At 41.5% G+C, this 128,548-nt stretch overlaps 5 protein-coding genes across 8 annotated transcripts in view; 4 read left to right on the plus strand and 1 right to left on the minus strand.

Moving 5' to 3' along the window:
• pxdn (peroxidasin) overlaps positions 1-15,921 on the plus strand; it is a 93,282-nt gene extending 77,361 nt beyond the window's left edge. The window contains exons 20-24 of one of the 2 annotated variants that reach the window (XR_013932060.1): positions 5,187-5,298; positions 7,497-7,632; positions 10,066-10,179; positions 11,401-14,313; positions 14,349-15,921. Coding sequence is in view for 1 of the 2 variants with exons in the window: in XM_080413235.1 (XP_080269361.1) it covers positions 5,187-5,298; positions 7,497-7,632; positions 10,066-10,179; positions 11,401-11,547 (509 nt within the window). In the remaining variant the exon portion in view is untranslated. Of the gene's footprint in view, positions 1-5,186; positions 5,299-7,496; positions 7,633-10,065; positions 10,180-11,400 lie in introns of both variants that reach the window. The other variant, XM_080413235.1, reaches the window with a different exon arrangement.
• A 20,251-nt stretch (positions 15,922-36,172) lies between these two features.
• ccr6b (chemokine (C-C motif) receptor 6b) lies at positions 36,173-40,700 on the minus strand. Its single transcript, XM_080413534.1, has 2 exons — positions 40,464-40,700; positions 36,173-37,877 (listed from the first exon to the last, which is right to left on the minus strand). Exon 2 carries the CDS (start codon positions 37,866-37,868, stop codon positions 36,723-36,725), a length of 1,146 nt encoding a protein of 381 aa, XP_080269660.1. The 5' UTR covers positions 37,869-37,877; positions 40,464-40,700; the 3' UTR covers positions 36,173-36,722.
• A 7,808-nt stretch (positions 40,701-48,508) lies between these two features.
• On the plus strand, positions 48,509-112,423 carry crybg1a (crystallin beta-gamma domain containing 1a). 3 transcript variants are annotated; one of them, XM_080414474.1, is made up of 24 exons: positions 48,509-49,227; positions 75,970-76,069; positions 81,177-82,609; positions 83,783-84,930; positions 86,485-88,098; positions 88,264-91,646; positions 93,013-93,051; positions 93,405-93,523; positions 93,860-94,037; positions 94,557-94,696; positions 95,506-95,632; positions 96,732-96,767; positions 98,957-99,117; positions 100,538-100,664; positions 102,529-102,674; positions 104,678-104,804; positions 105,102-105,131; positions 105,479-105,591; positions 106,286-106,418; positions 107,130-107,269; positions 107,616-107,739; positions 108,060-108,218; positions 109,536-109,698; positions 111,566-112,423. In XM_080414474.1, the coding sequence occupies exons 1-24, from the start codon at positions 48,620-48,622 to the stop codon at positions 111,652-111,654; spliced, it is 10,437 nt and encodes a 3,478-aa protein (XP_080270600.1). In that variant the 5' UTR covers positions 48,509-48,619; the 3' UTR covers positions 111,655-112,423. The 3 variants fall into 3 exon arrangements, with proteins under 3 accessions (XP_080270600.1, XP_080270599.1, XP_080270601.1); XM_080414473.1 differs by having other exon boundaries at positions 86,485-91,646; XM_080414475.1 differs by lacking the exons at positions 48,509-49,227; positions 75,970-76,069 and adding an exon at positions 79,968-80,203 and having other exon boundaries at positions 86,485-91,646.
• On the plus strand, positions 66,702-68,460 carry LOC308074393 (geranylgeranyl transferase type-2 subunit alpha-like; the record flags this gene model as incomplete). The annotated part of the gene is made up of 1 exon (XM_080413833.1): positions 66,702-68,460. The coding sequence occupies one exon, from the start codon at positions 66,702-66,704 to the stop codon at positions 68,445-68,447; it is 1,746 nt and encodes a 581-aa protein (XP_080269959.1). The 3' UTR covers positions 68,448-68,460.
• Positions 112,424-120,007: 7,584 nt separating the features above from the next.
• Positions 120,008-120,514, plus strand: LOC308074797 (cofilin-2-like; the record flags this gene model as incomplete). The annotated part of the gene is made up of 1 exon (XM_080414297.1): positions 120,008-120,514. One exon carries the CDS (start codon positions 120,008-120,010, stop codon positions 120,512-120,514), a length of 507 nt encoding a protein of 168 aa, XP_080270423.1.
• Positions 120,515-128,548: the final 8,034 nt, after the last annotated feature.

The following is a 128,548-nucleotide window of genomic DNA, read 5'->3' on the forward strand; positions in this document are numbered from 1 at the left end:
AAAAGAAGCTAGAATAGCCGATCTACAAGGTCACAATGCGTCGCGATGTTGCGCTGTGAGCTTGTAAATCTGCTATATTTGCTACTTTTGAGGGAAAAAAAGTAACAAAATATGGAGTAGGGACACCAGGTTGAATGTGGTTAACCCATTAAAACCGGGAAAGCATTTGTGTCATTTTAGCGTTGGCTATTCAAAATATAGCAGATGTACAAGCTCACAGCGCGAAACTTAGTGCCGCGCTGCGAGCTTGTACATCTGCTATTTTTTAACATGTTTGAAAAATATTGAAAGAACTTCTGCTTTAGAAGGCATTTGTATTGAATCTGCCTCAGGTCTTAAGAAGTGAATGAGTGATATTGGAGTGATCCGCGTATACTGTACATCTGGAGGCAGTTTAGGATGCGTGTTCAATCAACAGGGTTCCAAGCATGAAATGTAACTAAATTGTGAGAGGGATTATTTCCCTGATTGAGGGAGAGGGGTGAAATGTGCATGTTGTGATGTGTTCGGTCGTGAAGTGAACACAACAAAATGTGTCCAGCAATGAAAGCTGTGCTGAGAGTGTCATGGCCTAATGTAGTTTTATAAAACGTAAACGTAAAATGAAATGATGAACTGTGAAATGAACGATGCCACGTCATTTGTTACGGTGTTGTCAAGCTCCAGAGCAGTAGAATAAACCTTCTTGATTCTTAAGATTGTATTAAAAAGGAGTAAAACTCCCACTTGTTGATCGTCTGAGAGCTATGGTGACAGTATGTTGGGACACAGCAAACAGGGGGTGTATTATCTCTTAATTGTTCTCGTTTCATCCGTCACACTGACCCCAGTGTTCGTACTTTACAAAGTGAATGAGGGGAGAGCTAAACTAATAAACAGAGAATATCCTGCCAGATGGGGGGGGGGGGGGGGGGGGTTGTTTGTCTGTCAGGCAAGCTAGACTGTAGACAGATTCACAGTTTTATTTAGCTCAATAAGAAACAAAAAGATTCAGGATATCGCTTAGCCACAATATCCCTTGGCGTCCCTAATTTGGGGGAATTTGCAAAGATTTTCAAAGAAATCTAAAAGAAATGGCAAAAATAGCAGATCTACAAGCATATAACACGTTTCGAGCTTTTAGACTTTAGCTATTTGTCATATATGATGAATTAAAATGGACTGTAGAACTTGTGGGTGTGCGTGCATGCGTGTGTGAGCGCGTAAACCTTTGTGCAGCGGTTTATGCTAGCTCACATCCGCGCACCCATGCATGTCTGTCAGCGTGAGGTAAGGATGTCTTGTTGTCTTTAGATATGCTGTGTGTGTGTTTTATGGCCCATTGCCTGGCAAATCAAAGACATTCTGAGGAAAAGCAGCAGCAGGATTTAAGCATTCTACATTTTGCAGCCCACCTAATTACGGGCCCCACCTCCCAGCCACTGTCCTGTATCAGGGGGGGTTTGTTGATCTAATGTAAGGCTTTTTGATGCTCGTCACTACCGCTCACCATGACCCAGATGTGTGGGGGGTAGTGCGTGTGTATGTGTGTGTGTGTGTGTGTGTACTTGTACTACCATACATGTGAAGGCCAAATGTCACCACAACTTTAGTAGAGTTTGAGAAATAGATATTGTGTGAGAAAAATGTTCTTGAGAAATGGTTGTTTTATGGTTAATAAATACTTTTAGATTTAAGGCTTAATTAGGAAAAGGTTCAGGTTGGGGTTATAATTAGGATTATAGACTATCTACAAGAGCGTGTGTGTGTGTGTGTGTGTGTGTGTGTGTGTGTGTGTGTGTGTGTGTGTGTGTGTGTGTGTGTGTGTGTGTGTGTGTGTGTGTGTGTGTGTGTGTGTGTGTGTGTGTGTGTGTGTGTGTGTGTGTGTGTGTGTGTGTGTGTGTGTGTGTGTGTGTGTGTGTGTGTGTGTGTGTGTGTGTGCGCGAGGACCAAATGTCCCCACAAGTATAGTAGAGCTCACACGTTGTGAGCTTGTAGATCTGCTATTTATCAGCTGTAGGCTTACAGTTAAAAATGGCCAAAACTTTTAAGAATATGAAATTCATAAAATCGTCCTCCTAAAATGTTAATGTCCCCGCAAGTACAGCAATACAAACGTGTGTGTCTTTTGTGGCACATTGGCCCATCCAGGCCCGGTGATTGTGTGATGAGCGCGGTGTATAGGAATGAAGCCTCGCGGTAGCGCCGCCAGCCTCCTCCGCTCACAGCGCTTTGAAGTGTGATGAAAGCGAGGGCTGCGGAGATAGCAGGCAGCGCTGGCACCGCTCTGCTCATTATACCCCGCTCATCTGAATCACAATGTCACCAAGCCGCTCTCTGACACGCTCTGCTTCTTCCTCTGTCCTGGGCTCTGTGGGCTTTTAATCTCGGATGATCAGCGCTGCTCTTCAGACGAAAAACAAATCGCTGTGGCCTGGATCGGCGGTTCTCAAACTTTTTCATGTCAAGGACCCCCAAATTGACCCCCATCTGAAAAATGTTTTGTGCTAGGGAGAAGATGTGTAAAAAAAAAAAGGGAAAAAAAGCTTGAGCTTGTAGATCTGCTATTTTTGAATAGCCAACGTATGCACGAGTAAAGTGGTTACAATGATTTCGATGCTGTATTAACAAATTTAGCTGGGGACCCCCTGGAACCCTCCAAGGACCCCTGGGGGTCCCCGGACCCCACTTTGAGAACCTTTGAGACTTAGATTGTGCTATTATGGAGTTCTTATGTTGTTTACATTGTATCTCCATATTTCAACGCGATGCGTTGTGAGCTTGTAGATCTGCAATTTGAGCAATTGTTGGTGTGAAAGTGAAAGTGGTTAAGTGTGTCTTTGAGTTTTAGTATTAACAAGAGCTTGTAACTGAATAATAACTACATAGAATCCATTGGAACACAGGTTTTTTTCCATTTCCTGAAATGGAACGGTTTTGGACCTACAAAGTTCTCTTCCCACCCAACAACAATGATATATGACCGTAGTACAGCTTTGGATATAGAATTATACCAGACTCGACAGTTTTTGGAACTTCTCTCCTCTTCATGCACACTCCTTATTGCTGCTAAAGATATTATCATACCTAAGAGGTTTACCATACCTGCCGTTCTACCTGTATGTTTTACTTTATTTCTATCTCATCTGTGTTTTTCTTGCTTTAATGTCTTTAACCACTTGAGCCCTATATACTTCTTGTATGACATATAGCGACAATAGCCGTTCTACAAGCTCAGAGCGTGCCGCGATGCTTTCTGAGCAGGCGGCAAGGAAGCTCCGCTGGATATGAAGCCAATAAGGAAGGGCTTTTCAGCACTGCCGTTCTCATTAATGGCCTAGAAATAGGGCTGTTGGGAAAAATTGATTCATGTAAGAATCGCGATTATCAACGATACAAAATCGATTCACAATTATATATTTGTTGACATATTTTTTTTGCTGGTTAAAGTTACAGGAGTTTTTACTCTATGGTGATGATGAAATGTAAGCATCATATTCAAGTTTTTTTTTTAAACTAACTGCAGTCACTTTCAGTTCAGCACAGCTGAGATGTGTGTGTCACTGTCCAGCTGACATTCGTTGACACTCGTTAATGTTACTTGCATCGGAGCAATTATGTTGTGTTTCTGCATCAAATAGAACTACACCTAATCTAAGATTCCATCAAAGCCAAGAATTTTTACATGACCCTCTCTGGTATTATATCTTTTTTTGTTTAAGCTGTCGGAAATAACTGGTTGTTAAAGTCAAGATGAAAACAATGTAATAATTTGGATTAATTCATTATTATTCATTTTTTTAAATCGTTTTGAATCAAATTGTGACCCCAAGAATCTGAGTCGAGAAGAATCGTTTTGATTTGAAAATGTAGATTTTTCATAGAATCGTGCCCCCAAAAATCTGAATCAAATCGTGAGATAGCAGACCTACCACAGCCCTACCTAGAAGGTGTCGCTATTTTCCCCCTTGCTGGCTACAGAACAATAACCACGCCATCTATCTATACAATTGGGAAACTGGCTGAAAGGTAGGGAGGTAGGGAGGTAGGGAGGTAGGGAAAACTGGCTGAAAGGGAGGGAAACTGGCTGAAAGGGAAAAAAAACTGCGCACTGCGCATGCCTATGTGTGGAGTGAAACCCAACACCACGCAGCTGCTTTTGTAATGTCCCCACACAACACCGTTGGCATCTGGGTTGCCACGTTTGGGGTGACAAGCACACAGGTCAGTGTTGCCAGATGTGCGCCAGAAACAAGCAACCACCTTCATGAAAAAAAAATAACAGCCGATGGGGTCCGCGATGTTTCACGGGGGTCCGCGATGTTTCGCGGGGGTCCCAAGACTCCCAGGGGGTCCGCGGACCCCCTAGAAGTAAAATTATTTAAAAAAGAATAAAAACTTTTTTGGGGGAAATATCTTCATGAAAAAAAAAAACAGCCGATGGGGTCCGCGATGTCTCGCGGGGGTCCCAAGACTCCCAGGGGGTCCACGAAATTTTTATCCCACGATTTTTGAACCCCAAAATAAGCGAGCCCTCGCTTATTTTTGCGCGGACGTAATTTGTTTGGCATTGTGGTGCATGTTGTGTGTGCTGCTGATGTTTGTTGTGTGCAGCTTAATGTCAGAGTGTTTGTGTTGGAGCGCCTCAGTGCGGCTGCAGAGTTCATGTGCAACATCTTGCATGTGTGGCTGTGGCTTTACAGTTTTCCTTCGCCGTGTCTGTAGGTCACGGCCTGGAGACCCCAGGGTCTCCAGGGACCCCTAAGGGGGGGGGGGCCCGAACCCTCTGGGTATTTTTTATTTTTTTTTAATCCCATGATTTTGTACCCCCAAACGAAATTTTCTTTGGGGGGGTTAGGGGGGGGGGTACTAGAATTCTGCCCGCGTAGCGGGCAGAACTTCTAGTTGATTACAATGGGGATTTGACCAGACTTTACGCTCGATTTTTATTACCTTTAGTAAACATTGTCATAAATACTTTATGCTTTCAGTCGCTAGTTTAGAGTCTTCTTTCAATTATCATGTTTTTTTTTTAACATTCTATGATTCTGAGCTGAGTCATATCACATTGACTACACACAGGCAGACAGAGGATTATAAGCACGTTATGATTTGGGGACCACAGATTGGGAACCACTGGTTTACATCCATTTTCTGTGTCAGCTAACCGCGGTGTGTCGTGTTTGTCATTGTGCTCGATCTCCTAGACTGCCGAACTAAAGGCCAGTTCAACGCTCTATCCTATCACTTCAGAGGACGCAGGTCAGCTGACCAGAGCTACACGGAGGACAAACCCGACGCCAGCGTGCAGGAGACCAGGTAACATTTTGGCGTTCTTGGCATGTGCATCAGCCATGTGATTTTTGGCTTAACCACCACGGGGTCAAAATGTTTCATAAATAGATCTACAAGCTCACGATGCGTTTGTTTGTAGATCTGCTATTTTTGCTATTCTTTGTGCGACAAAGTATGTAGAGCTTAATCCATTCAATCCGGGGACGCATCTCTGTCATTTTAGATGTCTTTGGCTGTTTCAAAATATAGCAGATCTACAAGCTCATGGCGCGGCACCGAGTGCCACGCCATGAGCTTGTAGATCTGCTATTTGTTTAAAAAAGCGTGAAAATGTGTGCAAATCTTTGAATATATATATATATATATATTCTTTAAGCGAACATTCGTAAAATACTTTGTTCCAGGGACCCCCAGAAGCAAAGATTTGAGTTACAAATAGATTTTCACACATTTTCACGATTTTTCAAAAATAGCAGATCTACAAGCTCATAGTGCGGCACTCTGTTCCGCACTATGAGCTTGTATATCAAGCTATGAGCTTGTATATCTGCTATTTTTTAATAGCCAAAGAAATCTAAAATGACAGAGATGCGTCCCCGGGATGCGTCCCCGGATTCAAAGGGTTAAGGGTTATAATTGGTCCTCACTAATGCTCATTATAATATTTTACCATTATTGTTCTACTCACTGTGTCTCAGAGGAGGGCTGTGGCATCATCGATGGGGAATCCAAGCTAATAGAAACTCCAGGCTTTCTATTCCTGGAAAGTTGGCACGCTATAATAGAAGCCATTGTTCTCGCCAGAAGAAAAAGAAAAAGAAATAACTTGAAATCTTGTTTGAAATGACCAAACCTGCCCCCTGATGATGTCACTGGTAGGGTTTCCTGACCTGTCCACAGCCCTCCTCTGAGACACAGTGTGAATAGACAACAATAGTGGCATGTTATAATGAGCATTAGTGAGGACCAATTCATATGACGATAGGTTGAAAATGGCTGAAGTGGTCCTTTAAAGGAGTAGTTCACCCAAAACATGACTTATTTTCTATCAATTACACACCCCATGAAGCCTTGAATTCATGGAGATTTTTTTTTGTCACATTCCTTAGCCAGTAATTTGATGACAGACGGAGTCTGCTTTTTAAGGCTTCATGGGGTGTGTAATTAATAGAAAATAAGTCATTTTGTGGGTGCACTACTCCTTTAAGTGGTTAATGAGACTGAATGGTGGCAACTTCGCATCAGCGAGGACGGGGCGGGCAAAGTTACGGAGGAAGAGGAAGACGGAGAAGAAGAGTGGAAGAAGAAGTTTTCATGAAATATTTGCATCACACTGGGTTTGAACTCGACCTTGGATGCCACAGGCAGATGGCGAAGAGGTTGCGCCAACAGAGCCGTGTTGACGTCACGGCTGGTTTACAGAGTGGAGGAGAACGCATGAAGAACATGCATTCGATAGCGGCAGAAACAACATCTGAGACGGAGAAATTCAGAACTTTGGCAGACATCTAGACAGTGGAAATGTTTTGTGTGTGTGTTATGAAGATTGATCACTCGGTATGCAAGAAACAGATGTCTAAAGATGCCATTTTTTTTACATTGCGCACATGAGGGCAGAACCCAAAGTGATGTCAACAAATCAGCCTTTGAGATGAATTCATTCAATTTGGCACACTAAGAAGACGTAACCCTTATATCGTCTCTGTCGGGTGGAAACCTCCAAAAATGTCCAAAACTGTTACTTTTCAGGATTCAAATTGTAAAATAGCAATAGCATTTCAAGCTTGTGGATCTGCTACTTTTGCTACTTTTGTGTGACGCTGTAGTAAGAGAAGGGCGTTAATTTACGAAAAGAAAAAAAAAGTAAATATATGGAAATAAGAGGTTTCTGCCCGACAGCGACGATATACTTTGTGCACTGGGGTCCTCCAGGGCTCTATACTTGGGGGCCTTAGTTGAGTGGGTAGAGAGGCCTTCTGGCAATCAGAAGGTCACCGGTTGACCTCCCTGCCTGCCCATGTCGAAGTGTCCTTGAGCAAGCAAGACACTTAAGCCATCAGCTAGGTGAAGCTGAAACTGATTCCCCCCCACAGTATTAACATTTTTTTCCCCCTATACACCCACATCTCTTAGCTGATCTACAAGCTGTGAGCTTGTAGATCTGCACTTTTCTCCAAAGGTTCACTCATGTGGTTGATCTTGCTTTTGTTTTTGTTTTGCAGGCCAGTGGAGGAAGAGGGCAAAGGAAGCCATGTGAATGTCTCTGTGGCCTCCAAGCCAAGCACTGAACCATCAGCCAGCGACTTCCAGGACTTTGTCTCCGACATGCAGAAAACTATCACAAGTTTACGAAAGCAGGTGTGTGTGCCCTTTACACATGATGACACATATAACCGGCATATTGTTGCGGAAACCTCTTATTTCCATATTTTTGGGTAAATTAACGCCCTACTTGATCATACTACTAAAGTAGCAGATTCACAAGCTCGGAGCGCAAAGGGACACGTTTTGAGCTTGTACTACTTTTGGTGCTTTTGAATTTGAATCCTGAAAAGTAACCGTTTTGGACATTTACGCGTGTGGAACACCGTGTGGATAAAACACACACACATCGGTAATCGTGGTTTGTGTACTTTTGTGAAAAGAAGTCCAAAGGTGTTCCTGAGTCTTTATCACGTGTCCTGTCATGCACAGGAACCCTCCCCAACCCAAAATGTTTACCACCTGCTAGCACTGGTATAAAATGTCAACATTTAATGTCACTTATCTTGCCGGTACCAGTGTTCTTCACTTCTGCAATTGTTTAAAATGCATGTGCCTAGATCGGTAATTGTCAACTTTTTTTTATTTCAAAGACCCTCAATTTCGTTTGCATCAGGCCACGTACCCCCTTTTGATATGGTTGTCATCTCTGCGACCCCAGTCTTCATTGCATTTTTATTCTTAGACATGATTCGATCCCACGTGGTCTATAAGTTTTCCATAATTCCTTTGATGTCTGTAATGTTTCGTAGGTACTGTATGGAGATGGCAGTGCGATGACAGCTCTGACCAAAAAAAACATTCTGTATGTTCTGTAGTTGTATTTACTTTTACATATAATAATGACGATTAACTATCAGTCATTTAGCTGGGGACCCCCTGGAAGCCTCTCAAGGACCCCTGGGGGACCCAGGACTCCCCATGGCCTAGACCAAGACAAAAAAACTGAAAGAAAAACATGCCATCTCCGGTTTACTTCCCGTATCTGTGTGACGTACAGTAGGTGGCCGGCCTTTTTATGAGACCGGAAGCAGGTTGGAGTCTATTCATTCCAATGGAAGAGTGAACATGAACACAGCTTCTGAACATGGTTACTGAACTAAATATTGGACCCGATCGTCACAAGCCACACAATCTTCCCAAGACTTTCACACTAAAATAGCTTTTTTTCAGAAATCAACAACTTTATTATCGACCTTTCTCTGTCCCAGCAACACTCTCGCAGGAGACCATTTGTAGGATTTGTGTACCATTTCGCCTCTACTGGCTCCAATTGGGATGGCGTATCTTCCTAAATTAACCATCTTTGGCCTAGATAATACCACACACAGACATGCACTCTCTGTATATACATCTGTTGCATGCATGCATGGATGCAAAAGACAAGTCTGTGCAGAGTAACCCAGCTGCGGGCTAATGCTCTGACATGGTCTAACCCCTATACACACATGCGTGTTTTTCATTAAGTCGGCAGCGGCACAGTTCATTCCCGTGGATGGGGCCCCTGCAATGCATCCTGGGCTTGTTCTCTTGGGCACTCCATGCATTTATAGGCGTTAGATAGATCAATAGATCAGTGCTTCTCAAAACGATTTAGTTTCAAGGACCCCAATAACTCTTGAGAGTGTACAAACAGAACTGAATGGACTCTACGTTTGGAATCCCCTCAAAGGAACCCTGAGGGTCCTTGCACCCCACTTTGAGAACCACTGTTTTAGATTATTGGTATCATTGGTTAAGGCAGTGGTTGCGGTTCTCAAACTTTTTTATGTCATGGACGCATGTATTTGGCCGCGGACCCCCATTTGAAAAGAATTTATACCAGGGACCCCCATAAGAGAAGATTTGTCAAGATCTTTCATGATTAAATCATGAAGGATCTTGATCTAGGACAATTTTTCCTAACTTTCTCGACAATTCTCGAATAACCGAAAACTTAAACGGGGCTTAAGTGTTTTATCTGTCCTTCATTTTGCTGGGGACCCCCTGGAAACCCCCTCAAGGACCGGACCCCAATGTTGGAAGCAGTGAGTTAGGGGTTTGGGGGAGGTTGACGTGTGTGTGAGAGCGAGGGGGTGTACAACTGTGTATAGTCTGTATACCGTAGTAGTAGTATTTGACATTGAGTATGGGGGAGAGTGTGAGAGTTCAACGATCCGTAAAGAACTGTGATTGGTTAGTGATGTCATCTTTGAATGAGCAACCCAAAGATAACACCTCCGTGTTTAACATGTGTCTTTTAGTCCTCTGTTTTTTTGCTGTTTCTGGGATTATACTAACACGCACAGCCTGCTTGTGCCAAGTTTTGTAGGAAGCAAATCGCAGTCATAGAAAAAGAGAGTATATTGTAGTGGATGTAGACTTCGTTGAATAATTGTTTCCAGGCATCTGGGTGATCTGTCCTTGTCTCTCTCGCTCTCGCTCTCTCTCTCTCTCTCACTCTCTCACTCTCACTCTCACTCTCTCACACTCTCTCTCTCTCTCTCTCTCTCTCTCTCTCTCTCTCTCTCTCTCTCTCTCTCTCTGCAGATTAAAAGACTTGAAGCCCATATGAGCAAAACGGACTGCACTGATTCTGAGGGCCGCGAGCGATCGAACAACGAGAGGTGGAAGAAAGACCCCTGCACCACATGCGAATGCAAGGTATGTTACATGAGGTTTCCATCCAACAGAGACGATATGTCTTTAACTCTTAATAGTCTACGGGTCCATTTGGTTACAATTTGTAGACAAATGGATAAATTAACGGTGGGGATTCTTTCTTTTTTTCGTGAACGTTTAAGTCATTGCGCAAACACGGCACATTTGCTTCATTGATGTTCTCCACCTAGTCACTAAATGCACACACATTTGGTGGTACACACTCCATTCTTACCTCACAGAGTGCAGTTCTCACACTTTTCTGCCCTCTAATAAACCTGAGGCATTATTTAAATTGTTCCTTGCACACCTTGTTTATTATTTCTTATTAATGATTATTATTAGAGTTATTTCTGTGCCAGCGGTTTAGCCACTTCAAATGCCCCGTTCTGTCTTTTGCTTGGCACAACTGCCAGTGTTTTCACTTCCTTTGCTAACTTGTTTTACACTGCCCGTCTCCTGGGGCGTGTGGGTGCGTGCGTGCGTGCGTGCGTGTGTAGAGTACATGTATTACTGTACATTAAAGTGTTCCCATAAGTGTAGTAGAATTTGAGAAATAGACAAGACAAAGACAATTTCCTGGTCCCTCACAAGAGTTTTATGTCAACAAAAAAAAAGGGTTACAAAGATTCAGTTTGGGATACTTGCGTGCGGTGTCACGCACTGAAAATATGATATCCTCACAAGTATAGCACATAGTGTGTGTGTGTGCGTGCGTGCGTGCACGTGCGTCTGTCTGTCTATCTGTGTGTGTGTGTGTGTGTGTGTGTGTGTGTGTGTGTCCGTCCTCTGGGCCTCACCCCTTTATCTCTCTGCCACCGGTTCCAGCAGAGGTAAAAGTGCCCACACACCAAACCTGGAGTCCTTTTGAAGTGTCAATCTCCGCCTCTTTCTGCCTTGAGCTCCATTTCCTTCCACTTTCACTCCGCAGCAAGGACTTGGCACCTGAATTGGCTGCTGTACCAAGCACAGTGGCAAAGAAAAAAAGGAAATATCGTCGCTGTCGGGCAGAAACCTCTTATCTCCATATTCTAACATGTTGTGTTTTTTCTTAATTTAACGACGTACTTGATCATACTACAGCGTCACACAAAAGTAGTTTTGAATTTGAATCCTGAAAAGTAACAGTTTTGGACAGGATGAGGTTTCCACCCGACAGAGACGATATGCTAGCTGACTTATGCTAATTCCCCCCCCTCCCCCTCCCTCCTCTGTGCCCTTCAGGATGCTCAAGTGACATGCTTTGTGGAGTCATGTCCGCCGGTCGAGTGCCAGAAGCCCACCAAGCTAAAAGGCACCTGCTGCCCGGTGTGCCTCGACCACGTGGGCACCACAGACAGCAGGCATCAAGCGGACAATCGCCACGCGTGAAAAAACCCTCAGGACCCCCTCCCACTGCCAACATGCCCAACGTGTCTGAAACACACTCAACTCAAAAGCAGAGATCCCATCATTATAAGAGGATAAGACTCTTCAAGGTGTGCTCCTATGCCCACAGCAAGCGGCACCCAATTGCCTCATTTTTGTATTTTTTTTTTTATGTTACCTTGCTTTTTGGGTGGGGTGGGGGGAGGGGTGGCTCGGGAGGGGGTTGTTTTTATTTTTACACGTTGAGCCCCCTCCCTTCCTCCTCCTCCCCCTCCCCCCATCCCAAAGGCCCACAGCCGGAGGTCCTGGCTTGAAACCGATTTTGGCAAAGGAGCCAAGCAATTACTACACGGATTAATTTCTGGACGGACGGACGGACGGATGGGTGGATGAACTGATGGACTGTCAAACCTAAGGTGGATAGCGCCCTTTTCCCCTGCTTGCACAATCCCGAGCAGGAATGTGTCGTGGCCTCCTACAAGCGCGACCAAGCGCCTACGCCCCCTGTGATCACACGTAGTGACAGAATGCAGGACCAGTCGCCGCCCCCCGCCCCCCACCACGCAGGAAAGGGAAGAAAATTGAAAGGCTGCAGCCATTTTTATTGTCTCACAAAACTTTCTCAGGTTCGAGATACCGGAAAAAAAAAACAAGAAAAAAAAAAACTGGTGCTATTTCTTCTCACCCCCTTTTAATGATTTAGTCACTAAATACAAGCCTTCAAAGTATTTTTTGTTTGTTTAACAATACGCAAAGCATCCTATATACACTCTTCATTCATCTTCTTATACGGCGTTTCATGTTAAACCGCAATTGAGAGAATCTTTTTTTATTCATTCTAAAAGACATTTTATAAATAGTTACTTCGGCTTTTAATCTAAGGTGCTCTATATCATATTATAAATACGTTATTTCTTTTCTCCCTCATTTTTGTATTGACTGCTTACATATGAAGATAATGTGAAGCCCTATGAAAACTTTTGTAATGCAAAAAAAGAAAAAGAAAAAACTATGTCTACTGAATATCACCTCTATCTCGATGGACGACTTGTTTGTTAACTTGCATCTGGGATTAATGTATGTATGTACTGGCCTGTCCCTGAATTTGTGTAAGCAAACGGAGTCGTGGACATCCAGGCCGGCGCTCACAGTGTTGTGCTCTTCTCATCCTCATTTCGCTTTCAAAAAGCATTGTCAACCCTCTTTGTTTTTTACCACTGTATCGAATTCCTCTCTGTGTTTTGTCAGACTCGTCTAAAGCCAAATGTATAACTTGATAACTTCAAACAAATTGCATAATAGCGCATGTTTATCCATGGAAATATGCATGAGTGTTGAAGTGACATCAGAGTTTAGCCTTGGATACTGCTACGCAGTGGTGGAAGAACTCAAATGTTTTACTTAAGTGAAAGTAGCAACACTACGATATAAAAATAATACTTTGTTACAAGTAAAAGGCCTGTATTCCAAGAGTAAAAGTGCAAAAGTATTGGCATCAACATAATACAGTACTTAAAGTATAAAAAGTTACTCAAATTGTTCAAAATGTTTCAAAACCTTTTCGAACATAGTCTATCTACAAACTCATTACGCTGTGTCATGTGCGCTTGTAGATCGGATTTTTTTTTATAGACAAACTATAAAATAGGGCTTGATTGGTTGATGTATGTTTTTTGTAATAGTGATTCTAAATTATCTATAAAGTAACTTGTAACTAAAGTTTTCAAATAATTGTCACAGAGTAAAAAAGTACAATTTTACCTCTTGAGATGTAGCAGAGAAGTATAAAGTATTGAAAAATGTAAATACTCAAGTAAAGTGAAAGTGCCTCAAAATTGTACTTATGTACAGCAGTGGTTCTCAAAGTGGGGTCCGGGGACCCCCAGGGATCCTTGAGGAGGTTCCAGGGGGTCCCCAGCTAAATTAGGTAATATAGCGACACAATCATTTTAACCCCTTTATCCATATATGATATGTTGGCTATTCAAAAATAACAGATATGTACTTCTGCTATTTTTGAAAAATCTTGAAATGTTGAAACATTTTGCTTTTTTTTTTACACAAATCTTCTCTTTTGGGGGTCCCTGGAACAACAAAATTCAGATGGGACGGGGGGTGGGGTCCGTGGCCAAATATATATAAATGTGGGGGTCCTTGGCACGAAAAAGTTTGAGAACTACTGATGCACAGTACTTGAGTAAATCCACTTAGTTACTTTCCACCACTGCTGCTACGTCTACCACAGCAGTATTTCCCCGCCTGGCCCGGAGTGAACGCTCGCAGCCTTTTCTTGTACAGCGTCGCTGTCGGGCAGAAGCTTCATATCTCCATATTTAAACGTTTTGTGTTCTTCCATGAATTAACGGCCTACTTCATCACACCACAGCGTCACACAAAAGCATCAAAAGTAGCAGATCTGCAAGCTCGAAACGCGGCGTGAATGTAGAGCTGCTACTTTTGCTATTTTTGAAATTGAAAGTAACAGTTTTGGACATAAAAGGTTTCCACCCGACAGAGACGAAAGCTTTTAGTCCGTAGACAACACATATTTGAAGGACTGCTGCCTTATCCATTGACTGTTTTTTTTTTGTCTATGCTGCTCTCATGAACGAACCCACAGCCCTCCGACTCCAGTTTACACAAGGACACACTGGCATGCATTCCTTTGCCAAGCATTCTCTACAATCCATATTTGTTTTGTTTTGCATTGTGTGTGTGTGTGTGTGTGTGTGTGTGTGTGTGTGTGTGTGTGTGTGTGTGTGTGTGTGTGTGTGTGTGTGTGTGTGTGTGTGTGTGTGTGTAAGAATCTCTGTTTTTTTTTGTGACGTTCCCTCTGCGATGGCTGTCCTCTTCAGTGTTGGCTTCGGGGTAAGAAAGATCACCTGGCTCTGGTTTCGTTGTCCTCGTGGGAAACTGCGTGGCCCGGGTGACGTCATTTGGCAGAGTGTGTGTGTGTGTGTGTGTGTGTGTGAAGCACAGGCTTTTCTAGACCACTGACCCCTAATTCCACTATAATGGAAGCCATATGACTGGGGAGGTGGCATATACACTGTCCATCAAAACAAAACCAGTCTCTGCTGGCTCGCCAATGTTACTGACCAATGAGATTTCATTGAACGGCGCTACGCATATCTTGCACATACTGTAGACGGTACCACTCATTCAAGCCTGCGCACTGGCCCGCTTAACCACTTTCAACCTGTCCATATCTTTATCGCCACTGTCGGGCAGAAACCTCTTATCTCCGTATTTTAACTTTTTGTTTTTTTCCTTAAATTAGTTCCCTACTTGATCACACTACAATGTAATGTACAATGCAAGCTCAAGCTTGTAGATGTGCTACTTTTGCTATTTTTGAATTTGAATGCTGAAAAGTAACAGTTTTGGATATGAGGTTTCCACCTGACCTACGATATGCAAAATATTTCAAAAATCTTCCAAATGTTTAACAATTTTACTTGTTTTTTAACTACTTATAATTTGAAAAAAAAATAGCATTTTTGAACATTTTTGAAAAGTAGAGCGGTTAATGCATTGCAACTCATATCGTTGTTTTTGCCTCCCACTGTTCCTGTCTTCCCCACATGGTCACGTAGCGCGGCTGCAGTGGTCACATCCCCGAGAACACGTCTGTCGCAAGGCCCCGAATAGTACACTCCGGAATGTTCCATGTAGGGCTTTCAGTGAGGGGGGGGAGTGCTGTGTTTTAAGGCCCAGCCATGTTGGCACAAAGGTATTATGCAGATAAATGAACTGGACACGTATGTATCTGACACGTATGTATGTCCGCCATGCTGTGTGGACTTTCCGCCTGCCGAGCCTTATAGCTCTTGTCAGTCGTCGGAGGCCCTTCCCTACGTTAACGTTTTTGTTTTAATTCTCCTTCATGAGTGTACAAATGTGTGTGGTTTTGCTGAGTGCATATTATGCACGTGCTTGCATAAATACCTGTGCGTGCGTGCGTGCGTGCGTGCGTGCATGTGGGTGTGTGTGTGTGTGTGTGTGTGTCGTCCTGGTGTATACTGTATGTGTAAATGTTTTCCCAAGGTTTGGCTTTCAAAGCACTGTGACCTCTATTCCCCTTTACTTTCTATCGCAGTTATACATTTTTATTTTATTTTGTTGTTTTAATTTCATGTTAATGCCCCCCCCCCCCTCCTCCTCCCCCAACCCCAAAACAAATCCCAACTGTCAATGGAATGCACTGCTCTGCAAGACTGAACATGCTTTACCTACACTGTCCCCTTAACGAGCGGTCAATGTGGATATAAGTATCTTATCTGACATTTGTATTGTATGTTTGCCAAAGAATTGTTTGCACTGTAATGTATGCCTCTTGACAATAATAATAATGATAATAATAATAAAAAAAACAATTTATAAACGGGCCACGTTATGAATTGCAGCCCCCCTCGTTGATGCCCGTGTCCTCTCTCTGGAGATACAGTACACGGTGTGTTTGGACGAGTGTTAATGATGAAAGAATCAAACGATGTGACCTCAAGTCAGTCAGTGCTACTAGTCTCGTGTAGCCAGACAACTATTCCACAATCTCCGTATGCAACATAGTCTGGAACTACACCTCCCGAAATCCGAGGCAGAAAGCTGTCATCGGTTTGTATTTCCGTTCACGAAAATATATTTAAAATATCTTTAGATTTTATTTTTTTACTTCCATTTCTGACAATCATTTATATTAGGATACATTTGCGCGACTCTAAAGACGAAACGGAAGTGGGGAGGAGGCTTCACGCCCGCTTAATCGCTTGATCATCAACAGAGCTTCTGTGCTCTAGACTGGATGACCGGAAGCATTTGAAAATTGTGGGAGGCAAGTCTGACCATGCGAGACTAGTGCTATACTAACATGTACAGTATACAGCATGTGTCACTGTCTTGTGTTTAACCCCTGAGTTTGTCCTCTCTAGCAAACAACAAAATGGAGGCAATTTTAATGAGTATCTTCAGCCCTGGAAATCTAATCTGCAGTTAGTTTGCTCCATGCAGACATCTAGAAGTATCTCATTCGGATTTAATCTTAATCTAGCAGTTGATTCAAAATTGCTTCTAAATTAAGTTTAGTCACATAGGACATTAACCTCAGTCAATGAATAATTTTACTGCTTTGGAAGCATTTGTTGCCTTTTGAACCTCTGTGTTCGCCTCTCATCTGTTAGGATGTTGACGCTAACGAGGGACAACTTCAAACTTGATGCAAATATAGACAAACAGGAAGCAGCTGTGTACCGTTTGAGTAACGTTGCTTTGTTGATCAAAGATGTGTAATCTTAGCCGCAGGTCATTGTTGTATAGCTGCTTTTGAATGTGTACAATTAGTCATGTCTGCCGTCGAATGTTTGTGTTGGTGTGATCTCAAGAGAACTGCTCTGGTGTTCCGGCCTCCCATTTTCATCAGCGTTTCTGTTGCTGTGAGGTTTGTGGCGAATTAGCGCTGCACTGGAATTTGTGTCTTTCAAGATTCCTAAGGCGTGAGCGAATGGAGCGTGCCTAATGAAGCCGTTAGCCTCCCCTGAGGATTGATCAGTTCATGTCCCGACATTGAAACTCATGACATAGAGCAGTGGAACTTATGGTGTCCATTACTGGCTTTACTCTTTGGAATGAAACGGTATGTACACACACTCTATCTCTACCTCTATCTCTCTTTCTTTCTCTCTCCCTCATCATTCCCATGTCCCCTCTTTTACTCCAGTGGTTCTCAACCTTTTCAGGCCGTGACCCCCCAAAATAATCATATTTGAACTGGTGACCCCCCACCCTGACAAGCACTTGGAATTGTAGGAGTTGAGACATTACATTGTGTTTGACTCGGTTCCACAGATACATATTGTGAAAATAGCCGATCTACAAGCTCACAACGCCTCGCAACGCGAGGCGTTGTGAGCTTGTAGATTGTAGATCGGCTATTTTCATAATGTTTGCCTTTCTTCTATTATTTGACAATTTGGCCAATGTGTCACCAGTTTTTATAGTATAGTTTGTTAATTACTTGGTTTTTGTTTAGGTTTAAAAAGATCTTAAAAGTCCTTAAATTGTCACTTCACTGTCATCTGGAGGACCCCCCCCCAAAAAAAATCTTGTGGGGACCCCCCTGGGGGTCCCGACCCACAGGTTTGAGAACCACTGCTTTCCTCTCTCTTCCTCCTTCCATCCGCGTCCCCTCCTTTTCCGTCTCGTCTCCTCCTCCGTTGAAGGGTCTCTTAACCGTCGTGCTCCCAGCTGAGCGTTACCTGGCAGCTTGAGGCGGTGCGTGGAGGACGGAGGCTGTGGATGGAAAGTGGACCAGGAAATGAGCTTTCCAGTGGCTGACCAGATAAAAGCGCTCCTCGCCCTCCGCCGCGGCAGGGAAAGCCATTATCACCCCGACGACAAGGGACCTGCCTTACTTGGAGCAGTGTGTGTATTCCCGGCATATCCCAGACATTGGAGAGGAAGGCCATAGGGGCACATGCTCGTACATGCACGCACGCATACATGCGCACACATGCACGCACACTTACTAGTATGTGTTGTGTGTGTGTGTGTTGTCTGTCATAATTAAAAACGAATAACACACACAACACACTTACTAGTATGTGTTGTGTGTGTGTGTAGTCTGTCATAATTAAAAACTAATAACACACACACTGTATATTTTCCCATAGAGATATAAAAATATCTATTTTCATTATTTTAGGCCTGGAACCAAGCCATCCAGGCTCCTAGTGAGTCATGACCATAAAACATTTGATTCTGTGTCAAAATATATTTGAATATTTAATTATATTATACTATATTTAATAAATACCCTTTTCTTTGTGGTTTTCAAATATTTGTCAAAAGGGCAAACAATTTTTCACATACTGTATATTGTAATACATTTTTATTGGCTGGAACTCTGTCCAAATATGGAGATGACTGACTGTGATAGTACTGATGTCATAAATGACTGATGTCATAGATGGCTGATGTCATAGATGGCTGATGTCATAGATGGCTGATGTCATAGATGACTTAATTCTGCCTCAAATGTTCTAGAACAGGTGGTGTAATCTGGGGCATACTGTATTTGTATTGGTCTCTAGAACTCAACTTTCAGCCCCCTCGATGTGATGCATGTGAGACTTGACCACATGAACCTTATATCGTCCGTATTCTGGGCATAATCTAATTAGGTGAAAAAAGCCGATCTACAAGCTCATAACGCGTTACAAAACTGATCAGTAGTCTCCTTATGTTCTTCAGGAACATTATTTTAAATCAAACACCAGATTATTTTTGCAAACAGTCATTAAAATCAAACACACACAATTATTTCACCAGGAATGCCAGCCGTGGCCTTTTAACACTTCCTGCCCCAAGAACTAATCTCCTCAAACATAGTTATATATAGAGCTATATCCTTCTGGAATTTGTTACCATCTCACATTCATCTTATGCAAAATAAATTATCCTTCAAAATATCGTTATATATATATATGTATATGTATATATAAGACACACTTGTTGCAGCAGACCACATGACCGGAATCTTAATCTTGTGTTGTATTTAATTGTTGTATAATATAATTATGTATTTTCCATGTTTTATTTTTGTATGCATCTTATATGGACCCCAGGAAGACTAGCTGTCACTTTGGCGTCATCTAATGGGGATCCATTCAATAAACAATAAACAACAATGCGATGTGTTGCGAGCTTTTATAGATCGGCTATTTTCGGCGAAGAGATTTGGTGCAGATGGGACGGGGGGGGGGAGAAGGGCGCCAAGTATAGACCCCTGGGGGACACCGGTCAACAAAGTATATAGGGTTTAAGAGGTTAAGTACTACTTTCTAGCCTCACTTACACCCTTCTAACACATTTCATATCTTGAACTGTCTACGGAATAGGGAGGGATAGGGCTGTGGGGTTTGTTTTTGTTTTTTCAGGGGTTGGACAGCGTGCAAGCCTGCAGCTGCATAAAGCCTGGCTCCTCTGCACGCCGCTCTCTCTTCCCAGTTCCCACTCATCACATGCTGGAATTTCATTTAGGCAATTTGGCTCTCGGCGTTGCACCTCTCACAAGCCAAGGTGGAGAATTCTTTCCCCTCGCTAATGGAATGTCATTCTCATTTCCAGAGCGAGGCGGATGAAAGGGAAGAGAAGTGCTGTCCCGCTGGGGAAAAATAGGCTACGCGTCGCGGGACTCAAAGGAATGGAGGGGGGGGGATGCCTTGTCATCCTCAGTGGGAGGGAAATGTCAGGAGATGGCCTCCCACTAGCATCGTTGGCTCTCACACATGGAGCCCGCAGAGTTTATAATGCAGGTGCACACGCTTTTACTATGTGTAAACCAGGACGGCGTTTGCTGCTGTCAAGGGATAGACCGCTCGTTCAAGAAAGCTTTGCTCGAAAATACTTGCTCTTTCACAAGCCGTGTAGATTCCGAAAGCACAGCTTTGACAGAATGAAGTGATCCCAAACTCCGGATCTGGTTTCCCAACTGCAGAATCTCCAGATTCTGTCTGGCCTTGCTCTGCCTGATGTGCTGAAAACCCCCTGCAGTGTGAGGATATCGTTGAAGATTTATGTACACTTAGCGTTTGGATTCGTGTCCAAGTGTCAGATGGGACATGGTGTGTGAGGGGTGTGTTGTTGCTGCATACACACTGCTCATGGTGCTCAGTCTAATGGGAGGCTGTCGCTGGTCGCCGCAGTGAGACAACACAGAAGATGCTCATCACTGTCTCAAAATACCTCCATCAGTCCTCCTGAAGATGTACAACACCCATGAGGTCTCTGGCATAATCCTGCGTTACTGTGGCCAGAGGAAGCTCCAGCGGACACAGACAAACGCGTTGCCACCGAAGGGACGGAACATAATTTAATTTAATAGCATTGGTAGCAGTGATATTTTTAATACTAAAATATAATAGCTGTATCTAGATATTATCATAGAACCGTGAAGGTATTTATTTACCCACTTTATAAATAATATTTCCCAAATAAGTCCATGGGCCCAGGCCAGAAATTTCACGAATCGGTATCACTCAAGGTTGGTATTTTGAGGTCTATCTATATCCATAAACAATATTTCACACGATAGCCCTTCCCAAATGGTAGCTTAGTCACAGTTTATCAGCCTTCAATGACACCAATCATTCTCTTATTTAACCACATGAACCCTAGCATCCCTATTCTGGGGCAAATATTCGGCAAATAGCTAATTTACAAGCTCACAACACCTTGCGTTGTGACGATGTGATCGTTTTGTTTCAGCAAAGAGTTTGGTATAGAGTGAAAAAAGCAGCGGACCATGTATAGAGCCCTGGGGACCCCGGTCAGCAAAGGATTAAGTGGTTAATCAATTAACATCTTCATAAACTCCATATTATATACTGTCATACCAACATCCATTCTTGGGTATTCATATTCTTTATTCGCCATCATTGTCATCATTATTATCATCATAATCTGTTTCAACTCAACTTCTACATCCTGCTCCTCCCCTGCAGGTTTCCCCTTACCAAGTGCAGGCACTACTGTTTCCAGTGGGATTATGCATTTCTTGTTCCCCGAACTAGATTGCATAGCTGATGTTTCTGTCGAATTGCAAGAATAAACACATCGGTGTCAGGGGACTTGATCTAGAGTTCTGCCCCTCTTCAGACAGCGTCCAGGCTACCATGAAAACATGGGGTTTCCCCTGAAAATGCCTGAAAAAGGGCTTTCCTGGCAAGAGAGACATTCAGCTCATCTTTGGTGCTGGTACTTGACAGGAACATTTTTTTCCGGACACTTCCCCACATGATAAGTATGTGTAGTTGGCTAGTTGCCATCCTGGCGTCCCTTCCGTGTGGCCTCCTTCAAGAAAGATCTTTGGTCTTTGTTGGCAGGGGAAATCCTTGAGTGGTAGCATTCTGTGGTTGCTGATCAACATCATCAAAGTCCTCACCAGTCCTCTTCTGGTTAGGCAGCTTTTTGAGTGTGGTAATGAGCTTACTCTCTCTCTTCTGAGTAATAGAAGAGAGGCTTCCAGTGCCCTTCATGATGTGATTGATGTGTTCAAGTGCATTATCCACCACAATGGCACAGAACGGTATCTGGTTCTTAATGACAGTGAAATTACCATCCATACATTCTTGGTATATATCTCTGGATCTGCGGTCTGCAGGGCCTTCATTTCTGCAATTTAAAGGGGGATCAGCCTGGCATACTTCTGCTTGTCATGAGCGAAGAAGTATTTGCAAAGCACATCGAGACGAGAAATGTGAACTTCCCAAAGGCTTGTAGAGGGAACTTGGGATATTGGCCTCTTTTCTTGTTCAACTCTGACACGGCTGCCGTGTTAAGTGGTCAGATGGGTGGGCCATGATGAACCCTTTTGAGATTTTCAAGTGGGCCCTTATCCAGAAAATGTTGAGAACCACTGGTGTACACCATAATTGTTCAGTGATACTGTTCAGTGTGGAGCACATAAACATGTGCACAGACAAAGTAGATTTAATGGACCATGCCAGCGGTCCAGCATGTCTAGCCAAATGACTGCCAAGTCACGGTAGTTCCAAAACATACCAGAGGGTTTTTAATTATATTTTAGGAAGCTATTGGATTCCAGTCATTTAGTTTCTCACTTGAAACATACATGGAGACAGGTTATCAGTTTTTTTTATAGTAACGTCATTGCTGCGTTTTAATGCGTTTTACAGCGATTTGGGAAGATTGATTTAGGAATGAAATCAAACATCCATGACTTCTTACCGGCTCAGTGAGGTTTGACGCAGTTACTCAGGTAGTATCGTGTAGCCACTCGCCAGATGATCAGAGATCTCCGCCAACTAGGCGGATATCTCTGATCATTTGGCTACGTGAGACTATTGGGTAACTTCAGTAACGGTTTAATAATGGCTATGGAGAAAATTATAATATAATATGAAATCTATGACATACTGTATCGTCAAAACTATGAATATATTAACCACATTAACCCTGAGATACCTAGTTGAAATAAATAAATCAAATCCTCCAAATGTCCAAATATTCAAAAGTTTTTCCAACTTGTTAAAAAAAAAAAAAATAGCATAAATAGCTGATCTACAAGCTGTTTCTGTGTTCCTAGGGAAACGGCACTTCCACAGCAGAGGTCCTTAGTCCACTTCAGTCCCTCATTTGAGTCCCGGCTTTATTGTCACTCCAAATGTTTAAGTTACTTCTAATTAGCTTTATGGCTGTAACTCAATGCCAAATGGAATGCCACATTTGACCCGCTTTCCCCTTCTGGGGAGAAGAGAGAGGGGGGGGGAGCAAAATGCCAAGTTTCTTTCCTGGGTCTATTAACAAGCTAAACGGCATATCCTTTCACTGCAATAAAGAGAAAAAAGCAGGTCTGTAGTCTAGAGGAGGGAAGGTTTCTTCCAAATGGCCTGACATAGATATGGTTTGGCAAACCAATGCGCGAGCGTGTGTGTGTATGTGTGTGTTTGTGTGTGTGTGTAAGGAATAGTCGGATAGCTGGAGGAAGCGAGCACACAAATCTTATGAAGTAATTGTTACTGCTACAAAAGCCAAACTAATCTCTTCTGCGGCTTGACTGACTACCCAGAACACCATGGTTCACTGTGAGTGTAAGAATGGACCCTTACTGTGTGGGTGACGGCAAAAGTTCCTCTGTGTTCATTTACCTCTGAGAGTATACAAATGTAACCAAATGGACCGTCACGGGTCCATTTGGTTACGGTTGTACACTCTCAGAGGTAAATGAACACTCAGGAGTTTTATTCAGTGTGGCAGACTGATCATCGCTGCCTGGCTGATTCACTGGGATGGCTGAGTGACTCCTTACTGGCTGACTTGACTACAGTGCATTCCTCAGTGGAGTCCAGCAGGGCCCAGTGTCAGGCCCACTACTAATCCTCTCAGATTCGGATGGAGCCCTAATCAGCTCTCTTCTAGACTTAAAATGCACTAGAGCAGTGGTTTTCATTGTGGGGGGCCGCCAGAGAGAGCCGGAGGGGGGGCAATAGGAACAGAGAGGAAAATGAAAAATAAAAAAGGTGTGTGTGTGTGTGTGTGTGTGTGTGTGTGTGTGTGTGTGTGTGTGTGTGTTTATATTTTTCTAAAATATCAGACCTGCAAGCTCACAGCACGTTGTGCGAGACATTGTGAGCTTGTAGATTTGTTTAAAAAAAAAAAATTAAGCCATTTAGCATTGGGGGCCCGTAGCCAAGTCTATTTGTCTTAAGGGGATGCAAGGGGAATCGGAACCTGTGATACACCGCACAAGCATGCACACACAAGCATGTCTGATTCTGAATAAATCGGATTCTGAGCATGCATATTGTTGCTGTCTGGCAGAAACCTCTTATCTCCATATTCTAACTTATTGTGTTTACTTTTTTTGTAAATTAACGCCCTGCTTGGATCATGCTACAGCGTCGCATCAAAAGTAGCAGATCTACAAGCTCGAAACGAGTCGCTTTGCGCCACGTTTTGAGCTTGTAGATCTGCTACTTTTGCTGTTTTTGAATTCGAATCCTGAAAAGTAACAGTTTTGGACATATGAGGTTTCCACCCGACAGAGACAATATACACACACACTCGTACCACACACCAACTTCCAACGCCCGAAGCGACAGACATACCTGTCTGCAGTCCTATTCATCTGCTATAGCGTTGGAAATTAGAGACGTATTGTGGACTGAGGAAAACACTACTTGGCTACCATTGTCCTGTTTGAGGTGTGAGAGAAAAGTGCCTCACACAGTCACCGCCAAGACTTGGATTCTTCGCACAAGTCAGCAAAAATGTGGACGTGAAGATTTTTTTATGAGGGGAATTCTTCTAATATGTAAACACATATCTCTGCACAAGCCAAAGCCCCTGCTGTGAGCCAAATATTGTCAGAATGTGAGATTTACAGGCGCTACACACTGGAGCGGTACAATGGAATCCATCAGCGTGTGGGTGTGTGTGAGCGTGCGTGTGTGAGCGCTCTAAAGACACTATGAGATAATAGAATCTCACCCCTTGTAGTTGTTTACTAAACATCTAGGACCCTGTCGCAGATGTTTTTCCGTTTATTAACTTAAGTTTGACACAGCGGGTTTTCTCTGATGCAATATCACTTGAATGTTGACATGTTCCTCTGTTCCTAAAACAAAAAACAACTAACCCTAACCCTTTGGCCTGTGCTTGTTTTCCCTTCAAAAACAAAGAAAATATCAAGTTACAACGTGAATTGTGATTAAGGCATAAGTCTGGTTATGTGTGCATCTAATATGTGAGAAAGAAAATCCATTTCCTTGATTTTTTTCCATGACTGTGGTTGAACTTCCTTCACAGGGCTGTTAAGATGGTGTGGTGGTTTGGTTCAAACTGATCTTCAGGATGTGAAATCCCACATAAACACACACACACGCGCACACACACACACACACACACACACACACACACACACACACACACACACACACACACACACACACACACACACACACACACACACACACACACACACACACACACACACACACACACACACACACACACACATCCTCTGCTCCAGGTTTCACAGGTCATTGCTCTTTGGGTTCGAGTTCAACTTTGTAATATTCTTTTCTTTTTTGAACAGGAAACAACAGCAGGAAACCATAGGAAACAATTCAATCTTTTGAATAATTCATGGCTCCACTCATCCCAACAACAATAAGACGCCGACACAGTAACGGTCACGCAGCCCCACACGTCAGTGAGTCACATCACACAAGTCACGCCAATAATAGAACAGGAACAAAACAACACCTCTCTGTTAAAGTGCAACAATACAAATGCAGCAGTGTGAGTGCATTAGTCTAATTACTTGTTGTTGAGCTTACGAATGGCCTGCGGTCAGAAGCTGTCCTTAAATCATGGGGTCGCTGTCTGTAATGCTGCGGTAAGGCTGGCCTGCGGGACCACAGTGAGAACGGCGTCCTCAGTGACGAGGGTGTTGCCAAGGCAACGCCTGCGATAAACATCCTCACCAGGGTGGGAGATCAGAGGCTGAACGCTTTGGAGCAGCTGTACGATAGCTCTAGACCGGTGGTTCTAAAACGTTTTCATTTCAAGGACCCCCCCCCAAGTTTGGTATGCATTAGGCCCATGGACCCCCATAACTAAGAGTGTACAAATTCGTACACTCTCTGAGTTTCAGACCTTTTAAGGGTAGATTAACTATCAATCATTTAGCTGAGGACCCCGTGGAACCCACAGGACCCCACTTTGAGAACCACTGCTTTAGACCAGTGGTTCTCAACCAGTGGTCCGGGGACCACCAGTGGTCCTTGAGGGGGTTCCAGGGGGTCCCTAGCCAAATTAATAGTTAGAAACCAAATTGACCCTTATGTGTCTGTAACTCTGAGAGTGTATAAATGGAACCAAATGGACCCTAACGGGTCCATTTAGTTTCATTTGTACACTCTTGAAATCCTAAGAAATTAAAATGGTTGAGTCCCTGGCATATATTTTCAAATGGGGGTCCGTGGGCTAATATGTGTCAATTTGGGGGTCCTTGATGCGAAAAAGGTTGAAAACCACTGCTTTAGAGTTAGACTACCTGCCCATTCCAAACTGTAACACAACCTCTTTTTCAACAGTGCACCGGTAAAATGAACAAGAATGGTTTTGTGATGTGTCCTCGACCTTCTGAGAGAGTAGAGGCGTTGTTGTGCTTTGTGTGACGCCTGGATTGGTGTGACGGTCAGTCCATTATGATCTGGAGCTCCTCAACTCCGTTGACTCTGATGGGAGTGAGGTCTTTGCTGATTTCCCTAAAGGCAAAGGCCACACTCCCACTCTCCATTGTCCGTTTAAGTGGTTGACCTCCTCTAATTGAGGACAATGTAGCCCAACAGCTTAGTCTGCCTTGAGCTCAACAGTCTTCTCATTGGCTAAGCCACTGGACAATCTAACCACACACCCACACATGCACACATCCTCTCTGAGAATGTTTTTTTTTCCCCCAGCCCTTCGTATGTAGACATTTCCACCCACATACAAACATACTATATCCAAACATACAGTATCTGTGCACACTTATCCAACAGTACCAAACAAAGAGCTTCTATAGCAGGAAGCAGTAGGAGTTTGCACTGACCCAGTAAGTGAAGTTGCAAAAACAAGCAGGCGGTGGACTTGCATAAATGTCACGCTGACTTGGAAAGCATTCTTCTGCACCAGTTTCTGAGATGTTTTCTTCTTCAAGATGGAGTCTGGGCCTTGTGCCAAGTCGGACAATTAGTCTGTGCAGTTCCTCCCAGCCATCTGGCAGGGACCCGGCTTTTTCAGGCTACATGCATGTCTGTTTCATGTACACTATTACAAACAAACAGGCATGCTAGCCTACGCTTGCCACAAACAATTCCAGATAAACATGAAGGGGTGCTAGTGACTCAGGAGGTAGAGTGGCCATTTTGGAACCGGAAGGTTCCCGGTTTGATGCCAGGCTCTGCCTCCAGTGTTAGTGGGTGAATGTAACATGCTTCGGATGAAAGTGTGGTAGAAATACAGACCATTTATTTATTTATATATATATATATATATATATATATATATATATATATATATATATAGATAGAGAGAGAGAGAGAGAGAGAGAGAGAGAGAGAGAGAGAGAGAGAGAGAGAGAGAGAGAGAGAGAGAGAGAGAGAGAGAGAGAGAGAGAGAGAGAGAGAGAGAGAGAGAGAGAGAGAGAGAGAGAGAGAGAGAGAGAGAGAGAGAGAGAGAGAGAGAGAGAGAGAGAGAGAGAGAGAGAGAGAGAGAGAGAGAGAGAGAGAGAGAGAGAGAGAGAGAGAGAGAGAGAGAGAGAGAGAGAGAGAGAGAGAGAGAGAGATGCTTATTTGGCCGGGGTCCCTCAGGGCTCTGTACTTGGTCTGCACCTTTTTTCCCTCCACTAAATCTCTTCACCGATCAAGCTCACAATGTGTTGTGACGCTTTCTGAGCTTGTAGATCAGCTATTTCTGCCGATTGTTCGCCCCCCCAGAACAGGGAGGCTGTTCACACACACACACACATCTGTGTTTGGTATTCTACTGAGAGAGCATGAAAACAATGGCATGGCAGAGGGGGCATGCTTCTACAGTGAGAGCCTCCAAGGCCCTAGGTGCTCGCTGACAATGATGAATCATGGGAAAATGAGTTACAGGTTCGTGGCTCAAGTCGTAAGGAATGATTTCATCATCAAATACCAGATGTTTAGTGTAATGTACTCAGAGGCAGTTGGGGGAGAAAAAAATTACCCCTCACAGAAGGCGCCAACGATCGACTTTGAGTAAATTTATACCCGAAGAAGGTACTTTTGTTTTGTGAGTGTAGCCACTGTGGCGCCAAAGATGGCATCTAATGCTACCTCGTTTTAGCATGTCCATAACATGAGACTGAGAAAGTTTCAGTCAGGAATTAGCCTGGGGCTAAAGTGGTTTTAAATCACTGCAGTCAAATGGTCTTTTTACAGAGTGTCACTCTGCTGAAGATAAGAGAATGCTCATATATCACTGGATAGTGGATAAGATATGTGTGGCCAGTGGTGGAAGAAGTACTAAGATATTTTACTTAAGTAAAAAGTAGCAATGCCACAATGTAGAAATACTGTTACAAGTAAAAGTCCTGTATTCAAAATGTACTTGAGTAAAAGTACCAAAAGTAAAAGAACTCATGCAAAATGTTCCAATTCACAAGTTTTCTAAATGTTCATTGTTCAAATCTTTCGAAAATAGACGATTTACAAGCTCACAACACATTGCAAAGGATAAAACAGGGCGTACGTGGTATATATATTTTGTAATATTAATCAAACAGTACAAAATGACTTGTAACTAAAGTTTTCAAATAATTGTAAAAAGTACAATATTTGCCTCTGAGATGTAGTGGAGTATAGAAAAATGTGAATACTCGAGTAAAGTAAAAGTACCTCAACATTGTACTTAAGTACAGTACTTGAGTAAATATACTTGGTTCCTTTCCACCACTGTATGTTACCAAAAGGTCACTCAAAAATAATGGGCCAACTGGGAAAACATGAATGGGGAAAGGGTTAATAGTCTTGTTGCCTTCAACAATCATAATTTGGCCAAAGGCAAGACAGAGATACCACCTGTATGTAACCTTCAACTGGTCTAGTGGAGCTGTACTGTACTATACTGTACAAAACATTGCTACCAGACACACACCTACCGAAAGAGAAACAAAGGCACAAAAGCACACTTTGCATTCCACTACACTCTCACTCTCTTTCATACACACAATATTTTGCTCCTTTACCCGTTTTTCTTTATGTCCATAACATGAGACTGAGAAAGTTTCAGTCAGGAATTAGCCTGGGGCTAAAGTGGTTTTAAATCACTGCAGTCAAATGGTCTTTTTACAGAGTGTCACTCTGCTGAAGATAAGAGAATGCTCATATATCACTGGATAGTGGATAAGATATGTGTGGCCAGTGGTGGAAGAAGTACTAAGATATTTTACTTAAGTAAAAAGTAGCAATGCCACAATGTAGAAATACTGTTACAAGTAAAAGTCCTGTATTCAAAATGTACTTGAGTAAAAGTACCAAAAGTAAAAGAACTCATGCAAAATGTTCCAATTCACAAGTTTTCTAAATGTTCATTGTTCAAATCTTTCGAAAATAGACGATTTACAAGCTCACAACACATTGCAAAGGATAAAACAGGGCGTACGTGGTATATATATTTTGTAATATTAATCAAACAGTACAAAATGACTTGTAACTAAAGTTTTCAAATAATTGTAAAAAGTACAATATTTGCCTCTGAGATGTAGTGGAGTATAGAAAAATGTGAATACTCGAGTAAAGTAAAAGTACCTCAACATTGTACTTAAGTACAGTACTTGAGTAAATATACTTGGTTCCTTTCCACCACTGTATGTTACCAAAAGGTCACTCAAAAATAATGGGCCAACTGGGAAAACATGAATGGGGAAAGGGTTAATAGTCTTGTTGCCTTCAACAATCATAATTTGGCCAAAGGCAAGACAGAGATACCACCTGTATGTAACCTTCAACTGGTCTAGTGGAGCTGTACTGTACTATACTGTACAAAACATTGCTACCAGACACACACCTACCGAAAGAGAAACAAAGGCACAAAAGCACACTTTGCATTCCACTACACTCTCACTCTCTTTCATACACACAATATTTTGCTCCTTTACCCGTTTTTCTTGTTGGATTTTAGACCTTGCAAAATGTCTTGTGGACAGTTAATTTAACTCTGTGAGTGAACAAATGGCTAAATTAACATGATTTCACTGTGTATTACACAATACTCATTGAATTAAAACTTAAAATGTGTATATGAGAAATCAACCACTTGACTTGACATTGTCACCATCTTGAGAAAATTCTCCTTCGTACAGTATATGCATGACACCTGACCTGATTATACCAGGGACAGTGATTTGGACTTTTTTTTTTGCTCGTCCTCATGGACCTACCTGCGGATTATACCAGTGTCAGTTACCTTATGTGGACTATATGCGGTCGACACACACTGACACTTTGCACCTTAATCCCATGAACAACGCACCGTTTTTTTGTCTTGCACCTTAACTAACGTCCATTCAGTCAGGAACACTCACATCAAAGTAGATTTGACCATTTATTGCAACAAATGGAAAACAATTAACCTTGAAGTTAAAGGGCTCTGCTCTTGGAGATATTCCCTGAATTATGTCCAAGCAGCATGCTAAGCAAAATCAGGGAATGCTAAGCAAAACCCCCATAGGGATACAATATCAAACAATAAGCAATACATTGACATATTAGTTTGAATTAGCATATATAAATGATAATCACAAGTATTTGAGCCTATAAGTCAGACTCTAATCAAAAGGTGGAGGCTGGGGTGGAGGAGGCAGCTAGCAGAAATGAATCAGGCAGCAAACAAGCAGAGAACTAGTGAATACGGCCGTATTTAAAGGAACCTCTTTGCTAATGCGTGAGCTATGATTGAAGTATGAATGTGTGACGTAATGACCAACAGAGCTGTGAATGGGGAATAGAAACATAGATATATATAAAGGCTAGATGGCTCAAGGGGGCGGCGCAAGCGTAGCTCAACCGCGGCCATCTTGAAACAGTCATTCATAACATTATGTCTATGGGGCATATACTTTGAAATAACCATAGCGTGCTCAATTTTCATCCGATTTTCAAACAGTTTGGTGTGTTGTAAACACCAAAGATGTAGTTATGATACTGCATACTTATAATTATAATCATGTTTTTTTTATATATATAATTTTAAGTATACAGTATCATAACTACATCTTTGGTGTTTACAACACACCAAACCGTTTGAAAATCGGATGAAAATTGAGCACGCTATGGTTATTTTAAAGTATATGCCCCATAGACATAATGTTATGAATGACTGTTTCAAGATGGCCGCCATGTGGCAACGTCGTACTCCATTGGCCAGCAGCGCGGGTGAGTCATCTAGCCTTTATATATATCTATGAATAGAAAGCTGATGTTCACATCAGCTGACTGACAGCTGAGGTGTGCAAGACTTCCGTGTCCTGCATGAACTAACGCTATGCTTCATTAGCATATCATTTACTGCTATGCTCACGCACCTCTTTATGTCTTACCTCAGGTACTTACCACAACTTATGTCTTACGGTACCTCAGGTACTTACCTCACCGGATAGATATCCGGTACCATGTGTAAATATGTAGATCATGTGTTTGTTTTTTATTGATCTCTCTTACCCCTTGCCTCCCCTTCTTCTTCTTCCCTTTCTCTAATGGAAATGACAAAAACGATGGTGCACTCAATATTGCCCTCCCTGGGTTGGATAGTTTTTGCACTTGTGCACTTTGTGAAGTGTCTCAATACCTCGTATACACACGAACATAATAGAATGGTTTGTGCACTAACTTTACTGTCTGTCTCCTTCCATTGTGCAGGCTGCTGACGTGGAGAAATGTTCACAGCCACTGACACTTACTGTATGAAACTCTTTAATTCAGCTCGTAAAAGCAGAAGGTATGTAAGGTGAGTATGTAGCTCATGGCTTTCTGAATACACAATAGTGAATTTATGCCATTAATTAATTGTGCTTTCCTTTTGGTTTAGTGGCCAACTGTAAGTCAGTCATTTTGTGCAGGTCATGGATTTGTTATTAAATACATAAATACATATATTATATTTTATATAGTTGCTGTCGGGCAGAAACCATCTCAAATTTTCAACTTTTTCAGTGCTATTGAACACCCTTTACGTCTTTGTGTGGGTTTTACAACTATTGAACCAATGAAAAGTATTAAAAGGCGCTTCTGACTAAAATTCCCTAACTGTCGGTCAAACCACCTATCTCCAGATAACAGTTTTTTCCATCATTGATGAGAATGACGAAGTCAGATGGGAAAAAAACTGAGAAGTTTCCAGAGAAGTTAATATTTTGGACATAGCTGGTTTCTGCCCAACAGCAGAGATATTATATTATATTATATTATATTATATTATATTATATTATATTATATTATATTATATTATATATATTATATTACAGATGAATTGTCTCAGATTGTAGACTTTACCCGTGAGAATACCTGGCCCACAATGTACCAAGACTAATCTAATCAGGTCCAGCAGTGCCTTGTTTTAAAAACAATCTGTGTTTGGAACTAATTTATTTCAAATGGAAAGGACCACACCCACCCACAATTGTTTTTGACTCCCTTTGAACGCCTGTCCCTCTTTTCTAAGCCATTGTTTACTAGCACCCAGGCCCATTATTTCAGTCAAGTCACCTATTTTATCACAGAGAATATAATGGGACAGGAGGACATAACAGACCATTACATTAATTTAAAAGAGCAAAGTAGATCAGCAATTTTTGGCATGGGACACCTGAGTGTGACTGAGTAACTATAAATCTGAAAATAATGATTCTGCCTATTTGTAGTCTTAAAGCAGTTGTCTGTTTTCTGATTGATCTGTCTTCTCACATGTGTGCACAGCTGTTTGTCTGATCATTTAAATGGTTAGCCTCTGGCTTGCTCAAGATTTCCTTTGGACTCACATGTAGAAGTGTATTTGTCATTGTTATCTGCATGGACATGATGCTTCTTCAATCTTCATTCCTCTCTGGGTTTATCATTCACTAGATAAGTACATCAATGGGTTTTTCATGAGCTGTCAATAGTCCAGCCCCATAATTATCTCCTGTCAATTGAGTTAGTCACTGAAAAGAATGAAGACAAAAAGAAAAAACATTAACCAGTGGACTGAGGACATCCAGTGGTTGAAAAGGTGATGGCAAGTAGTGACTTACAGTAATCTCTCTCTCTCTCTCTCTCTCTCTCTCTCTCTCTCTCTCTCTCTCTCTCTCTCTCTCTCTCTCTCTCTCTCTCTCTCTCTCACACATACACACAAGCTGATTTGATTTGACAATGAAGATCGATGTGATACTGTACTATCTTCAATTTCATTGTCAGGATGCTACAGTACAGCCTATAGGGGTATAGCATTGCCACACTGGCTCAAGAGATACAATCACCTCCATTATATTATGGAGATTTGAGTGTTTCCATTGTTGGTTGTGTCTGAATGCGAATGAAATAACCTGCTATAACCTGCAAGCCATCATATCTCCCCATCCTAAACAAAGATGCATCTTCTTGAAATGTTAAGACGTTCCTATGCATTTCTACCTACCTTCTTCTCTGATGCGCTCTCTGATTAATTGTATGAACAGCACGGCATGGGTGCTGGAACAAGTTTTGGGAGTGGAGGGGGGAGTAGAGGTGAAAAAAATAATAACGTTATCGTTCTTTTTGAGCAATTAAATTGCAAATTAAGCCACTTTGTAGCCCAAATTATTTTGCATTCTCCCTCTGTGTTAGACATGCCCCAATCTGGGAATCCATTCGGTAAAAAAAGGAAGGAAAACCTTTTTTTCTCCGTTTAGCCTAACCCTAACCCAAATATGTGGGTTAGGGTTAGTCCAAGCCAGACTATGAAGTCAGTACTATGACATCATATTGATGACATCATTGTACTCCATATATGGGGATTTTCGGATCGATCTATTATAATTTTCTCGTACAACCGCTTGAAGTCGATCGGTCGGACGGGCTCTATTATGCCCATATATGGGCATATAAATGTCGGATCGGTGGTTCGGGACAACCGGACCTCCACATATGCCCATATACTGAGCCTATATATATAGGCTACTGTATATGGGCATATCGGTTGGATTGGCGATGTGACATATGAGGTATGAGGGCTGTGTAGCCACCCGAACTCTAGATGATGTGGTAGTCAAAACCTAAAGTATAAAAATAGAAACATTCTATATGAAGGCTGCTGATGTAATTTAAATTCTCTGGCTCATTTTGTTTCCAGTCTGCCCACATACAGTACATACAGTACAATACATACATACATACATACATACATACATACACTGCATGAAAAGAGGCATTAATGGGCAACTTTGGGCAATTGCAGTTGCTCAGTAAACCCGCAGTTTGCTGGTGTTTTTGTACGTCATTGGAAATTTACAGTGGAAAATGTTTACAGTGAAATTTGTCTATATACATTTGGAAATCAGTGATTTACCGTTCCTCTGCCAGACAAAGACCCAGCAGGAGACTGGACATTTCCTTTGACATTCAAATTCACTCTTTGTTTAAAGAGGGGGTCTCTCTCTCCCTCTCCCTCTCCCTCTCTCCATTGCCAAAGCAAAAATGGAACAAAACAAAAATACAAATTTCAATATTTTTGTTAAGGGCTTAAAAAAGGGCTTAATTTGTTCATCTTTTTTTTTAATATAATCTAAGTGAATAAGAACATTTCCCATATCTGTTCACCGGATAGGTGACAGACTTAATGGGTTGTGTGTGTGTGTGTGTGTGTGTGTGTGTGTGTGTCTGTCTGTCTGTCTGTCTGTCTGTCTGTGTCTCTCTCTATACAGTTCCATGTATGGTACACAAATACATGTGGCTGAGATTTCAGTTCCTTTTTCTCAGTTCTCTGGAAATGTCTAGTCAGATGATGTATGGTTTGTCAGAATGAAAGTGTCTTTCCAAGTTCCCTTTCTTCACTTACTGCAGGGTTCATTTGGTGAGAAGTCTCAGACGGTCTGAGACTTTCTCACCAACATGGAATACTTGTTCACCTTAACGGAAACCACAACTCTTGAAACTAACAAATGGGGCAGTGTGAATGAACACAGGATTGAGCCTAGCAGCATATCAATGGTACACGTGTGTTACCTGATTATTAAGATACTACTATTTTTCAACCACATCTAATAAGTAGGGCTTTCAAAGTTAACTTGATTAATCGCAATTAACTCACCGCTATGTTAATCACGATTAATTATTTTAATCGCGATTAATCGCATATTTATTGGTAGTTTAGTTACCCACAAGTCATTAGACACAATTACATTACATACAGACCAACACTGTTCAACCCTGTTTAACCCTGTTAGGCGTGGTGCCAAAATTCAACAAAGAGCACTTTGTTTATAGAAAGATTCAAGCATCTAGAAAGAAAAAAAGAATACTTGTACATCAGTTATTCAGTTTTAATTCATTTATGGCTGATCTTTATTTGAATGCACTTGACATGAATACTAAATAAACATAGCATTTTTAGATATTAACTAAACAAAACTGTCAGGTTTCAAGTCTGTAGACACAGGGCAGGAAAGCAATTGAAAGTACTGAATTGTAATGGTAAATAAAGGTGCTCATTTTTATGTACACATTATGCAACAGACTGAAAACTAACAATACACTATATTTGCAGGCAGATTTATTTTGTATTATCTTTAATGTACTGTTATGCGCAGCTATGTGCAAATCATTTAACAAATTCAGACGTGCTTTGACCCCATGTCTTTCCTCACTTGTATTCAGCAGTGATAAGGATGAAGCTCTCAATTTACTATTCAGACAAACTTCACAAAAACATTCAAGTTGGAGGGAAAAAAGAATGAAAAATGCGAAGAAAACTGTCCTTGTAATTCAGAAAAGAAAATGTTATAGGGCCATGTCTTTGGGTTTCTCCAGTGAACCTCTTTGTTGATTCTGTGATTATATCACACAGAACCAAAGCAGAATAACCTGTTACTTAAACAATAATTCAATAATTATGCTGGAAAACAATCACAGGCCACCACTTTCCTATATTTTCATTGGATCATGCTGTAAATGCAAGCAGAAAGACAGTTCAACATCTATTACACAGAACTTTGTCATTCCAAATGTATTTTTTACAAACGACAGTTTGATTATTGCTACGTGTATAAAGACTCCTTGTGACATTGACAAATGCATAACGGCAATAAGTGGTAAGCTAGATCTAGACTGCAAGAAATCACTGACTGATTAAAACCAACCTCAACTGATTAAATGTCCCCAAGCCCAAACCACACACCCCCTTTTCCTCCCCAATTTAGTCATTATGCCATTAAGTCCTTCCCTGCTGTTGTACCCTACTGGCTCACCTGCCTGTGTGGAGCCGCCACTGTAGTTCCTCCATCCTACTCCTCCCATTCAACCCCCCACCCCCCTCCCCTGCTGGCAGGCACCGCCCCAGCCAGTACGAGTACGTCTAGGGACAAAGATCACCCTCCCTACCTGGCGTCCCTCCCTCGAACATCGGCCAATTGTGTTCAGATAGACGCTCGGTCAAACCGGATGCACCGCGATAGATTTGAACCCCTAGACTCCGTGGTGGTGGACAGGTAGGCTACTTCACCCCTGCGTCACCCGAGTGCCCTGAACCGTAGCATTTGAATAGACCATGATATATTATTGAGCGTACTTTCCTCAGTTCCCCTCAGACAGCATCATACAATTTCAAACCAAATAGGATGGACATGAGGAAGGTCAGGTTTTATCGAAGGAAATGCTGCTGTATTCAGCAATGTTTTTTTTGGGGTTTTTTAAATATATTTGTGGGGGATTTTTGGCCTTTATTTATAGTTGCACAGTATAGACAGACAGGAAACGGGGAGAGAGAGATGGGGAGAGACATGCAGCAAAGTTCGTCGGGAACGGTACTCAAACCCGCGAAGCGCTGTCAGCCTACTATACATTGTAGCCTAGGTGCCCCAGCAATGTTTTTCTTTGAGAGAGTTGTAACATTCTGTGGGAGTTGCAACCACTGCATCCTTATGCTGTGAATGACGATCCGTTGTCGTTGTTGGACCCATCCGTGGATTTACGGCCTGAGATGTAACCATCAGATGTCGTCCGTGACGAGCGACCAGAATAGATGTACCTCTTGCTGAGGCACCAGAGGTCCTGCAGTATCTTCTGAAAGTGGTTCCTGAACTTCACGCCAATGAAGGCATAGAGGATGGGATTGAGACAGCAATGAAGGTAGGCTACACTCCTGGTGATGGTCAGCGCTTGGAGCATCATCTGCTCTGCCCGGCAACTCCTCTCCTTAAACAGGGAAAGAGTGTGGTTCAGCAGGACCACACTGTAGGGAAGGTGGCAAACGACAAAGACCACAACAACTGCCAAGACCACACGGACCGCCTTGTGCCTCTGGGTGCTCTGCGCTCTCAGCAGGGTGCATACGATGCTGGAGTAACAGAAGACCATGGCTAACAGAGGCAGCAGGAACCCAAATGACACCAGGAGACCGGGAACCAGCACCTTCATCAGCCTCGCAGTTGCATAGTGACTGAAAGACGGTTGACACGTCACGGTTACAATCTGGGTCTCCAGGTCGCTCTCCAGGTCGCTCTCCTCGATGCGCTCAGTGAAGACGATCGTGGGGATGGACAAACCTACAGCCAACAGCCAAACGGCGGAGCAGATGACGCGACTGTACGTCACGGCTGTCGAGCGGATGCCAAAGGAACGTCTGGCCTGCACTATGGCAACATAGCGGTCACCGCTGATGCACGCCAGCAGGAGCATGCCGCTGTAGAGGTTGATGCTGTAGGCCCCTCGGAGCATCTTGCACGCCGCGGAACCCATCGCCCAGTTGTGCTGCTCGTTGTATATGATGAGCGGAAGGGCCACCACGAAGAGCAGGTCGGCCACCGCCACATTTAGAAGGTACACGTCGGTCATCGTCTTGGTTCTCTTGTAGAAACTGTAGGTGACGATCACCAGCAGGTTCCCGATCAGACCCAGAGCGCAGATGAAAGAGTGGATGTATGTCTGCACGATGACTTCCACTGGGTTAGGATCGAGGTTGCAAAGTCCTGGCTCCTCATAGTCTGGATCGTCAGTGTAACTGTAATCTCGAGTACCTGTCACTGCACTATAGATGTCATCAAAGTTTGTAGTCTCTGTGGCCATGTTTTGAATCTGTAAAAGAAATAGATCAGCCTTAAGCCTAAATTATACTAAAGTATTGAGTATTATTTGAGGAAAACTGAATAAGGCCAAATAATTTAACCACATGAACCCAACATCCCTATTCTGGGCATGCCATAATTGGTGAACATTTGGCGAAAATATGCAAAAATAAATCTGCTTTTATTGATGGTATGCAGTAGAGCAGGGGTCTTCAACGTTCTTTCAGGCCAAGGACCACTTAGCTGAAAGAGAGATGAAGCAGCGACCCCCACTACATATTGTATAAAATTGTGTCGCAGATTAAACTTTTTCATAGATTTCATAGATAGCTTCATAGACGTGTTTGACAGCACTGTCATCAGTGTTGTATAAATGTATGTTTTATTGTATGTTTGTTTGTTTGTTTTAACTACACATGATGTACATATTCTATTAATATATTGGATTAATGTAAATGTGTATTTTTCAGGCATTTAACCACTTAAACCCTCAATACTTAGTAAACTTGACTTTTGGCTACTAGCTGTGCAACTTTGTGTCTTCCACTTCATGCGATTGACCCATTTTTAGTTCTACTTTTGACAACACATAGATGCATTGTGGTGGTTGAGCTCTGTGTTTGTTTGATCTTAAGACCTGATAAGGTCCTTAAACAGTGCATCTCAGATGGTGGAGATTACATCAAGGTCACGCAATTCTAACACAGCTACATCTGCAGTTATGGCAGCCTGCGCATATCTATGTTGGAATCTAAGGTGGAATCTTTCAAAATAAATAATAGTATTAATGAGCAAAATACACCTTAATACATTCTAAATTTTAATGGCCCTCTATAGCTAAAATAAAAACAATTAAACACCTTAAATATTTGATTTATTTTATAACGCCCGTCGCAAGTTGATCATTTGTTGGTCATTTGTCCATGTATGATCCTGCCCTAAGAAATGTTTTTAGCATCAAAACAATATTTTAAATACATTTTATTAGCACACGCATTCCATACATTCCATAGGGCTGGGACCACACATTTATAGAAGTGTTTTTAATTTGTGATTGTAGTTATAGAGGGCAATTATAATGTATTAAGGCATGTTTGGCTTATTAGCCAGGGATCCTTTTAATAATATGAACAATTACTCAATGAATAATTAAAAAGAAAAATCTAAATTGGCTCTTAAAGAGATACTTCACTTTCAAATAAAATAAACATTACAAAAAAATATTTTAAAAAAATGAAAGAAGTTATGGCAAAATAAAGGCCCCCTCACGCATTAGAGTGTCCTACTAATGTGTGAGGGGGCCTTTATTTTGCCATAACTTCTTTCATTTTTTTTAAATAATTTTTTTTAATGTTTATTTTATTTGAAAGTGAAGTATCCCTTTAATAGTTTATCTCCTGGATACATGCTTGGCCAGCTTAGGTATAAACTAATCAGTCCTCTCAGATCATTGGACACGGGTCTCCTAACTGTACCTTAAATCAAATCTAAATCTGATGAAGGTGCATTGAGTCATTATGGTCCTACTCGCTGAACAAACTGACCAGAGGTCTGTAATGTAATGTGCATGAGTGTGTGTGTGTGTGTGGTGGGGACATTGCTGTGCCCTGTGTGTCTGTATTCATATGTTGTGGGGGTTGTGTAGGGTTCATAAAGGCTGTGCCATGTGAATTTCTGGATGGATATTCTTTACATGCTTTTTTATGTGTGGGAGAATTACTGTACTTGCAGTGGTTCTCAACCTGTGAGCTGTGGGCCGCTGGTGGGCCGCAAGGGTATTGCAAGTAGGCACCCAATTAATTGCCAAAACAAAACACTACGATTTTAATGATAATGTAGCGATAATATAACGATGATAATATAATATTACAAAGTGATACTAATAAATAAGAAATTAAAGTATACTACATTACTCTGCATGCGGCCCACCCACCTGACCACTTAATTAAACAACTTACAGTGGTAGTGGTCAGATGGGTGGGCTGCGAATGCTTTCAATATTTTCAAATGCCAGAAAAGGTTTTTATGAATGATTGTGATGAGCAGATGAGTCAATAGATTTGAAACGTGCAATTTAATGTTCACAGCAGCACCTGAGTAATGTGCTCTTCGGTCTCTATTCACATTTTCTTCATACAATTTTTGCATTATTTCAGTAGCACAAAGAGCATTTTCTGGTTTTGTGAACAATGTTTTGTGAAATTGTTGATATTGCTTTTTTAATTAAAATTAATTTCACTTCTCCTTCACTTAAGAAGGTCAACAGGAAGAATGTACATGGTAGTCTATTGTAATAACCTTCATTAAGGGAAGTGTTTAGACTTGGCAAATGTATCTAGGTGTGGTGTTGTTGGTGGTATTGTACAAAAACACTCTAATAGACTTTCACCTAGTCCAAACTACTATCTAAATAGTATGTATGAGTTCCACCTTCTTTATGGCTTTATCTGTGAAACAAGTCTGCATTACAACTTTAACATAACATTTTACTATATAATTTTCCAGAGATCAGCAAAATTCAGCATGTATTATAATGCATCTATGAATGTTAAAACTAATATGTAATTTCCCAGAGACATCAAAATACATTACTTACCAGTCAGAAACAAGCTCTACGGTGGTCTCAGATATGAAGAAAGTATTTCTGCATAAAGAGATAAGTCAGATAGTGACCTATTTCCCAGAGTCTGACAAAGTTTTACAACTTGTGGCGTACAAATACTGCTAGAATAACAGTATGCACTATAGTAGAATGCTCGCAGGCTGCTGATTAGGTATGAACTGTACAGAGCTCAGTGGAACAGATTTAACTCAACTGGTAAACCGACCGAGAAAACTGCCACATCTCTAGTTTAGTAGCCTACAGAAGCTACTTATCTGATCTTCCTGCTTTTGATCTCAAGCTTTCATCCGCATTCACAGCCCACCTGTTTACAAAGCTTATCTATTATCTAGTGTGCGCTCCCTCTGAGATGAGAAGAAAAAACACTTTTGTATTGTTTCAGCATGCGGTGGGGCAAACCCAGTCTGGCATATTCAAATCCAATCATACATGTCAATGCTGTTTCTTCCTTATGCTCCTTTCACCAATATGCAAAATTGTACAGTTTTTCTGCAGGCTGCAGTTGAGCTTGCAGGTGTAGACATTTTTTCAGTCTTATAATTAGTTTAAGTTCGATACATTTGAAGATGATATATTCACACCAGTTCCATTTTTTAAAAGTGTTTGTTGTTTTCCATGTTTTTCCCAATTCAGACATTGCCAATGTGTACTGTCTGCAGCTTCTGTCATTGCCAATGAATGTCTCCAGCAATTCCAGTTTTGAACTGGATAAAAAATAAGTATAGTCATATTTAAAATCAGCAGTTTGGATGAACAAAGGTTTCTGAACATTCTGAAATGATGTGATCTCGTACACTACAATATTGCCTGGGCAGAAAAGATCTGATATATCAGGCATTTACATCAGCGAGACTGAACTTTCACCGTGACCATTCTTTGGTACATTTTATATTTTTTCCATACTCCACATGAATGCATTTAAAAAACTGTATTTATGAACTATTTATAAATACCATAAATGAAGCAAATTGTCCTCATTCCCAAAGTAGGCCTACACTTTAAAATGCCGAATTAAAAAACGAATTAACCATACACTTTAGCCCACTAGCAGACACCATTACAACATGTACCTATACCACTTTCCAGACCACCAAATGTAATTTAGAGATATTGGGGGTTTAGCCTACATTGCCACTGGGGTTTCTCAAGTGAAAGACCTAAGACAGACTTATGAAGTGTCTTATTGTCTTTGTTATATGTATGTTTTTTTCCACATATTCATTTGTAGTTGTAACAGAAAGAAATAACAGGTATAGTGGGTTTTGTTGTACTGTGTGTGTGTGTGTGTGTGTGTGTGTGTGTGTGTGTGTGTGTGTGTGTGTGTGTGTGTGTGTGTGTGTGTGTGTGTGTGTGTGTGTGTGTGTGTGTGTGTGTGTGTGTGTGTCCAGCACACTATTAGGCAATAGGCATGTCTTTCTTTAAGATGACCAGCAGATGGAGCCATAGAATCAGTAGCTGTGTAAATAAGTAGCATTTTCAGATGTGATAATGCGCATAATATCAATTTCGAGCGCGTGCATGCGTATACACAGTCGCACACGCACACACGCACACACACACACGCACACACACACACACACACACACACACACACACACACACACACACACACACACACACACACACACACACACGCACGCACAGTCTCGCACACGCACACACACACGCACACACCCCCCCCCCAGTGGACAGTGGTGGAAAAAGTGTATACCTGCAATGTAGAAATACTCTTTACAAGTAAAAGTCTGGAATAAAAAAAATACTTGAGTAAAAGTGCAAAAGTATTGGTATCAAAATGTACTTAAAGTACCAGAAGTAGAAAGTACTCATTATACAGAATGTCCCATTCCACAAGTTCAATAGACCAATTATTTGTTTACCAACAAGACTGGATGCACAGGTGATTGTTTCATGCAATCAATTCTCAACCTGTTACCCCCCTCTTGTGTGTTGGCTAGTGCTGCGCGCCCTAGCGAGACCTGACAGAATGGGTTTCGTTTGCAACCAGTATGACGCTTGCAACTAGTGTGACGTCGTCTGTTAAGGGGTCTATATTCTATATGTATAAACAACAAATCTTTTGGAACTATCAGATCTACAAGCTCATAAGTGAGCTTGTATCTGCTATTTTCAAATGGCCGAATTATAGGGCTGAAGTGGTTAATGTATGTTTTGTAATAATAATCAAAATCTACAAAGTAACTGCAACTAAAGTTTTCAAATAATTGTAGTGGAGTAAAAAAGTACAATATTTGCCTCTGAGATGTAGTGGAGTAGAACTATGTATAGAAAAATTGGAAACACTCCAGCAAAGTAAAAAAAAACTCAAAATTGTACTTAAGTACATGTATTATAATTACTTTCCACGACTGTTTAGCTTGACGCTTTAGCTCGCCTTTGTACAGTACGTCCAGAAGGTGGCGCTTGGGAATCTATTTATTTCCCTCCACCTCACCTGGCTGGTTGTGGGCATGTCACCATCGGACTCTCTCTTTTCCCAGTGTTTCGACCAGGTGGGCGTGGTTTTGAGGTTAGTTTTAGGCTTGAGTTAGGTTTAGGCATAGTTCCTGTGAGGTTAAGGTTAGGGTTAGTTTTAGTGAGGTTAAGTTTAGGGTTAGGTTCATATTTTTAGTGAGGTTAAGGTTAGGATTAGGGCAGTGGTGATTTTATAAGGGCACAGGGATTGGCTAGCCCATCTATTGATTCATTATTATTATTTTAAGTGTAGCTATTTATTGAGTTCTCATACAGATTTGTCGTTTGCATACAAGTGGCATTAGGCATTACTGTAAATAGAATATGTATGGAATGAAAGCCTGCCAGGTAGGCTACTAACAAGGATGGAAAGTGGGGTCCACTTGCATAAAGTGGATTTTTTTTTCTTAATCCTTGAAGTGTGTGTGCATTTTAAGATTCTGCCAGGTAACAGGCTGAAATAATGTTCCATGGGGTTCATTTTTAACCATTTATTACACATCCTGAATCCAAAGAAATTGAAAAGAGCATAACTTACAAAAACAAATCCCAAACAATTTGGACCTAAGGAATTCATTAAAGTGGTTATTATTAAAATTCAAGCACAGCACAAAAGAAACAGCTGACACAGTGACATCATCGTGATGACACCGGCGAGACCCAGCGACATCAACCACCTCTAAGACACGAAGCAGCAATACAGATCCCAGGTATCTGGCCTTACAACCCAGATAGCCTACTCACATTCCACAGATTCGTTCCCACTGATTCTCCTTCTCCCTAGATTGCCAAGGGGCATCTCGGAATCCAAGCAGGAAGCTTAGATACCATCACAGCGGGTCTTGAATCAGGTTAAACAACCAGTCGAGTATTTGGTCTTTTATACCTATGTTAAACATATCGTACCCAAATGGAAACAATAGCATATAGAAAACCTCATTAACAAATGACATGACCTGCCTGGTGAAACATGTTCAACAACTCTTATGAATGTGTAGTGTGGTGAATTAAGTATGTAAATGTTATTTGTATGGCACTTCTCACAGAGAGAACTCACAAAGTGATTTACATACTTGTACAACAGAAACAAAGACTTAAGCATTTTTAAAAGCACCTACTCCAATACTTTAACTGGAAACAAATTTGACTGAGCAACTTTCATTTGTAATTGAGTAATGTTTCACCAGGAGTATCTATACTTTGACTCAAGTACTTGGGTAGAGTACTTTGGTCCACCAGTGCTGCGAATAGAGCCTCACTTTGAAGCATATAGTGATGTCCAGTCCAGGACCCTTCAGTGACCTGCTACAACGATACATGCCCAGCAGCAAGGTTAGCTGATCAGGGTCTATTGGTCATTCCTCGTACCAGGTTGGGCGGCAATAGTTGAATGGTTAGTGTCTATGATCCGGTCGGGAGCGGAAGTAAAAAAAAAAAAAAGTGGCCGGATGGGCAGAACCGGAAAGACGTCTCACCTCAAAATAGGTCCGTCCTAATAAAATCCTTGATGCGGCATAGTTTAGCTTATTTTTTAAATGTAAATGTGCGTGCACTATCCGGAAACTATTTAGTGTCTGTATTATCCCACGGGGAAATTCTATTCCATTTAAATAGGGATTGGGGAACCAAAACAAAGCGGCACCGCAAAACCGGATGGGCAGAGAGAGAGAAAGAGGATTCTTTTTTCTTTTTTTTTTCAGTAGGCGTGGCCTAGACCGGATCATAGGGGTCTTTAGTAACGCATACCAGGCTTTCCTCCGAGGTGGAAAGACTGGTGACGCGAGGTTACCCCTAACTGCTCCCAAAAACAAAAAGGAATGGAATGCCCCTCCACAGGTCTTGAGAACTGCAATCTCTGTGGACATTTTTAAGAACCACTTAAACCTGTTAATGCCCTGGCCGACAGGCTTCCTCAAACTCTCTTTCCCTTTAAAAAGGCTACGGAGGGATTTAAATATCTGGGAATATTTGTCACTAAAACTTTCATAGAGCTATTCGCAAAAAACATCAGCCCTCTGGTGGAACGTTTTAAGTCTGACTTGGCTAGATGGTCCACCTTGCCTCTCTCATTGCTGGGACGTGTAAATTTGATAAAGATGGTGGTGCTGCCCCGCTTTTTGTATCCCTTTCAACATATTCCGATTTTCAACAGTAAAGCCTTTTTTTCTACACTTGATCAGCTCATTAACTTGTTTCTGTGGTGTAATAAGAGGGCTCGGATCAGAGGCGCGGTCCTTCAACTTCCAAAATCCGAAGGTGGTCTAGCCCTTCCCAATCTCCGTCAGTATTATTGGGCATCCAATATCCATAAAATAATTTTTTGGAATACTAATTTGATTCTTGAAGTACAACCCCAATGGGCCAAAATGGAGGCATCCTCCTCGAATCTCTCTTTATGGTCGGTGGTCTGTTCTCAACTACCTCTCCCGATTAAACAAGTGTCCAAAAACCCTATCGTCATTCATACATTAAAGATTTGTAACCAGTTTAGGAGGCAATTTGGTCTACATAGGTCCTCAAATTTTGCACCCATGTACAGGAATCACCATTTCCTTCCATCATGTACTGACCCTGTCTTTCGGATCTGGGCAGACAAGGGTCTACGATCCATCAACAACCTTTATACTAATAATGTCTTCTCCTCATTTGCAGCCCTGTCTGCTGAATTCGGCCTCCCCAATTCTCACATGTTTCGCTTCTTCCAAATCAGGCACTTTGTGAAAAGTCAGAACCCTCAGTTCCTGAGCCGGCCTCCTGATTCTGTGATAGATTCCTTTTTATCCCTTAAGAGCTGGTGAAAGGAAGCTTACTTCAATTATATACGATACTATTTTTACAGTTAATTCGACCCATTTAGATTCCCTGAGAGCTACCTGGGACCAGGACCTCGGTATTACCTTGTCAGATGATCAGTGGGACCATGCCCGAGACCTGGTACATACCTCTTCTATTTGTGCAAGGCACAGACTATTGCAGTGCAAGATATTACATAGAGTCCACTACACCAATGCAAAGCTGGCCAGAATATACCCTGATAGATCCGATGCTTGTAATAGGTGTAAACAATCGCCAGCAGATTACATGCACATGTTTTGGTCCTGCCCTAAATTATCAGCGTTTTGGTCAGAGGTGTTTAACCTGTTTAAAGGAGGCTTATTCTCCTTAAATGGATACACCCTTCCCCTCCTACGCATAACAGATGGATTCATGAAATTCTATATTGTCTCAAACTTGAGAGGATCAGGTTCTCCCTTAACGGCTCTCTGAAGATGTTTCACAAAATTTGGCAACCTTTTCTGGACCACATTGACACCCTTACTATGGTGGAAGAACTCGCAAACCTTGACGGCGACACTAAATTGGTTCTCCCTCAATGACTCCTTGAATATGTTCCACTAAAAATTTGATAACCTTTCTAGATCTCATTGACATCCTTACTATGGAAAAATAACTCATAAATTAGTGTTCTGTGCAGAGAAACAACCCCCCCCCCTTCTCTCCCCTTCCTGTTCCCTGGTATGAATGAGTGTCTTGTCTATTGTTTGTCCTGTCTGTTTATTTTATTATCATTTTGTATGTCTTACATTTAACATGTACCTTGATTGCTGTATCTATTTTACTGTTTGTTCTGTTGTGCTGTGTTTTGTTTATTTGTTGTTGTTTCGTCTTTTGTTTTTGAAAAAGACGAAAAAAAATCAGACCTCTTTGTCTTTTATGATTTGATATGATGCCCCTGTCTTTACTGTCTGGAAAAATAATAAAGAGATTTGTAAAAAAAAAAAAAGAACCACTTAAAAACACTACTGCTTAAACAAGCATTTGTGGAATGTCTTCGATTTTGTTTTTGTTAGTTGAACGGTTAGTGAGCTAGCCTGGGAAGCCCAAGGTTCGAAGTGTAGCAAGATACTTGACCCCTAACTGCTTCCAAAAACAAAAAAGGTATGTCATGGCCTTCCACAGGTCTTGAGAGCTGCAGCCTCTGTGGACATTTTTAAGAACCACTTAAAAACACTACCATTTAAACAAGCATTTGTGGAATGTCTTAGATTTTGTTGTTGTTGTTTTTGAATGCTTCGTGCTGTGTCTTTATTTCTGTTGTATGTAAAGCACTTTTTGAGTTCTCTCTGTGAGAAGTGCCATACAAATAAGATGTACATACTGTACCTACTTACTTCACCACACTATAGGTTCATAAGAGTTGTTGAACAAGCGTAGCACTTGACCTAGCCTTGACAAACTTGCAGGCTTATGCAAAGGCTAAAATACAATTTAGATAGCATAGCATGTTATGTGGATAGATGCCATGTTCATTTGTAGACCTGGCATCCTATAGTGTGTATAGTTTCAATGTACCGATTTTTTTATATTATACTGTTTAGACAGATTATAGGTTATTGGTTTACCTATGATCCAGATTTCTATGCATTTGACCTTGTGTTTACCTTGATTACTGTAAATCACTCTGGATTAAGAGCATCTGCTAAATGCCTATTGTAAATTGTGAACCTGTTTCACCAGGCAGGTCATGTCATTTGTTAATGAGGTAATCAAACGTGGCACTGCACTGGCTTTAACAATATTAGAGACTATGGATGATGATGGTGCTGTTGTTCCCCAAATGGAAGTAAAGTTTTAAGCCTGCTCTTAAACTTAATTTGTCTGCCTCCTGGACCAAACCTATAAGATTGTTCCACGGCGGGAGAGGAGCCTGATAGTTGAAAGTTCTCTCTTGGAGATTCTATAGGAGCCACAAAGTAAGCCTTCATAGCCTACTGGGAATGCAGTGCTCTAGAGCGTGCACACAAGCGCGTGCGTGTACACACACACACACACACACACACACACACACACACACACACACACACACACACACACACACACACACACACACACACACACACACACACACACACTCTTCAGCCTGGAACCAGGCAGAATCTTTACACACTCCAAGGATTATGAGAAAATAGTAAGAAGAAGTAAAAAAAACTATCAAGTATTTAGTAAAAAGACAAATCTAGATATTTTCTTGCTATTTTGAAATAGTCAAGATATGCTTGAATCTTACTAATACCAATTTTACTGAAGTCCTTGAGTCCACATTGTATGAACAAATTGATTCATTTGTCTTAAATCTTAAAATACACACTTCAAGGATTAAGAAAAACCAGGTGGAGAAAAAGAATCCACCCTAGTATATGTGCATGGACCCCACTTTCCATCTAGACTACTATTTACAGATATAATTGCCACATTATCTGTAGGCTATGCTCTACTGGGTTCCTTTAATATGCAACTCTCTAGTATAAAGAATTCTCTGATGGTATTATTTCCATAGTGCACCACTACAAAGTTAACCATATGATATACCATACTGTGCACTTCCTCACAGATGGATTTTTAGGGTTAGCGATAGGCATATAACCACGCCTACCTGGGCGAAACACCAAAGAAAGAGGGAGTCCCCTATCACCATGTCACTGTAGCAGCTCCACAGGTTATAACCTCGCAAATCACACACACCCACTATCACTCCTACCAGCTTGCAGACAAGACGAGAGCAACGACTTTCTTTCTCCATGCATTGATGCACCGTATTCGCTCTTATTCAAACAGGGAGCGCGGCTAGTGCTTGCCACTGATCTAGAGACATCATGAGCAAGTCCAGCACGCTGAAGATCAAGGGTTTATTTAAATCAAAGACCGCGGATCACAAAGACAAGAAGAAGGAGCTTAATGCGGTCCATAAGTTGAACGATCCTCATCAGAGGTCAGAGGTCAGAGATGGAGCCCCAGTGGACAGATCCACCACTCTGCCTGACTCTAGGACAGATGATCAGCCGATGTCTCCTCCCGGCAATAATGGTCCCGTTTCCCCCAAAGAGAAGAAAGGGACGCGGCTGTTTCAGCTGACTAGTATGAGAAGGAAGAAGCCCCAGAAGAACAGCAGCACGACGGGGGTCGACGTGTTACCCGGTGATGAGACCTCCGAGCTGGACAGCTTCAGCAGCGACAGATCCACCGCTCTGCCTGCCACCAGGCACGGATCATCAGACTCCAGGACCGACGATCAGCCGACGTCTCCTCCCGGCAATAATGGTCCCGTTTCCCCCAAAGAGAAGAAAGGGACGCGGCTGTTTCAGCTGACTAGTATGAGAAGGAAGAAGCCCCAGAAGAGCAGCAGCACGACGGGGGTCGACGTGTTACCCGGTGATGAGACCTCCGAGCTGGACAGCTTCAGCAGCGAGTGCGACATGTACAGGTGAGGTGCAGATCTATCAGTGGTGGAAAAAGTACTCACATTTTTTACTTGAGTAAAAGTATCAATACTGCCATGTAGAAATACTCTGTTACAAGTAAAAGTCCGGAATTCAAAATGTACCTGAGTTAAAAAAAAAGTACAGAAGTAATTGGTATCAAAATGTACTTAAAGTACCAAAAGTAGAAATAGGCTACTCATTATGCAATGTCCCATTTCACAAGTTTTCAAATGTATACAAAATCTTTTGGACATAGCAGATGGCAAGCTCAAGATGCATCATGCATTGTGAGCTTGTAGATCCGCTATTTTCTGAATTGTATATAGGGCTGAAGTGGTTAATGTATGTTTTGTAATAATAATCAAAATCTACAAAGTAACAAGTAACTTAAGTTTTCAAAGAATTGTCATGGAGTAAAAAGTAGGCTACAATATTTGCCTCTGAGATGTAGTGGAGTAGAAGTAAAAGTACTGCGAATTGAAAGTACTCCAGTAAAGTAAATACCTAAAAGTATAGTACTTGAGTTGAGTACATGTACTTAGTTACTTTACACCACTGGAAACTATGAATATGCTGTTTCGTTTTGGCGATGGTTCTGCATGGAGTGGAGTCTGTGCTGTGCTTGACACACAGTCCACCTTTCAATGGTTATTAATTGCATTCACACAGTTTAGAATAATAGATCATGCCTGTAATCCTAAAGTGAGCTGATTGCCTTCAGTTGATGTTTTGTTTTCAACATAGGCATTACACATGTCATGTGGCTTAGTGAGGTTTTCTGTGCTTATAACGGTAGGACAACAAGTGATTAAAAAAAAAAAGGTTTAAGCTTTATTTTGTGATAGTAATCATTGCTTTAGAGTGTTTGTTCAGCAGCTCTTTAATAAAGATACTTATATGTTCGGGTGGGTCGCCAATTTCAGCCAATCAGGAGAGAGCAGGCCTACCCATTGATCAGCTTCAAATGTATAGTGTTCCAGTTTCAATTTTGTCTGCTCATTATTTGATTACATCATCATTACTTCACTCTATAGCAATGATCACTATCAGAATAATGTAGAGCTATTTAACACTTAATTAAAATTCATCTACCCTACTTTAACTGAGGATAAGCCTGGCACAACATGCCTCCTCATATTTAAATTATGAATAAATCCATGGGATTATACCACATTGTCCAATGAGTGATGGTAGACTATAATCATGTTGGATTCACTCAAGTCAATATGATGGCATATTTCCATGTTCCTTGTTTCCAGACCTAAATAGAATGATAAGAGTAGATATGCTCATAGTTCACCACACTAACAGTAGGCTCATTGTTAATAATGCCTTATTACATTAGCCAAATGCCTAAACACATTACCGTCACAGACAGTCTCGACATAAACCCATGCGTGTATTTGCTGATTTATAAATTTCTGGCAGTGACTGTTTCCCCTGAAGCAGAAGGCTATCAGAAAGCAGAGCTTGCTCAGCTAGTTCAGTCATGCGATGTATGCGTTCACTCTAGTTCAGAAAAGGTAGATAGATAGAGGAGGGGCGGTGGACGGAGATATTTTGAATGAGGTAATTGAGGCAACAATGCATAAAACACAACATAAATCTTTTTCTTTTTTTTGGAGGACAGCGTGGGAGCAGACAGCAGTGTTATAGCTGGATTTGGGAATAGCAGAGTGGTGGTTGTCAATTTGGCCTTTTTGTTTTATTTCTGGGTTAATATGCATGCAGATTTGATTGCCCCTGTACAAAATTAATTGTGTTGTGCAGCCAAAAAACACAACTGGCCTAACCTATTTGCTGTCACATTGTGATGTTATTATTATTCTTACCATGTTGTACCGAGTTAGCTCTGAATGTAATAATAAGCCCTTTTGTTAGATGAGTTTAGTGTCGGAGGATATGACGTGACTACGTTGAAAGGGTGACAGTGTATGGGGAGGCAGTGACAGTATTCAATGCTTGTTTAGTAGAGTTCCACTGTAAAATCCTGAGTGACAATTTAAAGGAGTAGTTCACCCAAAAAAAATCTTATTTTCTATCAATTGCACACCCCAGGAAGCATTGAATTCATGGAGACTTTTTTGTTTTTGTCGCATTCCTAAGCCAATAATTTCATTACCGGTGGAAAGATGCTAATGTATCCAGTAGGAGACACAAAGGAGACTCTTTGAGTCTCCTACCGGAAATACACCCAGTCATCAAATTATTGGCTCAGGAATGCGACAAAAACAAAACAATCTCAATGAACTCAAGGCTTCATGGAGTGTGTAATTGATATAAAATAAGTAATTTTTTGGGTGAACTATTCCTTTAACTCTGAGAGTGTACAATTTTTGTAACCATTTGTACACACTCTGACCTAGATAAAGTGATACTGAGGATTGTGCTGTGTATGCCATCAATCAATCGATCTTTCCCAATACACCTGTTGATGAGTTGATATTTACATGCTTTATTTTATGCATGGCAGGAATTACTGTACCTCGACGAGAAGTACATTTTTGTTTTATTTCTTATAAATCAACAAATTGACGCAAAATATTCTAATATATTTTTTACAATTGACTAAATCGATTTGTCTGATTAAGCACTTAAGCCCTGTATAATACTTTGTTGTACAATGGTGGTGTACAAAAATAGTGAAAATAGGCAATCTACAAGCTCACAAAGTGTCGCATTGCGAAACAAAATAATCGTGATATCGCCCAGCCTTACTTTGTATCTGTTTATATTAACTCTGATATAATTATTTGTGAATATTACTGCATCACATACATCACATGCTCTCTACTGATATGAGGAGGCCAGCCTTACATAATATTTGAATAGTGGGATCAAAAACCTGCTATGCAGGTATGGCACCTGTCACCCTCCACTATAATAAGATCACGCTTACTCACTTTAATGACCCAGACTAGGCAAATAGGGCAATAAGGGCATATTGGTGCACAGCAATTAAGTAATAAAGTAGTTTAGAGCAGTTAGTCGGATACTTACACAGATAACTGGGCACAGTGCAAGACACACTAGCTCACTCCCAGTCTCTCACTCAATCCTTCTCATGTTTTTTTTTCCACGCACACAAGCAGCAACCAAGACACTTTTAGTTTCATTTTCACTAGTTGTGATGTTGATCGGTCCACCCAAACAAGATTTTTAATTGTGTTATTATTATTATTTTTATAATTGTGTTTTGTTTTTCCTAGTCAATACATTTCAAACAACGGACATGCAGACATGATATGACAGACCAGACATTGAATGGCTCCAAACACTAACACCACAACACTGCAACACACTGCAATTACAGAAAAGGAAATGGAATTATGCTAAAACATACATTCTTCCATAGACAGTACATATAGGTGGTCACCCAGCAATTCCACGTTCTCCTAATGTTATAAAGACAATGTTTATGTTTGCTGGGCTTGTCAGGCCTGATACCTTTTTCTCTGATAGATGATTATCTTAACCTTTATTCCATCAATTATGTTCATGGAGGAGGCAGGATCCTTCCTATACAACATCGGTCATTCAATGTTGATTTAGCTTTCATAAGCTTTATTGAAGCCAGTTATGTGTAATTTTAGCTTGTAAATGTGTTGTCCATGCATCTCCTTATCAAATGTATATTTTGTAGGCTGTTTTGTAGACCATTCGTCATGGGATAGATTGCAAGTCTGGTTCCCATTCTTCTTAAACTTTGGCTAGCATCAATTTAGTTGGCTATTGATCTAGAAGACTATAAGAGTAGATGAGGGACATATATTCATATCACTTAAATATCTTTCTACTAGTCTTCACTTGAATAGCTTTATGCTTTCAATATTTGTACCAACTTTGCATCTTCTCCCAGTTTAAAGCTATAAGTATTCACATAACCACTTAACTTAACAAAATATTGGCCACATAAGGGTTCACTTAAATGAAGATTCTACTACTACAAAAAATGAAGGTGTCAAGTCGGTTAGTTCATGTTTTTAGCATGCTGTATGGATAGGGATGGGAAAAGATGTATTGATGATCCAAACTGTGCCATAAGGCTTTCATGCAGAGACTAGGGGCAATGTAGTCACATTCCTGTATAATTAACACCTGGGCAATGCCATGACCCAATATTTAATATACCTGTATGGCATTGAGTGAAATTAATTTTCCTCCTTGAATGACTACTTGGCATTTGTTACTTGGCACATGTTTGCAAATAATGATAGTAATAGCAATAGCTTTAGTCTACTATAATAGCTTAAATTATAGATCAAAGGTTAATCCAATAATTGTGTGGCACACCATCTATCCACTGCAGACTTATTTTAATCCCTAGCTCAAATCAAATTAGGGAAAGATTTAAAAGGATCCCTGGCTAATAAGCCAAATATTCCTTAATACATTATAATTGTCCTCTATAACTAAAATTTCAACAACAAAAAAAACGTAAATATTGTATTTATTTTAGAAACGGTTAACTTTCACTCAATAGGGACAATGCCCGTTGCAAGTTGATGATGTAATTTGTGTGGTCCAGCCCTATGGAATTTATGGAATGCATGTGCAAACATTTAAAATATTGATTTGATGCTCATATAAACCTTAGGAAGTATTAAGTTGTTTTTTATTTTCACATGCATCCCATAAATTCCATAGGGCTAGACCACACATGGGCAAATGACATCATCAATTTGCGACGGGCATTGCCCCTATTGAGTGAAAGATTAACTGTTTCTAAAATAAATAGAATATTTAAGGTGTTTTAAAAATATATTTTACTTATAGAGGGCAATTATAATATATTTAGCATATTTGACTTATTAGCCAGGGATCCTTTTAAAGACTCGTTGTGGAATGGAATGTCTTCTGGCAAATAATATATTTATGGTTAATTTTACACATTCCTGTTTAGTGCTAAACCTGAAATCAGTATTCTAAGAATGTTACCCGTCATGTTTTCTGTGTTGTGACCAAATACTATTACGGCATTTGTGCCTTTCAGCATTGGGTGCAGTGGAGCACGCTCGAACGCACGCACGCAAGCACCAAAAGTAACCCTACCCCTCCCGCTAATGTCACATTTTGATCAATCCAGTCCGCAACCTAAAATGTGTTTGATTGATTGATTTGATTTAGATGACATTGGATACCAGCGTGGACTTCTCATGTACAGTTGCATTAATGCTGGCACACAGAAATACTTAAATGTAACCTATTCAATAAATGGTTATTAATGATCAATTACGGCTTCATCACGGCATCAAAAGGTCAATTTACTAGAGCTGGGCAATATATCAATATTATATTGATATTGTGATATGAGACTAACTATCGACTGGGATTTGGATATCGTGATATGGCATAAGAGTTGTCTTTCCCTGGTTTTAATCACTTAAAGGGATAGTTCACCGAAAAAAAAACCTTTTTTCTATTGATTAGTCACCCCATGGACACTTAATTTCATGGATTTTTTTGTTTTGTTTTTGTGGCATTCCTAAGCCAATAATTGGTCGGTAAGCATCTGTTCCGGTAGGAGACACAAAGGAGACTCTTTGTGTCTCCTACCGGAACCACTGCCGGTCATCAAATTATTGGCTTAGAATGCGACAAAAACACAAAAAATATCCATGAATTCAAGTCTCCATGAGGTGACTAATCCATAGCAAAAAAGTCATTTTGGGGGTGAACTATCCTTTAAGGCCTATTTAATAGTTTTTAAATTGTTTAAAATTTGCCCATCTATTTTTGACTCATGATGCGATGTGTTGTGAGCTTATAGATCTGCTATTTTTTTAATAAAGTTAGGTGGGGGGCAAATCAAATCAAATTGATATTATCATCACAATACAATATTATTATCACAAAATTGATATTTAGGTATTTGGTCTCAAATATCGTGATATGATCGCCCAGCCTTACATTGAACTTCATTGCACTGCGGGTGTACATTGCCTGTTGAGAAACAACCCATCAGGAACACCTGGAGCACTCAGGGGAATTCCCAGCATGCATTACAGTCTGATGGCACAGATACCTACAGTACTACTGTATACTGCATATCATCATAGGTATGTAGAGAAATTTGGCACTGACCGAATTAGACCACTTTAGGGTTTTCAAATACGTTTGCTTTCTGTCTTTTCCCGAATGAAAGGGTTGAGTTTACCAGACTAGTGACTTGCTGGAATTTGACCAGCGTGATACTTGAAAAGCAGTGTGTACTGACTGACTGAGGGAGAAAGGAAACTGGGGCAGCTCACTGATAGCAAGAAAGAAGGACCCACCGAGAGACTGTGCAAAGGCTGCGTGTGAGGGAGTTTTCACGCTTATCTGTATTTGTACACACACACACACACACACACACACACACACACACACACACACACACACACACACTCACTCACTCACTCACTCACTCACTCACTCACTCACTCACTCACTCACTCACTCACTCACTCACTCACTCACTCACTCACTCACACACACACGCGGGCGCACCAGCAATACTCAATTACAGTGATTGTTTAAGTTCATGACATGTACATACATTTCATTGTACATGAAGTTCAAAAGTAGCATAGACTGTGAAGCACTTTCTTTGAAAAGTAATTAAGAATGATATATGGTGTTAATTGACATGCTTCTGGGCTTTTATAACAGCTGAATAGACATGTCATAGTTCCCCATTCAAAAATCCAGACTATCAAGGCCAGAATGAACAGGCCACAGTTTTCAATGTAACCGGTGTGGTTTCACTTTTTGCTGCAGGCAAGACCCATCCTCATCTGTGGTTTCTGATTAATTTGCACTCGTTTATGAATATGATGCTTATGCTGACTCATTTCCGAATGGTACAGTAGAATAGGTGTGCACATAATGTGCTCTTTCACAAGCGTGTTTCATCCCAGATGTTAGAGTCACCTTTGACTGTCATGTTTTAACAAACAATAGGGCTCCAGATACGTGGTTTATTTTCCGTGCTTTCTGTAAGGTGTTAAGACATACATGAAGTCATATCCTGTCCATGCTTGGCTGGTTTTGTTTCACGGCAAGCCACAGTGTTGTTATAGCATATCGTTGCTGGCCGGCAGAAACCTCTTATCTCCATATTTTACCTTTTTGTGTTTTTTTTGTAAATTAGTGCCATACTTGATCATACTACAGTGTCACACAAAAGCATGAAAAGTATCAAAACGTGGTGCGAAGCGACACGTTCCGAGCTTGTGGATCTGCTACTTTTGATACTTTAGAATTTGAATCTTTTTGGACATATGAGATTTCCACCCGACAGAGACGATATCATAGTTTGTCTGAGGAATGTAACATTCTGTAAAAGATTCCTTGTCCGGCGTGTACGTAATTCACTAGGAATGGACAGAGTATTAGAATAGCCTTAAGTATAACTACTTGAGTACTCAAGTTGACGTTGCTTAACTTATTACTCAGGTCATATTATTGTGAAAACTACTCAAAGACAAGTACAAACGTAGTTCTTATGAGGACAGCTCTGAGTAACAGTTGTTACTCTGAGTAACCAGTAGTTATGGTCACAGTGGAAGGGCCAATGTGGCTTCCTGACCGTAACTATTTCTGTGTACACCCTACCCGCCAATCCCTCTCCAGTTCACTGATGCTCTGGAAAGTGGTGAACGGCCATCTTTTCTTTATGAGAAAGCTTTCTCAAAGGGAAGAAATGTTCATTCTTAAATGGTATCTCCTCCTGACTGTCCTCAAAGGATAACTGTCAAACCCCTGTCAAATTCTTCAATTTACATATCTAAATTTAAAGTAGAATTACAGATTTAAAGTGTACTCAAAAAAGTACATGTACATGGAAAAAGCAAGGGTACTGTACAAGGGTAGTTGTCCACCCCTGGCGTTCAGAAGGACTTCATTTAAAAAATGTTCTTCTAGAACATATATCTTCTAGCTCAATAACTGAGTCTGTGATCAATCAAAAGCTATATCAGCTGTATCTGAGTTTGAGTTCATCTTACATGTACAGTATGTAAGCTGCAGTCTTTATTTTAAATTGCTAGCGTGAGGGCCTAAACCCTAGCAAGTGTTATTCACCCTTGCATACTGTACACATGTACAGTATTATGTGTATATCTCAGTTTCTTATCACTAAGGCTTCCACACAGGAGTGAAAAATGAATCATCGCTGACTGCTAAGCTGTTGAGAGAGTTTGCCCCAGGGAAGCGCCAACTATTAACAACACAGCTACAGTGTGTCAGCCAAATCCCCTCGACTGTAAAATCCCAGGTGTAAATCGAACTCTGAGAGTTCAATTTAACGCTTAGGATTTGAAGTGAAGGCAGATACGGTCTGGAATGCGGGCCTCTGCTTGAGATGACAGCTTCCTCCAGTGAAAGTGTTTGTGTACCATTACAGAGTGAAAGTAGAGGGGCTGTGGCTAGGTGGCGTACGTATATACAGGGTTAGACACCTGTCTGCTATATCACACACACACACACACACACACACACACACACACACACACACACACACACACACACACACACACCAGGTTACATTTATTGTCATTCAAACCATACACAAGTGCACAGCAAAAAGAAATTACGATCCATCCATGAATGTAATTTAACTATAAAACTTGTAAGTGTAAAAAAAATGAGTAATAGTTGTAATTTAAATATACTATAAACCTCCAGAGTTTGAAACCCTAAGGAAGGCACGGGCAACGAGAAAACTACACAAATCTTACTTGAATTAAATATATTCAAATAGTAACCGCCTCTTCGTGTTTCAACACATCTCCTCCCCCAGAGCGATCTGCAGCTCTTCAGCTGTGCTCCAGCTCATCCCTCTACCTGCTCCTTGCTCCCTCTGATCTAGACCAGTGGTTCTCAACCCGTGGTCCGGGGACCACCAGTGGTCCTTGAGGGGGTACCAGGTGGTCCCCAGCTAAATGATGGAGAGTTGATAACCAAATGGACCCTTATAGATCTTTAACTCTTGAGTGTAAAATGAAACCAAATGGACCTCTCAAGAGTAAAATTATTGTTGATATTGCATTACTTAATTAAATAATTGTTATTTTGATCAACGTTATCTCTCCTAATGGTACCAACATCAATAAAGTGTTTGGGTCTGAGAGCTTAAATCTCATCAAATGGTGGTCCGTGGCTCAAATGCCGAATAAATAATGGACCCTGATATGAAAAGGGTTGAAAACTACTGATCTAGACTCATTCTGAAGGAATGCACTCAGCAAGCAGAGCACTGACAATTGAGTTCTCCTCAGGAGATAATGCACTGGTTCCCCAGCTCAGTCCATAGCAACCAAGACAGCAATATTGACACAAATCCTTTTACCTTTTCAGATGCTCAGTCAAGCATCGTCTCTCTTTCCTGAAGGCGGGAATGTTTTTCCATGTTGTGAACCTTTTTAAGTAATGATCAAAGGAGGACATTTTATAGGCCTAGATTCTTTTTAGCCACAGAAAATTCACAAATCTAGTCCCACGCTGAAGGTTTCCGGCCGAGAACAATGGCTAGCAGTGAGCAGTGAAGTTGTGACCACTCCGCAAACACGCAAAGCTCGACCAGACACCTTGACAGACAAAACACTTAAGCCTAATGTATACTTTGACATGCGAATGTGGTGACAGACGTACATGTAATACTTTACACGTACGTCTGTCAAGCTTTACATACGTAAGTAGTATTACAGCCTTCAGATGGGGAACTCATATACTGTAGTATCTGCTGCCTTGGTTCTCAAAGTGGGGTCCGGGAACCCACAGGGGTCCTTGGGGGGATGCCAGGGGGTCCCCAGTAAAATGTGTTAATATGCTGTTGCGTCACAATCATTTTAACCATATTTTACTTTAGCTATTCAAAAATAGCAGATATACGAGCTCATAGCTATGAGTTTGTAGATCTGCTATTTTTGAAAAATCGGAAAAATGTGTGCAAATCTAAAAGTTTTTTTAAAGCGAACATTTGTAACTCAAATCTTTGCTTCTGGAGATCCCTGGCACACAATATTTTTGAGATGGGGGTCTGCAGCCAAATACATACATTTTGGGGGCCCTTAACATGAAAAAGTTTGAGAACCACTGATCTGCACAAGTCTTCAGTGTTGACCTGGAAGAGTGACCTGTGAGTAAAACAACAGATTAGATCAGGCTGGGTTGAGAAACCCAACTCAGGTTGGGTGAGAAAATGAGGTTTCAGGCACAGGGAGGAATAGCGTGCAACCTGTTTCTGTAGAATGAACTAGCTTTCATGTGCTTCCCTCCAGGGCCTGGGTTGTGAAACGAGACGTTTGCAACCGCCCAGGCAGACCTGTTCTGAAGTCTGAAAAAAATCGTATGATCCAACTACTTAAAAACTACTAAAGTAGGGAATTCGTTGCGCTGTAACCGTCGTCAGCCATTCTACTCTGAACGAAGCAAACAGCAGTGCTAATAATCAATGGCTCTCTGCCTTCCTCTTGGTTGAGTAGACAGATCTGTCTACAGCTTTGTGAGGGGAAAAAAGGCTTTAGGCTTTTCAGCCCATCAAAAGGTTGATTCTCTCAGACTCAGCTTTAATTACAGAGTTTATCTGAGGTAAGTAGGGCTGCGACTGTCGATCATTTTCTTGAAGATGCTGGTAGGCCAAAGTACCTCCACTATTAGAAGTTGTATACTACTTGAAATATCTTAAAATGGAAGTCAGCCAACTGACTCGGTTCTGATCAGGCTATACCCGTGACCAAATATGGAGTCATACGTTATAGAGATGTCATACACTGAGTTCACAGATGACTGACGGCACAGGCTGGACACATGAAGATCCACATGGGATCCACGCCCGTTCCTATGTGGATCCCGAGATCCACATGATTAGATTGTGCGTTTATAATGCAAATGTCTCTGAGTCACTGTGTAACTGAGCGATGAAGTTACACCATTGGTCAGCCTGTTGGCCTAACAAAGAACTAGCCAATCACAGTGCAATCGCCCCTGGGGTGGGATGCCGGCCAGCCCAACAACAAATTGGCCAATCGCAGAGCAACCATCCCTCCAGGCTATGGGGTGTACTCTATCCAGACACTGGGGCCGGCGTTACTTGCCATGGTCGAGTAGCTACATGTAACCTACATATCGTCTCTGTCGGGTGGAAACCTCATATGTAGAAAACTGTTACTTTTCAGGATTCAAAACGTTCTTTTTGTATAATGGTGGTGTACAGAAATTGTGAAACTAGCCGATCTAAAAGCTCACACACACATCTCAATGTGACGAGTTTTGAGCTTGTAGATCAGCTATTCACTATAAAAAAATATATTGTTCTTTAATCATAAATAGAGGCAAAAGTTTGTCTCTGTCGGGTGGAAACCTCATATGTCCAAAACTGTTACTTTTCAGGATTCAAATTTAAAAAATTGCAAAAGCAGCAGATCTACAAGCTCAAAACCAACCAGAGCTTGCAGATCTGCTACTTTTGATACTTTTGTGTGACACTGTAGTATGATCAAGTAGGGGCGTTAATTTACGAAAAAAGACAAAAAATATATATCTGGAGATAAGAGGTTTCTGCCCGACAGCAACGAAATAATAGTGATATTGATATGAAGTCATATCGCCCATCCGTAGCCTGAACTACTACCACCGCACCACCCAGTAAAGCTTACATCAGTCACCATGAAGTGCTTTGAGTGGTTGTCAAAGCATAGATCACCTCCTAACTGCTCAGCACACTAGACCCATTACAGTTTGCCTACAGGCACAACATGTCAACCGACTATGCCATCACTCTCCCCCTCCACACTGCCCTCTTCCGACTGGGACTAAAGAATACAAATATGACTGATTTGAACATCTTTGTGATAGGAATTTACACAATAAAGTTTGAATAAACACACCGCAAAGACATGCAATATATCAGAACGGCCGAGCCGAGCAGACTCCTTTTCACAAACATGTCTTGTCAGTCATATTTGCGCTTCAGGCTGTCCACACAGAATACGTCACAGTTTCAGCTCGTTGGTGCCGTACTGTTTACAAGTACGGCACTGATTGTGCCTCTTAAAGGTCCTTTACAAGTTGCTGTGTTAATCCAACCACTGTGACATCTGTATTGTAATAATAATGATGTGGTGATTTGGAATCATGTGAGATGTCACTACTGTGTAACACGATTTACAAGTGCAATAGATTCTTACAAACAGGTCCAAATAGCTCCCATTCCAGTGTGGTTGGTTGGTTTAGTGATATCATATTCATTGTATGTTTTTGGCCAATAAACAAACCACAATAAACAACACACCACTGGAGTTCTGACTCGACAATTAGGGAAGGTGTGTCTTTTTAGTTGTGTTTGTTAGTTTTAATTGGATCATATCAAGATCAAGATGGTTTATGTCACTCATTCTAATACATGTACAAGCAGTGAAATGTTAGTGTGGCATGTTCCACAAGACTGTGCTATAACCTGTGGCTGCTGGTACCAGTATGTGAGTGACAATGAACCCTCTTGATCTCTTGATCTCGATATGATTGGGTTCCAATTAAAACAAACAAAAATATGCCCATGTGTGTCTGCCCTCCTCTGTTTGTGTGTGTGTGCGTATGCGGGGGCGTGTGCACACGCAGGCATGCTGGCGTGTGCTCCTGCTCTTCATTGAGAATCCACAATGTTTGGTTTTGTCATTCGTTCATTTACTTATGGCATGAGCTGGAACCTGCCTGCTGTGTAGCCTGCAGAGTTTGTTTGACTCATTGTTTGACTAACTGTAACTGTATGCCTATTGTGCACAAAAGGTAACACCGTAGTTCCTCAAACTGTCATCCTCAGTTATTGTCCTGCAGAAAACATCGGAAAACATTGTCTTGTGTGTGCGTGTGTGTGTGTGTGTCTGTGCACTGGAAGTAGGTACATATTTAGCATCTCCACAATACCTCCATTCATGCTTATTGGTGTGATCTTAACGTGCTGCAGAATGAATGGGAGGCAGGATTTTAGGGTGTCAATTCTTAACCACTATAATATCGTTGCTGTCGGGCAGAAACCTTATATCTCCATCCTTTTTGTGTTTTTCTGTAAATGAATGCCTGCCGTGATCATACTACAGCGTCACACAAAAGCATCAAAAGTAGCAGATCTGTAAGCTTGAAAAAACAGTGCTAAGCGACACGTTTTGAGCTTTTGGATCTGCTACTTTGCTGTTTTCGAATTTGAATCCTGAAAAGGAACAATTTTGGACATATGAGGTTTCCACCCAACAGAGACGATATTTATATTTATCTCCGCAATACCTCCATTCATAAGATACATTGGCGTGGTCTTTGCTGCTGCAGAATGAGTGAGAGCCAGGATTTTGCTAATATTGACATTGGTAAAAGTTTTGGAAAATGTTTGCCAATGTTTGCCCAGTGACATGCCCAAAACAGGGACACCAGGGTTAACTTATGTTGTTTACTCCTTTGTGCTATAGTAGGCTCTCCAGCAGAGCCATGGAAGCCAAGGTGAGAAAGCAGCAAACATTGGTAGAGGACTAATGTAAACATGACCTGGCACTCACACATATAAGTATGCAAACAAAGACCCATACAGACTGTATTATGCACATACACACATGATTGGTGGTGCCAACTGTCAGGATCAGGGTGTTAGGACCCAAGTGCAGGAACTCAAAACAGACGCAGAAGAATGAGGATAACATTAACTTCACTTTACTAGGGACAATGCAGATTAACAACAATAACTGACATTACACTTAATAGTGACAACAAGGAACCTGACACACAACTTATGACCTGTCACTGAACACTGTCTTTATAGTCTCAACAGCTTGTCACCAAACGAGGCTCAGCTGGTCCTCACAGGTGACGGCAATCAGACTCTTGGAGGGCGGGGCAGAGGAAAACAGTCACATGGGCACACTGTACACAGACAGAGGCCGTGGTCATGACACCAACACATAGCCTAATTGCATCTGCAAGAGACTATAGATAGACTATATAGTCTATTTAGAAAAGCCACCTTCTTTGGCAAGGAGTGGTTCTATTATACAGTAATTGGCATTATGTAAACTCTATGGAACTGATTCATCGTTTTCCCTGGTGAAGAAAGCTGCCACAGTGAGTCATCATTATTGCCTCATTCCACTCCACTCAAAAGTGTTTGGTATAACACTTTGCATGAAGCCCATATCTATAATGTATTGTAAATGTAGTTATAATGCATACTAATATGCTTATATACACTGCATAATTATAGTTATAAGCAATTCATAATGCTTTATACACTATGATACTAGACAAAGTAAAAACAAATCTAAGTAGCAATTATGAAGTATGATGATGCTTTACCTTATGAGTCATTATAAATGACTTTATAATGTATTATGATTATTTAGTTAGTTTAAAGCATTTATGAATATGTATGAGTGCTTATAACTATAATCATACAGTGTTATAGTGCATTATAAACATAGGCTTCATATAAAGTGTGAACAACAGTCTTTTTATGGTGTGGCTCTGAAAGAGTTAGCCGTCTATAAGAGGTTCTGTGGGTCTGTCCGGAGCTAATCTTGCAGACCGCTGGGCAAAGCTCTGTCACTAGGCTATAATGTAGAATCCCAAAAAATTTGGTGAACATTATGTTCTATACCAGTGGTTCTCAAAGTGGCGTCCAGGGACCCCTAGGGGTCCTTGAGGGGGTTCCCCAGCTGAATGATCAGTAAATCTGAGAGTGTACAAATGGAATCAAAAAGACCCTTATGGGTCCATTTGGTTACATTTGTACACTCTTAGAGTTAAGGGGGTCCGTGGCCTAATGCATAGTAAACTAGGGGTCTATGTAATGGAAGTCAATGGGCCTCTAAGGTAGTGAATGGCGAATCGTCTGAAACCTTGACCATATCGTCTCTGTCGGGTGGAAACTTCACATGTCCAAAACTGTTACTTTTCAGGATTCAAATGTAAAAGTAGCATATCTACAAAACGGATCTGCTACCTTTGATGCTTTTGTGTGACGCTGTAGTATGATCAAGTAGGGCATTCATTTACGAAACAAAAGTTAGAACATGGTGAAAGGAGGTGTCTGCCCGACAGCAACGATATATGCAGTCATCTCATAGATAGATATGTCAGAAGTGACTGGCCACATGAAGTCACACCATTATTGACCCAGTATTGTTTTTGTTCTCTAAAAAAACGGGGAAATCGTATTCCTTGTTCCGTGAACGTGAAAAAAGAAAGAGAAAGAGAGAGAGCTGCTCAACAGCCAAACATTTCTTTTCCTCCTCTCCTTCCAAAGTCAACATGTCAGGTTTATTCCCTGCCATTGTGTAACCATGTACATGCGGTAGCAACTTAAAAACTGTCTCCGTTGTTCCAGGGTGATTTATTGTTGCGTTCAGTTATTTCCACCTTGCATTATTATTATTATTGTCAGGTTGGAACTGGTTATACAAGTGTGACTTTGTCTCACCATGACCCAATTTATCCATTTAGTTACTAAATATAATTGAACTCTGAGAGTGTGCTGTACAAATGTAACATGATATTTGTATGGGTTAGGTTTCCTGCTGTTAAAATCCCTGCAGGGAAATACGTAGTGAGTAAAGGCATCCATTTTTCCCATTATATTCAGTCATTATAGGGTTGCAAACTACCTGAAATTCAAATAAGGGATACCTGGCCGGGTATTTTTCTTGGACATTAAGGGACGCTCAGAAAAAGATAAAACCTCACTGTACTGTATATAATTATGTAAAGTTTTTGTATATTATATTAACCACTTGAACCCCTGCATCCATATTGTGTGTGGGTGGGGGGGTCATTAAAAAGCCAAAAATAGCCGATCTAAAAGCTCACAACGCGTCGTTCATTGCGGCACGCTGTGAGCTTGTCGATCGGCTATTTTTGGCATAGAGATCTGGTGTAGACAGAGAAAAAAAAAAGCGGTCCACGTACAGAGACAACTCGGGTGCAGATTACTAAGTCTACAGGGTTTAACAACCCCTTATTATAGTATATTGTACGAGCTGTTTGAACTTAAGATGTGTGTCATTGAGTGATTCCCCGAAAAATAAGGAACAAAGCATGTCCCTTATCAGTTCAATAAAGCAGTGGTTCTCAAACCTATTCATGTCAAGGACCCCTAAATTAATGTGAATTTGGCATCTGAAAAGATGTGCCAAGGACCCCCCATACATGATTTGTGGTGTGAACATTTTCAAAAATACATTTTCAAAGAATGTCAAGATGTTTTGAAAATAGCTGATACATTTATATATAGGGCCATGGGGATCCCTGGACCCCACTTTGAGAACCCCTGCATTAGACCACGGACCACCATAACTCTGAGAGTGTACAAATGGGACCAAATGGACCCGTAAGGGTCCATTTGGTCCCATTTGTACACTCTCAGAGTTACAACCACATAAGGGTCCATTTGGTTCCTAGCTATCCATCATTTATCTGGGGACCCCCTGAAACCTCAAGGACCCCTGGACCCCCGGACCCCACTTTGAGAACCAATGCAATAAGAGACATCGTCTTTTAGTTTCCAAGTAAGGGACAATTAATTATTTCAAGAGACGGTTGGCAACCCTATAGACATTAGTTGCAGGCCAAAAGCAGCATTTCCACACACGTCTGAGTCCAAGTGGGGTTGAAGGAGTCGCAGCCTACTGGTCGATACAGACCCACCCCACATCTGGCAAGCACCCGGGTCTCCCAGTCATTTTTCCAGGGGCGCTCCCAGAATGCCCGGTGGCCTTTATAAATAACAGCTGCTTTGGTTTGCGTGAGGCTACACAGGAATATGAGCACGTTTATGACCGGCCATTAGCAATACTTTTAAGGTAATGATGATTTTTGTTTGTTTGACCACTTAAGGTCTACTTTCAGAATAAAGAAAACAACACGTGTTGTGACACGCCCCAAAATAGGGACGTCAGGATTATAATGGTTAATAAATATGATGAAAAACTTGCATTTGGCAGGGTACAGATCTGTTGTTATAGCCTACAGATGCAGAGTATGATAAGCATAAGGTTTTTTTTTTTACCGTAGTGATCAACAGTAAGAGACTGAATATGGTAGAGAGCCTGTCTGCTTTGGCCCCCCTTAAATGTTCCTATTCGGCAGCTGGATGAGTCAGCACTTTTGCAGGTTTAGCAAAACCCCAATCACATTCTGTATGTTGCTGCACTCTGTTCCTACTGTGTGCTGTAGTGTGTCCATCTAGTTAAATTTGTACACTCTATTGTGTATACTTCATTGTATGCCGAATAAAAATCAAATCATGTGGATGTCGGGGTCCACGTGGGAACGGCGTGGCTCCAATGTGGATCTCGGACTTCGTGTGGCCAGCCTGTGACATCAATTGTCTGTGACGACAGTCGTCTATGACATATCTATGATGTATGACTCAATATTTTGTTAAGGCTGCAGCCCAAATCCATTGTGGATTTGAATTTTGCGGTGTCTGTCAGGTGTCTGGGATCCACACCAAAAGATGCACGGTCGAGTGAAAATCAAATCTACGGCTCAGAAAGAGGAGGAGGAGAAGCAGGAACAGGAGAAAAAATTAAAGATCTATGTGGCTGCGAGAGATGCCTGTTTTTCTAAGAGGAAGGACGGCATACTCGATGACGAGGCTCTTCAGCTGTCAGAACAGCTGCTGTTGTCCAATCCCGACTTCACCACCCTCTGGAACTACAGGAGAGAGATCTTAATGCACCTGGAGACTGTCAGGGAGGAGGACCATGTGCAGAAGATGTATGAGGCTGAGCTGTCCGTTCTGGAATCCTGTCTGAAGGTGAACCCCAAGTCGTATGGCAGCTGGCACCACCGGGGCTGGGTGTCAGCCCGCCTGCCTCGGCCCAACTGGGCCAGGGAGCTGAGCCTGTGCGACGACTGCCTCAAACTGGACGACCGCAACTTTCACTGCTGGGACTATCGGCGGATGGCGGTCAAGATGTCCGGCGTGCCCGTGGAACAGGAGCTGCAGTTCACCGATCGCCTCATACACTCCAACATCTCCAACTACTCCAGCTGGCATTACCGCAGCACCCTGCTGCCCCTGCTCCACCTGGAGCCCCCCTCGCCCTGCCACCCCATGCCACCCCATGCCTCACCGCCACCCTCCCCGGAAGCCCACTCCCACCGCGTCCGCGAGGAGCAGCTGCTCAAAGAATACGAGCTTGTACGCAATGCATGCTTCACCGACCCCGATGACCAGAGCGCCTGGTTCTACTATCGGTGGCTGCTGGGCAGAGCGGAGCGCGGCGAGACGATAAGCTGCGTGTACGTCAGCCGCAAGGAGGAGAGCGTGGCGGCGGCCTTCTCCAGGCCCGTCGATCCGCAGTCGGTGGGTCTGATGCTGGTGCTTGACGACCAGCCCCAGAGAGTGGAGTGGAGGAGTGTCCATCCTCGCTTCAAGCACAGCCCCGTCTGGATTTGTGATCTGCCCCCTGGGACCATCAGCGACATCAGTAATGAACACAACCTAACTGTACACTGGACTGAGGAACATACACATCGAGACTGCGCTCTCTACACAGGTCGAACTGAGAGCTGGTGTCGGGATTCCGCGACTGACCGGGAACTTTTCAGGAGTGAACTGTCAGTAGAAAAGACCTCGGTCTTACAGACTGAGTTGCAGTCTTGTAAGCAACTCCAGGAGTTGGAACCTCTGAATAAATGGTGCTTGCTGACAATCATCCTCCTGATGAGGGCGCTGGACCCGCTGGGATATGAGAAGGAGACTCTGGCTCATTTTCAAACGCTCAAAGAAGTGGATTCCATGCGCTTGGCCTACTACAGTGACCTGTGCAGTAAGTTCATGATCGAAAACACCATTCTCAAAATGGAGTACGCCGAAGTACGCATCTTCAGCATCCCCGACAAGAACTTGACTACCTTGTGCCACCTAGAGCAGCTGCTATTGGTTACCCATATCAATCTGTCGTCCAATCAGCTCCAGGGGCTGCCTCCGAAGTTTGCCATGCTACGGTGCCTGGAGGTGTTGGAGGCAGATAATAACTCCATAGAGGAGTTGGAGGGATTGTATCACCTTCCCAGGCTGGAGGAAGTTCTCTTACAAAACAACAAAATATCCAAGCTCGCTGACCTGCAGCCTCTAGCTTCCTGCCCCAAGCTGACACGCCTCGATCTCCGTGGCAACCCCATCGCTCAGACTGCCAACATCCAATCAGAGCTCGCTGAGCTGCTGCCCTCGGTCACCGACCTCATGCTCTGATTGGACACCAAGCAGGGGGAGCACTACCATTAGCATTGAGCTGTTAGCGGATACCTGTTGAAGAACAAGTGGGTGCTTTTCCATGTGTCTTGTGCGTGTCTCTGCAACAGCCAACAGAGAATTTAATGCATTCTACATGGGAGCTTAATGGCAACGACCTCACTTACAACTACCCTCACCAAAGTCCTAACATGAAGTCTAAGAATGTGTGTGCACATGTTTGTGTCCGTGGCTGTGTGCATGCGTCATTATAAGTCATTATACATCGGCTTGTATATTTACGTGGGCATGTCTGTATGATACAGATGTGGTGCATAACACAACACGACACAGAGACATGACCCTCTCATAAGATAAGAAGTTTATTGTCCATACATTTTTACATAAAATGGAAATTTGCCTTTGGCATAACTAATACATAAAATACACAAATACGTATAGAGGGCTACAGAGCCACGCCATACTGTATACATGTTTTTTTTTGTCTCCGCCAGGCCGAAGGCTTGGCGAGAGAGTATGTTTTGCACCCTGTCCGTCCGTCCTTCTGTCTGTGAACAGCTAATCTCCGGCACCGTTGGCCTGATCGCAGCGAAACTTTGCACACACACTCCCTGGATGCCAATTCCGAACCTCTGCCCCAAATTATTCACATGGGCCTGTTATAGCGCCACCACCTGGCGGAGACCTGTGCTCCGAGGAGCACTTTTTCTAGTTTCTTTATTTTTTTTATTGCATTTAATCATTGTGCATACAAAACAACAGTTTGACAGTTGAGATTGAGGACATTCAAGTCTTAATATAACCCCCCTTTTAGAGGACATCTTCGGCGAGCGACACACTTTGTACAAAGTGTACATTAGGCGTAAGCCGCCCACTGCCCTTCTGAAGTGTGTTTGTGGAGTCTGCCTTAGGAACAAGCTATCTTTCATCAACAGCCACCCATGAGTCATAGCAGCCCTCATAAGTTGTAACAGTGGGTGAGTCAGTTGTTGACTTGCATCCATGCCTTGTTTCAATGTATTCAGTAGCTCCACGGGTCCACAGCACAGGGTGAATTGGCTCCCTGGATAAGCTTATTTGCTTTGTTTGCCGGTTTGGAGCTGTGTGCAGCAAGTGATTTGTCTGTGCCGATAACTTTGACTGGTGCTGGCATGACTTTAGCTTGGCAGAGCCAAGCTTTTAGTTTGGCTGGAGATTTGAGGTTGATTATGTTCATGTACAGTAAGCTAGGGTTGCAGGTAATTGAGTTGTTTACACCCATGTGCCTCATTGCACCCATGTTCATTTTGTCTTTTTGTGCCAACTCGATAGTCAATAGTGTCAGCAGATTAATTCATATCAATTTAAACAATTTTGGGCTCACCACCACTACAGAGGTTTGTGAAATTATAGGAGGATGTTACTACTTGGTACATATATATTGTGGTGTATCACATTGGAGTCTTATCACCTGACGGTAATATTATGAATATATATTTGGTGTGAATGCATTTGTGTGTTAACCGGCTTTGTGTCATCATAACTTACAGATAATGACAGCATCTCTCTGGTTCACTGTGGGTGGGCTGTTGCAGACTTTCTTTTAGGCTAAGCTTATCACAGTGAACTCTTTTACAAGATTTAGCTGATGCTTAATTGCTTATGGTTTAATGTACACAAAAAACTAATCAATCCATTTCAAACGGGCGCTGTCTGTTTGCTGTCTTTCATTATGGCATCAGTAAATGGAGTTATTAAGCAATCCAGACATAAACTCATACATCACACCTTACTATAGACACCCTATAGAAACCCTTAGGCAAAACAATACACATATGTGTAGCTTATACAGACATTCAGTTGCTATGCAGTATCAGAGACAGGCAAACAGTAAATATTCCCAAGTAAAAGCACACGTCATGTACTTGGAACAACAGAGATTTTGTTTGTGGCTTAACAGTGAAAAAAGGCAAGTCACAGCTGGTTCAGTTCCTCTGCCTTTACTTCAGAATCAGAATCAGCTTTTATTCGTCACATCACAGGTTTACAGGTGTAAGTGATTTTTTTCTTTTTTTTGTGTGCACTTCATCATTTTGTACTATTTCCGTGAGAAGAGAGAGGATAGAGTTAGAGTGAGAGCAGAAGGGAAAGAGATAGAAACAGGTTCAATAAAACAAATAACGGTACATACTGTACAGATTAGGGGTGTCGATTAATGTAAGAATCGCGATTCTTATTATCAACAATTCAAAATCGATTCACAATTTCCAAAAAAATAGTTTTTATTCTATGGTGTTTGTAATATGAAATGTAATCTTACCATAATCACAGTAAACATTATCATGTCTTCAGTCATATTCAAGGGCTTTTTTTTAAACTAACTCCAGTCGTTTTCAGGTCAGCACAGCTGAGGCGTGTGTGTCACTGTCCAGCTGACGCTCGTTGACACTCGTTAATGTTACTTGCATCAAAGCAATTATGTTGTGTTTCTGCATCAAATAGACTACACCTAATCTAAGATTCCATCAAAGCCAATAATTTTTACACAACCCAATAGCAGATATACAAGCTCATAAAGCTCTTCTATGAGCTTGCAGATCTGCTATTTCTTTTTAAATCGTGATTTTTTTTTAAATCTTTAAATATATGTCTTAAACCGAACATTTGTAAAATGTTTTGTTCCAGGGACCCCCAGAAGCAAAGATTTGAGTTACAAACGTTCACTTTAAAAATATATATATTCAAAGATTTGCACACATTTTCAAGATTTTTCAAAAATAGCAGATCTACAAGCTCATAGCGTGCGGCACTCGGTGAAACACTATGAGCTTGTATATCTGCTATTTTTTAATAGCCAAATAAATCTAAAATGAGATGAGATGCGTTCCCGGATTTAATGGTTTAACTGCTCCCCGAGCTCTACAACCAACGGCTGCTCACTGGATGGGTAAAATGCAGAGGACAAATGTCACGTATGTGCAAATATACAGTGACGACAAAAAATAATAATACCCCAATTATTGGGGATATTATTATATATAGGTATGTACATTTTAGAAACATTAGCATCATATGCAGGTGTGTGTGCATGACGTGCTGCCATGAGGCTGGGTTAAAATAAAAAAGTAGCAGGTACAGGGTTCTTAATGTGCTGTTTCAAATACCAGTTCGTGCAACATGGAAAGGTAAAAAAAACCCACATATTTCACATGGTTAAAAACCACCTCAGGTGAAACCAGTAAACCAGAGTATGCGGCGAAACCGCATAGTCTACATGGCTTCAGAACAGGTCAAAGGTTAGGGTCAGATATGTTCCTAAGGCAGAATGCATCCGGTTACCTTTTTCCCATCACAAAGCACCTGACATCCTGTCTGTCTCAAATGGCTTGTTTTGTCCTCTTTCAAAACACAATTTGAACTATTCATTGAACTTTCAATGAGTATTACTACAGTTACTACATAGTTACTACAATATGACTAGAATAGAACATCTGCAGTGTCGAGACCTACTGGTTCACACCTTCTGGTTGACAAATATATTTTAGTACGCGTTGAACGCATAAGCGCAACATCTCCCGTGGCCAAGAGGAGAAGCCTTCTTGGCTAAGTAGTAGATGTTTGGTCTACTAGTTTGGACATAATATAAAACGTACAGATTGCTGCTTTAGCCAATGTCTCCAAATATGATTAACAACCCAATTAATGGTAAAAAATTACATACAAATTAGTAGGATCTAAATCCAAAATAGGATTGCTCAAAAGGCAGTGACCCAGTAGCAGTCTAGCAGTGCAAAGAATGGGCCTGAATATGTCTTGGCTAAACAAGGCATAGGTTGCTTCTTGTTCAGTTTGCTTCAAAATCCTTTTTGATCCTCTGCTTCTAATGCCCAAGTCTTTGTTTTGCAAGAAGTATTGCTTGCCAAGCAGGAGCAGGAGGCATAAACGCCCTGTTTGGACTTCAGGGGTAGACAGCAGAACTGTTTTCCATTTAACCACTTAAGCCCTACTGTATGTATTTCGTTGTACTACAAAGAGCGAAAATAGCCGATCTGCAAGCTTGGTTTCTTTTGCTTATTAATGTTTTTGAAAATGTTTCAAAAGTTCAGATTTTTTTTTTAAATGTTCGCCTACAATGACATACTCAAAAAATGCACCCGCCCGTCCGAACGCACGGCATGCACACACACACACACGCGCACAGACCCAGCATGTCAAAGGGTGTCAGTCTTTGTTTGATATGCACGTTTGTACTAGCTTGTGTAGTAGATCATTCTAGCATAGAGGATGATTGGTTCTCTTTACTGAACCAAAACGTTAAGGACATCAGGGGTGAATTATGAGAGGTCAGGCGTGGTTCATCCCATCGCTTTGAGAAAGAATGTAGGCTAAGCAATGTAAACATATCGAAACATCTGATAGCGTTCTAGACACTCCTCAATTCCTCCTCAGTTCTGCAAGCATCACATAACTCTGGGAACAGGGGAACAGTTCCTAATCAAAACCATCCATGCATGTGTCCTCATAAATTAACACCAATCCCTTAACACTCTTATCATTGTTTGTTTATTCTCAGACTGAAAGCCAGTGGCGGAGCGTCCGGGGAGGCCAGGGAGGCGGCCGCCTCCGGGCCCGCGACCCAGGAGGGCCCGGGCCCTCAGATAATAAATCGGTAAAATCAGGCAAAAATAAGAATTAAACAACATAACCCTAACCTAACCCTACCCTAACCCTAAAACCGAAATAATGTGACAAAAAGCCCCCCAAAAAGTGACCGAATCCGCCGAAAACCCGCAAAATTTTGCGCGCGCGCGCGCGGGATGTGCATGCCCAGGGGGGGCCTGATCACTGTGCTGTGCATCCCGGCCCGGCTTTGAGTTGTTCCGCCACTGCTGAAAGCTGTTGTTCATACAAACATCTCATGTTCTGTATAGCAACATATGCTGAGGATGTACAGTAAATAAGAACAATATGTTAACATTACATTCATATATAAAATGAATGTCACACATGGAGCCATAGCATTCAGTCTTTTCTTTACTCTCCATATCTACTCTATATAGATTCCAATCATTCCAGTCATCAACAATGCAGCCTGGCTTCAAAGTCTTGGCACCCAAATGATGCATCACAGTACCTCCTGTATACTGAATTGACTTAATTACTCTGGAAAAGTAATGTGCTTCTACCCCCTTGTGGGGGAAACAAAGTATTGCACAAAATAATGTCTATGTTAAGTGATATGGGTTAGGAATATGTTATATTAACCCTATACTGTTGACCATGGTCCCCCAGGAGTCTTTACTTGGCCCCCTTTTTTCCCCTTTACACCAATTCTCTTAAAAATATCCGTAGTATTTTCGAGACCACAATGCGCCACAACGTGTCAGAATGCAACACGTTGTGAGATTGCAGATCTGCTATTTTAACCGAATGTTCACCTGTCTTCACTGAATGTTAGACTATTATGACGTTGCCCAGAATTGGGGCGCAAGGGTTCATGTGGTTAACACTAAGGAATAATGTAAGATTCGTACCTAATATAGATGCCAACAGTCCACATTAATCATTGCAATTCATACTCTGTGTAATTTTTGTCACAATCATTTTGCATGGATTTGGTGCATTGGGATGCTTTCTGCTTTGGTTCCCCTAATGACGTCAAACCAAAGATATTGTCAAGATTTTCGAAGACAAATTCTTGCGCCCGGTCCCTTTGCTGTGACTATAAACACAAGGTTTTATCATTTAGGTAAGCCTATAATTAGTTTTAGGTGTCGCACAACGTCACCTGCTATAGTAGGCCTACAGCATTCCTTATAGTTCACATTCAGTGCGCTCCAGAGTGAACTGGCATGGAATGCCATTTGCTTTGTCTTGCGCTGATCATGTCACTATGATTATTTAACCATTTAAGACCGGGAACGCATCTGTGTCACTTAAGATTTATTTGGCTATTCTAAAATATCAGATACTCAAGCTCATAGCGTGGCACCGAATTGATCGGCATCGATCTATGAGCTTGTAGATCTGCTATTTTTGGGGAAAAAATCGTGAAAATGTCTGCAAATCTTTGAATATATATATATAACATTTTTTAACTCAAATCGTTGCTTCTGGGGGTCCCTTGAACAAAACATTTTCAGATGGGGGTCCGCGGCCAAATACATATAATTTTGGGGGTCCTTGACATGAAAAAGCTTGAGAACCACTGATATGTATAGCAACTTACGTTTAGAAAAAAAAAAAAACTGTTAGGATTTAGAAGACATTTGTAGAATCCCCAGAAGCAAAGATTTGAGTAAAAATTGTTCGCTTAAAAAAATATATACATATATATATTCAAAGATTTGCAAAAAAAAAGCAGATCTACAAGCTCGTAGCGCGGCACTCGGTGCCACGCTACGCTTGTATAGCTGCTATTTTTGAATAGCCAAAGAAATCTAAAAATTACAGAGACTATTTCCCAGTCTAAATGGGTTAACGAAAATGGCCTGGGAGTGCTGGTGAGGAAACCCGCCCCTGTTGGAAGAGCAGGGACATCATCATGTCACACGCGTGTCTCAGAATGCTCGTTGACATTCTAACTACGCAGCACATGGGCGTTACTCATGGTTTACTGCACTGCAGTGTCAGTGAATGTCGTCTGACCAGTGTCACAGTATGGGGAGGGCAGACAGACTTACACACCCAATTTGAAAAGGCGGAGCAGGTTACTGTTTGGGTTGTTGCATGCACTCACAGTGTGGGAGCAACATACAGTAAATGACAACAAATCAGTGGTGGAAGAAGTAGCCAAATGTTTTACTTGAGTATACCACAATGTAGAAAGTCTGGTATTCAGAATTTACTTACAAGTACAAAAGTATTGGCATCAAAATATACTTAAAGTACCTAAAGTAAAAGTACTCCCTATGCAGATTGTCCCATTTCAAGTTTTCAAAATGTGTACAAAAAATATTTTGAAAATAGCAGATATGTTTTGGTTAAAGTGGTTAAATGTTTAATAATCAAAATCTGAATCTAAAAAGTCTCTTCAGTTTTCAAATAATTGTTGTGGAGTGAAAGTACAATATTTTCCTCAGAGATGTAGTGAAGTAAAAGTATAGAAAATTGGAAATACTCCACTAAAGTAAAAAATACCTCAAAATTGTACTTAAGTACAGTACTTGAGTAAATGTACTTAGTTACTGTACTTTACACCACTGCAACATATTTACTGTACATAAGGTACACAATGTACCGGGTCTATTTGGTTCCATGTGTAAACTCTCAGAGTTATGGGGGTCCTTGAAATTCAAAAGTTTGAGAACCACTGATGTATGGTACAAAGTAATAGACTCGCTTATATCAAACAGCTCAATTATATTGTCTCTCTGAGAGAGGTTTTGATATCATGTAACATTAACTGTACAGTTGGAGCCTGGGGACAACAAAAGCTGTTGTTGAGCGCAGCGGGATGTAAAAAGCCCCCTTTCCCTTTTCCTTCCACCCCACCCCCTCATCCTGTCACTCTGTTCCTCTCTCTCCCTGTGTCTCTGCCCAGGAGCTATGACCAGATCAGTGTGTCCACGGAGTGCAGCTACAGGATAGAATCCGACGCTGAGACCAACTCTGTGACCAGCTTCGACATGGCTCAGCCCAAGGTAACTTTAACTCCTCTGCATTCATTGCAGCGAAGGCTAAACGTCAAGTATGTTTCCTTGTTCATAATAATCAGGGACTTTTTTCAAGGGCACTCTTATACCGGTTTCCAAATTACATAATAATATGCAGTAACTAAGAATACTCTTACTCTTGGATACTCTTACATTTGAATACTCAAACTCAGTAATCTAATCAGATCATGGTCCATAATGTTTGGATTACTTTGCCTGCACAATCTCTATAATATGCAATGAGCAATATATTAATTACTGTAATTTAATATTATCAGTATCCATCATCTCCAGGTTTTGTCAGACAGTATTTAATTGTGTTGCATAGTCTTTGTTTAAAACATATTTCGGAATAATTAAGTTGCAAGTAAGTACGTCTTTTCTTCTCAGAAGTAGCTGAAATTGTGTTTTGCTTTTGTTTTGTTTTTATATTTTATTTTACAGATTATAACAGCCATTTTGTAGAGTCAGATTGCCATGATCCCTTGTGTACTGTAGCCACTCCGAAACAGAAATATTGTACACGTTCACCATGAGAGTAAATTTAAGCACACATTCATAGCACACCACTATTCACAATTCCCATGACAATTATGCATAACTATCATACTTCAAGTCTAGTTAAGTCAATTTATTTATAAAGCACATTTAAAAACAACTCAAGTTGAAGAAAGAGCTATACCATGACAATAAACTAAACTAAAATGACCTTTCAATATACCTACCATAGCCATATAATAATTATTACTCTGTAAATAATACTAATACTGAATAATTGGCTCTTCAGAATTGAAATCCATAATATCACTGAAAACTATTCCATGTGAAAGTGCAGTAGTGTATGGTCTTTCCCCTCTGTGTTAAAAGCCAAGCAGGATATTCAGACTCAATGCCTCCCCTCCCGAATTAAAGTATTTGGTAAATAAATGTGTTAAAAGTTGCTAACATGGCTTGAGTTAGCTGGCTACTTCCATGACAAATGGAAATACCGTATCTGAATTCATAGCCATGTTTTCAATTAAACTTTAACATTTCAGCCGGATACCTAGAGCTCATGAAATATTTCTCACAGTCATAAATCTGCCATAGTCAGTTCATTTAAGTGTGTTTTCTGTAGGCAATGCTGCCTGTTGTTGTAGTGCAGTGTCAGTCCATCGGTAGGCACTAGTGTGCAACATTAGTGTCTTTATTACTACTTCCTTGGATGGAAATGTATTAAACAGCATGACATGACTCCCTTAATATCTCTACTAAACAATAAGTAATATGAGTAATAATACACAGTAAGCTACAATTGAAATTAGGCCTAAGTTCATTTTATACAAACCAATCTTTAAAAATAAATAGGTGGAGATCTGGAATTCGGTGCCATTCACCTTTTAAGATAAGATGTCATACAGTAATAAGGCTAGACAATATAAACTAAAGGAGATAAATATCTCTGTGCTTTCTCATACGTGTCAAACCAGCTGTCCTTCTATAGTTAATTAATAGTGTCAGAGACAGGATGGTTGTAGGGTCTTTACTTATTCAACATGGGAAATATCAGGAAATTAACATTGTTAACCTGTGTGTGTGTGTGTGTGTGTGTGTGTGTGTGTGTGTGTGTGTGTGTGTGTGTGTGTGTGTGTGTGTGTGTGTGTGTGTGTGTGTGTGTGTGTGTGTGTGCGGGTGCGTACGTGTGTGTGTGTGTGTTAATTATTAACATTGTATTAAATAATAACCACTGATTGTCTCTCAGTTACTGTACGCGTGTGTACTTTATGTGTGTTTATGTACAGTATGTGTGTGTGTGTTTTAATACCTGATAACCTGATATTAGAGAATGAACAACTGACTGATTAGGAAGTGAACAACATGGCACCGTGTCTCCTCCTGTACTCAACAAAATGTCAGCGCTGAATAACTAGGCCTACTGTACAGAACAAACACTTAGACTTTAGGCACAAAGGGACAATAGGCGACCGTTAATACATTATGTGTATGCAGTGCAAACAGAAGAAGCACCGTTTGATAATTAGTGTGTGAGACACATGTATGGATTTTTATTCTGTTAAGTTTATCTGAATTGTGTTCTCACAAACAGGAAGTCCAAATGAATCAAAATGTCTTGAAGGTATGATACATCATCTACCTATAGATTTACAGAATATCTGTGTCTATGTGTGCATGTCTATCTGCGGTTTGCATATCTTGCGAACCACTCATCCGGTTCACACTTTAGTGGGTCTATTGCCTGATTTTAGGCGATCTACAAGCTCACAGTGTGTCACAATGAGCAATGTAGATCGGCTATTTTGGTGTGCGCCACCGGAGCGCAACCAAGCAGTGTTGCTATGTCTGCTTATAATAAGCGACTTTGGGCTTGTTTTTCTGTAAAGTTGCTTGTAAATTATTGGTAGTTGCGGGTTGCAACTACCAATAATTCTCATTTTTCGTTATTTTCAAATAGCCGATGCATATAGGTTTAAAGTGCTCATGTGGCCTATAGTCGCTTCTTTTGGGCTTGTTTCAATAGACCTGGTTGCGTATTTCTCTCGCAAAAACTGTCAACACTGGTCCAGAATCGGCCTGCTTCGAATGGGCTAGCCTAGTGCAGTAAATTCACAACTACGCTGAGTTGGGCGCCAGCCGTTATTGTGTTCAGTTGTTTGATGAACTGGAAGGGCTGGCCACAACCTGTCTTCACCTGTTGTTTGCTCAGTAGTAACGTATTCTGACCGCTGGGAACCCGAGGGGAGCGGTGAACAGTGTTGAAACAAGGGTTTCATGCATATTATAACTCATGACAGAAGAATGACCTGTAGGCACAGACATCCATGTTTGCAGGAAAACTGGTTTTCAGCCTGGGTAGTCGGTACAGGTGTTTTTAACTAAAGAGCATTCACTGATGTACGTTTATTGATAGATACCTATGATAACTAAGTCATTCAAAGACCCAAGGCAGATGTCTATTGAGTATTTTTATTCTTTTATTTTTATTCTTATCTTATCTACCTTGGTTTGGCACTTGACTCTTACTCTCGCCTGTATCTCTCCTGTGTTTCATTCCTACTGCTGTTGCTGCTATGACACCTGAACTTTCCCTCTGGGATCAATAAAGGTTTATCTTATCTTATCTTATTTAATCTAAGGGTGCGTTCGGAAATAAAGCACTGAGCGCACTGGCCAATACAAACTAATAGGCGAGTGCGCACCCGGTGCCCATTTCCGAACGCACCCTTAAATATCACTTTTCCCTAAAGGCGAATGGGTGAAAAGGCTTATTAGACAAAGTGGAAAGTGTATGCATTAATGTTATCAAATTAATAACATTCCAATTAATCTAGTCATAATAATAATGAGTTCTGGCAATACATCACCTCGTCACATCACAAAAAAAGGGGAGGAAATTATAGAAACATTATGAAAACAAAACAATATAAAATATAGATTTATAGGGTGTGTGCTATTTATTTATTTTTAAATAAATACTGAGTACCTCACACTCTTGTCTCTTGTGCAAGTAATAGACACATAAGAAACGGTTTCCCGTATAGTGCTGAATTTAAATTAGATGTTTATTTATCCTCATCTCACATTTCACATACAGTATAGTAGGTAATGCATGGTCTGGACTTGCTCTCGTGCTCTCATTTATCATTATGAGAAAGGGTGAGGCATGGCATGTTCATCCACGCCCATGAGTTTTAACTGGCTTTCATGTGGTTTGTTTGGCATAGTGAAGCTCTTTCACAATATTCCCCTCACTGTCGCTGTGATGCAAATGGAGGTATGCCCTGAAGTCAGGCACTTTGTTCACCGCAGGTCCATTAGCACTGCACACTCACACACACACGTTCACACACACACACAGGTAGACGGAAGATATTTCTACACGTCATTATGTGGGAGAGGTTCCGGCTATTATTCTAATGAATTGTTTAATATAATATATATAATATGTAAGCTGGACACTGGGTTTTCACATTCTTAACTTTATGACGTTTATCCAAGTCTAAGGGGCAATCTGAAGCCGATAACCATTAACTTGTTTCGCCTGCCATTCTCACGGTCTGCGGATGCACTTGGATAACACTCCACAGTAATTCAACAGGTGTAATTACATCAATATATAAAATGGTATGTAGCGTCTTGTTTATTACGTGGTGTCCTGTGCCATTAGCTTCAAACTTGTGTTTGGTACATTGTGAGAACAGAAAGACAGGAGTGTATGGAAATTCTAACATGCAAACAATGTGTTTTTCCACCTTTGTGTTAAGAGAGGCAGTGTTGGCTGGCTGTGTCCACTGTTTGTAATTGTAAGCCTCTCTAACATCTCGAGACCTATGTGACTGATACCACCAGGTGACATATGCTAAAAAATTTAGTATCATGTGGCATAGAGGGGTGACATTTAACCACAATTTATGTAGCTAAATGTCCTTGTTTATAATAGTTAGATTGATTTGTAAATACAAAACCTCAACTTGCCATGCCAGCATAGAGCATACAGTAAATACCGGCATTTGGAATTTTCTGCTGTTCCTTTTTTTTCTTCGTTTTTTAACCATTATTTAACCAGGCAGGTCACTTCAGAACACATTCCTAAAGGACTAGACAAATTCCTTAGACAAATATCGTTCCTAATGGTCTTTATTTTGTTCTGTTGATGTGACTGAATGCCTACAGGTGGTAGTTTGACTCTTGAGCTGGGTATCAGTGAAATGTTATATCCCCCCTAGACACCAATTGGTGCTCCTGTCTGATCATTCTCCTCAAGGGTTGTTTTTGTACTGGAGAGTCTGCTTGAGGTGTGTTTAACTCCATGTAAAGACTTAACAATTTGAGGAATCTTGTTTGTGAAAAGGAGTTGATCTCTACAGTGACATCGTGCTCAAAATAAATGTTATTGTTAAATAGCACAGCTTACAGCATCCACGTTCCGATCTTCTTTGTGAGCAGAGCCAAAAACAACACGTTCCCCACCTAAATATTTAACTGTCTATCCCTCTCTCTCTTTTCTCTCTCTCTTTTCTCTCTCTCTCTCTCTCTCTCTCTCTCTCTCTCTCTGTCTTTTCTCTCTTTCTCTCTCTCTCATCTTCCCTTTTCGCAGAGCTTTGATGAGAAGAGAGGAGTGTTTGAGCGATTCAGCAGCTTCTTCAAGTCCAAGAGTAAGCGGAGCCAGAGCAAGCAGAACTCGGATCCCGCTCACGATGCATCCCAGTCAGACGGCAGCGGCCCGGCCTCCCAGCCCTCAGAGGAAGACGGGCTGAAGACCCCTACTCCCACCCGAAGAGAGAACGAGGTACCTGGGCCAAACGAGCGACCCCAGACGGACGCGGCGTGGCATGGCGGCAGCAACGGCCTCAGCTCTTCAAGCATGGCCTCTCTGTTGGCAGAGGAGGGAGAGCTCCCGTTTGCAGACAGCGACAGCAGCGGTCGGGGCAGTGTGAGGGAGTTGCACATGTGCACAATACGCACAGCCGAGAATTCTGGGAATGTGACTCCCACCCAGCTCGATCTTCTGCCCTCCTCGTTGCCGAAATCCGACGCGAGCTCAAAGCTGGGCTTTGCGGACGCCGTGGTGGAGGAGGTGAGCAGGAGGCTGCAGGGGGTCGCTCTGCGAGAGGCTATCCCGGTGAGTGGAGAGGAGGGATCCGGGGATGGCGCCTCGGAGGACCAGGAGGCTTCGGTGGACCGGGTCGCCCCGCGGTCGCTTGAAATCCCCAAACCCACAACATCTGACGCCCCAAAGTCACCCAACCTCACCTCCATACGCTGTGAGTCCAAAAAGACCTCTTTGAAATTCAGGGTCGGTGAAAATCGCACTGCACACGCAGGAGTCACTCTAGGCTCCCGTTCTCGTCCCTCGTCCGACTCGGTTCCTATTCCTAACCGGCCTCCACCGGAATATGAGGACACTGTGCAGAGACATTCCAGAACCACACAGCCCTGTGGTGGAAGTGCAGCCATCGTGCGGAGCCCTTCAGCTCGGGGAGAGGAAGAGCCCAGCAGCACCTCTCCCGTCAAACTCCACATAGCCATAAGGGTGGAAACACACCTGGGAGAGGAGGAGGAGGGGGAGAGGGAGGGAGAGGAAGCCAGGAATAGAGTGAAAGAGAGGGAGGAGGGCTTGACACCGGGCTCGCCTCCTGTGCTGGCCGTGCCTGTCACAGTGATTCCTGAGGAGGACTCAGTTACGCAGGGTGCTGCGGACGGCCCAGATACCCCCTCTGAGATACCGGTGTTCAGTGACTGGGAGGCAGGCGTCTCCACGGCAGCGACCTCGGGGGAGTTCCAAACAAACTTTGTCCCGTCAGCAGAGTCCGGTCTTGGCACGGCCTCAAAGGAGGGAGAGCTGCAGGACGACCTCGGCACCGAAGGAACAGGTTCAGCGCGCAGGAGTGTAAAACTTTCTCAAACAGAGAAGGTCTTTGCCAAAAGGGTGTTTGTGGACGGGGACGGCGAGGCAGGAAGTGGTCAGCAGCAAGTCGAGGACGGAACAGGGTCAACTTCAAAGGGTTCGCCGACGACAGAAGTGAAACCGTGAGTACCATTATTCCCTCTCTGTGGTTATTTTGTAATAATGACTTTTATCCTGAGGGAGAGAGTGAGTGTGAGAGAGAGAGAGAGAGAGAGAGAGAGAGAGAGAGAGAGAGAGAGAGAGAGAGAGAGAGAGAGAGAGAGAGAGAGAGAGAGAGAGAGAGAGAGAGAGAGAGAGAGAGAGAGAGAGAGCAAGAGAGCAAGAGAGACGAGAGAGACGGGTTGAGTGCAACCTGAGCTCTGCGTTCCCATGCCCTTTTGTATTATAGCAGAACAATGCGAGCAGTGCTTTGTTCATCTGAAATGGCACGGTGTTATTGAAATATTCATATACTGTACGTTTAATTTTACAGTAACAATGACTTCTGTTTGCACCATAGGTTAGACTTAACATTCCTTGAGGGGATTTATTGCATTATTAAAGACAATTATTAAGTAGGCTAACTGCTACAATGTATAATTTCAATAGCATTTATGCTGTATTTACCTTTTTAATCTTTTTGATGTGTAAATTAGTGAGTCATTATACTGTACCTTGACCTATGAATACTAATAGTGGATAAGGCATGGTGCATTCATAATTCTATGAATACAATATAATTATGTTTAATACAGTAAATAAGCCTTTTGCCAGCTACACTTAATTTCTGCTGTACGCTTTTGTATTGGAATGGTTTGAGATAACCCTAGACCATGGAGTCACCTGAGAAATGCTTGGAATTTCACAGAATACAGTATGAGTGATTTACAGCCCATGAACTACCACAGGGCAATGGCCTGCATAGCTTGGCCAGCTTGAACAGTTATTGAAGTTATATAAATCACTTTGGTCAAACATTTTAAGGTGCTGTCCTTGACACTAATCTTGAGAATGATCTTGAGTTTACTTGTCCTCTTTGAACATTGTTTTGAACACTTCATGTTCAATGTTTAAATTGGTTTTCTTCATTTATTATTACAGTACCTGCTGATTTGTCTTGTTCAGGCCATTCTTACTTTAAGTATGCACTACTGAAGGTATGCACTACTGAAAGGTGGTTGATGTGGTTAGAGATTATAATAAGGAGTGTTATGTGTTATTATAAGTGTGCGCACATAATACATTATAGTCATACCATCTTGTCCTCAAAGTTAATTACTTTTCTTCCCTGCCTCTGTCTCTCCGTCTCCCCTCAGACCACCAAGTGTCGACTGCGTCAACACAGAGCTCAAGGAAGCAAGCCATGAGACGATCAGAACGACAGAGCCCGACGCAGACGTTCATGTGGCTTTAGTTGCAGAACTTTCACCAAAGACAGACGTGGAGGCGTCTGCCCTTGATGACACCTCTTCAAGCTCAAACATGCCCGGTCACACACCAAAGCCACAAGCCGGTGGATCAGGGTCGAGAGGTCAGAGGACAGTCCAACCCACGGTTCCTGCGCAGAGGGTCAAAGTAGGAGCAGAGAGTGGGCCAGCCACAGCAGGGGGTGTGAAGATTCTTTCTGTGACTGGAAACAAGGGCAAAAATGTCACGGCAAAAGGGAAGGGATCTGAAGACGGCGCGAAAGTGGTCACTTCCGGTGATTCTTCACCCCGGCGGGAACGTAACGTAGAGAAAACGAACGACGTGTCACCTTCTTCAAAAGACCAGGCTGTTGCGGCAACCGCCGTTGGACCTTCAGGCATCACCAGCCCAAGGTCTAGAATCCCTCAAAAGTCGACATCGGATGCTCTATTGAAGTCACAAGTGACAACGGATAAATCCTCAGTGGCTGATGTGTCTGGGACAGTCGTCAGCTCCAAAGCTCAGAAGCAAATCAAACCCAAAGAGGTGTTATTGAAACAGACAGCTTCTCCGGTCAAAGTTGTTAAGAAGCCTAGTTTTGAGGAAGGTCAGGGGGGGAAACCAGCGTCGAGGGAAATCTCCACCACCAAAGCGTCATCGAGGACGGTGTCGAAGACCACCAAAGGGAAAACGGGTGAGGATAATAGCTCTGTGAAGCTCATTAATGGACTGGAGAAAAGCCACGGGGACAAAAGTGTTAATCTGACTGACAAAGACAATCAGGAGGTCAAAAAACAGGGACATTTAGAGAGCAATGTGTCCTTGATACCAAAGAGCCGGTTACCCAAAACATCTGCTTCATCTCCTACCAGAAAGGACAGTGTAAAAACTCAACATAGCGGCACAGACAGTAAAAGCAACAAAGCTACCGTGGCAGAAGCCAGCCCTGCCAGTATGCCATCAGTGATAACCAGCACAGAGCAGCAGAACGTTGCCAGTCCTGAGGAGAGGCCTGCTAATGAAATACCGTCTTCTGGCCCTGAAAGCCCAGATAAAGGTAAGAGAGCGTAGTTATCCTATAAGTGATATATTTTGGTTAAAACAAAAACGTTTTTATTTTAAAAAGATCAAGTGCTATATTCTGATATTAATCATTGCCCTGTCTCTCCAGCTCTTTAGTAAATGGAAAATACACCCTCAGGTGGGACACCAATGTCATCCCATTGGGAGAGAGAGCCCATTTATCAGCTTCGATTTTATAATGTTTCGGTTCCAATTTGATCTGCTCATTGTTTTGTTTCATCACTTCCAATTTAACTTATTTATCCTGTATCCAGTATGAGTTCTCCCTCCTGAATGGACGAAATTGGTATCCTGTCCTGAAAACGTATTTTCTGTTCACTAAACAGGGACACCCTTGTTACTATTAACACTCTATAGCAGGATATTTTTGCTATCTTTTGCATGACACTGTAGTGCATTAACCCATTCAATCCCGGAATGCATCTCTGTCATTTCAGATTTCTTTGGCTATTCAAAATTAGCAGATCTACAAGCTCATAGCGCTGCGCTATGAGCTTGTAGATCTGCTATTTTTTTTTAAATCATGAAAATGTGTGCAAATCTTTGAATATATATACATATATTTTAAAGTGAACATTTGTAACTCAAATCTTTGCTTCTGGGGGTCCCTGGAACAACATATTTTACAAATTTTAGCTTAAAAAATATTCAAAGATGTGCACACATTTTGAAAAAAATAGCAGATATACAAGCTTGTATATCTGCTATTTTTGAATAGCCTAAGAAATCTAAAAAGACACAGATGCGTTCCCGGATTGAATGAGTTTACTCAATCCGGGTTCAAACCAGGTTTCTGCCCGACAGCAACGAACGATATGGTCTTTGCACTGCTAACTGGATGAGCCAACAGGCACACCCCCTAGTTTTGTTTTAGGTTTCACGCAGGTGTGTGTTACACAAAGCTCAACTGGGAGTTAAATGAAAACAGACACTTGAGTCGGCCCTTGCTTTATTGTCAGCAGAGCAGCTCTTGGTTCTTATGTCCCACTGTAGAGTTTCCATTCTGTCATCTTTATCTTTGGGAGTTGGTTGATTTTGGCGTAATTCAATGGATAGAAGTATAAAACAATATTACATGACTGTTCTACGACGGCAGCTCATTCATTGGGTTAGGGTTAGCTGTAAGTTATTGCAGTGATTCTCACCTTTTATTCATTTCAAGGTCCACCTGTTTGATAAGCATTAGGCCACAGACCCCCATTTTATATATTTATTTTTAAATCTCTGGGACCCCAGTCTACACTGTAAAATCAGCCTTGGTAGTTTAACTTTCAGAGTGTGCAAATGGAACCTAACATAAGGGTCCATTTGGTTCCATTTGCACACTCTGAGAGTTACAATCCTGTAAGGGTCCATTTGGTTCCTAAATATCAATATTTTACGTAGCTGGAGATCCCCTCAACCCCCCCCCCCCCCAAGCACCCCTGGGGGACCTCACATTGAGAACCAGTGCATTTATTGAACGCAATGTTAATCTGAAATCATTTCTGTGATATTGAAGCTGTCCTTGGCTGTCCTTTGCCAACAGGAAATAAGGTGCTGCCCGAACAGCTCTCCAAAAGAAGCAGCAGCCACGAGGAGACGGGCACATCCACCTGTCTCTCTCCGCCTTCCACCAAAGCAGAGCAACCCGCCTCACTGAGTTTCAAGAAGCAGCGGGACGCCCCATCCACCACCAATAAACACACCTCAAAAGGCCCAGCGAAGGATCCAAGTGACAGCTCATCTCCAGTGAGCAAACTTCCCATGCGACGTCAGCCTAGCCCGACTAAAGGGACACTCAGAAAAACTGAGTCCAGTACAAGGAATTCCACAACCACACCGACGACAAAACAGGAATCTCTGCTTGAGGCGACTGATCAGATCTCCAGTGCAGTGACAACTAGTGACACAGCATCATTGATCAACAAGTACTACGTACTTGTGGATGGTTCCTCGGTGGAAGAAACACAAACAAAATCCATAAAGTCTGGTAGCAGTGAAGTCAAGACAAACACAACGTCACTTACAGACACAAATGGACTAGTGAAGGACATCACCAGTAGCACAACTGAAGAAATACATACAGTAAAAAAAGCCATGCCAGAGTTACCGCAGGAGCTAAGTAACTTAAACACTGGTTTAATCTTGGCAACAAGCTTTATTGAGCCACGCCCGGTAGACCTGGTCATAATGCATACCCCTGAGGAGGTAACGGATACAGCAAGTAAACCTGACAGCCCCTGTGATGTCAAGATCCTATCTAATCAGAAAAGCATTGGTCCCAATGACGATTCCCTCACAGCAACAACTGAGCTCACATCAAATGTAGACCTGGGCACTTCTAAAAAGGGTGAGATTCAGAGGAGAGCAGAGGAAGAGATTCACAGGAAACCAGCAAAAGTATTGGATGTGCAGACAGAGGCTGCGATTGTTCTTAAATGTGCTGAGAATGTTGAGACAGACAAAGAGCCTCTTTCACTTGAACAGGATTTGGCAGGAGAATTTCAAAGACTAGAGAAAGACACAAAGCAAAACCAAAGGCTGGACGAAACATCAGTAGAAAACAGTGATCCCACCACAAGCACCATGCAGGACCTCGGGGCCATAAGTGTTAAAGATGGAGAGAGGAAAGGGGTTATAAAACCGCAGAAACATTGTGATCCATCAGACACCAAATGCCCAGAGACTGAGTCAGAACAAAAACCAGTGAAAGTGCACACAGCAGCTTTAGATGGGGAGAGGAAAGAGACACCAGCAGAAAATGGTGTCGTTGTCACAGAATATTCAGTTGCTAAGAATGATACAAAACAGGAATGCAAGGGAGTCATCAAAGAAAGTACAGAGGATCCACAGATGAAGGAACAGAAGATGGACACTAGACAGAAGCCAAAACCAACCATTACAACAGATGAGGAACGTAATGGCAAAGACACAAAACAGGACAACAACGCAGTGTTAATGGAGAGCAACGTTGTACAATTGGACTCAACACAAGAACCAACAGCCATAAACACTGAAGCTCAGAAGGGGGAGAGTACCAAAGAGGAGGCTAAAACACAGTCATCAACAGTGTGTTTGGTCAATGAGACATCAATGGAGAAAACAGAGTCTCAACTTAATATCAAACAGGACCTCGAGCCCAAACTTATGACAGATCAAGGTGAGAAGGTGACAAAAAAGATAGAAAAATCAAGTGTTGTCTCTGAAAGTACAGTGACTACAATTAAAACCACAGAAGATGATGCAGAGAGGGGATATAACAAGAAAAAGACAGAGGATCAACTTACCAAACAAGATATTGAGCCCAAACCCATGAAAGTTCAAGGTGAGAAGGTGACAAAGTCAGAGAAACAAACTGATCCTTCAGCAGAGGCCAAAGACTCAATGCAGAACACAGAGCAACCACAAGAGACACTCAGCACAATGATTCCAAAGGTGACAAGGAATGAAACAGGCAGAGCAGAAAAATCTATTAAAACCACAGAAGATGCAGAGAGTGAATATAACAAGAAAAAGATGGAGGATCAGCAGATGATGTCAAAGACAGATACTGAAGGGGAACCAAACGCACCTTCCATAAATGATGAGGAGTTAAAGGACAAAGATGCAAAGCAGAAAAATGCATCTGATGTTGTTTCAAAATATAAATCGGATGTAACTGGGTCAACCAAAGACTCAATGCAGAACACTGAACAACCAAAAGAGAGACTCGACACAACCGCTCCAAAGGTGACGATCAAAGAAACAGACCGAGCAGAGGAATCAAGTGTTGTCACTGAAACTACAGTCACTATAATTAACACCACCAAAGAAGATGCAGAGAGTGAATGTACCAAGAAAAAGACAGAGGATCAGCAGATGATGATGAAGATGTCAAAGACAGATACTGAACCGGAACGAAAAGCACCCTCCACAAATGACGAGGAGGTAAAAGACAAAGGTGCAAAACAGAAAGATGCATCCGATGTCGTTTCAAAATACAAAGTGGATGCAACCGAGGCCACGTGTCAAAAGAGTGAGTCAGAACAAGAACCAGAGAAAACTTCAGAGGAGGAGAGGAAAGAGACAGAACCCGCAGAAAATTCAATCGCTGTGATTGATATAAAACAGGAATGCAAGGAAGCCATCAAAGAAAGTACAGATGATCCACAGATGGAGGAACAGAAGATGGACACTAGACAGAAGCCAAAACCAATATTAAAAGAGGAGAGAATGAATGGTAGAGGCACAAAACAGGACAACAGTGCAGTGTTAATAGAGAGCAAGTTTGTCCACTTGGACTCAACACAAGAACCAACAGCCATAATCACTGAAGCTCAGAAGGGCGAGACCACCGAAGAGGAGGCGAAAACACACAAGTCATCAACAAAGTGTTTGGTCAATGAGACATCAATGGAGAAAACAGAGTCTCAACTTAATATCAAACAGGACCTCGAGCCCAAACCCATGAAAGTTCAAGGTGAGAAGGTGACAAAGTCAGAGAAACAAACTGATCCATCAGCAGAGGCCAAAGACTCAATGCAGAACACAGAGCAACCACAAGAGACACTCAGCACAATGATTCCAAAGGTGACAAGGAATGAAACAGGCAGAGCAGAAAAACCTATTAAAACCACAGAAGATGCAGAGAGTGAATATAACAAGAAAAAGATGGAGGATCAGCAGATGATGTCAAAGACAGATACTGAAGGGGAACCAAACGCACCTTCCATAAATTATGAGGAGTTATGCGTGTCATGCAGAAAGGACGAAGATGCAAAGCAGAAAAATGCATCTGATGTTGTTTCAAAATATAAATCGGATGTAACTGGGTCAACCAAAGACTCAATGCAGAACACTGAACAACCAAAAGAGAGACTCGACACAACCGCTCTGAAGGTGACGATCAAAGAAACAGACCGAGCAGAGGAATCAAGTGTTGTCACTGAAACTACAGTCACTATAATTAACACCACCAAAGAAGATGCAGAGAGTGAATGTACCAAGAAAAAGACAGAGGATCAGCAGATGATGATGAAGATGTCAAAGACAGATACTGAACCGGAACGAAAAGCACCCTCCACAAATGACGAGGAGGTAAAAGACAAAGGTGCAAAACAGAAAGATGCCTCCGATGTCGTTTCAAAATACAAAGTGGATGCAACCGAGGCCACGTGTCAAAAGAGTGAGTCAGAACAAGAACCAGAGAAAACTTCAGAGGAGGAGAGGAAAGAGACAGAACCCGCAGAAAATTCAATCACTATGATTGATATAAAACAGGAATGCAAGGAAGCCATCAAAGAAAGTACAGATGATCCACAGATGGAGGAACAGAAGATGGACACTAGACAGAAGCCAAAACAGGAACAAAAAGCAGTTTCCACCAATGAAGACGAGTTAAAACACATAGGAGCAAAACAGGAAAATGCAGCCGATGTAGTATCAAAATATAAAACGGATGCAACGCAAAAACCAAAAGCCTTGAACACTGGAGCTCAGACGGTGGAGAGAACGAAAGAGGAGGCCATTGTTAAGCAAAGCGGCCTCAAAGAGGCACAGACTTTGACAGTCACCAAAACCCATGACGAAAACATGCTGCTCTTTAACCAAATGTTTCCATCTCCATTCCAAAATCTTAAGCTGGAGCAGAAGTCTCCACCCAGCTGGCTAGACATCGAGAAGTCTCCGTCCAACTGGCTGGACATCGACCAACGTCCAAAACGCGATCAGAAGAAGGAGAGCAAAAGAAGACCAGATGTCACAATGAGTGATGATGAAAGTCTAGAGGCAGATGACAATGACGGTTTCATCAGGAGCATCAAAGCGGGCGGCATGCCCTTCTGCGAACCTCGAAAGAAGCGCACTCTCAAGAAGCCCCCGTCTCCGCCTTTCGCCATGCCTGCCATCAAGGAGGACCATTTTGAGAAGGCATTTGACCTAGCGGAATTCAGTTTTGGTTTAAAGAAAAGGAACAATGGCCAAAGACCCACTTCACCCGCGATGTTGCTAAAGCAACAGGCCGCTGACAGGGAAGGAAATGGTATCGTCAAACGCGTAGAAGAAAGTCTCCTTTACAAATCCATCTACTCTCCGACCAAAGACAAGACGCATTTTTTTGACGAGGTGGAGGGAATCAACTCAGTCGGAGACGAGGCAGCAGGAAAGGACAAGGAGCAGAAGCCCGTAGAGGAGCCTGGCAAGCCCAAGTCGCGATTAGAACGAATGTCCATCCTGTCCAGCCTGATGAGCTCCCCGAGGTCTTCCAGGAAGACCAAAGAGGAAAGTCCCCCCGGCTCCAAAAGCACGCCTCCATCTAGCCAGAGACAGGACCTCGCCTCCCCCGAGAGTCAGGGAGTAGTTCTCTCACCTATAACTGGCATGGTGACAGGTGAGGCGGGAACAAAAGGCAGCGGCCCGGGCCCACATGTGGGCGTGGGAAAAGCTCCAGCAGCTGGTGACACAGCAGTGAGTCCCTCCCCTGCTGCTCCTCCTCTCCCCTCATTCTCAGAGATAAAGCTGCCCGATCATTTAGAGAAGTACCTCAAGAAGGACAACGGTTCCACTCAGACCTCTCGCAGTCAAGGGAGCCCAGAGGGGAGTGCCATGATGGACGCCGGCCTGACCACGGGACCTAAAGTTGAAGGGTTAAAGGGCTCTGCGGGACCGCCCCCATTCAACAGCTCTGTCCAGGCGGCCGCTCAAAATGGACGATACAACTCTAAACCTAAGGTAAGGATTTTAATTCCCTTTTGGTTTTCATGTTTTCCGTTTTGGTTTTCACAACTAATTTGTTGTTTGTTCATTTGTAGAATTAGTTGTAGAATCTAGTGACGTTCTGCAGACCCCTGTGTGTGTGTGGTTATGTTCAAGAGAACAAGAAAATGAGAGCAAACACATTGTGCTCACCTGTCAGCACTGGCCTCTCTTATTCATTCATTGCAACGCTCACAAAAGAATGATTCATGCATTGAACAGAATGAGGTTGGACCCACAAGGCATTGGGCAACAACAGTCAAAGTTTTCCTGTTCAAAGGGCTGATATCCTCTTGTCATCTCCATGGAGATGTGCTTAATATTTTCTGCTGCCACATTCATAAGATCGGAACTAACTTGATGCAAGTAGGGGCAGGCAAGCACACTGCCTATACTATGCTGTCAGCTTAATAGACGTACTGTCAGCTTAATAGACGTTGCCAACATGATCTCACTCTGTGTCAGCACTCATGACCAGATGCAGCCATCCACATGCAAATATTTAAAACCTATGCGTGACAGACAACAGACAAGGTCTCGAGTTCAAAGTTGTTTTCCAAGTAGCCACATACTGCTTACCCTCCCCTCCCACCAAGCGAAACCAAAAACTTAAAATTAAAATAAAATAAAAAAATCACACCCTGTGTGAAGTGGGCGGTGTCTTGCTAGCTAATCACAATACTGAATGGAGTCAACCAATCATGTACAAAAGATAAATACATTTATTGAAACACTCTTTATGATGGACGAAACCATAACTTTAAAAAAACAAATCTATGTTTTTTTTTAAAGTTATGGTTTCTTATATAGGGCTATGCACATGTGTCATGTGACACTGGCCAATCACAGTCCTGAATAGATTGTGATTGGCCAATCACAGCGCAGGATAATTGTACAAATTTCCAAACCTCACTTATAGGGGCGGTTTCACTGCCCAAGATAATTGTACAAATTTCCAAACCTCACTTATAGGGGCGGTTTCACCGCCCAAAAACAGACTCTGACACCCCCCCACACACACACAGTTGTCCCACACACCACCCCAGAGTGACCAGCCAATATCCCCCTCCCCCCTCAACCTGGCTGGTGGAGGTGGCTCTGGGCTTGGACTACTGGAGGGGCTGCTTGGACAGGCTGGGAGGAAGCTCGGCAGCTGGTCACGTTCGTGTGGCTCCTCGGTGCGGGGGAGCCGCATGCAGGCCATTGGCTGTGGCAGTCGCTGTGCTGCTTCCCCACCCACAGGTGGTCACCAGCTGTTGCCTGGTATAGGCCTGGGTCATGTCTAAACATTGGGGAGAGTACACCTTTTACAATATTCAAAATGTTTCTGGTTTCTCCACAGACGCGTGAAATAAGAGGATTCCACAAAAGGCCTGGAAAGGTATGATACTATACCATCTTTAACATAGTCGTTGCTGTCGGGCAGAAACCTCCTATCTCCATGTTCTACCCTTTTGTGTTTTTTCGTAAATTAACGCCCTACTTGATCATACTACAGCGTCACACAAAAGCATCAAAAGTAGCAGATCCACAAGCTCGAAACGCGGCGAGAAGCGACGCTTTTTGAGCTTGTAGTTCTGCTACTTTTGCATTTTTTTTATTTGAATCCTGAAAAGTAACAGTTTTGGACATAATGAGGTTTCCACCCGACAGAGACGATATACTCATACAAATGTTTTGATAAAATATACTGCTTGCTTGATGTGGTGCTGAAACCTCTACTTCCTGGTTCAGATTGTCATGCACCAGTTTGCTCGCTTTGGAGGGGACGCCCACGAGATCTACCGCGATGTGGAGGACGCCACCACGATGACGCTGTCCCCGGTCATCTCAGCCAGGGTCATCAGAGGATGGTGGGACACAATCTAAATTCTATTTGTCTTTTCGTTGATGTTATATGATTTCCAGCAGTAGATATTGACATTGTTTCTTTTTTTAATAAAGAGGAAAAGGGACTGAATGGTACAATGAGAGAATGTTGTTGATGGGATTTGTACATAGGTTGACATTAACTAATGAACCCAAGTATATTATCTTGCTGTGATGTATCACAGTGTTTGCTGTCCTAGACCAGACTCACCCTGGCTTTGCTATGCATATTTGCTATCATAATATATCCCCATGTAATTCTAATTCAAATAACTAATAACATAAAATATATGACGTCATTCTCTCGCTCTCTTCAATAGCTGGCTCCTGTATGAAAAGCCTGGGTTCCAGGGACGTGCCATTGCTCTCGAGGAGGGTGCTCAGGATCACATAGTCAACATGTGGGCAGAGGAGGGAACCCCCACCACAATAGACCAGATGGGTCAGACCATCTCAACGGCACCTATGGTCATTGGATCTATTCGCTTGGCAGTTAGGGTAAGTTACAGACAAATATGTCCTCTGTCATAATAATGTATATGTAGGGTGCACAACCTTTTCAGGCCGCGACCCCCCCAAAATAATCATATTTGAACTGGGGACCCACTTAGAATTGTAGGCATTACATTTAGTTTGACTTGGTTCCACAGATAAATATTGTGAAAATAGCCGAACTGCAAGCTCACAACGCCTCGCAGTGTGAGGCGTTGTGAGCTTGTAGATCGGCTATTTTCACAACGTTTGCCTCTTTCTTACGTAATATTTGACAATTTGGCCAATTTGTTATGAAAAAGGTCTTAAAAGTCATTAAATTGTAACTTTAGAAATGTGCAGATACCCTGTATACACTTATACTGTATGTTGGTTTGTTACAGTATACTGTTGAGTGAGAAAACAATGTTGCACATTAACACATTCCATGCCAGAGTTTGATATCATAATGTACTCACCAGTGCCAGCGATTTATTGTTGTTTTTTTGTTTATGTAATTAATATTGTTTATTTGATGTGACACAGGACTACAGTGCGCCACATATTGACCTGTTCGCTGAGGTGAATGGGAGAGGCAGGTTGTCATCGTACTGGAACGACACGATAGAGATCGGATCCTATAATATACCACAGAACACTGGCTCCATCAAAGTCCAATCTGGCGTGTAAGTCATGCAACCACTTCATCTTAAACCAAAAGAAGGATTTTCAAAGTTATCAGATGTGGCTTTATTTAAACAGTAGTAGCCACTAATGGTGAATTACCTTGCCAGGATGATCTGGTGGTCTTGTAAGTCTTGCATTAGCCTTTTTTTTCCTCATTGCAGTTGGCAGCCCGACTAAAGATGGTTATTTTCATTAGACTCATTAGACTTCTCAACATACATTTTGTGTCGTGTTTTTTCTGCTACATGATGGAATGTATGATGAAATGCTAGTGCTTGCCAGACAGAAAGACACCTACCGTATCACTATGTGTTCATGCTCAATTCATGGTCAACTGATAGTGTAGTGTAGGGAGTGAAAATAATATTTTTCAAATAATTTGCAATGGGCATTATATCTTCTCTGTCGGGTGGAAACCTCACGTGTCCAAAAACCAAAACTATTACTTTTCAGGATCCAAATTCCAAAATAGCAAAAGTAGCAGATCGACAAGCTCAAAAGATGTCGCTTCGCGCCGTGTTTCGCGTCGCGTTTTGAGCTTGCAGCTCTGCTACTTTTGATACTTTCGTGTGACGCTGTAGTATGATCAATTATGACATTCATTTACGAAAAAAAACACCAAAAGTTAAAATATGGAGATATGAGATTTCTGCCCGACAGCAGTGATATTTTTCATTTATGATCCGGGGATAATCCAGTGTCATATTCTTGGACATTGAATTGTTTGTATGACATACAAACAATTGTGTGTGTTTTTTTACGATGTGAAAATGAATCTTTATCTCTCTCTCTCTCCCTGCATCTGTAGCTGGCTGGTGTACAGTGATCCAGGGTTTGCGGGTCTTGAAGTGGTGTTGGAGAAGGGAGAGTACCCCTGTCCAGAGTCCTGGGGCTTCCCTCAGCCAATCATTGGCTCTCTCAGACCTCTGCGAATGGTATTTTAACCTTTGACCCAGATGTTACAGACTTACTTTAACCCATTAAGACCGGGAACGCATCTGTGTGCATTTTTTTTTTCTTTGGCTATTCAAAAATGGCAGATATACAAGCTCATAGAACATGAACTTGTAGATCTGCAATTAGTTTTTGAGCAATCGTGATTTGTTTTGCAAATCTTTAGTTTGAATATATATATTTTTTTAAAGTGAACATTTGTAACTCTTTTGCTTCTGGGGATTCTACAAATGTCGTCTAAATCCTAACAGGTTTCTGAAAAACTTATATTTCTATATCAGTGGTTCTCAAACTTTTTCATGTCAAGGACCACCCAAAATTATATGTATTTGTCCGCCGACCCCCATTTCAAAATATGTTGGTCCAGGGACCCCCCAGAAGCAAAGATTTGAGTTACAAATGTTCACTTTAAAAAAATATATATATGCATTAAAAGATTTGCACACATTTTCACGATTTAAAAAAATTAGCCAAATAAATCTTAAAATGACACAGATGCTTTCCCAGATTGAATGGGTTAAACACTATCAGACTGCATTTGTCAGTGTGACTATGAAAAAGTGTATAATTGTTACGCTTTATTTGAAGGTAAAACTGGTTTTGCATTGTCTAACACAGTGTTTATCAACCTTTTTTTGTGCCAAGGCACACCTGGCATAGCCAAAAGATCCCAGGGCACACCTAGATATACGGTATATATATATATATAATTATATATATATATACGGTATATATATATACACACACACTAGGGGTGTGCCGATACACTAATTTCAAACAAATATTTCTGTTAATTTGCATTATTCAGACATGCAAACTTGTAGCTTTTCAGCTTCCACTAGCCGTTTTGAATCCAAATAGGGCAATAGTGTGACACCTGACCCGAAAAAAACAGCATGTTGTCACCCTTTTCACCTCGGGGCTGTTTGCATGCCTGATTATTATTATTGTTTTTAAATTATATTTTTTCAAACCTTCTTCAAACGGCGCGGCACACCTCAGCAGTAGCCCCGGCCCAAAATTGGGACGTTTGCCAGGGTTGATAAACACTGGTCTAACACAACTCTCTTTTCTTCACAGGGTGCAATAAGGGTGGAACGTCCCAAAGAAGTGAAGGTACATTTTAAAAGGATCATAACACCAATCCATGACTGATATCTACATAAGAAACACTCGCATGCACTTTTACGCATGCACTTTTACTTATAGTTATTAATATTACTTATCATGTTAAATGTGAGTTTTCAGACAATTAACCACTTAAACCCTCAATACTTTGTAAACCATACCTTCGGCTCGGTACTTGGTCTGCTCTTTTTTACCTCTACACCAAACCTCTTCACCGAAATTAGCCGATCTACAAGCTCACAACGCGTCGTTACGACGCATTACGACGCGCTGTGAGCTTGTAGATGGGCTATTTTCCCGCAAATGTTCCGCCCAGAATAGGGATGCCTGGGTTCAAGTGGTTAATGTAAAAAAAAATACAAATGAAGTTGTAAACTATCCCCCTGCAGTATCTCTGAGGACCCCCTAGGGGTCCCGGACCCCCTGTTGAAGACCCCTGGCTTATACTTCAAAAATGACACATTGGAAACAAATGTTGTCGAACAAGAATCACAGATTCTTGTTTGAATATGCCAGGGCCTCTACCCACTGTGATTAAATGTGCTGACAGTTTAGCTGTGGTCCTCAGGGTGTTGTGAAACATCACAGCATGTTATTGCCAGCATATTGGCTGGTGTGCTGGGAACTACATAGGGCCTGCCAACCGAGCTGGCACAGAGCATCACTGGCCGCTGTCTCTGCACGTCTGAGATCAGCAGCCGGCCTGGTTTGCTTTGCTTTGCTAAACACACCACTGAGATCAGCAGCCGGCCTGGTTTGCTTTGCTTTGCTAAACACACCAGACCGTGGTTGGTTGCATCCCATGCAGGGCCATGACAATTATGAACATGCACACAGCCTCAAACACCTGAAGGCATTCACTCAGACAATGTACGGTGCACAACGTACGTTAAGTGTGCATGCATGGATAGCCACTGCAGCAATAGACAGCATTGTGTGTCTTTTGGTGTTCCCATGACCATGTTCAACATTGTCATGGGATGGAAGCAATATGGGTCTGGTCTGTTTAACAAAGTAATTCAAACCTAGCCTGTCCACTGTGTGTTGTAATTTTTTCGTAGTTTCCCAGTGGAGAGTGATTGCGATAGCGAAACCGTGCAAATAAACACGCAAGTGCTTTACTAAAATGTATTACCCTACTATTAACCTATTGTATAAATGTATACAGTAATAACAGAGATTGTGTGCACATCTAGTACCTGTATTTAGGCCATGTGCAGGCCATCAAGGCAATAATCCGCACACTGGTTTAAAGCTCCCAAACACTTTATTTAATGGCGCAACATTTAGATCTTATAGACCTTATCAGGCAAATGTCCAAAAAAACAATAATATACAGAAATAATTCCCCCTAAATGTCTCAAATGAGGCTTCCTAGAGCACTCATGTCTCTTTCAGGGGAGCAGAACTCCCCGTAGATTCCCTGTATTTTGAACCCTGACTTTCTGTAGTTACTCTCTGATTGAAATATGTCCACGGGCACTGTATTGTACATGGCCATGGGCACTGGAATCTGGGGAATGGCCGGCATTCCTCCTGCTGGGACAAGCATGGGCCATACACATACACATTACACACACTCAAATGCGTGCACACAATAACACACATTCTTGATTGTCACGATATTGCACATCAGTGAAGTGGGGTCGAAGTGGGGTCCGGGGACCCCCAGGGGGTCAACCAAAAAATGTAGTTAAATATAGCATCAATATCAGCTTAACCCATTAAGACCGGGAACGCATCTGTGTCATTCTTAGATTTCTTTGGGCTATTCAAACATAGCAGATCTATAAGCTCGTAGTGCGGCACAGAGTGCCACGCTACAAGCTTGTAGATCTGCCTATTTTTGAAAAATCGTGAACATTTGTGAAAATCTTTGAATATATACTTTTTTAAAGTGAACATTTGTAACTCAAATCTTTGCCTCTGGAGGTCCCTGAAACAATTGTTCCAAATGTTCGCTTTAAAAAATATATATTCAAAGATTTGCACACATTTTCACGATTTAAAATAAATAGCCAAAGAAAAAAAAAATGACACAGATGCGTTCCTGGTCTTAATGGGTTAATCACTTTACTATATACATCGGCTATTGGAAAATAGCCGATCTACAAGCTCACAACGCGTCAATGCAAGGTCCATTTCGAGACGCTCATCTTTTTTTCTCATTTCCTCAGGCCTTACTCTTTGAGAAGCCGGGCTTTGAAGGAGAATGCATGGAGGTGGACAGTGAAGTGTACGACTTCACAGAAAGTGAAGAAGACAGGGAAGCAGAAAGAAATGTTGAGAAGAGGAGAACACTCTCTACTGTGGGGTCTCTGAAGATCCTCGGTGGCCTGTGAGTATCTAGTCTTTCACTAACTGATTAACACTTTCATTCGATTTTTTTAGGGCATAAAACACACAAACATAAAACACACAATAGAGCACCGAAGTCCTGACGTCACTGCCAGTAGAGGGCGCTTTCCGCAGGTTCATGGCTTTACTTTTTGTATTGATATCCTCATTGGGGAATCTTAGATCGCTTCATATAAGAACTGTGTTCCAAAAATAAACACACCACCCTGGCCTTTTTACTCATATGGATATGAAGCATCGACTGACGGTGTAAATGTACACATTTACCCAAAGAGTAACACAATATAAACACTAGAAACGAGTCAAACAACCCAAAGACTACATTTCCCATGAACGCGGCTGCTGTGGGGACAGTGATTTCAGACCCGGAAGTAGTAGTTCTTAACTCATTCAGTTCCTGACTTATTTCTGGCAGTTTGGCTCTGAGTGCCAGAGCCAAAATTCATTGTAAAAAAAAAGTGCTTAGGAGCCGAGATACAGCCTTTTTCAGTAAGAAGTTAAACAAGAAGTGAATGGAGCAGAACATTTTCAAATCATGATATCTTGGGTGAATTTTTTTCCAATGTTCAGAACCCTTTTTTTTTTGGACGTCTTAGACGTCCAGTGGCACTGAATGAGTTAAGACTTTTAAGGCAGAATTAATTCCATTTTCGCCAGAAACAGGCTGTATCAAATATGAATGAATATCATAAACGATGCAGAGCCACCCCCCTGACAAAAACGCCAGGGTGGTGTGTTTATGTTTGGAACACAGTTCTTATATGACGTGATCTAAGATTCCCAAATGGGGATTTCAACACAAAAAATAAAGCCACGAACCCGTGGAACAGCGCCCTCTAGTGGCAGTGACGTCAGACTTCGGTGCTCTATAACACAGCATCATCAGAAATATATCAGCCAGCCAGTACATAAACAAACATAACAATCACCAAACTGCACACTAAGCAAGGAGTAGTTCACACAAAACATGACTTATTTTCTATCAATTACACACCACGTGAAGCCTTGAATTCATGGAGATTTTTATGTTTTTGTCGCATTCCTAAGCCAATAATTTGATGAACGGCAAAGTGTCCGGTAGGAGACTCAATGGAGACTCTTTGAGTACCGGAGACTCCGCTGGTCATCAAATTATTGGCTTACAAAACACAACATCTGCATGAATTCAAGGCTCCATGGGGTGAGTAAACGATAGAAAAAAAGTCACTTTGGAGCTGAACTATCCCTTTAAGTAGCAGGATCACCCAAAAATAAACAGACGAAAGACGAAACAGACGAGAGAGAAAGGGATGTCCAAGCCTGTTATCCTCTCCACTGCCACATGTATCTGGTCTTTCATTAACAAGATGATTTACATAATGTTTTCTTTATCTTTACCTTGATGTGTTCCTCCCCGCCAGCTGGGTGGGCTACGACGAGGCGGAGTTTGAGGGGCGGCAGTACATCCTGGAGGAGGGAGAGTACGCAGACTGCAGTGACTGGGGAGGGGACGCGGACGGATTCATGTCCCTACGTCCTGTACTCGCTGTAAGCATGATCTAAAACCTTTATGTCAGTGGGTCTCGGAACTTTAATATGTATTTGACCCCCATCTGAAAATAGTTAGTGCTAGGGACAAAATGTTGTTAAAATGTTTCAAAAATTCAAAATTGTCAATTCTATTCAAGATTTATTTTGTATTTTTTAATGTACTGTATATATGGTTAAAGTGGTTCATCTCGTTTTGTTTCTATATTAACACATTTTGCTGGGGACCCCCCGTAACCCCCTCAAGGACCCATGGGGGTCCCTGGACCCCACTTTGAGAACCACTAACCGTTATGGAACGCTAACACTGAATTCATGCTGTTTGTTGGGAAAGCAGCCAGTCGCCTGAGTTTTCTTTTATAATTTTTTTGCGTCATTAACCCATTTAAACCGGGAACGCATCTGTGTAACCACTTAAACCATTATTTTATAGGCTTTGGCTATTCAGAAATAGCAGATATACAAGCTCATAGCACGGCACCGAGTGCCTGCTATTTTGGTGCTATTTTAGGAAGAAAGTGTGCAAATCTTTGAATACATATTTTTTTAAGTGAACATTTGTAACTCAAATCTTTGCTTCTGGAGGTCCCTGGAACAAAATATTTGACAAATGTTCGCTTTAAAAATATATATATTCAAAGATTTGTATATCTGCTATTTTTTTATACCCAAATGACACAGATTATTTTCCGGTCTAAATCTGTTAAAAGAGGTGGATGGAAGAGGTGGAGAGGAAATGAAACATACATAGTGACCTCTCCCTCCGCTGTAGCCCCAGGGCTCGGCCACATAAAATTAAGATCCGGCAGAGGGGATGAACTGAGCGTTCCTGATCTGCTGGGCCCAAGTTGAAAACTTTTAGTCCCTGTCCGAGTGGATCAGATTTGGATTTTGGGTGTTAAAGATATTATTTGATTATTCAAACATTATATTTCTTATTGATATGTTTGCTGAGATAATTCTATGATCACAGATTGAATATCGTCTCTGTCGGGTGGTAACCTCACATGTCCAAAACTGTTACTTTTCAGGATTCAAATTCAAAAATAGCAAAAGTAGCAGATCGACAAGTTCAAAACGCGTTTCGAGCTTGTGGATCTGCTACTTTTGAGTGACGCTGCAGTATGATCAAGAAGGGTGTTAATTTACTCAAAAACACAAAAAGTTAAAATATGGAGATAAGAGGTTTCTGCCCGACAGCAACAATGTACTGTAAAGGTGATCCCAATGCAGTTTTTTGTTTTGTTTTGAACTAACCCTAAATCCAAATCTGATCCACTCTTGGGCACCTGCTGACTAGAAACACTCCTCCATGTTAAATTAGGCGCAGGCTGTCAAAAAAAAATAGGTTTAAAAGGTTGTTTCAAACGTGACCAAATGGACCCTTACCGGTGTCTGATGGTCTTCATTGGTTTATTGGGACTGGCATCTTGAAGCACTTTCTGTTATTATCCAATGGATTCAAGTTCTCAGACTGATTTCAGTCATTTGAATTCCATAAAGTCAGCACGACTTTTTGGAATCGTGTCACTCACCATCATTAATTACTCATCACTCATCATTCGTTATTTTAAGATTAAAGAGTATTTGAAGTGGTCTAGCAATAGAATACATGTTCAATCTTCCAGAAAACCCTAATGATCTCGGATATTTTGTAAGAGTTGAGATTAAAGCCTCAATCTGCAATTTCTTCAACTGGCTGGCTGCATGGCTACCAAAACATAATTATTTTACATATTTTGCTTGTTTATGAAACACGGCTCCTTAAACGCTGTTTCACCGATCGCACATTAGGACTTGGCCTAATGAAGATTTTCAGTCGTGAGATTTTATTTAGCTTTAATCCATGTATTATCCACTGTAGGGTTTCCAGTCGCCTTATGTGAAACTGTTCAGTGAGAGGGACCTTTTGGAGAGAAGTCTGAAGGTGGACTTCATGGGACCGGTTCCCAACATCGAGGACACCAGCTTCTCTGCCAGGACCCAGTCCGTCAACGTCCTAGCAGGAGTGTAAGTTCTCAAACATTTTCATGTCAGGGACCCCCAAATTGATATGTATTTGGCTGTGGACCGCCATCTGACAATATTTTGTGCCAGGGACCCCCACGCAAGACTTGTTGTCAAAAATATTTTTTGTTTTTTTTAATAGAAGATCTAAGAAGCTCACAACACATTTGTGTCCTATGTGCGTTTTAGGCCCTATTTGAACTGCCCACACTTGTAGATCAGCTAGTCCAAATAGTCCATGTATATAGGGTTAAAGTGGTTAAACTGATTTCTGATGCTATATTAACACATTTAGTTGGGGACCCTCTAGAACCCCCTCAAGGACCCCTGGTCAAAGTAATTGTGAGTTTATAGATCGGCTGTTTTCGGTGCACGAGGGTTATCAATAGGGCTGTAGCTGCCAGGCATGAAAAAAAAAAAAAAAAAAGCAGGAAAACAAAGTGATCTGCTCCATTGTGCGCTGGCCGTTTTGTGGGTGTTTCTCTGGTCTCCTTTTTCTAGCAGATAGACCTCCCTCTGAGCATTGATACTTCTAGACAATTGATACAACAGGTTTCACACTGGGTTATAGGACATGAGATTACTGTCTCAAGCGTAAGAATTCTGCAGGGACCTGCAACAAGCACCATCTTATGAAAAATAAGAAATTTGGTTTTCAAAACTACCCAACCACAAAAAGGAGCCAAATCCACACTTTTGTTTGCACCTCCCCTTGTCTTCATCTAGGGGTCCGGGACCCCTAAGGAGTCCTCAGGGTTACTACAGGGGGGCCGCCAAATCTTGTGATAGGATAACTTTTCTTACATTAACCACTTGAACCCTAGCATCCCTATTCTGAGGAGAACTTAAGCCAAAAATTGCAGATCGGCTATTTTCAGCAAAGAGGTTTGGTGTAGAGGGGGAAAAGGAGCAGACCAAGTACAGAGTGAAAGGTCAAGTTTGCTAAGTATTGACTGTTACTGCTTCATCTCTCTCTCAGCTAGGGGGTCCATGGCCTGAAAAAACGCTGAAGACCCCTGTTCTAGGGCATGATATCACTGTAGCTAAAATAATAGGCTTTTTGAAGCAGCATATCCAGTTTGGAGAGCTTAATGTTAACAATGCTGTATGCAACTAGTAATAGAAGGTAGCCTCGAGGCATGTGGTTTGTTGAGCTCTCAAACTAGCTGGGACTCGTTTAACCTCAACAAAATAAAGAAAAAGACAGATGATAACTATTTATGTTGTGGAGGTGTGCAGTTCCTAAACAACTTACAGCTTATATAGGCCTACAGTACAATTATTTAAAAAATACTTTGTCACCATGTCAACCGGCATAATACATAATTATCTACACAACAAAAGTAACTTAACTTAACTTAAAGTACTTTATATCTGCCAGCTGCCTGCCCAGGCAACATTGAATTTGGTTAACCTTTATCCATTCTTTGTGGAACCGTGTATAATTTATTCTGAGTCTGGCTGGCCTGCTAAATCATTTAGTGCCTTGTAGAAGCACAGACTTCCTGTTTGGTTAAAGATAAGACAGATTTAGAGCCAGTGATTTGGTCAGAATGGAAAACATACTAACACACACAGTGTTTAATTTTAGACTCTCAATCCATTGCGTCATCTTTTAGTTAGGACCGTGCAACTGTCAATCCAACTAATTGACTTGAGTGATAATGAAAAAGAATAGAGTTTGTGGTGGAAACGGAAAGTGACATTGTTTATATATTTTCCTCCAAACGTTTCTACAAGCTCACAAAGCGTGGCATTATGAGCTATTTTCGCTATTGGCGAAGTGTATAGGGCTTGAGTGGTTAAGAACAAATTCTACTGTATAGCACCAGCCTACAATAAAAAAAATTGACTGATGCGACAGCCCACCTGTACTGGTGGACTGTGTATTGCTTTATCATATTTTGTCGTACGTCATTGTCAGCATACTGTACGTTAGCATTAATGTGCATTATTTGTCTCAGTTTGTACAGTATTTAAGGATGTGGTTTGTGTGTTGATGGCAGGTGGGTGTTGTTTGAGAACGCTGGATTCAATGGAGAGCTCTACGTTCTAGAGAAAGGCCTGTACGGGAGTCCAGAGGACTGGGGAGCACACAGCCCCAAGATGTCTTCCATGCAGCCCGTCTTCCATGTAAGGCATTTTCTGTTGGCTAAATCACAGATATTCTTGTGAGGTCCAAAACTGTTGGAAGAGATAAAAACCGATAGGAATGATGCAAGTCTGCTCACAAGGGTTCAAGACATGTAGGAAGGATTTTACAACTCTGTCAGAAATGCTTCAACACGACTAGGAAGAGTTTAAGTCCGTCATGAATCATTTAAGACTTTCAAGAAGTTTTTCCTTTGTATGTAACATCTGGGCTGCTGATTTAGTGTAGCTTTTACAGTGCAAGGCTGGTAATAATTGCTCTTACTGTGCATTTTACAGGACGTCATGACTGGTTCGAGTAAATTCAAGGTGAGTTCTGGCAATAAATCAACAATTATCATCAAAAACATCATGCTTGACAGATTTGCTGACATCTTTCAGTGCTGCACTTAAGGATGTAGACCTTCTGTTGTATATCGTCTGTCGGGTGGAAACCTCATATGTCCAAAACTGTTACAAAAATAGCAAAAGTAGCAGATCGACAAGCTCAAAACAAGTTTCGAGCTTGCAGATCTTCTACTTTTTTAAGTTAAAATATGGAGATAAGAGGTTTCTGCCCTGACAGCGACGACTATGGAAGTAGTGTATTGCTCCAGGTCTGTCGTCTGTTGCCCGAGTCACTAAGGATGTTTTGGCGTGTATTATTGATACTGTAGGTGCAGCTGTTTTCTGAGCCAGGCTGCCAGGGAAAGCTGGTGGTTCTGGAGGACAGCGTGGCAGCTCTAGATGAGGACTTTGAGCCTAGGTCCTGCAGGGTGCTGGCTGGCAGGTAGGCACAACTTGATATGAAATCAACTTTGACATAACAGCTTTCTTAGCAAGGTTATTATAGTTATAGTTCAGCATTTTTCATTAGATTAGATTTTTTATTTTTGTTCAGACTTCTTTTCAATTTCAGTTTAGATTTACTTAATTTTTCAATGGGTTTGGCTAGTTTGGCTTTTATTGTTTGAAAAAGGACATTTTCTCAAGAATGTTTGTAGGTTTTATAGTTCGTTTTGTAAATACACCATACCGTTTCAGTTAGTTATATTTTTTAAGCCTCATTTATATTTATATTTCAGTTAACTAATTATTATTATTTTTTTATCACACCTAGTTTTCATTATTTCATTAGTTTTAGTGAACTATTTATCTATACTATATCGTCTCTGTCTGGTGGAAGCCCAAGATGTCCAAAACAGTTACTTTTCAGGATTCAAATGAAAAAACAGCAAAAGTAGCAGATCAACAAGCTCGAAACGCGTCGCCTTGCGGATCAGCTACTTTTGATACTTTCGTGTGACGCTTTCAAGTAGGGCGTTCATTTACGAAAAAAACACAAAAAGTTTGAATATGGAGATTGGAGGTTTCCGCCCGACAACAACGATATAGTAGTAAAAGTGAAGATTATCAGTGTCAAATCCATAATGTGTGTGTACATGTCTTCTCTCTGCTTTATGTGTCTGTACTCTCTGTGGCAGTTGGGTGGTGTATGACAAAGCCCAGTTCACAGGGCGCATGTACGTGCTGGAGGAGGGAGAGTACTCCAACACAGAGGCTATGGGCTTCCCGTCTCCTGACACTACCATGCGATCCATACACACCATAGGACACGTAAGTGCTCATTTAGGACTGAGGGGTAATTCATACCGCTGGGATTTTTCTCTGCAATGTTCTAATGCTTAAATTTACACTCCGTTGTATGACAGTGTCACGCAGCCGATTTTCTTTTGACGTGCACCGCCTTCGCCGACAAAGTATAAATCAGGCTTAACATGTTTTTTTTTCACTGCAAATCTTTGCTCTGTAAAAGGCTTGAATAGGGATGGGATGGTTAAACCCGAAATGTGTGTCACTAACCGTTTAGAACTAAATAACTGAAATGTACTGAAATTAAGTCACATTAAAATAAATAAAATATGAACTAAATTATTAATGGAATAAATCACTTAAACATTATCTATAATTGTTCCTCATACAATATTTCACCATACCTAATAAAGTTTTAAAAAAAACATTTGAAGAGAAGAAAACAACCTTACAGAATATAGACCTAATGTATGTTACAATACATGTTATAGGCCCTTTTTGAACTGCCCACACATAGGACTGCAACTTCATTTATTGATATGACGCAATAGACGGTTAACCGCGGTTAACTGCCCCACAATCCAAAGGTTAAACGTTTACTAAAAAAGGTCCAAATATCTCTAACGACAGAGATAGAGATAATGGCCATAATTATTGATAATATTATAATTTTGCAATACAAATCTATAATTGCCCTGTTTCCCTGTTTATTTCTCCCCTTTCATGTCACCGCAGGAGTTCTCTCTGCCCTCCATCACCTTGTTCAGTAAGCCAGGCTGCAGGGGTCGGAAGGTGGCACTGACAGACGGAACTGTCAACCTACTGCAGGCAGGCCTAGATGGATGCATACGCTCCCTAGTGGTGGCCAGAGGAATGTGCGTCACAATTTTAAATTATTTTCATTTAATTTCACTATGTTTTATTAGTAAAGGCAGACACATTTTGATGTATGTGTGATAACAGAAAGTCACTATTAAATTAGTTTGAGGGTACTGTATTTCCCCAATTGATATCCCCTGTTGAAGACATGCCCAGAACTGAAAAACAGTATCCTTAATATAAGGTAACATAATGTTCAACATGGATGCATAAAAATCCCTTTAATCAGGTCAGTTTATCTGGCAGCAATAGATGACCATTGCAGGTGCAGTTATTTTACTTGTGACTTTTCCTTATCTTTTACGTATGTTTTATTGAACAAACTATTGGTGGTCTCTGCAGGTGGGTATTGTACGAGGGCTCTAGCTACCGCGGTCACCAGATCCTGCTCCAGCCCAGCGAGGTTGGTGATTGGTGCAAGTTTAGCGGCTGGCAGCGGATTGGATCCCTACGACCATTAGTTCAGGTATGGAGTCATCTACAATTCTCACTAGTGCTGAGTGATCATGTTTCTTCGCTATACAATTAAAAAAATATTTCTGTTTTTCTTTTTTTCTTTCTTTATTTTGGTGACTTTTTTTTTGGAATGATTATAGGATGGGGACAATATGTTTTTATATCTCAAAACCAAACTGTTAATAGTATTCATCAGAATATTTCATATTTTGATATATTTTTTAGGACAAATGTTTTATAATTTAATTAAATACTCCTTTCACAGATCACCAGACCGCAATCATTTTAAATATATGTTTATACAAATGAATGTGATCTCTACTCCAACAGAAACCGATGTACTTCTGCCTGCGGAGCAAGGAGACAGGCTGTGTGATGACCCTGACAGGAACCCTGGATGAGATCAAACTGATGAGACTACAGGCCCTGGAGGAGACCGGGGGAGTGGAGCACGTCTGGCTCTACCAGGGTGGGCTGCTATCCTGCAAGGTGCGTACATTGATCAATGACTGGTCATGGTTAGCTACAGCAGTGGTTCTCCAACTTTTTCATGTCAAGGGCCTTGGTCGTTGAATGCTTTGTAAATTAGGAGTAGGACCTTGAAATCTATTCTATGGGAGACCGGGAGCCAATGTAGGGTGTACAGGACTGGTGTGATGTGTTCTCTTTTCTTTGTTTTGGTTATTAATCTGGTAGCAGATTTGTATGAGTTGTAGTCTGTCTATGGCTTGTTTTGGTAGTCCTGTGAGTAGAGCATTACAGTAATCTAGGCGGCTGGTGATGAAGGCATGGAAAAGTTTTTCTGCATCTGGTTGTGACAGGAAGGGTCGGACCTTTGCTATATTTCTGAGATGAGATTACTCCATTGATGTGAGATGTCAGTATCTCAATTTGTTACATAGAAGCTCAAGAATGTATTCAAAATGACAGTGTAGCTGTCTTTTAGATTAAAAGTGGTGTGTCCAAAAATCTTTGAATCGCCAAAGAACTGATAGTTGTGTTGGAAGGTTAGGTTCCAATCGCAGCAGGTTTAGGTTTAAGTGTAGCTCTGTGTTGGAATTTGTGATTGTAATGTGAACGCTATTATGACTTTGCACTCCTGTAACCTCTAGTGTTTTCTTTCTCCTGGGTCTATGCACTCTTGGGTCTTGGGTCTATGCACACTTAGAGTTTCAAATTGTGTAAAAATCATGAAATGGACTAAAACTGAGAAAAATATAATAGAATATCGCAAAAACATCCACAGTTGAAGAAGTCAGTAAATGCATACAAAATAGTGCCTGAACCTTTTGAAAATTACCTTGGATTTCCTCATGCGCATTTACATGCTGCTGATTCTTAATTATTCTTCTCATTCCATTTGTCAGCATGATATTTGCTTTTAAGAAAACCACAAACAAGGTGACTGATTACCCTAATGCAGTTTCCAAAACAGTGTGTCGGGACCCATTTTTGTCAGTCGCGAGCAAATATCCCCCCTTTTTTTTCTTTTTAAAATTATTATTATTTCAAAAGATCTTTTTTTAATAAAATAAAATAAAATAAAACATATTGTTTCTACATTAAAAACTAATTGTACAATTTTCAAAATAATTTCATACATAAAATAAATGTAAAGAAATTCCATAAATGTAACTTTTAAGAAGAAGTGAGAATAGCTCATGTTGCTTGTAGCTTGTAGATCTGCTATTTTCACAGAGACATCAAATTTCTCTTTTGTGTCTCGAGCTAAAACGTTTGGGAACCACTGCCCTAATGTCCCTGTCTTGTCTCTGTGTCTCTCTCTCTCCACCTCTGTGTGTGCAGCTGGTAGAGGAATGTTGCCTGGAGACCACCAGCAACGTGATGATGGCTGGCAGCCGGCTGTGTGTCTCCCCAGAGCGTGGCAAGGACAGCCAGCTGTGGAACATCACCGCGGACGGCCTGGTTCGGTGCCACCTCAAACCTGAGCTGGTCCTGGAGATAAAAGGTATCACTGGCTTATCGAGCTGTACTGTACTGTATGCTTCTAAAGTTGCTTTTGTTGATTAACCCTTTAAGACCGGGAACGCATCTGTGTCATTTTTAGATTTCTTTGGCTATTCAAAAATAGCAGATATACAAGCTCATAGCGCGGCACCGAGTGCAGCGCTATGAGCTTGTAGATCTATTTTAGAAAAATCGTGAAAATGTATGAAAATCTTTGAATATATATTCTACAAATGTCTTATAAATCCTAACCGTTTTTTGAAAAAACGTATGTTGCTATACATCAGTGGTACTCAAACGTTTTCATGTCAAGGACCCCCAGAATGATATGTATTTGGTCGTGGACCCCCCATCTCAAAATATTTTGTTCCAGAGACCCCCCCAGATGCAAACATTTGAGTTAAAAATATTTGCTTTAAAATATATTTATATATATATATTCAAAGATTTGCACAAATTTACACAATTCTTCAAAAATAGCAGATCTACAAGTTCATAGCGCGGCGCTCGGTGCCGCGAGTACCAAGGAGTACCAAGGCACTCGGTGCCACGCTATGAACTTGTACATCTGCTATTTTTGAATAGCCAAAGAAATCTTAAAATGACACAGATGCAGACTTGCTTTCAGTCCTACTAGAAAGAATGCGAGCACTTCAGTCAAACATGAACGATGAGACAAACTTGCCGGGTGCACGGCTCAGGATCAGCTAATGGGCCTAGCTGATGAAAGCATAGAGTCGAAACGCGTCCTGATTGCCTTGTTGCCTCTTTACTTTTCAAGTAAAATAAAAGAAGTATCTGAGAGACACAATGTGAGTGCTGGCATCAATCTCTTCATTATTAGTTTCAGTCTTAACCCAATGTCGCCATCTCCTGGTGTGTTGGTGAGGAGCAGTTGTACAGCACTAAAGATATCTGGGTTGTCTCAAACCTGAATTTCACTGAAGGGTCAGTGATGTACAACAGGATTCCAAGGTAGCACCTACTGTACAGTGATAAGGATCTAACGTCAACAACACATGCAGGATAGTTCGCAATGCCTATAGTATCTATCATTCTATCCATCATCCTATCCGTCCCGTTCCCTCAGGTCCAGTGACCTCCTGGTGCAAGCTCCGAACCTGGTGTGCCCCCTCCCTCCCCAACCATATTGTTGTTTTAGTTTTTTTTCTTTTCTTATACAGTTTTTTTTTATCCTCCCTTATGTAAAGTGACTTTGAGAACTTAGAAAAGCGCTATATCATTCTGAGGTATTATTATGAATGGTATCTAAAATTGGTGTATGTTTTTATGATGCATTCTGGGAATTCTTTAGACAGCTGAAATTCCACTCATCTACAGTGATGTTGGCATTGGGATAGCCTAGAAAATGTCTAGGCAACCCTGGATTAACCTGTGGGGCGAGCCCGCCCTGGAAGCCAAAGGTCCCAGGGTCGATGTCGAAGTGTCCCTGAGCAAGACATTTAACCCCTGGCTGCTTACTGCTCCATCCTAGGAGGGGTAAAATGCAGAGGAAATATTTCCTGTATGTGCAAATGCACAGTGACAAAAAACATGGAGTGGGGACCAAAATTATAACCACTTAAACACTATATACTTTGTCATACAACTAATAGTGAAAATAGCCAATCCACAAGATCGCAGTGTGTAGTTGCATCATGGCGCGATTATAGATCAGATCTTTTGAAAAAAAATGTGAAAATCCTTGACATTTAAAAAAAAAATTAAAAAAAAAAAAAAATGGGACCTTTTTTTTTACTAGAATGACATGCCCAAAATTGGTACTTACTGGAATACCTTCTGAGTGTCTTGTGGGGTTTCATTGTAAGGTAAAACACGATTTGTAACTGATGGTCTTTGTTTCACAGGGGGTCAGCAGTATGACAAGAACCAGGTGATCCTCAACACGTTTGATGAGAGAAAGCTGAGCCAAAGGTGGACATTGCAGATTCTATAATATACCAGCTCTGCCATGTTCTTAAGAGCCCTCTGCTGCAGCTCTGCCCATCGGACTTACTGTAGCTCTGTGATGCAGCTCCATTTTGGGACCCAGTTTGCACCAGAAATTAGCCCCAGTTGGACTTTGGTCTTACTATGGCTTTATATGATTGTCTTGTTGAAACCTGTCTGATGTGAAACATAGTGGTACTCTTCACTTGTACAGATAGATACATATGTAGGTATTTCTGTTTCTATCAATGATGTATGTATTATTTTGTTCTGAAAATGTTCTGATAGTTCATTTGATTGTTCCTTGATTGATTCCTTTTAGTTAGTATCTGGCACAGCATACCAAAGAGACAGTTTAATGCACCTTCAATCCCATTGCTCTGTATTCGTTCACTGAAAACTCAGCCCTGTGCTAATGCTGCATTCAACCTTCCTCCATAATAGTACAATATGGATTCAATCTTTTCTGACTGTTTTTTTGACTGCTTCATTCATGTTGTTCCACGTGCCTTAATAGTTTAAAGATGATTTTAGGGAAACTTCTTTTGCCCTTTGTAAAGTTTTGATATCTTATTAACCTGTAGGTTTTTAAAATTTACCAGCTTTAGGTTGAATGGAAGCATCAGCAGTTAACATTTAAGGAAACGATGTTCACCACTGTGTCTTGACTGTAAATATGTAAATGCTGAAGAGACTGCTGTTGCTACATTTGATAATAAAGATTTGCCTTTTGTTTCTGGAGAAGCATACACATGAAAACCAAACAACGTATTATTTATTTTAGATATCGAGGGTTTGAAGCACAAAAGGCGTAGATTCAGTCATTCTGTCAGGCGGAGAGGTGTTTACTGTGGATTTTCTTCTTTTGACCTGACACCTCTCCCTTCAACTTCAAATATGACCTGACCTCAAATAGCACAATAGTGTGAAAGGTCTGGTGGTGCAGAATGAAAGGTGAGGTTTCACTATCCAAAATGTGTGGGTTTGAATCTTGGTCGCAGAGAATCTTCCTTATTCCTTATTTGTAATAAAATGTCACTGACATCACAAGGTATTCTTCATTTTACGTATGGTCCAGTATATTATTAATTCATATCAGTCACTGTATATTATAGTGGGGCAAGGCAGCCTACTGTAAGTCTTAAACAAAATATATAAAACATAATCCTAACCCTCAACAGTGGGATAAAATCAATATGGTAACGTCTTATGAGCCATGCAGTCGAATGTAAACAAAACCACTAGTGCAGTCTGGATCTGTCATGACCGTCATGGATGAACTTCAACCTGGTGTTTGCACTTTCTCCATTTTTGACCCGTTCATCTACATAAACGTTCGGATTTCAAATATAAAGTTTTTGACCCTGGCGAGGGTGGGAGTTGTAGGCCTACCTGACACCTTCTGCTTGACATGCGGCTGCTCTATCCATTGAGCTATGGCTGCCCCTTCAAACAATACAGTGGTTTTCAAACATTTTCATGTGAAGGACCATACCTGCCAACCTCAGACCGTCCGATAACAGGAGATTGTTTATGATTGCTATTAACTACCATTAACTAAACTACCATAAAGAGCATAAAGTAAAGCAGCCTAAAATTATTATGTCGACCTTAAAGTAAAAAAATAAGGATTTCAACCAGCAGGGACATTAGCTGGTATTATTTTATTTATTTATATATAAATGCATTTGACTACAAAAGGCAAAAAGTCATGTAACTATCAAGTATTTTGGTCTCATGTTGTTGCCGCGACACCTGCTGGCTGAAAAAAGTCAATGCAGCAGGGCTTTATAAACGGTAGCCCTACTGACAACAACATCATTATTCATAGCATATTTTTATTGTGTATATACATTATGTAGATAAATTACTGATAGCATTATTTCTATGTTGGTGGGGAAATGTAAGGTTTGTGCGTGATGAATCTAAAACTTGCCTTACATTTGTAGGAAGGGGGGAAACAATAATTGACAATTATGAATTATGAATTCCACTTAATAAACTTACAATATCACTGGTGTTCACCGTTCACTTAGGCTACGGGGTTGGGAAAAGCCATCTAAAACTTAAGATGCAATCAAAAATCCATAATTCAAGTTGCACAAAGACAGACGTCTGTACCTGCACTGGGCGCACATACAACAACGCCCAAACGCCGTGCATACGCCGTTCATACGACGTCCGAGTCAGACGTGAGTTGACGTTTCAACGTATTTTTTGCAAAACAGCTGCTGACTGAGGTCTGACTCGGACAGCGTATGCACGGCGTATGCACGGCGTATGGGCGTTGTGTGTGTGTGCCCAGTGGGTAAAGATATTTGTTGAAAAGACATGTCTTTTACAACGTCGATAAGACGTCGTCGCAAAACGCTGATAGGATGGATTACTGACAATGAATTACGAAATGGTAAAATCCCCCCCACCCCCTCTAAATTCAATAAATCTAAGATATGATTGCTATTAACTACCTGTGACATCATCAGCAGAGATTCTAAGGCAGTTCTACGCTGTAACAGTAAAGGGGTTTCAGGGGAAACCAGCAAAATGAGGAATAATATATTAAAGACTGTCTTGCAAATAAAGCGTCATGCCTCTAATTTTTTACAATGTATTTGATATTACCTTTATATGATTTAATAAATTATGCATTTCATCCTCTATATTGTCCAGCTACCTTTAGACCCCTTAACAAACGACATCACACACGCATACTGAACCAGTATGCGTGCAACCAGTATGCGAGCAATGAAACCCATTCTGTCAGGTCTCGCTTTTTCCTCCGAGGTGGAAAGACTGGTGACGCGAGGTTAGGTCTCGCTAGGACGCGCCTCACTAGCCAACACACAAGAGTTGGGGTGTGCTGAAACCAGCGCACCCCAAAACAACAGGTTGAGAATTGATTGCATGAAACAATCACTGTGCGTCCAGTCTCAATGTTAGTAAACAAATAATTGGTCTTTATGATAAAGGCGAAAAAAGATAGCAGGAGCCAGATGGCTCAAATGTCAAAGGCAGTAGGCTACCCAGGCAGTACCTGGGCCAGGCAGTGCAGGTTCACTAAACTAAGTGCTCCGAAATGCCACTATTCTCAATCTGCGTGGATCCTGGAAATGGCAAATCATTATCACCATGTGTCTGTCTCCCTGGGTCTCTCTCCCAATGTGTCAAAGTGTCCCTGCTGTAATAGGGATAGACTCCTGTGTTCTTGGCTGTTGCTGACAATAAGCCCACTTGTAAAGTGCATGAGCCAAATGCCTTTAATTAATTTGGTGGAATGACCCATCACGTTCTGACGTTCATCTAATGTCAATGTGTCTGTGTGGTTGGTTATCTCTGTTGGAAGAGCTCTTGACTTCAGACCACAAGGTCATGGGATCAAATCCCCGCACAGGATCCTTGGCATCTGAGCAATCTGGCTCCTACAGGTCTACCATATTTTTTCGCCTTTATCATAAAGGTTGCTGGACAATATATAGATAGAGGATGAAATGCATAATTTATTAAATAATATAAAGGTAATATCAAATACATTGTAGAAAATGAGAGACATGACGCTTTATTAGCAAGACAGTCTTTTATTATATTATTCCTCATTTTGCTGGTTTCTCCTGAAACCCCTTTACTGTTACAGAGTACAACTGCCTTAGAATCACTGTTGATGATGTGGCCATAGCTGAATGGTTAGAGAGCCTGCCTGTCAAGCCTTAAATCTAAAGTTCGATCCCAGGCCTCAGCAATGTGTCAAAGTGTCCCTGAACAAGACACTTAAAATAATTGTTCACCCAAAAAATACTTATTTTCTATCAATTACACACTCCATGAAGCCTTGAATTCATTGAGATTTTTTTGTTTTTGACACATTCCTGAGCACAGACTCAGACATATTGGTTGGATGCTTGGCACATATAATAGGCTATCGCATTGTAGATTAGTAGGCGATAATTCCAATATTCACTATACATTCCTCATGTTTAAGCCTAACTGAATTATATATTTATGAACTTGCATATAAATTGTATATATTTTTGGACGACTTGTGCATTTAATTTGTCGGCAATACTTTGCCACGCTTTCTCCCTGGATCCATTTATTGCGGCCATGTTTCCTTTCTTGATTATTATACATTTTACTTCCTCGTATGATTCCGGGGAGACATCAAATTTCTCTTTTGGGCCTTGAGTCCCAAGACTCAAGGTCTTGAGTCGAACCAATTACTCCCGCGGAGACATCAAATTTCTCTTTTGGGCCTTGAGTCCCAAGACATCAAATTTCTCTTTTGGGCCTTGAGTCTTGGGACTCAATACTCAAATCCTGGAAATCAAATCCTGGAAATGGCAAATCAGCATGTGTCTGTCTCCCTGGGGTCTGGTGCTGTAATAGGGATAGACTCCTGTGTTCTTGGCTGTTGCTGACAATAAGCCCACTTGTAAAGTGCATGAGCCAAATGCCTTTAATTAATTTGGTGGAATGACCCATCACGTTCATGTAATGTCAATGTACAAAGGTCAGTGTGCTTGGTTAGCTCTGTTGGAAGAGCTCTTGACTTCAGACCACAAGGTCATGGGATCAAATCCCATATCAGAATCCTTGGCATTTGAACAATCTTGCTCCTACGGGTCAACTATCTTTTTCGCCTTTATCATAAAGGTTGTTGGACAATATATAGAGGATGAAATGCATAATTTATTAAATAATGTAAAGGTAATATCAAATACATTGTAGAAAATGAGAGACATGACGCTTTATTAGCAAGACAGTCTTTTATTATATTATTCCTCATTTTGCTGGTTTCCCCTGAAACCCCTTTACTGTTACAGAATTGAACTGCCTTAGAATCACTGTTGATGATGTGGCCATAGCTGAATGGTTAGAGAGCCTGCCTGTCAAGCCATAAATCCCAGGTTCGATCCCAGGCCTCAGCAATGTGTCAAAGTGTCCCTGAACAAGACACTTAAAAGAACGGTTCACCCAATAATCACTTATTTCCTATCAATTACGCACTCCATGAAGTCTTGAATTTATGGAGATCTTTTTGTTTTTGACACATTCCTGAGCACAGACTCAGATATATTGGTTGGATCGGCAGTGCCACGTAGGTGTGCATAACCACTTTTAGCACTATTTAGCACCATTTTGTTTAGTGTGACATATGATCTACAGCCTGTTCAAATATGTTTACCTGTAGTCTACAGGTAAACACATTTGAACATGAAGTTGATGATCAAAGTGACAGCTTCTGTAACCTAAAGGACCCGCAAATTGATATGAATTTGGCCGCATACCCCAATCTGAAATGTAGTGCCTAAGAGCTCCCATAAGAAAGATTTGTATTTAAAACTTAAAAAATAAAAATAAAATGTCAAGATTCTTTTAATATCATGGATAACTTGAAACAACAGGGAATCAAACCTGTGACATCTTGGTACCCAGACTGGCTCTTAACCTAGTGAGCCACCACACATATTGAGTTGTGAAAGCCAAATAGAAAATGACACAAAAGCCAGAGCTTTAAAAACAAAGTATTGCAGTTTTGTCAAGATGTTGGGGAGACTGTGACAGGGCCAGGATTCAAACCTGCACACTCCTGTTCCCCAGGCGGGCTCTTAACCCAGTGAGCCACTGTGCTTTGGATATTAGTGTTCAAAACATGCTTCACAGTAAAGAAGCAGGAGGATTTGAACCCTCAACCTTTGGATCATGCAAACAGTGTCTTAACACAGTGACCTACCATGCTGTCTGCTCCAACTCTGTTTCTCTCCTGACAACGATACAAAACTAAATATATCAAGATATGCAGTTGGATTTATTTTAGTTTTTATATATATCATTGTTTGTTGTGCTGTTGCTTGTCTGGATTGTGCAGTTGATTGAAGCAGTTTGGAGCACAATGGAAACAAGCCTCTGGCTTTTTTGTGATGAATCTATTTGGCTTCTGATAAACAATAATATGCACAATAGCTCACTGTGTAAAGACTCTCTACATATTTCTAAGGTCCTGGGTTCAAATCTTGCAAATAGCTTGAAATGTGTTAATGCTTTTGAAAGTTTTAAACACAAATCTTTCTTATGTGGTCTTATGAGTATATGTCTACTTTACCTTTTTTATTTATTTATTATTATTATTTCAAAGACAAATATTGTGCTTTTGACTCCACTACAAACAATACATTATGAATTACGAATATCACTTAAGCCCTATTTCAAATATAATGAACATAGTAGATCTAATATAATGAAAATAGCTTATCTACAAGCTCACAACATGTCACATTTAGACGTTCTGTGAGCTTGTAGTCGTAGATACGCTATTTTCGCATTAATTTTTTCTGTAATTTTTTCCCTGATTTATATGAATCAGATCTGAATCACATTCCTAAGTGGTTTGAAATAAGATTCTAATCAGATACTCGTACACTGAAGCTTGATTCATACTTTGTCATACAACGGTGTCACTTGTCGAAAATAGCAGATCTACACGCATCAGTATTGATGCGTGTATACTTTTCTTCGGTTAAATATTTATAAATAAATACAAATCTACAGACAAACATGACCATTTCCACTTTTCAATATACTCCTTTGTTGCCTCCTTCTGCCGGACAAATGCATAATCTATTAAATAATTCAAAGGTAATATCAAATACATTGTCAAAAACGAGAGACAGTCTTTTATATGACATTATTATTCCTCATTTTGCTGGGGAACCCCTGAAACCCCTTTATTGTTACAGAGAACAAATGCCTTAGAATAGTTGATGATGGGGTGGCCATAACTGAATGGTAAGAGAGCCCCCTGGGAAGCCATAAGTCCTAGGTTCGATTCCCAGGCCTCAGCAATGTGTCCAAAGTGTCCCTGAGCAAGACACTTAACCCCTAAATCCTCCCGAGGTGCTGCCGTCAAGTCACCTACTGTAGATGACTTAGGCAGAAAGAGATTTTTAGTTTCTTCTTTACTGAAAACCTTAAAAACTGTTAATGTACATTTTCAGACAATTAACCATCAATATAAATTGATATTACAGAGATCTTCTCTTCAATGCATAATATTGAGTTACACATTTCAATGAATATACACATTTAGATATTCTGTTTGATTGATTTTCTTTTTTATTCAATGTCACATTGAATTTGAACAATCTCCATGTCAACATCTGTAGGTAATGTAAACACCTCCTGCATTTTATCTGATAGCTGTTCTACTATGTCAATAGAACAGCTATCATTGATTCAAAACCAACTACTTGAGTCATGTTTACCTCCACAATTCTAATGTCAGATTCTGAACACAGAATTTTTCACAGTTTTGTCTGTGAGGATTTGTGACACCCTTTCAAGATTTGGTAAGTCAAACAAATAGCCGACCTGGCTACAAGCTTATGCGAAGCATTGTGAGCTGTTTTCAGTGCGTGACACCGTCATGTCACTGAACATGAATTAGGCTTAATAATACCTCGGTCTTGGTGAAGTTAAGATCGTTGACCTTTGCTGTCCGATCGGTAAGGACATCAAAGTCCAATAACCAAGCGTAGTTTGGGGATGGTCCATTCCAGGCTGAACCGGCCGGTCAAGCAAAACAACAGTAATGACGCTCACTGAGTGCAGAGTACAGTCAGCCACAGACAGAGTACAGTCAGAGTACAGTAAGCCACAGTCAGAGTACAGTCAGCCACAGACAAAGTACAGTCAGAGTACAGTCAGCCACAGACAAAGTACAGTCAGCCACAGACAGAGTACAGTCAGCCACAGACAGACAATAATTTGACCACTATATTTAGTTGATTTTATATTGAATCAATGTTAAGGAATCAATATTGATTCCTTAACTAATTTAGAGGATGGTTGAATCAACATTGACTTAGAGTCAGTTATGGTTGAAAATCCAACAATTAGCGCTTTGTGTATAATTTTGATGCTTGGTTTCAACATGGATTAAATATAATCAATATAAGCCTAACCATATTATTTCAACATTGATTCACTCACTCATATTTTGCTATCTGGGATACATACTGTACATACATACGGAACACCATACAAACCGAGTGTATTCTCTGCTTCCAGAGAGCAATGGTTACATCAAAATACTTTGTCCAATCGGTGTGCAGCTGTGATGCACCAATTTGGGAGAGTTCGGGAGTATAAATAAAGGTGTCTTCACAGCTACCTCATTCAGTTTCCAACCTGAGACAAGTACTATTGCAACAGGAAGGTAGGGCAAGACAAGGGAAGTTTATTTGTATAGCACAGTTCAACATCAAGGCAAGTCAAGTAAAAGGCACCAGCGAGCAGAAAGTCTTTTGATTTAAAAGAACTGAGAGTTGTAGCAGACCCGCGGTTCAAATATGTTCTGCAAAACATCAATGACCTCTGGGATCAAAGTGGCGGATGAAGTCATTGAGGTTTTCAATGACATGAAAGTGCGTAAGGCCCAGGACAACGAGGACAAGAAGAAGTGGAAGAAGGCTGTGTTGTTCTGCCTGAGCAAGGACTACCGGACTATTGTCCTTGATGCCGGCAAAGAGATACTGCTGGGAGACATAGGAAACACCATCCAGGACCCCTACCAGTACTTTGTAAAGATGCTGCCCACAGACGACTGCCGCTATGCTCTGTACGACGCCACCTACGAAACCAAGGAGATAATGAAGGAAGAGCTGGTCTTCATCTTCTGGGCTCCAGATGATGCTCCCCTGAAAAGTAAGATGATTTACGCCACCTCAAAAAACATCATCAAGAATCAATTCACGGGCATCAAGCATGAGTGGCAGGTCAACAGTATGGAAGACATCAAAGACAGGCGTACCCTCGCTGAAAAGCTTGGCGGCGTGGACGTAGTCACTGTGGAAGGATGTCCTATAAATCTATAAATCTAGTCCCAGGCTTCAAATGAGTCATACTAGAAACATCTGCGGGGTTCAACATTCTAACTTGGTATGGAGGGGAAGGGCAGAGGCAAGAACTAGCATCATTTGTGGCACTTCTGGGGGGGAACCACAGTTGAATAATAGTTTTATTTTTGTTTGTTTTTTTGTTTTGTTTCTGTTTTGAAGATGTAAATCCCAAATTACAATCTTATTTCTAGTCGTCCATAAAAAACAAGATGGGGTCTAATAACGGTGTGGCTTCCCTGTGGATCTCTGATGTTATGTTGATGATGATGTCAGTCTTGACCCAATATGGATGTTTGATCTGAGATTATGACAAATAAAAGCAGGTTCCAGCGACCCTATGGGCTCCTGAGGGGGTTGCAAATGGACACTTACAGGTCTAACTCCAAGAGCTATGGGGGTCCTTGAAATTAAAAAGTATGAGAACCTGTGAATCAGGCACTTCCTTCGCCTGTATGGCAACGAGCACAAGAAAAAGTTGTCGCTAATCGGTCCAATGGTTGTTTGTGGAAATAGCCGCAAACAGACAAGACACAGACTAGACCCCTCTTCTAGACAGCTAGGAGCCACGCTGTAATAAAAGTAACCATAATGGCATTGATGTTTATCAAGGTCACACATTCCTTGTCGTACTTGTCAAACGGAGGATATGATGGGTTAGAAGTCATCTACTGTAGAACACTGGTTCTCAACGACGGGTCCGGGGACCACCGGGGTCACAAATGGACCCTTAAGGGTCTGTACCTCAGAGTTAAATTAACACTGAGGATTGTAAATTGGGGTCCCAGACATAAAACAAGAAAAAAAAAAAGGTATCAAATGGATGACCGAATGTATAATCTGGGGGTGCTTGAAATTAAAGGTTGAATCTGATTTATATTGTGTTCTCAGATGAGGAGCGATGGATTTGGAGCCAGTGTTCAGTCACTTAGACTGATGATTGAATGGTGGATGTTATGTATTGTCGCCTTTTATTAGCATCTCTAATAAAAGGCACTAAACTACAAAAACATTTTTTTTGTTTAGTAAACATGTCAGCCCTGCACTGTCCCCATTAGTACATTTACGCCTGCAGTGTACGCTGAAGCACCGAAGCTTAATTACAACGATGTTTAATGAGAAAGTGTTTGTCGTTGGTGTTGCAGTGGTGGAAGCAACACTCACTCTTAATCCAGAAAAGACGAAACGACAAGGGGTGAATGAATCTGACCCACATCAAGTCAATCAGCGGCTCCCAACCTTTTCTAGATCAGGGCCCACTTGAAAACCACCCGCCTGATCACTTAACTAGTGAGTCAGATGGGTGGGCCGTGTGCTTTTTCAGAGCATGTTTATTTTAATGATCGATCAATCGATTGTGTTCAGGCTCGGATCAACAGAACAAAATTAGAACTAAGTTTAAGTTCTTATTTTGTGGTATCACTATGAAAACAAAATTTTCCAAAGTTTTAAAGAAACAATAACGTGTATTTTTTAACATTCATTTTTTATATTAATGTTATATTATCATAAAAACCATAGTGTTTTGCCAAATTATTCGTGGGCCCACTTGCAATACCCTCGCGGCCCACCACGGGTTGGGGATCACTTACGTAGAAGGACTGGGAGGAGACAAAGGACAAACTGATTGAAAGGCTTCTCTCACAAAAACAGAAGATTAAAGACATGGAGGAAGAAATGGGAGGTCTTCCTCTCAAGGGGAAGAGAGGAAGTCCTGCTCATCACATGTGGTGTGAGCTCACACTGGACCCAAACACAGCAAACACAAACCTCTCTCTCTGTCTGAGAACAACAGAGAGCTGACATTGTATCTGGACTGGTCTAGTTCTCCGAAACAGGGACACGTCGGTACACCTTCCAGTCCACATTCACTGAACCATGGTTCTGGAGCTGGTTTGACAGACGCCCCGGGCCTCTGTCAAACAGAGGAGGTACTGTGTGGAGTCGGATTGATTTGAACTCTGGTCCTCACAACTCCCAAGGAAGTCAGTGCACAAACTGGCTGAGCCACCAGGCAGGCAGGCACCCCATCCAACTTTTTCTCTTCTCTTTATGGTGTAGCTCTGCAGGAGGATAGCTGTCTATGAGATGGTCTGCGTGTCTGTTCGGAGATAATCTCATAAACTGCTGACCGATCAGCGCCAAGCTTTGTATGCACGATGCCAGTAGGCCAATTTCTTTTTTCATGTTTTATACTTTTTGAAATTTCACTTACATTTTAAAGTTGAATTCAATGGGGCTGGGATCGCACTGAAACCTTGCCCAAATATGGAGTCATACATGTCATAGATACTTCATAGATGACTGATGTCAGAGGCTGGTCATATGAAGTCTGAGAACCACATTGGAGCCATGGCGTTTCATAGTTAATATTTTTAGGTTTATGTTGTCTTTTATCAAATGACCAGATAATAATGTGCAGATTGCCATGAAACAAAATGCGATCAGCAAGGTTGAACACTACTGATGTTGGTGAGCCATTGCTTTTCCTCTAGCAGCACCCATAGTTCTTGGTTCTGGAGATGCTGCATAACAGAGGCCCAATCCTACTCTAGTAAATGCGGACGTAATCTTAGGGAGGGAGGGGGTGAGGTTGAGAAAGTCTCACCTATCCTCAGCCCACTTAAATCCTGCCTTGCCGCTCAAGTCGTGAGTGGCCAGAGGGGAGGGACATGCTCACGCACGCACACGCGCACACACACACACACACACACACACACACACACACACACACACACACAAGTAGCGGTAAAGGCGAGGTAGAGACAGATCATGAAATGGGCAAACAATTGGGCATGAGGGACATCTTCATCACTTAAACCCAATCCTTATATACTTAGTTGACCAGGGTCCCCCAGGGCTCTATACTACTGTAGATCCACTTGTATTTCCCTCTGTGACAAATTTATTTGGCAAAAATAGCAGACTAGTCTCACAACGCATGACGTGGCGACATGTTGTGAGCTTAGATCTGCCGCTTTCACCCCAGAATAGGGACGCTATGGTTCAAGTGGAGCTAGGGAACCGAGCAGAGAATTTAATAGGGGCTGATCCCATTGACCCTTGCCATGATTGGCCAAGGACATGGATGGGCCATTTGCCTTTCCTTAGTAAACATTCACATACTAAACATATTGCATAAGTTGGGGGGAAAGTTCATCAGCCATGATAACTGCAGATGCATGTTTTTGTACCCAGCATTGTGTCTCAATCCGCTGAAAGACCATGGTGGTAGGTGTGCATCATTATTTGCTTATTTTTTCTTCATATAATGTCCTTGGCTGTAAGCCCTGTAATTATATATTTTTTTGCATACCTGTTAAGAAATGCATTGCAAGAGCTGGGAAGTCAGCTGGATGCATTGTGTTTATTCCCATACTGAAATGTGTGTGTTAAATTGTCTCTTTTGTCTAGGCGCTCACGGACAACTTGAGGCAGTTGCTGCAACTGCCTCAAGTTGCCAGCTCTTTTCCTCATCGCCTGCCCTCTGCTAGCATCAGCAGTGGTACATTCTTACTTATGCATGTGTTCAAATAAGGATATGTTTTACATGGGTACTTTCAGGTACATCCCTCATTTTCACTGTGTGAATATGGGTGAATGAAGGAAGCTGAATGTCATAGCTTAAGTATGTGGCTAAGTTACATATTATATGAAGTGTTTAGATGTAGATTCAATACTAAAAAAAAATAGGACTATAGGCTTGAACATTGATTACGTGAATGTTCTGTTATGTTTGTCAGGGGTTTCTTTAGGCAGGTCCTTAATATTCAGTGAGCAGACAGCTGACAACTATGTTCAGATTAATCGTTTTTACTGAAATCCACTGTTTCTCTGTAGCCCGGACATGCAGCTCCCAATGTATGACGGACAATCATGATTAATTAAATCTCAGCGATACGATTGTTGTGAAAAACTATTATCTCCATAAACGATAATAACGAGTATCGTCCCATCCCTACTGTGAAGTTTTGAGCGCTATGAAATCCTAGAAGTGCCTATTCTAGAATCTAATATAGACCCATCTCCCATACTTACATACAGTACCTGTTATACCTGTAGATCAGAAATCGAGGCAAATCCTAACATTTTACCCCAGTACATACATCCAAATGTGGAATATTAGATACTTTAATCTCTTGATATAAAGACAAATGGGAACAGCCTAACGAGAATTTTAATATATATAAATACTTTGTGAAAATTAATATGATTTCAGTACAGTATTATTCTACCTTTTTACAATTTATTTTTGTCATTTTCCTGCATCATTCACATGGGCACAGTGAAGAGAGAGCGAGGGGGCAACACACAGCGGTAAATTGCTCAAGCAGCAGGGAATCAAACCAGGGACCCGCTGTCAGGCACCAGAGCCCATGTGGTACAGTATGCGCCCCAACCACCCGTCCTTGATCACACATTGTGTATTTTCTGTAAAAGCAAAAAACAATAATTAAAAGACAAATGCCTCTCATTTATGAGGGTTGTCTGCCAAGGCCCTCAGTGGGTCGTTCAGGCAGGTCCTTGATATTCAGTGAACAGACAGCTGAGTGGCCGGAGGGAGGTCATCCTGTTTGCATACCGCACAAGAGACCACGATGAACTTAATGTGTGGCGTGAAATGGATGGCAGGTAACCTAAAAGCATCACATGCCATCATGATCTCCAACTGATCTTATGATAAGCTAGCAGTAGGCAAAAGTATGGAGTCAAAATGTCAAATATGACATCACTGTTTAAATATTATAATATATATAGCTCTTGAGAGAACTGAACAAATTAGAGAGTACTGAGTAGTGAAGTATATTTTATGGTCAAGAGCGGCTATACTTAGTTTCCTGGGAGAGGTTCAAGGAGGATGGTTCCAGTCAAGGTTTTAAAGTCAAGGCATATTTTATTCAGCCCGACCCATGGCGGTTGCCTGGCGGCCCGGATTAGCAACGCGCACACATTAACAGGTAACAACAGTATTTATACCAGATTCACCTCCTGCTCACAAGGGGAGGGGTCAGGTAGTTAAACCCACCCCTAATCTCTGTTCACCAATCATACACAATACATGAATACTGAAGGGTCGTGGCCGAGCCCCCCGCCAACATCCTGTTATAACACATTAGCATGTATTCCCTTTATGACATACAAGTTATCAATCATACTTAGACACAGTATGTCAAAATATAACCTGTTTGACAATTCTTGTTCAACATCTCTCAAGCTTTAGAATAAGTCCACACACATTATACCTTCATGATTGTAAACAACGGTTAGAAATACAATGAATTAACAAAAACAGCAGTTACTTTAAGACTGAATACTTTCCTTAACTAACGTTTCTCTTTGTTAACAGCACAAGTCATAGTTATCCAGACTTCAATCATTTTAACTACACACTGCAGACCCAAGAAAGAAGAATAATCAGAGGGTACATATTTTAGCTGTTTACTCAGTCATCTTGACCTGGCTTCTAACCATTCACTACACATTTCCTGTCGGTGGCTGATGCCCAGGAAGGAACAATGATTACTCTGATTAGTTAAAATGAATACAAAAGACTTGCCCTGAGTGATCAAGACAAGACAGAGGGTGTCGATGTCTCTGAACCAAGGAACAAAAGGTTTATTAAAACGACTGTTGTGACTCTCACCTGGACTCCAGGAACTCTGAACTGATTGCATTGCAGCTGAGCCCACACAAGCAGTTGGGTGACATCTCTCCCTGGCTTACAGTATTCGACCAAAGGTCAAACTCAATTCTAACTACAAACCTTCAACTGTCTACCAATTCAAATGGAATATCATAGAAATACCATGTTCTCATGTTTGAAACGATACCACAGTAGCTTCATAATTGTACGCAACAAATAATGAGGGCCCAACAAATCAGGAAGCTCACAGTACTTATGATACGTATACTGCAAATGTAGGGGAATGTTAAGCAAATGTAAATTGTGTTTGTGGTGTGTGTGTGTGTGTGCGCACGTGCATAAGCATGCATGTGCAAATTAGGTTATCCATCTACCTACAGTACACGTACCTACAAGAGGTGTAAGTGGCGAGTGACTCCCTCAACTTGGGGCCCTTGAAACACATCTGTGTGTCATCTGGGACGCAAGATCCCAGATACTGGAATATGTATGGATGGCAAGAGAAGCCTGATGAAGATCTACAAGAAGGGGCCCACGGTGCCATCCGGGGGCAGAGTTATCATCGGGCAGGATCCTGACCGTAACTACCTTGCACCTTGGCGATTTCGATGCCCAGCTTTGTGGGATAGGTCCGTGACATCAACATGTGGGACCATGTCCTCCATCCTGACACTATCGAAGCTTTATACTATGGGGAGCCGGTGGGGAGAGGCAACATTTTTGACTGGAACACAGCTGTGCTCGAGACTATTAGGCGGGTTGAAGTGGCCATATAGCATGTCTACAACAGATCGACAGTACGTGTGTACACTAGTGTCATATTAACACTCATTGTTAATACGTTCATATTGTATCTCCGAGATTGAACAAATGAAACAGCTAATATATATATATATTTGTGTTTTATTTAATTGGTAACCGTCATATAATCACACTATAACACTCAAGGGTTGTAATTTATTGTCCTTATTGACACTATTTACTGTCATGATTGACAATTGTCATCATTAACACGTGATGTTTACTTGCTGCAAGCATCTTGACAGTGACAGTGATGCCGGTGTTGTGTCACTAATGGTGGTAAAATTACACCCTGTGGTTAAATATTGATGCAGTAACAAAGGTCTTGCAGTCCAGACAAACGCCCAGAACAAAATCGTAATCATCTCAGACCTTCAACCTAAATGTTTGAAAGGGCCCCACAGACCCCAGGCAGTGTGTCTTTATCTCTATTCACTTTAAATGTCCACTCAACACTGTCCAGTGAGTCTCTGTCTTTGCTGTCAATTCAGCTTGTTTAGTTTTTTTTACTCCTGCTCTGTCATGTTGAGACACAAGGGGGTAGTGTTTAGCGTTCTGTCATGAATTTGACAAGCAGTGGCATTTAAAGTTTATGAAATACTACTGTAGTAGTAGTAAATAGTACTTTTTTAAACTTTAGTCTTAGTCGACAAAATTAACACTGGTTGCACGCCGTAAATAGCAGACATACAAGCTCCCAACACGTCACAAATGTGATGCGTTGTGAGCTTCTACAGTAGATCTGCTATTAACGGAGCACAACACCGGCCAGCAACAAAGTATGAATCAGGCTTTACTGGGATCTTTGGCAGTGGTGTAAAGTAACTAAGTACATTTACTCAAGTACTGTACTTAAGTAAGGACTTTTACTTGTAACATTGTACTTCTACATTGCAGTATTGATACTTTTACTTAAGTAAAACATTTGACTACTTTTTCCACCACTGATCTTTGGCAGTGGCTGTTCAATCTGCTCTGATCAACCTCCCATTGTTTACATTGACTCATAGCACCACCTGCTGTTGGAGAGGGATAATTACACAGGACATTAATGAGAAACGGTCACAAAAGTTCTTTAAACTATAATTATTCAGCTTTATAAAAGCAGATTATATTATAATTATGTAAAAAATGCATTATAGACATTGACTTTATAGGAAGTGTTACTGGAGAACTTTTGAAATAAGTGGCATGGAGAGATAAATCTCACCCACCCACACACAGTTTTTGCCTGCCTACCTGTTTGACTGACAATTATATTAATCACCGATTTAGAATGGACTTTTAGTTGATTCAATGTAAAAACAAAATGAAAATAACTAAAATAAAGCAGCTTTGTTGAAATAAATGTCTTTGTTGCTGTAGCTTAGCTACATTTCTCTGGGGAGTAGCTTCAACGTAGTGAAGCTTAATTTAATGTAGAAGGGTAGCTTATCTCACTACACTTTCCAGGTAGCTTGCCCAACACTGTATTTCTGAGCTGGGGGCATTTCAAATGACCAGAAACTGGACCTACAGTATAAGCATAAACTTGAAGATTGTGTTATGTGTCATGTATATTGTCATAA

This window comes from Gymnoscopelus braueri, assembly GCF_963280865.1.
Source record: "Gymnoscopelus braueri genome assembly, chromosome: 19".
NCBI lineage: Eukaryota > Metazoa > Chordata > Actinopteri > Myctophiformes > Myctophidae > Gymnoscopelus > Gymnoscopelus braueri.

Coding starts and splice junctions, on each gene's coding strand:
- ccr6b (XM_080413534.1), bottom strand. CDS start 37,868: ATGGCCACAGAGACTACAAACTTTGATGACATCTATAGTGCAGTGACA.
- crybg1a (XM_080414473.1), top strand. CDS start 48,620: ATGAGCAAGTCCAGCACGCTGAAGATCAAGGGTTTATTTAAATCAAAG. Junction 91,647..93,012: donor GATACAACTCTAAACCTAAG/GTAAGGATTTTA, acceptor GTTTCTCCACAG/ACGCGTGAAATAAGAGGATT. Junction 94,697..95,505: donor ATCAAAGTCCAATCTGGCGT/GTAAGTCATGCA, acceptor CTGCATCTGTAG/CTGGCTGGTGTACAGTGATC.